Here is a 144,179-nt window from a genome sequence, read left to right as displayed (position 1 = left end):
GGCTTATTGCAATCTAGAGACTCATCATGTTTTGCTGCTATTATTAAGCCTTTCTGTTGACTGAATTATTCAAAGAGACTGGAAAAATTATCCCTGTTCCAACTTGTCTGCTCCACGCTTCCTCAAATGCTGTTTGTTCCAGTCCCCAAAATGGAGCCTAGAAAACTCAGGGGCAGCGGCAGTACGGTTTTTCAAGATGGGTCATTCTGTATCTTTAATAATGCAACTCTTCTCTGTGCACCAGCACACTGCAGTCTGTGAATACCTTCAGTTCTCTTGGGCCAGAACCAATCTGACAAGCAAAAGCATGTCAGATAGGGAAGCAACTTTACAAGAGCAGAGTGCTAAATGGAGTAGCAGGCAGGGAAGGAGTGTTGCTCCGTGTCTCTTAACATCATCAGTTTTATTTTTTTCACAAAGCTATTTCAGTGTCAGCGAGCAGCAGGCTGGCTACAGAAAAAAACTGAATTGTCAAAAAATGCAGTGGCAGCAACCACAGCACGAACAAGACGAGGATTTCCTTTCTATCTGTGGATCTCCAAACAAATACAAATGTAAGGTCAAAGGAGTCCAAGGAAGCTTATGTACTGCAAGGTCTATATGCTAAAGCATAATGGCTTTCAGCACTCATCAGAAGGTGAGAGATGGCATCACTTTTGTTCCATACACTAATCACTTAAACAAAATCAAGAATCTTCACCTTCGATGGCCTTGACATAATAAATATCATCTTATCAGAGCTGTGGAGAACATGACCATGGAAAATAGCAACGTCATTCCATTGACATAGACCAGGGGTGTCCATTTTGGCAGGAGGGCCACATCATCTCTCTGACGCTGTGTTGGAGGCTAGGAAAAAAAGAATTAATTTACAATTAAAATTTGAATAAATTTACAGTCAACAGAACCTTTATTAGGCATAAAGAATAAATTTACATAAATGAATATATTAGAGATGGAACTTATATGAATGAATGGTCTTGCAGTAGCTCAAAAGGCATTGCACAAAGGCCAGCCTTTTCTTCACTGCCACTGTTGCATCACAGACATGAAACACCAAGTAGTGGAGGGAGCCCTTGTCCCACAGCTCAGGTGAGAGGTCAAACAGTTGTCATCACACTGAGAGCAGTTGCATAGGGCCAGCATAGGCTCCAGCAAGTCTCTGGAGGGCCAGAGGCTCATTGGAGACTGGGGGCTCCCCACGGGCTGGATTGGGAGCCCCCGAGGGCCGCAAGTGGCCCCCGAACCGGGGTTTGGGCACCCCTGACTTAGACCCCTGACTTAGCCCAAACTCATTTTATACAGTGGATCAAATAGCATTTATGATGCCTGTTGAGGGCTGGAAATGATATCATAGAGCAGGGAGTAAAGCTATTAAGCAGGTCAGGATCAGAAATAAGCACTTTTTTCACATAGGAACTCATTATTTAGAAATGACAGAAGAGAAAATATGCAAATCTTGCTCATATTTTCAAGATAGAGGAGACTCCAATTATAAAGCGGGCTCCTTTCAGCAGTGGCACCTCAGCACAGCTCAGCAACTGAGAGCAGCTGATGGTGGTGCTGGAAGAGCCCAAGGGCCAGATAAAGAGCTTCCTTGGGCCACATATGGCCCCTGGGCCTAATGTCTGATACCCCTGACTTAAACCGTACTCTGCTAGTAGTGTCCTATCATGACATAACATTTTTGCAGTGGCAGCCACACCACTAAAGAAACATATGCATTAATCCTAATGACATCTCAACTGGCATCTTCTACCTTTTGGTGTTTGGTGTTTGGTGCTTAAACTTGGAAAAATAGATAGGACATAAATCAAAGACTGATTGCTAAAGGATTTTTTAAAAAGGAATGCCATGGTTACTTGTGATATTCCACTTCCCAAACAACAACCAGGCATCACTGTATGCAAGGAAGAGTCTGGAGCAGGTATTTGGGTTCAGATCAATGAATTCAGAGGAAAAAAAGCCACAAAGATACGTAAGCTCAGTCACTCAGTTAAGCATCTGCACTGCAGTACTGCCCAGGAAAATAATGAACATGAAACAATGTGCACTAGTAGAGTAACAGAAAGCCATTATCAATAACGAGAGTGATGTGGAATAGCCTGGCCTGATTCAGTGGGGAGCAATTCTCATTTCCATATCTCAAAATGAAGTGTAATCACCCAGTTTGTGGTTATCCCTTTGATCCTAATAACCATCAGAAAAAAATGGGTGCTGCCTAATATCTGGTGAGTTTATTTCATCCATTTGTGATCCTCCTTCCTTGTCATGTTTCAGGAACCAAACTCACTACATGATTCTCTTGGCTGGGTTTTGGTGTATTTTACATAAGGGAACAGCTGAGTTACTTATTCAGAAATCTACAGTGATAAAAGCCTGCTTAAGTATTTATATTTATAGGGTCAGATCTAACAACATACACATGCACATTCTCTATGTATGGAGGAGTCAACAGAGCCCTGTCTTCCATCCATCTGCAAGCACAGTCATTGTTATAGATGGGAGATCTCCAACAGCTCCATCCAGCCACCTCTTCCTTCACCTTGCAAGCTCTTTCTTCACTGGATTCTCCCACAACTATTATTTAACTGCAACAAAGCAGTTGCACAGGACCAAGCTACACATTTAATGTAACATATGAATGTGTCATGACACAGCACATTCATGATAAATTACAGTCCTAATCGTGTAGGAATATATTGGAAGAAGAGAGCAAGAAGCAACTAGGACACTGACAGCCCAATCCTAACTGGGCTGCCCTTGAGTTCTGCCAGCCTAAGTGCTGGCCCATCAGCAGAAGTGACGTTCTGCCAACAGTCCGGCACATCCACTGACAAATGCAGAGAGTCTGCCAGTTGAATCACTGGCAACTGAGTGTGCTCGCTGGCAGTGAGGAGCCAGTATGGGGCTGGGAGCAGGGTTTGACTAAAATGGAGAGTGGGCAGGGATCAGGGCCTGGGGGGGGGGGAGGTCTGGTGTAACGTACACCCTCTTTCCCAAAAATGTGTTTGAAAAATGTGTGCTTGGTTTCTGAGCTGGACAGTAGACTCAGGATTCCCAACCTGAGCACAGTGGCATCACTAGGGTTTGTGTCACCCGGTGCGGGATGCCAGCACGTCACCCCCCCCCCCCATGCAGTGGGCAGGGCAACGCCCCAGGTGGTGGCGTGGTGATGTACCATCACTCCGCCCCCCACTGGTTTTTTGGCTGTACCTTTTGATAGAAGAAAGAAAGAACACATTCTGGATAAAATTGCGCATTGATTGATATATAGCATGATGGTATTATTCCTCCAAACTGTGATTTTAGTGAATTTGGTCACTAACACCTTATTGCAGAAGTTCTCAAACTTTTAGCACTGGGACTCACTTTTTAGAATGACAGTCTGTCCAAGACTCACCAGAAGTGATGTCTTGGTGGAAGTGAAATCATCAGGCAAATTAAAATAATTAAGTATAAATAATTAAAGTAAAACAAATAAATAAGCCAGTCCTGGTCCACCAAGTGAATTTCCTCTGCAGCCTGCCTGCAATAACACCCCCCTCCAAAACCAGTAAGGTTTTCAGCCCAACCCAGTGCCCAGTTCAATTTAAGAACTTCTGTTTAAACCAGATCACTGTTAGGATCCACTTGGCTTTGCAAGTCTCAAAAAAGTTCACCTTATCAGCTGAAGCCCCTGTTTTGATCCTTTTTAGTGTAGGGGGGGAGGCTGCCTTCTGGAGCACTTGTTTAGCTCCAGGTGTATAGGATCAGGACCATTCTGGTAGCCTTGCACTCTCTTTCACCTGATCTTCTACACCAGCCAAGGCACGTTTGCTTACTTACAAGTAAATGCAACCGTGAGGCTTAGTTTCGCTTTCCATAGGACTCAATACATTCATCTGCTTGGAGGGTGGGACTACTTTCTCAGGTGTTTTTGGGGGCTGCATTCATTAGATCAGGACCATTCTGGTGTTGTTGGATTCCTCTCATCCTACCCTTTCTGATGGACTAAGGCATGTTTGCTTACTCACAAGTAAACGCACGATACGGCTCACTTTCACTTTCCATAGGGATCCATACCTTTTTTATTCTCCAATTTTTGGCCATAACTTTTGATTCTGCAGGTTGAACAGGCAAGCTACCCTGGTGGTGGAGTCCATCAGTACTGCAGTGAAGAACTAGGGCCACTGTTGGGGAATGAAGGGCAGCTAATTAGCTTAAAGTGGCATAAGTTCTCTAAGTGAAGCGTGGACCGGGAATCTGGCAAAACAGTCGATGATCCCAAACCTTGTCATACTGCTAGATGTGAGCTTGCTTGCTAATTTCCCCAATTTCAGTTATTTGTGTATGTGCACATGACATGCGTAGGACACACATATACATGTGAAGGAGCAGTGTTGGCAACAGATTACCGGAGAACACGGGTGTATCACTGGAGAGTGGGCAGAGGTAGGATATCACAAGGTAATGGCTCTGCCAACATCTTTTACTCCATTTGGCTTTGATGTGCCCCTCTTCTCAGACTTGTGCAAACTAAAGAGCTAGCACTGATCCAAATGGACCCTGAGGGGCCCATGAGGTAGCAAAGGTAAGTAAACAAAATGTGAAGGTATTGTTAGGATTGGGCCCTGAGTAACTAAAGCTCTAAACTTAGTGTTTCCCTTTATTGTAGTAACATTCAGGATGACACTGTCCCTTAGATGCAGCATGGGGCTGTCACTAAAATGGTATTTTTTTGTTACACTTCTCAATGCATAAAATCACTCATTTCCTGTGGTGACACGCCTGCATTGGGCTGGTTTGGACAATACTTTTATTGTCCAACTGACCCCACATGTTTGAAGATGTGTGTAGTCACAGAGTGTGTATGTCCTGAGTCCTCTGCTCACTTTCCCAGTGGGTCATCCTAATGGGGAGTGGGGGGAAGGCTGTTTGTACTACTTCCCTTCACTTCTACACCTGCTTTTTAAAGAAACCCTGGTAAATGCACCATTTTCCACCCTCCCGCTCCAGATTTGTGCCCTGCATACTGCTGCAGATTCTTCCAATGAAAATGCCAGTGTGACACACATAAGGGGGAAATGTGGGGTAGTAGTAAAGAAGGGAAGGACTTAGATCAGTAGTTCCCAAACTTTTACCCACTGTGACCCACCTTGTCTTCTGCAGTGGGTTGTGACCCAATGCTCCGTGTTCCACTGCAAAGCACTTTTGGGAGCTACCAGAGGCTGCTTCCAGGTTGCACCTGGCCTGCAGCCAACTCCGTTGGCCTCCATGGGCCCAAGTGTCCAAAAGCAACATCAGATTTGTAGAAATGTTTGTGTTCACGCAATGGACAATGAAAAGTAGCATTTCCAAGTGACTGGGGCACATGTGCCTCTTACAGCCCAAGCTGTTGTCACTGCATTTCTTTTCCTGATTGTGCTCTTTTCCCCAGTTTTCATTCCCATCAATGATTTTCTGCAATCATGGGACAGTGGTTAGGCATGTCCTACAGGCTTAGAAATTATGGAAGAAGAAGAACTTGATCAATGTCAAGCTTGATTTGATAGATGTGGCATGTGGCCTCTCTGCTTATGATCAAATTAGAGAGCCGTAATAGATAACTGAAACACAGGTAGATATAACTCTTAGAGATAATGATGGCTCAGACAGACTTCAGGGAAAGGTCTAGCGTAATTGAATCTAATATGAGATATAAATACCTTCAATCCCTCACTATGTCTCCAATAGTGGGACCAGTTCCAAGTTCACTGTTGTAACTTTTAGCCTCATCAGCAAAAAACCAAACAGCAAAGTGGTAGTAGTACCCAACCATGCTAGTTTCTTGTTGGTTTACAGCCCAATTCTATCCAAAGTCTCCCACACTGATGCAAAGGCTCCAGTGTGGTTTGCGCTGCATCTTGTGTTGCAATTTTGCACGCTAGAGGTCTCCGTAAGCTAAGGGGACGTTTGTCCCAGGGAAAGCCCCAGAAGCTGCAATGGGGCAACTCAAATCTACACCTGCAAAATAGTTGGTGCAATTCCACATTTCTCCATGTCAGTGGATTGAACCCAGAAAGGGCAATAAGATGCGGTGTGCATTGCTACCAGTGCTGCCGCTGCTCCTGCCCCCTCGCAAGCCTGATCCCACCCACCCCCGCTCCATTATACCCCTCCCCTCCCTGCCCTATTCACCACCCGCACTGCTTATCTACTCCAGTTTGCACCACTCCTTGCACTGGTACCAGCAGGCTTTCCCACTGACACTCCTAACTGGCGAGCTCTTGCAACATGCTTTATGGCATGTTTGTGACAACCTATGCTGGCAGAGTTTGCACTCCTATGGCACAAGTGGGAGATAGGATTGGGACATTAGTACATGGTCCGACAAACACATTCTGTGCATAGGGAGCCTTCAGTAGTTATGTAGAAAAGCAGATTTCAGTAAGCACAGGTTACGTCCCATCTCAGTAGCATCAAGAAAGACTGCATCTATCCAAATTCCTGCTTCTGCATAAATAATAGAGGTATAGGACTCTTTCCCCCCCTTTTGGCATATGCATATGTTGCAAAGACGGCCTACGCTTCTAATCAACAAGGAAAAATAGCAACAACTTGTGCTGTCAGAAAGCAGCATAATGTTTAGTTGATTGACAGATCAATGCTATACATGCGTACTCTGGAGTAAGCTTGCTTCAGTGCGATCTAAGTAGCCTCACAGCATAATCATATGCATGTCTACTAAGAAGTCGGCCCCATCGTGTTCAGCAAAATGTATGTAGGATTGCAGCCGAACGGCTCAAGACCACAGCCTAAATGAATACAAACCCTTCTAATGGGAGCTCCAACTCAGAAGAGAACTTCAGTGCTGAAACGTACACCGCGTCCTGAGAAAGATCATATCTTCAGGCTCATTGTCATATAGACTGCCTGGATGTCAGTGATCCGTAATATAGCACTTAATAAAAGGCAAGTGCGCTTCTACTCAATTATCGTACAAAGGAAAGAGGTAGGTTGCGTTTTAAGAAGATTAAAAACCCCAGTTCAAAGGGAACGGGGAATGACGAAAGAGAGATGAACAGCACAATAATAATGCCATAAAATAGAGGACTAATAGCAGATAATCATGATATAAAAAGTTTCTGTGCTACACCTTTGAAAGTATATGGCTATAAAGCGACCGGGTAGGCTCCTGCTAAACCTGCAGGTGGAAACAATAAATTTATGATTATTGCAGCAATTATGCCCTCATGCATAGCAGAAGGAACACTTTTTACCAGTCGTATCAATCAACCTTCTCCTGCAGATTAAGCTAGCTGCCAAGAACCTTTATTACAAAAATCAGTGCATATCTTGGGCAGCCACCTCTGCCCTCTCCTAAGTAGTGCCCCCCTCCCCCCCACAAGCTCTTTCTCTTTGCTTGTGTCTATTGGTTCAGATTCAGAGAGAAGAATTTTGGAGGTTCTAAATTCCATCCCCCCCCTTCCAGGGAAAAAAGAAGGGACTAAAACTCAAAGCTCAGTTTTTAAGCCAGAACTAGAAGAAACACAGCCCTGCCTCATCAGCCCTTTCCATCAGTCTTCTACCTACCTCCCTTCAAACATATCCTTTATTTAGACTCGCAGTAGTGAGGGGCTCCTTTCTCACCTCTTCTCATTGCTAAGGAAGCAGTATTCTAAGTAGTCTGCATAAGTCGTTGCCCTCTGCTTCCCTCCAAAAAGGAAAACAGAAAGATGAAGGTGCTGATGAGAGCTGGAGTCCCCCTTCCCTCCTTGTCTACATGGAGACATCTCCTGGAAATATCCAGATGGCTGCACCTTGCCTAAAGCTATCCCATCTGCATGCAAGGACAATAGTAGAATTTTAGAGTTTCATGATCTTGGAGAAAAGCTAGCTGATTGGACTTCTAACTCCAGCCAGATCTTTTCCTATTCACATCCAAAGCCTGCTAATCTGATGTCCGAGCTGTCTTGATCAGCAGCCTGATCAGCTGAGCAGCCTGGATCAGCCGAGCAGCCTGATCCAGCGGGGCTGTTCTTATGTTCTTATGTTCTTGAACCAGGGAATGCAACAATTAAATCTTTCCCCAAAGGAGGTGTCTCCCCCCTTTCTGAGTCTCCCTAATCCATTATCTTTCCCCACACACAAATTCCCCAAATCAGCATCTAAGATCTGGGGATGGGCAATAGGAACTCATCAAGAACCATCTCAGAGCAATAGGATGGTCCAAAATGAACTCAGCCCACAAACGACTATCTGTTGACCTGTGACCAGAAACACAAGTCTGACTAGAGACCCCCCTCAAAAGTGTTCATTTTCCTTCCATGTAATGTGTCAATGTCTGAGAGTGACCTATTTGTGCTACATTAAACATTTCCATTTCATCAGCAACCCAGAAATCTGTATGACTCTCCAAGGTGCTCCAGACAGGTAACCAGTTTCTTCCCTTTTCTTCCTTCTCCTTTTCTTTTTCATTCATCTCCATTCCTGCCATCTGATCCCAGACAAACTGCAGCTCACCATCTGTTGAGTGCCAATCAAACCACTGCCTGCGAACCTTCCCCTGAAAAAGCCTTGCCCCGCTTCACCCTGCTGAAAATGGACAGACTTCTGCCCAGCGCCTGCTGGGTTTACCTAGTGGGCCCCTTTCTGCCATTTGAATTGACTTCTTTTTTAACTGGGAACTCATGGAATGTTGGCTCCCTGCAGCCCAGCCCTATCCCCCACCATCTTTCACCATGCAGTCGCCATGCTGAAAGTTGTGGTGGGCAGGAGCAATTAGATGGCCAAAAAGGGCAAGTAAAAATCTTTTTTACCTGCCTCCCAGTGGGCTGCCTAATTGCCTATGGGTATCCTTTTACCCATGCCAGCTATTTTGCGGACATAAGTCTGAGGAGAGGAAGGAAGTGGGGAAGGGTGAAAGACTGGAGGTAGGGTCCATCGTGTGCCAATTCTTGCACATGTCCAGAAATGTAAAGAGGCAGATCAGGACAGTGGGAAAAGTCTCATCATCTAGTTGCAAAGCAGCCTGAATATAGCCTTTCCCTACTTCAGACATTCTTCAGGTTGTGACCAGGATCTTCAAAAAGTGTCATTATTCAGAGATGCAGTTATTGTGCCCCCTCCCCAAGACTACAGTCATTGTCAGCAAGGGCTTTTGCCTAGCCCTGTTTCCTTACTAGCCACCATTAGGGCATATCTCTACTCTTATCCCTACATTGCTATTTTTAAAAAGCCCACATAGGCAGTTCAAATGCAGCACGTAGCTTGTGAATCTACTGTCTATATTAAAACATAGACACACATTGTAATCATTGTCTTGATTTTCTGAATTTATTCTGGGAGGAATCAAGTTTCTGAGCTATAGAATTTTGGTTCCTTCAATGCAGGTTTTCTCCTCCTCCGTTTTCTTGATACGAAATGTGGATTTTCTTGAAGCAACGCACTCTGTGAGTTACTACATCCAGTGTCGCATACTAGTTAAAAGCATTATAACTGGAAGTCAGCTGCTCACCTCCCAGATTAAACAGGAGCACAGTGTACATGCATCATAATGTCATAAAGGGCTTTTTGTGGGTGATGTATATTTGCACAATTATGGATGGCCCTGGTCAATTGCTGAGTGTGTTCCTGCATTTTTTGTGCATGCTTCTGTTTTATCAGCCACTCACACGAAAGCCTCCAAGTACTTGCTGACTGGTTTTCAACAGCTGCACATACATTTTTGGACCATTTATTAATATCAGCCACTTGTCTACCAAATTTGGGAAAACTGTCATATCTGCAGTGCACTCAGGTATTAAAATGAAAGCCAAATGGAAGGGTGGCTGGTGTGCGCTCTTGACTTCCTTTCTAGTCTATTGAAATGTCACACTGTTGTGAAGCTGAGGAAATCGCCCTCATCATTTGCTAATGATGATGTCTATTACTATGTCAGCCTATTTTCTTCCACCTCCTGAGAGAGGAAATCTTCTTTTTCCTCCTGTTTCCACATTTAACTGGTTAAGCCAGAAGGTGGCAGCAGGCAATGTCCAGAGAGAAAAGGGTTAACTCTCCTATTTCAGTGAATAGAGACAGAGGGGCACCTGGGTTTTTAACAGCCCAGACCCAGATCAGCCTTTTGCAATTCCTTAAGGGCTTGCTCCAGCACTTAATTCTGGAGCAGCCCACAGAACCCTAATTCTGCCCAGCCCACAGGTATACACGTTTGATTTTTGTTGCATATATGCAACATTGGGCAGATAAGGCTTTAAAAAGGTTGACAAAACACAAGCCAGAGACCTAAGTTGTTTTGTCGCATACCTGATGTGGTGATTGAGCTCCCTTCTATTCCCCTTAAGGAAAGCTGAAGCTTTCCTTCAGTAACGTTTAATAGGAACCAAGCTTGTCTGAGACACTTTTAAATCAGAGCCATTGCAGAAAGACTGCACAGCCAAGCAGGCATATCATTTTGTGGATTCATGGTCTTCTTCATTTGGGTCCAGCAAAGATCATAGCCCCAGACAGCCCACCAGTGGAATTGGCATGCACCCACTGACTGGGCATCAAAATTCACCTGATGGGGTCCAAGGGCTAATAGGGATGCCAGGATGGTCAAAAACTGTCCAATTAGACACATTAGTGATATAATCAACTCTAGGTTTCTTAAGATCCAGGCTTCTTATGCTCTGACTTGATTCTCTGAGAGACTGTATCTATGTGTAGCCAAGGTCTCACCTACCCCCTGGGGATCACTAAGGTCTGATGGGCTCTTCAACATAACCTTGAAGGAAGTGTAGTTAGAGGACAATAAGACTTGGATGCATGATTAGGGCAGTGGTTACCAAACATTTTAGCACCAGGGCCTACTTTTAAAAATGACACTCTGTCAGGACCCACCTAGCTTTACAAGACTAATGAAAAAATTGCCTTAACAGCTGCTCAAGCATCTGATATGGTGGGGGGGGGGGCACTGCCTTCTGGAGCATTTGTTGAGTTCCAGGTTCATCCAATCAGGACCATTCTAGTGGCTCTGTATTTCACTTCGTCTGGCCTTTGATAGGAACCAAGGTATGTTTGCCTACTGATGAGTAACTGTGCACATGTGACTCAGTTTCACTTTACATAATGGCAGCAACTGTTACCCTGCACATGCCTGATCTCATCTGATCTTGGAAGCTAAGCAGGGTCAGGCCTGGTTAGTACTTGGGTGGGAGACTGCCTGGGAATACCGGGTGCTGTAGGCTTATACCATAGTCTTTTGAGACTGAAGGTTGCCAGCCATTTTCAAGGCTCAATATGTTGCAAGGTGCAAAAACCAAGATGTTACAAGGGATCCTAGATGTTACAAGAGATCTCAGATGTTGCACTGTAATCCCAGGTACCAAAGCAAACTCAGTAGACAGTGGTGATCAAATCCAGGCTTTTATTGTAAATCCATCAGCAAAAGATTGTAAATCCATCCACATCCCCAAAGGAGACATAGGAAGTGTGAAGAAGAGAAGCCCCAAAGGAAACTGCTTGCACCAGAAGTGGGGAGAAGAGAAGCGTGTAACGCCTCCTTTAGCTGACTTTTATTACAATCTGGGGTTCCCTCCTTGAAACACATTTGGAGACAATTCATTGGTGGGTTCAAAACATCCGTTGTTTTATAACAGGCCATCTCATACATCCATCATATACAATATACCCCCAGCAGTTAGCCAATGGCACTGCACACAAACCTGACCTCATCCATAACCATCGGATGATGTTCTGTGGCCTTCGTAAGGCAATCTGTGAAATGCAACATACTTGCTATTGACATCATGGTGTGTGTGTTCATCTAAAAACTGCTGTGAAATGATTTTCTCTGGGAATCTGACCTTTGCAATGTGTTAATCCGGAAGTGCTTTGATATCATGTCTCTTTAAACTCTAGAATGCAGTTAGTCCACTAAAACTCAGTTAAAACATTACTATTTGTTAGTCACACTTATGTGTACCCCAAAACTGATCTCAAAATGAAAAACAAGGAATATGAGAAAGCTAAGCTTACTAGCGTTCTTCTATGAGAGCTGGTGTGAATATGTGCTTTCTAGCATGTGTGTGCACAGCTTAGTGCTCTAAAAGTCTTCAAACTGAACGTTAAAGCAATGTTAAAACTTCAAGCCGAATTTCAAACTGCTAGATTTTTTTTTCTGTGCTCTGAAGACAAAGACTTCTTCATTGTGCTGGCTAGTCTTATCAGTATGTCCTGAGAACAACTGTCTTTCTGCCAAGTTCAGCCAAATATGTGAGTTAAAACCGAAACCGTTTGTGAGAACCAATTTTTTACTCAAGTTCAACTTGCTTGGACATTCAGAGATGGACCATGCTATTTACATTTCAGGTAAGCATTCTATACCATAACTTCTACTGATACCTTCCAACAAATATATTTGCCTTGTCAGCTTGGAGGGGAGACTTTCTTCTTAAGTGATTTGGGGGGGGGGGGCTGTATACATTGAATCAGGACCATTCTAGTGGCATTGTGCTCTCTCTCTCTCTCTCTCTCTCTCTCTCTCTCCTGGCAACAGAGTCTGCTTGATTTGGGTCCTGTATTGGGGCAGGTCAGAGAAAAGAAGGAAATGCTGACACAAGGAGTCTCTTCCAAGCATCAATGAGGAAACCAGTTTTAGCCAGTTCCAAGAGAGGCACTGAGAGGCAATTGTTACTGGGGGTGCTTTTCAGAATGACGTAACATGTTCACTTGGGGGAAATCTACATCATGTGCTGCTGGACCCACGCACAGTTTCCAAGGGCATGACTCGGTGAACTTCATGATGGGGATAATAATAAGGAAGGGAAATCAAACTTTTTAAAATCACTTTTTCTTTGCCAACTATATGGTAGGTTCTAAACAAGCATATTTTTATCCAAATGTTTATATTCCACCATTCTGTCTTTGACAAGGCCCACCACGATTGTAAGGTAGCTTACAACATTTTAAAATCCAATAATACCATAAAAATATAAATGCAAATTCCAACCCAACACAGAGGCCAAAAATTAAAGTCGGGGTGGGGGGGGCACTACAGTGCAGTGCAACAAGCTAGATGCCTGCCTAAACAAAACTGTCTTTACCAAATGGTGAAAAATAACCAGTGAGGAAGTCAAGAGGAGGAGATCCCCCAAAGGAAAGGTATTCCAAAACTAGAAAAGACCCTGATTCCTCCCCCCCAATGTCAGGAAAAAAAGAGGAAAGTTGGACCAGGGCCCCAGGTGTGCAACCAGGTGTAGGCAGATTCATATCTGAATTGAGCCCAGAAGCCAACGTATTGAATTAAGCCCAGAAGTACTCAATCTGATCCTAACTTGTGCTAAAACAGGCAGGCAGGCTGAGTGACCTGCACTGTATCCAGCACAATAAAGGTGCCAGCTGGATCAGAACTCAGATTAAGGTGATACTTTTCCTCTTATCTCATGTTACACACCAGCCACCCCTATGGGGTCACCCGGATCTATGCAAGCAAAATTACTGGCACAAATACAAGCCGCTTGGTATAACACCCAGCTGGCATGGAGGATTTGGGCTGCAGTTCTGCCCCCCATTCCAGGCCCGATTTGCCCAGTGTCCCACCATCCTCCTGCCCTCCCTGCCCCTTCTCTACCCCTTCTCTACCTCCTTTCTTCCCACCCGCCACCCTCTTCCACTCTCCGTCTGGGCTGCTCAGGCCAGCACAAACTTACCCCTCCAGGCAAGGATCCGGTGCAGGGAGGCAAGATTGCATCCTTGCACCAGCCCATCCTGTTCAAAAGGTGGCTCCAACTCGCTTTATGTCACATTCGTGACACTCCTGGGCCAGCACAGGGGACTTGCACCGGCTGAGGTTCAACTCAGAATTGTGCTCTGAACCACTGCAGATGGTATAAAAAGGAAGCGATCTCTTCCCATGTCTGGCCCCAACCAGAACCTGTGCTGCAGCATTTTGTAGCAACCAAATTTCAGGAATGTTAGCAAAACTAGTCTAAGAATATCTGAAGCACTTGCACCTGTCAAGTGTACATACCCGTGTCAACAGCCAGCTTTTAGTATTCCATCTTTTGTTCAGTAATTTCATTGCTTTTGTGCAAATGGAATAGAAATGTTTTGCTTTGACATGGCTTGGACCTTTGTGTCCGTATGTATATCTTTATGTATATTATATTGTGGTACTATTCAGACTTCAAGCAGATACAGTTTATTTGTCCCTTTTTCATCTGAGAGGGAGGGATCAAAAGCAAAACAAACCCCCAAGCCTGCTGTCTCATTAATAAGAGACAGGAGCACTTTAATTCAGTACCCTCAGGGCTATAATAATGGCACTGTGAAATATTTTTAAATGGATCTTTTGAGGTTTTGGCAGTTGTCATGCACAGACCTATAAAACTTAAATCCCTTGCAGCTTTAAATGGTTTCATTTTTAGCACAAAAATAACATGCACCTTCCTCCATCTAATCTTATTTACCAATAATGTGCTTCAGGTAATAAAACATGTGTCTTGGAACAGTTCAGCACTAGCTCTTTCTCCTAGCTATTTTCCCCATGTTGTTGTGACTTGGTCAGACAGCGACTGAGAGCTGAAATGGCACAAGGCAGTCAACCCCATTTGCTTAGAGAGCAAACCACCCTAGTGCCAAAATAAATAAGTAATGACGGGAACAAACCACTCACATTTCCAGAAAAAATACTGTGGATGGAATCTATAATGCATAATATCAAATCCCTGCAAATAGAAATGTAGCATGTCAGGGAAAGGCATTGTCGCTCAACCCTGTGCCTTTAAGGATAAGAAAGTGTGAAGTGCTTTGATTGGGCCAGGCTCTGCCTAGAGCACTCCATTGTCAGAGCACTTCATTCTCTAGAGTAAACCATGCCTCTGGAAGAAAAGAAGCAAGAAATGAAGGTGATGGCCAGCCTCTGTTTCTAAAATCTGACTCTGGCCTTGGAGATTCCACTTAGCTATCATGGCTAATAGTCATAAACAGACCATACATTTGTTTAATCCTTTAAAAAAGTAAATAATTGTCACCACATCTTGTGCTTATCCATAAGTTAACCATGCAAGGTATAGCATGATGGCATGCACTTTTTGGCCTCGGCTAGAAGACTGAAAGCTGAGATAAGCACAGTTTGAATAAATGAAATCCTTCCTTTGTATTTTTCCTTTCATCTCCAAAGAGACTAGAGCAGTGTTTCTCAATGTTTGTTCTCTGCCATACCCTTTCACATGGTCCACCAATTTGAAGTACCACTGGAAGTAACTGGCAATGACATTATCACCAGTTACTTCTGGGTTGGGAGGCCAGATGGGACGTGACAAACACTAGAAAGAGGCTTCGGGTGAATGGGAGGGTTTTTTCAAGTGAAGAAAAGCATGCTTGGAGCCTTCTACTGCTGTGTGCTGTGCCATGTTCCTGGTCTTGCAGGTGTTTGGAGGTCCCATGAGTACCACCTCAAGTACCACTGGTTGAGAAATACTGGACTAGAGTCTTTAAAAACAATACACACAGACACAGACATGCACATGCAAATTTCCCTGGAAATTCAGGGAATATTTCTGAAGATCATAACCCACTGCACTGTAATTGGACTGTGAAAATACCATTGTTAAGCACAAGACTAAAGACAATGCAATAGCTTTCCTCGTCATCTAAGCCATTTGTGTGGTGCAAATTAATGCTTTCTTTTTGGGGTGTAAAAGTTCAATCATAAAGTTGAGAGCAGCTCTGCAGGTTACCTTTTTGGTATCCTTGCAGTTAAAATGTCAAGCAGCTTTTTGGGTAATTCTGCATATGATCAAAGCTTTATCTGTAGGGAAGGGCAGGAGGGGAGGCTAAGGGGCGGAAGATAAGATGATTAGAGATAGCTGATAAAACAAAAGGTGGTTCCTTTGCCTCTGTGTATAACTATTATTTCTCCAAATTGGTTACTTTTCTTGTACTCATGAATCACTTCCTATATTCAAGAGCTCAAGGCGTTGCACAGTCACCTTGATTTGTTACAGAGCTGTAAGAGTTGATTAACTGTATGTGAAATTAATAGTGCTTGAGCAAAAGCAAAGCATTCAATATGCTACCACAATTTCAAATTACTGTTTTTGCCTTCCATCTCAAAAAGGATGAAATCTCTTGATAGGTTTCTTAATAGGGGGAAGATATATTCACCCGGAAAAACAGCCACAAAAAATGTGGGTTTTTTAAATCTGGGAGCTTTAAAAATCTAGGACTGCACAAAAATGTTTTTCATTTCATTATCCCATACGTATTTGTTATTAAAGTCCTGTTGGGTTAGTTACTCCCATGTTAAAAATGATGCCTGTTTTATGAGAAAATGGAGAAATTAAAGGACTGCATTCATTTTCAGAATGGGGGCTTACATTGTAGTGTTGCAGATCACTGAGCTTATTTAAAATGTTTAGAGTTGAAAAGATTAACGGAGCTCTTTTTGATGTTCACCACAGAGAGGTGGCCATTTTCCTTCAAGTGCCCCAGATATTGCATCAGATCAAGGTGAAACGTCCATCACTATGAAAACATGGTGGTTACCACTGACAGGAATAGTTTTTCTCATAATTCCATGAACAAATGCAATAACTAGGTACAGGTCGTGCCTCGTTATCCACTGGGGGTTCCATTCTGGAACTTTCCTCATGGAAAGTGGATATAAAATCATATTTTTATATGGAAAAAATAACTTTAAAGACCCACTTCCAGGTTTCTTGCTCCTCCATTGTTGCCCCAGAATGCATTGGTATAGATGCTATACCACTAGATATGGTGAATAATGAACTCTAACAGAAAGAAATAATTATTATTTAACAGTGTGAAGGTAGGAAATTGGATCTTGGTGCTTTTTTTCCTTTATTACAGGCATTTAAAGGTGGACCCCAGAATCAGTGGTAAGGCAAATCAATGGATGACTAATCAGTGGATACCGAGGTCCCGTCTGTATTGTGAGAACCTTGGCTGCTACCAGAGACAAAGGCATGAGGAGCTCTGTCACTCCTTTTCAACTTTTGTTTAACAAAGTGAGGAGGAAGAGGAGGAGGAGGAGGGAACCTGGCCCATACTACTAGGAGCTTCTCCATTCTGAAAAGGAATATAAATCTGGAATGCAACAATTGACAAAGATGGCAAACATGAATGAGCTTTTAGTAATTGCCTGCCTTCTGCTGTATTTTAGAGTCCTTCCAAATGAATAAGGCAAATACCTATAAGCAATACAGATGGATTTGCACATATGGAGAGCTGTTCAACAATGCACTTGTATATACTGGATGGGTACCAAGGTTTTTGAGTCCAGTCTGGACGAGTTCCATCAGCCTGTTTCTGCTTTCTTGCCTTGACCCAAGCAGTCCTTTTCTCAGCCCTTGCGGCCTTGAATTCTATCTGGTCTGCAGGCTTGTTGATTGCCCACTTGCCTTTAGCATTTTGGATACTTCTTGAGCCTACTTGCTTTGGCCTCAGATCTATTTATGCTGCCCATGTTGTTTGAAATGTCCATCACTTGTCAAGTCTCATAAACTGAGCCTTTTCATCACATGGAACCAGGTTGCATCTAAAGGGATGGAAGCTCACACATCAAGAGCGTATGTCATAACCATTATGTGAATGAATCTTAAGAATTCATCCTAAATTTCTATCCTTGCTTTATTTACAATCCCTTCCAAGAGGCCCACTGGTCAATCTCTCCCATTGTTCATTGTCTGCTATTTTTTTTTCCTTTTGACATATTCACTCCAGCCTGTTTTGATCCTTTATCGTGTGTGTGTGTGTGTGTGTGTGTGTGTGAGAGAGAGAGAGAGAGAGAGAGAGAGAGAGAGAGAGAAGGAACTGAGTTTATGCCAGGTTAACTAAATGACAAGATCCAATACAAACAAACAATGCAAAATATTCCTGTAGAGGACTACTGGACAATACCACCTAATTCCGTTTTTATAAATGTACAGAAAGGTCTAAAACTACAGGTGTGCATGCTTCCAACATCCTTTGCTCTTCTCAAGGTATTTAATGATACTCTTTTTTTCCATGGTTAGATCCAGTGAGGGGTGGGAGAGAGAGTGAGGGAATATGGATGAATGCCTTTCAGACAAAACAGGAACTAAATGCAATTCTTCATGCCAGCCTGGCTATGGTTTGCATTTATGGGCTTTCATTGCCCCGCACCCTGGCTCTAGGACTTAAAGTTAGACTGAAACCGTAAGGTTTATATACTTTGAGAGTGAAAAAGGAATGAGCGGATGGCATCAGTGGTCAAATGAGGAATTAAAAAAAAATACTAAAAGCAAGACTGAAGCTATTGGAAAGTTAGATTTTGCAAGATTTCCAGGCTTCTCTCCAAATGCAGCGCTATACTTTCTCTGACACCTTCAATCAGAGTTAAAAGTATGGAGGAAAGCTGCAGGATTAGACCATAAAAGAGCTTAGATAAGCTTCAAATTTAATCAGCCACACTTTGGAGTGCTTATCAGAACTAGCCTCTGAAGTGTTTGAGGTTCACCCATCACTAACATGGGAGAAATGCGATCGAAGAAGCCATCTGTCAGTAAATGCAATATGACCTTCCATTGTCACCGTAATACTTAATGCAGATATTTTCCCCCTCTTTCAGGAGTTCATACCGTAACTGCACTGCACCCACACACAAAAAGGAGATAGTTCGGTTTTTTAAATGGTGGATGCAATTTGCACAGAAGAGGGGGGAAATGTAATTTTAAACTCTTGTTACATCTTGGTGCTCATTTATTTTACAATTGCATGTTTGCTGCAAGCTTGCAGTCTTTAGTGCCAGAGCAGAGGGGTGGAAATGAATCCTTCTGGTATTAATTTCTGGTCCGAGTTGGTATTTAATTTATGAAATTGCTTCTAGCATTTAAGAGTAGCCAGCAGTGGCTAAAGACAACAGTTGCTGTCAAGTGATTTACAATTAACATTTATTTGCCCATGAGCATCAGTGAAAAGCTGCCAGATTTTAGTTACTGTTAAAGAGTACGGTATATGTGTGCTAAAGACCTACAGCCAGAAATTTGATTAAAACTGACACAGAAAATTCAGTCCTCCCAACCTTCCAAGTTACCTTGTCTCTCTGTCCACTCCACACATTTTGTGTCTTCTGCTCTCAGCTCTTTCTGATCCTAAGGGGTCCCCCTCGCAGTGCTTTCTCAATATTCCGTTTCCCCTACCTTCCCAAAGACAAGCCTGTCACCTATTTTCTCTAACACCTGTGATGCAGGGTCCTTGGACAAAGTCGATTGGCCCATGGGAGAGGTCATGCAAGGATCTCAGCCACAGAACACACACAATAGTTCCTTCCCCCACCCTCCCCATGAGCCAGTGGGAGCATTCTCTAGAGGTCCAGTAATGATGCAAGGACGTCTTGGGGATATTTCTATTGGCACATGAGGGGTGCCAGGAGAACTGTGACAGTGTCAATCTTTTGGCCAACTCACACCATTGTTCCTTTAAGGTACTGGGGCAGCAGGCTTTAGAGGTTAGCTAGGTGGATTATCTGATCCCAAACCTCCACTGCCTTATGGCTACATCCAGTTATGGAAAAGGCTTCAGGAGTCAACCTCGAGGCAAAATCCGGAGCCAGAGTCCTTGAGGCAGTTCATGGCTGAACACAGTCACGTTCTGCCAACTCCTGCGACGCCGCTGGAACCAACCGTATTGGCCTCTGCCTTTCCATTGGACCATTTCAGCGACATGGAGAGGGGGGATTTGCTGCATAGGTAGCAGCCTATCCTCCATACCTACTTTACCCAGGTTTCGCGCACTGGAGAGGACACTCTGTTCCAGAACCACCATTCAGAGTGTGACACCATAGTCTTCCGAGACTGAAGGATGCCAACAACAAGGTGGATTCTCTGATTGGTGTGGGCTGGTGCCCATTTGGCAACCCCCCCATGCTGCACCTCCTTCCCACTGAGAGCCAAACTACGCATGATGTGCCAAAGCATTATTAATCCAGATAGGCTTAGTTTTTCTTTAGTCATTTGCAACTGCACTGGCATTCCTACAGCTCACAACCACAACTGGGGTCCCTGTAGCTCAGAACCCCAACCCTTTAACAATAGGGTTAAAGACTCCTTGGTTTTCATTCTCTCTCATAGACCAGTGTTCTATTCATCTATAGTAGAGAGCTGCACAAATCAGCTCTTCGTGTGCCTGAGCAATGCTCAGAGGCTGTGTCAAGTGTCTGCTATGTGGCAGCCATATTGTGAGACCTTAAGTGCTTGTGACTGAGTAGCCTTAGTGGTGAGTTTCGAATCAGTTGGGAGTACTCTGCAAAACTGCTGGCCATGTGGAAGAAGAGATAAAACAAACACATTTCCATAAGTCTGCCACCAGATAAAAGCTATAGTCTTGATTAACTGAGGGATTGGAGAGATTTCTCAGAGGCTTCATCCAAGAGCCCCCACTTGATATCCTGGCTCAGTTCCTGTCATCCTAATTAATGAAGTGAGTCTGGTGAGACATGAAGAATTCTGTTCCAGGGACGAAATTGCCCCTTATATAAAGGTGAATGCGCATAGGTTACATTTTGTTACTGCACATGGGTGAGTCACAACAGTCTGATCTTCCCACTTATATATATGCACAGTGCAATGGGGAGAGTGGGGGGATAGTGCTGGCCTTGATCCTTTGGCTCTCAGAGTTCTCAGTATCTAGCAGTGCTCCCTAGTGTCCATGACAGCAGTCTTACGGCCCAATCCTATGGGCACAAGGCGACCAGATCTCATGACCACAGAAGAGGACAAAGCACTCCAAAATGCAGCACATGCAAGAAAAATATAGGATATGGCAAAATAAAAGCTAAAAACACTGGTATATTAATTTCACATGGTTAATTTAAACACTATATTATGTATAGTTTTAAATTTAATATTACAATTATTACATATAATTCATTAATTACAAGAAGTCTATGTGCTGCTACAGAAGCCCACTCACAGGAGAAAGGAGGGCATTTAAGTTCTTTTTCAGAACACAAGGCTAAAAAAGAGGGCATGCCCTGGAAAATATCTGTAAATATATCAACAATATATCAAGATGTAAATTATGTCTGTTAATATATTGACAGATCTCATTATAATGTGTAATAAAAACAATAAAATATTTTAGATTATACACTGCATTGAACTCCTGGAAGAGTGGCATATGTTAAGAAAAAGTGAAAATCCAGGTCTGCCCAAATCTCACCTTGGATATCCTGTTCCTGGTAAGTGATCCTAGGAACAGTTGTGTATTTGCAGCAGGGAGAGTTCTGGCCAGAGACTGGGTGCAGCTGACAGAGACCTTGGTAACAAGTCTTAAAGTGCCACCTAAGAGGTAACAGCCAAGCTTAACTAGAAACTCAAAACATCAGTAAGTTCTGATTGAGAGTGGGAAGGGCAGATTGCCTAGAGTTAAGTCAGTCAATGAGAAGACCAGGTGGACCTAGCCTTCTTATTGGTTGGAAAGGGTCATCATGTAGTTCATAAGGGAAGAGTCAGACCCTATTCTTCACTTCTGGACTCTTTACTTCCTGCATTCTGAATGCAGGAGAGCTGAAAGACCTGTCCTAGACACAGGGGCTTAGTGGTCTAAGGTGATTATTAGAGATAGAAAGCAGGAGCTTACTGTTCCTGGTTTTATTCTGCAGTGTTCAGTGGCGGGAAGCACCGTGGCACAAAGGTCTGTGATGGTGCCCCCACATAAAGCCACCCCTCCACTCACTGGAGCGAAACAGAGGCTTGCACAGCTCCAGGGTCGACCAGGAAAGCCGACTGAGGCTTCCCCATGGTCTTAAACAATAGGAGCATTTGCTCCGTTCAATAAATGGCAGGTCTGCTTCTGGCTATGTATTTCTGTCTGACAAATTTCTAATATTTATGTAACCAAACTGTGGCTATTCCTTTAATAAACCAATTTTATTGCAGCAAAAGAGTATTGGGGAATTTTCTTGGGTTCATCTAAATCTGACCTAGCAGCTTGCTGGCTACCAGAGGGACTCCGCCTATCAGGGCTTGAGAATAGGCCCCTAATATAGAGGAGACTCAACGGCAACAGAACAGGGGAAGTAAGAACCCCATGACAGTTTACACATCGTATTTATGTATGTATGAATAGTGTGGAGCAAAAGAATAGTGTGGAGCAAAAGAAAGGAGGGAAGGAACAGCCATGGAATTCCAGTAGCACTGGTAGAAGGAGAAAATGGCTAGGTTGAAACTATGGATAAGTGACCATCACTGGGACCCTGGGACCAAATTCACTGATCAGACCCAGTTCATGTGATTCCCCCCCCCCCCCAAGTGAAGCTATTGCAATTACTTCAAACTGGAGAGTTGTATTAATTCCTTAACTGATGTTCCACTTTGGATATTCAACTGTAGCAGTGTGTGAGAAAGAGGAGAACCTGCAGTTCCTCTTTTGATGCTTCCTGGTCTTGTACAGACTAGGGATGAAAGAGATGTGCATTATATGGTCTTCCTTCTTGTCAGTTCTGCAGAATGGCTCTTTGGACATGGTTCTTTCACTGCTGGGTAGACATTGTCACACGTAATGCAAACCAACATCACATACATCTACGTACTCTGCTCCTGAAGCATTAATCTGGAGAGCCAACTGGGTGATAAAATTCTCCCAGGCTACCGGCAAGACAATATAGTTGGCCAGTTAGCATGTAGAAAACTGTTGTTCACAGGTGAAAGTGGCACAAGTATTGGGAGGGGGCATACAGTATTTTGCCTTGGAAGCTTGACTGCCCAAGATCACTTTGGAACTCAACCTTACCATAAGTTGCTAGTGCAAGCAGTGAGGCTGTAATGGAGCTGTCCTTGTTCCTTGGGCTTTTTATGATAGAGCTGCAACATTAGGCTACAATCCAATGCAGATGTATCTTGGAATACATGCTACTTCACCAAGTAGGGTTTACTTCTGTGTAGACATGCATAGGATTGCACTGTTTAATCAAGTGGTGAGATCAGTCCATTACAGCAGAGAATGTCTGGCACCTATGGTTAAAAAAAGAGATTTTTTTTCTTCTACAAAACTCTTGTTTCTAGTCATTCACAAGCAGATTTAATTATTAATCGTATAGAACCAAAGTGATTGAGAGCCCAATCCTATGCAGTCAATCCAGTATCAAACTCCACTGAGTGGTGATGGGACATACTTCCAGGTAAGTGTGTATAGTGTTGCAGCCTAAGTTCAAGCCTCTACATGTTAGGTCAGGAGTAAGTTCTATTGTGTTCAAGTGGGGCTTACTCACAGGTAAGGCTGCAATCCTAGGCATACTTAGCTGGGAGTAAGTCCCACTGAACCAGTGGCATTGCTAAGCTGGGGCTTGGAGGAGCAATTGTCCTGGGCAGCAGGCTGCTGGGGCACATTGGCCTGGCCAGCCTTAATTGCACCCCCCCCCCTGCAGTGCATGATGACTGTTTTTAAAACGGTTCAAACTCCGATCATGCTGCTTCTTTCTCTGAATGCAGGAAGGATAAAATGCTCCATCTTCCTGCTCCGTTGTGCCCTGTGCTGGGAGGAGGGACATTTGGGGAGAAGGGGCTGGGCCATGGTGGGATACTGGCAGAGTAAATCCACCTTCCTGGTCTGTCCCTTGAATCTCCTCAGAGAGAGGCAGGAAGTTGATGCCTGGCGGGAGAAAAAAAGGAAAATGACCCTTCTCTTTTCAGTTTGGGGTGGCAACTGGGGGCAACAGGGGACAAACAGGAGGGGGAGTGGGGCTGGGGGAGGCAATGAGCAGCTGGGGGCAGTGAATTTTTAAAAAAAAAATTTGGGAAAAAAACAGGTGTGATGTCACATCTGGAAGTGATGTCAGGGTGCTGACATCATTTCCAAGGCTGTATGTTGAGCTTGTCCCTGGGCTCCAGAATGTTTGACTACACCACTGCACTTAACCTAATTCTGAGTGGTCATGCATAGGGCTGCATTGAAAAGTTCCATGAAGCAGGCAACCACCTGTTCTGCCAAATCCCAATCCAAGCTCTTCCTAGAGAATTATGCCCATATTTAGCTAATTATCACCCCTTTTTTTACCCAAGAATGACCCTGGTTCTGCCCTGCAGTACTGCTGGACCCCACCTCCAGGGTAGCTTGCCTGTTCAACCTGCAGAGGTCCTCTCTCCCACCAGCAGCCTCCCGCCACTACAGCAGCCCCTTGGTCCTCAGCAGGTCTTGGGCACAGCAGCCACACACCAAATTCCAGTGTCTCCAGCAGACTTCAAAGTCTATTCACCAATCAGTCCATTAGCCATCAATTCCTTAGTCCAGTCTCAAGCTTTCCTCCTTCTGTTACCCACACCAAACGCTTCCTTCATCAGGTGCTTTTATGCCTGAGGGCCTTATTGCCTTCAAGTGGCTGCAGCTGTGCAGCACAGCCCTGCTGAATGCCCAGGCCTTAACTCTTAAAGGGGCCACTGCAGACACCACATTCTATCTTCTCGCCAGATCTTCTGCTATTCCACTACACCACCCTTGTTTCCACTCAGCCCACACAAAGATAAACAAGAACCTGGGAGGTTGTTTTTGTCCTTTCTTGGCTTTTCTCATGTGCATCAGCGCTGGGCTGATTCATACCATAATGTTCTTCATTCCTGCTGAGAAATACCAGGTGAGAGCCATGTCATCATATGCCTTCTCGCCATGAAAGCCGTTGTCATTGTTGATTCATGAAGAAGTCACTTGTAAGAGGTAGCCTGCAATGGGTGGGCAGGATTTTTCCATTATGGAATTATTAACTTCAGTAATTGGCTCTTTGAACAATCTCACCAAGCAAGACCTAAATGAGACTCCGACACAGATATTTGCTCTTTCAGGAGTGATTTTTTTTTTCATTTCCCATAATTAAGCATAAGAAAACAAGCTCCCTTTTCCGAGACTGTCACCTTCAAAAAGGTTACTATGACATTTCCAAAAGATTCTGTAGCACATATGAATGAACCATGTTTTGTTCCTTTGCCGTTGCTGTATCTACAACACCAGATCCTTTGGAATGGTACTTGACATTTTACATGGCAAAACAGATTTCTTTTTTGTCATTAATTAAATTTGGGGAATTAATAGTCTCAAGTTGGAATGTTTAATAAAGCATAAAGCAAACATGACAGAAAGCTTGCAGTCAATGCATCAAGGCTCAAGCAACAGCATTTTACTAGCTAATCCTCTACAATGTGGAGCTCTTACGAATGGGGAAGTAACAACACATAGAAGTAAAGAAAATGTTTTAATATGTGACCTGAAAAGAAGCAGAGAGTGCTGTGGTAACAGGCATGTAAGCACTGCAAGGGGTCTGAGGAGGAAATTCAAGAACTTCCTACAGGCTGGATCGGAAGGACTGAACACTCGCTTAGAAATATATGGCTCAGCTCAAACTGCAACCTCAAGTGAAATCAAATCAGATCTGAAGGTTTCTCCCTTTGGCAAGATGTCCATGGAATCTCAGTCCCTGATTGGTTGGGATCACCCATATGATTGATGTGAAAAGAAGGCAGAGGAGGAAGTGGTGGCTTCCTCCTTCTCCTCCAGGAGAAGGGGGGCTGCTGTCACCAAACAGCAGCAGAAGGAACAATGGTTGTAGGGGAAGGAAAAGGAAATGTTCTCAAAACTGAAGATTATTTTTTGGGGGGAGGGGGGAATTCTAACCCTCCCCCAGCACTACTTTTGACCTGAAGATGAAAATGGTGCAAATATCAGTAAGACGAACAACATTTCACAGGGAAGGCTCTGCTCATCTTCAGGCTGTCCCAAAATTCAACCTGGATTTTTGCCCGTGCAGAACATTTGTGCAATTTTGAGGGCTCCCTAAAGAGCTTTGATAAGGACTGCAACATTTCACAAGGCAGTTCCATAAAGGCTTAGCCATGAAATGCTTTTCGCCATGATGGATTATTATAAACCTTCTGGGACTATGTCTTTCCAGAATGCAGGCGGAGGACTAAATGGTGGCATGCTTCCCTCGACCCAAAATCCCTTGCCTGTGGAAAGTTAGCATGTTTAGGATCCTAGTCTAAACTTCTCCTTGTGAAGATAGCTTTTCACAAGCTAGCCTTTGACATGATAGAGCCATGAGATTTTCCGATCTGCATCCAGAAGTACTGCCTGATATTTCTAAATTACTAAAACTTGCTGTGGTACTGTGGTACTGTGCCAGCTTCTCTCCTGCTGCTTTTCCTCCTCATTCCCCAATTGGCTTGCCCTGTGTGCCGTCCCTCCCAGACGCCAACATAAATATTGTTCGTAAATAACACCCAAACAGATTTGATTAACACAAGACTGCACTGGAAAAACTTGTTTTGGAGTCTCAGGTGTATGTCAGTAAGTGCCAAACCGGATCTTAATACTTGTGTACTAACCAGGAAGAGAATATTACAGAAAGAATTGTGGGTGAGAGACAAAAGCTAGGGATTTGCTTTCCATCAATATCATAATGCAGTTCCAGATTTATTACTGTAAATGGCTAACTGCCCAATCCTATGCATCTCTAGTGCCCAGGGCTACATTGGTGCCAAAATGCCATCCACTGTATCCTGTGGGGCCAGGCAAGCAGCACTAGGTCTCCTCAGGGTAGAGGAACAAACGTTCCCTAACCCTGTGTAAGACCCACGTGGCCCCAATGGGTCTCCTCAGATCTACACTCACTATTGAGCTGGGAGGGAGGAACATCTCAGTAGGCTGCACCTGTTATTAAGCAGAAGAGGGAGGAGCAGTCCTGTGAGGGGGTGGAGACTGTAGCAGGCTCCTCCCTCTCCCACCCAGATCTGCCCCCGTCCCTCCCTCCCACACCCCGAAAGGCCCTGCCACTGGCCATTTCTACTGCCGGGAGCTTCTTTTGGTGATCTTTGGGTGCTTAGTCCCAGTGCTGGCCTTACAGCACTTTTTGTGACAGCCTAGGTCAGCAATGCTGGCGCTACAGCCAATAGGCTTGATTGGACCTAATTTTGCCTTCAAGCCAAGGTGCCTGGCATTATTTAACATATTTAAATATGTTTTGCGTCCAATGAAATAAGGATCCTCAAAAATCATTTATGTTGGTGAGGTCAAAAATGTGAACGTTGTGAATTGTTCTCAGAACGGAACAAAATCTATGCTTAGAATTCTAACTGTTCAAAGGTGGCTTTGAGGCACTGAAGAATTTAATTGTTTGATTGCTTTATTTAATTACCCAACATGGGCTTCCTAAGCCACAGTGGGTTTAAGCAATTACTGAAGAAAGTAATATACACCCTTGAAAAGGTGAATAAGGCTGCATTTCACAGTTAGTGTAGCTACAATGTTTGTTTAAAGTTACTATTGTTTAATTCTGACTCTTCGGAAACTTATTCCATAACAGAGGTTCACTTTAACAAAAAGGCATAAAGATTTTCCTGCCTCAAAAGTAAATGTTAAAGCTTTATTACATGACTGTTTACATAATGCTGGGGAAAGTAGAATACCTTGGAAAAGTTTAAAAAGCATATATAGACAGTTTGTCAAACATGCTTAGATGAAATTACTTAATGTAATTGGTACAGTCAGTAAAGGTTCCCTGGTTGCAATTTGAAATGGAGTAGCCACTCAGAGACTCACAGTAGTTTCATAAGAACACATGAAGAGTCCTGCTGGATCAGGCCAAAGGTATATCTAGTCCAGCTTCCTGTAGGAATCTCACAGTGGCCTATCAGATGCCTCAGGGAGTACTCAAGACAACAAGATACCCATAACTTGTTGCCACTCACTCCCTTGCATCAGGCATTCAGAGGTAGGCTACCTCTAAAACTTAGAGGTTGTCTCATGTATCATGCCTCTTTCAGCTACTTCTGCAAGAGGAACATGCCTCTGTTTTTGCTTCCACCAACCCCTATTCCAACCACATGTAAGAGCTACCAGATTCAGAACAGAAGGGAGGACAATAAGCATCAAGAAGCTGGTTGAAGAAATAAGAAATTGCTCTTCTGCCGTTGTGTCTATTCTACACAAACCACACATGAAGTTTTGAAGCTATTTATGGTCTCTACCACTTGGACTGCAGGTGGTAATGGCGATGGATATTCACATGATTGAATAGCTCCCCATCCCACACACACACAAATAAATTTGCAGATCAAAATGGTTGTTGGAACAGCAACTGCTGAGCCGCTCAGAGTACATACAGCAACTGTGGGAATATTGGCCAGTAAGGGGTGTTTGTTACTTAGTTTAGAGGCTTGTTGACTGCTGTCTCCTACTGTTAAAATACCTCTGGTTTGGCTTATTTTCCTGTCTTCTTGTTTTCTGCCTCTTTGTAGCAATGGCTGCAATTGTCTCTATGTTCAAGTGAAGCTCTTAACAAAATGTCAGTTTTGCTGTGTGTGGGACTGCTTAATTCTTCCAGCTCTGCTAACAGTGTGATGGTCTAGGACAGGGGTATGAAACCTGTTTCATACAGCCGGACAAATAGCATTCATGGCACCTGCTAAGGGCTGGAAGCGACATCATTCAACAGGAAGTGATGCCATTAAATTGCATCTGAACAGTTTTGTACAGTTTGAATTCCTGAACAGTTTTTATCCCACAGCCATAATTACGTTGAATAAGGCGATATAATTGTTACCATGCTCCTGGGCATTATGGTCTGTTATACTGTTTTTATATTAAGATGCATGTCGTATAGAATGTGTGGGTGAGTGTGTAGAGTGTGATTGTTGGAATTGTAGTACATGTTTATGCTTGTATCTCTAAGGTGCATAAATTTTGTTGTGCTGTAGCACAATAACAATAAAGTTACTACTACTACTACTACTACTACTACTACTACTACTACTACTATTAAGCAGATGATGGCCAGAAATAAGCACTTTGTTCTCACATAGGAACTCATTAGCTGCAAATGACAGAAAATATTCAAATCTTGATCATATTTTCAGGATATGGGAGAACCTAATTATTATGAGGCCACCTTTTCAGCAGCTCCACTTCTGCTATGGCATCACTTATCAGCTAAGCAGGTAAGAGGTGCTCTCAAAGTGGTGCCTTGGCAGAAGCAGCACTCCTGAAAGGGTAGCCTGCTTGATAATTGGGCTCTTCTAGCACCTTAGTACCGCCTTCCTCTCTCATCCTTTTTGGTTCGCCTTTTTCCCTGTAGTGTTCCTTGTCTTCTGAGGCCTCTGTCCGTATCTCTCTCCCAGAGCCTTAACAGAAGCGTCACTGCTGAAAGGGCAGCTCTGAGAAAGCCCAAGTATCACATGGGCCGGATAAGGAGCTTCCATGGGCTGCATTCAGCCCAGGGGCCTTATGTTTGACAACCTTGGTCTAGGAAGTTTTAGCACCTCACCTGCTGTGTATGTAGAAAAGAGCTCCGTTCTCCCTTGTACTCTGAACTTTATGAGGCAGGAAAGGAGAAGTATGTTAACAGGCTGAGAACTGGCAATAAGTTTATGACTGGTGATGATCTGTCATCTTAGCCAGGACAGTTATGGGTCCCTAGATACAGGAAGTTGCCCTTTCTTTAAAGTAAGACTATTAAGTCAATAGTACTGCTCTGGGTAATGTTTGCTTTTGGTGCACATATGAAACTCTTCTTCTACTGTTCTGCTCAATTCAATGGAAGAGGATTACTATATATAATTATATGCACACAAATTAAGAGAGTAGCAAAATATTGCAGAAGCAATAGAAAAGGCTGCAGGGGCCAAAGCAGCTGCTTTTCCTCAAGGATGGATATGTATACAATTATATATGGTTTAATATAATGGTTTAGTGTCAACCAAACAACAGCACATACAGACGCTGGTATCTCTCATACTTTTTTGTTGTTAATTGAAAATAGCAGCTGCATAAGAAGCAGAACAATTTGTTTGATTTATAACCCGCCTTTCCCATACTGGAGTACATGCCCAAGGCAGCTTACAATTCCCAATTAAACTATGCAGTATATAAAAACAATAAACAAAACCATAATAAAAAACAATAAAACCATTGAGGAGGACAAACTATAACCAAGGCGCAGCTACAGAAGTACAGGGGGCAGAGAACCTATCACCTGATCACAAGACGGGACAAAAACATTTGAGCCCTTGCCACAAAGCCATGAGAGAGGGTGTAGTTTTTAATTTCCCTGGTAGGGAGTTCCATAATTATGGTGTCACTACTAAGAAGGCTCACCTGCATGCGACTACCCCTCTAACTTCAGATAAAGGCAGCATTTGCAGGAAGGCCCCCTCAGATGATCTAAGAGGGTGGGCCAGAATGTATGGGAAAAGGCGGCCCCACAGATAACCTGGACCCAAACTGTGAAGGGCTTTAAAGGTTAATACCAACAGCTTGAATTGGGTCCAGAAACAAATGGGCAATCAGTGAAGTCCCTGAAGCAACAGTCCAACAGAGTCAAACCACCTAGCTCCAGGATTCATCTGCGCTGCTGCATTCTTTACTAGTTGTAGCTTTTGAACTGCCTTCAAGGGCAGCCCCATATAGCATATCCAATCTTGTAGTCACTCAGGCATGGACCACCGTGATCAGGTCCAATTGATTCAAGTAGGCCGCAGCTGGCACCAAAGCTGGGCAAACGCACCCCTGGCCACAGCTGCTATCATGCTCTTCAATCCAGATTGAGACTGGATCCAGATTGAGACTACAGTACAGGGGGCAGTGGTGTAGCTAGAGGGGGTGCAAAACACTAAGTTTTGCAGGGAGCCTCACCGCAGTGTGCAAGCGGCACCTCTCCCTCCCCTATGGAGCCATTCTGGGTGGGAGGAGCAAAATGGAGGCAAATGCTTTGCACCCCATCTAGCTACACCACTGACAGGGGGTCCTGACCTTCCTCCGTGCCACTTTCCTGCCAAAATTCCCCCTCAAAGGTGGTTGTTGCAGCAAGAAGCATCTCCAGGGGCAAATAGCAGCTTCAAAAAGTCATTTTCAAAGGAAATTTAACCTTGCTCCCAGTACACCATGGTCCCAGTGGGATCACCACCACATGGTTTCTATTACTAATCGGAAATACAATGAAGGGTGTTATTAGAGCTGAGGGATTCAAATAGTCCCTCCAATTTAAGAGCTTTCTGGGACAAAGAGAGAACTGCAGTTTTTATTACAGAGGCAGAAATGAGATAGGAAAAGAAATTGAATGAGAGAACAGTAACCTACCCACAAGCCTTTAAATTAAGCAACAAACACCCCCTACTGGTGGTGGCCAGCATTTACACACTTGCTAACCATATATACAGTGACGCAGGGCCCAATCCTATCCAACTTTCCACCACCAGAGCTGCCATAATGCAGCCCCAAAGTAAGGGAACAAATGTTCCCTTACCTTGAGGAGGTCTTTGTGACTGTCCCTCCACCACAGGATGTAGTGCATGCCTCATTGATGCAGCTGCACCAGCACTGGAAAGTTGGATTGGATTGGGCCCTAAGGCTGCAATCTTAACTACACTTTCCTGAGAGTAAAAGACACACTTTCCTGGAAGACACACTTTCCACCTTAGGACTTACCTAGGACTTACTTCTTGTGCCCTCAGTTCACATACAGTCACTCTTCCAACAAGATGATTATGTATTTACCATATTGTCTAGTTTGATTTTGAAAAACAGATAAGCACAATTAAGACATGGGGAAATAGAAGCAACATTTTTGGCCAACAGCAGGAAATAATTTATCTGGTTTAAAGGAACTGTTTAACATGCCTGTTCAGTCAAAAGCCTTTTTTAAAAGCCAATTGCGCTCTTAAATAATTAATGCTGAACATATATAGGTGACATCACTTTATGTTGCAAATATTGCACCAGCAGAACATTCCAACATTAAGTAATATAACATTTTTTGTTCATCTCATTAGTCAAGTGAATTCATCAAACCATTTTTAAAAATTATCTTATTTCCAAATTCATGCCAAGTTGAGCTCAGTTTGAGGAAATCCTTCCCTGCACACGCCAGGTGTCCACATTACAGAAAAATTGCATTTTTTTGTTTAGGAAGGCGTTTGATTGACATCATAGGCTGATCCTTTTAAGGAGTTATAATTTAGTAGTTTTATGTGATGGGGGGGTCTGTTTTGTTTTAGCATTTTAATTGTTTTTATGTTTCAGTAGTGATTAAAATTTAATTTGTATCGGTTTTTATTCTGTAAGCTGCCTTGAGTACCCTGGAATGCAGGAGAAAGGCAGGTTATAAATTCTTCAAATGAATGAATGAATGAACTCCATCCCTATATCCCAGCTCCTGACTGTGTGCACAAAGCTCAGATCAGAGCCACTGTATGAGAAAGCTTATCATATGGGTTAAAAAAATGACAAGTCCCCCCCCCCCCCGGCTAGGTTTTCTTGTCATCCGTCTCAAACTTTTTGTTGGAGAGCTTCGCAAAACATGTCCAAAATATATCCTTCCCAAGAGTTCAGACCAATGCTTCAAATAGGCTGGAAGAAGATCACCAATTGGGAATACATTGTATTAACAATGTCTATGTTGCTGTGGTCACACAGACAGATTCTCATTTCTCCCAACAATCAGTGCTGCAAAGGAGAGATAATTTAAAGTGAAGATGCAATTCCAGAATACCTGAGAGCAGCATCTTTTTTATTCCTCCTGAGATATATCTAGGATCTAGATTTATCTAGAACAGTGTTTCTCAATGTTTGTCCTCAGTTGAATCACGTCACATGATCCACCTATTCGAAGTACCAGTGGAAGTAACCGGTGATGACATCATCATTAGTTACTTCTGGGTTGGGAGGCCAGATGTGACACCAGTAAGAGGCTCAAGGTTGGCAGGAGGGCTTTTCTGAGCATGGAAAAGCATGCTTTGGAGCTCAGCCCACTGGTTTGAGCCTCCTACCACTGTTTGTTGCATCACACTCCTGGTCTTGCTGCCAGGTGGCAGATGCCCCAGGGGTCCTGCGAGTACCACCAGACACCACCACCACCTCAAGTATCACTGGTGGTACCCGTACCACTGGTTGAGAAGCACTGATCTAGGTATATCTTTCTGTTGATAGCATCTCTTTACCTTATAGAACAGGCAAGCAACATTATAGTTATAAAAACTGGTTTATTTCTTAAAAATAAATACAAAAATATAAATATAAAACATTGGCAGATAGAATCTGATGAAATGAAGTTGCACAAAGTTTTTTTTCTTTTTCTTTTTTTAAACCAGCTGCATATCACATTAACACCACGTGTACATTTTCAGGGAAATTTTTTAATGTACAGAATAGGGACATACCATTCCCCCCCCCCCTTGGGCCAGAGTCCTCAAAAAAGTGCACAGATGTTCTGTGCATGCACTTGATTTTATTTTTCCCAAGAGCCTCTTTTCAGAAACTGCATGGGCACAGTTGCCAGACTAGAGTTGCCACTGGAATTTAATTAGAGTTGCCACTGGAATTTCATCTCCAAAGGAATTCAAAGCAAATGTGGACAGATCTCCTCAGGTGAATTGCGTGAATTTTAAAAGGGAAAATAAAATGTATGTACCAGCGTCACTTCCCTTTTAAAAAAAAACTCACCCTAACCCCCAAATAACTTTGTTAACTTAGAAAACCCAATAGGTTTTGAGCACTAGGTTATTCCCTCAATGAAAGTCAATTTTGTCAGAGAGAGAAAATTCCATTTTCTCAACATATGGATTTTTGGGGGAGGGGCTCTCTCTGTGCCAGAGTTTAAAGAAGATCTTGGGGGGCCCTCTGTGCAGTTTCTGAGAATTTTTTCCTAAGAAAAATGGGGGTGTGCATGTGGAACATGCATGCATGACCCTTCAGGGAATCTGGTCTGAATCTTTTAGAAAGCTGCACTTGCAAGTGTAGAATATGTATTGAACAGAAGTAACTTGTACCTCTGATTGCTTGAGACATTATGCACCTGCTCAGTCATAGTGCATCCTTTATTTAATAAAATGGACAGCACTGAATTTCAATAGCTTTGGCTTTTGGAAGGGGGTTAAATAAAATGCTGTATATATTCAATGTGACATTCTACGAGAAAGAATAAACGACATAAATGAGCAAATCCCAAACAAAAGGAGAAAGAAAAACCATTGTGCTGAGTGGCAGGAGAATGTTCCTGAACATCAAATATTGTCACGTGGAGAAGGTGTCTGTAAAGTTACTTCCTCTCAAAGAAACGAAAACCGTATATTCTACTGTAGGTTAAGAAGTGTCTTTATCACTTTCGCCTCCACCATACATCTCAGCAAGCTTATTAAACCGTGGGCCCCATTCCTTGAGGTAATCATAGTTTTGGTCTCCTTCAGTCGTGCCAGACTCTAAAGAACTCAAGGATTCAGCTATTGAATCATTTCCTTCGTAGGCGTAGGTTGCGAGGGAGTCATATGGTGGTGCAGAGGGGTCATTATCATGCTCTTTTAGCCTTTGGTTAATGAAATCTCGGACATCCGTATTATCTGCAGCAGAAGGAGTCCTCCGTGGTATAAATAACGTTTCAGGTATAATATCTCGGCGAAGTTTCTTATCTTCAATTGCTGCAGGATTCCTCAGTGTGCCAATATCAAAAGCCTGAGTATCTTCTTCTCCACCACCTTCATCATTATAACTCACTATGTTGTCTCTGATGTCCTCTTTAGACAGGATCAGAGGCTCTTTCTTTCGCTGTCTCTTTAGAGCAGCAAACAACACCACTATAACTTGGAAAAAAAGAAAGAACAAATTTAAATAAGAAACAGTTTGCAATGCTAGAAAATTTGACTAAATGCATTTTTTATTTTATTAATTCAATGCACGATTTTAAATGTCTTCTGTCTGACTTTGCTCCTTAATGCACATGGCCTCCTATCTAGTACTAATACACTGATGGCCCAATTCTATAATGACCTTACTCTGATGAAACTAGTGTTCTGGCAGCGTAAGGTCTTTTATGCTCTCACAAAAGGAGGCATGGCGAATCACAGAACTGGGCAATGGCAGTGTGCCAGAGGTTCATATCCCCCAACACCAGTCAGTGCAGGAAGCAAAAAGGAAACAAAGAGGGGTGGAATGGGGTGGGGAGGGGGAGGAACAGGGAGGAGATGGGGCAGAATGGGGGCAGAATGAGGCCTGGAAGGGGGTAGCAAAGGCACTGCTGATATGCTAAATCACTGGTAAATCACTGAAGCAGACTCATTCCAGCGCTGGAGGCTTTGGGCACAAACCTAACCAGGTCTATTCAGAAGTAAGTCCTGTTTTGTTCAATGGGGCTTTGTTCAATGGCCACACTCTCAGGGACGTGTGGTTAGGATTGTAGCCTTACTCTTGTTAAGGGAACAAATGTTCCTGTACATGGAGAAGACACCCAAGACTGCTCCCTGCAGTGCATGATTCAGTGCCACTGCTGCTTCAGTGGGGGAGGGAAAGATAGGATTGGACTACCCATTGATCAAATATATTATTACTGAACCTATAAATCTGGCAGTAGTGGGCTGAAGGATGCCTGTCAGAGATGTCAAGTAAGACACATAGAATTCTCTTGTTGAGACAGACCAAGGTGTTTACCTAGCTCAGTATTTTGTTTTCAACAGATGCTCCTAGAAGCTTGCAGATACGACACGATGATAAGGTCCAAGCCGCTGCTGTTTGTCTGTACCACTGGAGGTATACTGCATGCCTAAACGTACAAATTTCATTTTGCTATCATGGCTACTAGTAGTTGATAGATCTATCCTCTGTGAATTCATCCCATCCAACATTCCAGCACTGATGCAGTTGTGCCAACAGGGCATGCACTGCATCCTGCAATGAGGGGACAATCATGGAGGCCTCAGGGCTTTATTGTTGCTGCTTTGGTGCTGGAAAGTTGGATAGGATTGGGACCTAATCCTCTTTAAAGCCATCAGAGTTAGTGTCCATCACCACATCTTGTGGCAGTAAGAGCCCAATCCTATGCACATCTACTCAGAATTAATTCCCATTATAGTCAATGGGACTTACTCCCAGGAAAGTGTGTTTAGAATTGCAACCTAAGAACCCAATCCTATCCAATTTTTCCAGTACTGGTGTAACTATGCCAGTGAGGTATGTGCTGCATCCTGTGGTGGGGAAGCAATCACAGAGAGCTCCTCAAGGTAAGGGAACATTTACTCCCTTATTTTGGGGCTGCATTGAGGCTGCACCGATACTGGAAAGTTGGATAGGATTGGGCCCTAAATCCCTTAAGTGATTTCTGCACTCTGTGAATGTTCCTTTCCTTTTGAATTGACCTGAACTTACTGCAAGTATACACTAGCCAAATGTTGAAGACAAAACACCCAAACCCACTTTATTTTTTGTAAAAAGGTACTAGAGAATACAAAAAAAAAACCAAAAAACTGATGCCTTCTTTGTTCTTTTGTTTTGGAATGTACTTGTTAATATCATTTCAGTCCTTGACAGCTATTCCTTGACATCTGGACTCCCATATAGTTTCCCTCAGATCTACTTGCTGAAGAGGGAACTATGCTTCACTTAGGGAAAAAAGTGACAGCAAAACTAATTGGAAATCTGCAGTAAAAATACATTAAATTGACCTCATTATCCCTTTCAGGGGTATAATTTACTCTTTTCCATTCTGTATTGTCTGAGAAAGGTGGGTAAGCAGAACAAATATTCATAATTTTGGCTGAAAGGTGCTCCCAGCAGTTTATTTTAAGGTACAAAATAATGATATTTTTTAAGAAGTTGATGTCTAACAGAGCGATAATTCCACTCCAGCTTGTTATCCCAGTCCAAGCAAACCTCAGTGACTGAGGGTCGATTCACATCTTTCATTCTTAGGTGTTAAAAATCTGGCATTTTCAGAATACAGAATAGTATGGCAATTGTTCGTTTTTTCTTGTGGGTGCTATTTTCATGAAATAAAAATATTGTAAATCTTGTTTTTCTTGTAAATCATCTTGGGCCAGATGAGACAACACTCCACCCTTCCCTTGTAAATGCACTAGGGTTCGGAATACGTATCTTCCCCCTTTCTGTTGTACTATCATCTAATTATCTGGGGAGGCGGTTCATCTGAATTGCCCCTCACTGTGTGGTTGAAGGGAGATTTGGACTAACCTCTTCTGCTAAAGTTAGGTGTTGGTGGGACACATAATTGCCGCCCTTTCCCACATACTTAGAAGGGTAGTTCATAGTAACATCTAAAACCAGGGTTTAGCAAACTGTGGGTTGTGACCCACTTGGTGGGTCGCAATCTGATTGTTGGTGGGTCACGAAGCTGCAAACTGACAAACCGACAGCAGACAAGGAAAATGCACTGAGCTCTATGGAAAGTTAAACTGAGCCACATTACATGTTTACTCAAGAGTAGATAAACGTGCCTTGGTTCACTGCAAAGGGCAGGTGGAGAGGAATCAAATACTATGAGAATGGTCCCAATCCAATGAATGCAGCTCCCCCAAAACAGCCTAGAAGGAAGTCTCTCTCTCCAAGCTCACAAATGTATTGCCCTCTATTGGCTTGGGCCCCTCCCCACCTCCCCACACTGGTGTTCTGCTCTCCCCTGTTGCCCACCCAGGGGAAAGCAAAACAAAGCTTCATGTTAGCATTTACCAATGAGAAAACAACCATGCCTTGGCTTGTGTGGAAGGTCAGTCAAAGGGAAGTGCAAGGCTACTAGACTGGTCCCAATTCAATGAATGTGGAACATGGAACTCAACAGGTGCTCCAGAAGGCACAGTCATAGTAAAAAGAGGCTTAATCTGGTAAGACTTTTAATTTTTTTTAGTCTTGTAAAGCTAGGTGGGTCCCGATAGTTTGATAATTTTAAAAAGTGGGTTCCAATGCTACAAGGTTTGGGAACCACTGCTTTAATGGAAAGGGGTGTTGTCTTTTCTAGATTTCCCCCCTCACCTACCACATAGTGGAGCCTCATTTCCTCTCCTCCTCTGAGATTTTTATGCTGTTTAGACAGAAGCTTTGAGGGAAGCTTTGAATCTCAGTCCAGCCCAAACTAAAAACATGCTGGATTTAAAATTGATTTTCTCCCAAATCACACTGAACTGGCTTAAAAATAATAACTTAAAACTGAACTTGGCACTGGGTAGGGCTGAAATTTCATGGTGTTTTTTGGAACGGGTGGTTGAGGTTTCTCCAGGCAGGGTGCAGAGATAATTCACTTGTTGGAACAGGGCTGGCTTTCCTATCTCATCTCCCCTTATTTAATTATTAGTTTTACTTTAAGTATTTATAATTATTCATTTTAATTTATTTGTAGCCTGCCTATTTAGGGAAAATGGCACAATTTCAGTGCTTGCCGTGGGCCATTTCAGTACTTGATGCACTCTCAGGAAAGCAGTTCCTGCTTGATTATGTCATTTCCAGTCATGCCACCACTTCCAGGTTAATCACATAACTTCCAGTGGGTCCTGGACAGATTTTCACTCTAAAAAGTGGGTCCAGGTGCTAAAAGTTTGAGAACCACTGATCTAAACCAACCCCATGTGCGAAATTAATGTGTTAAAAACAAATGTGTGAGTGATCATCAGGTTTTAAGTGAAGCAACTTGGTCAGTGCAAGGTCATCGTTAAGGCCGGGAAACGCATGTGCTGGGACATTCACGAAGAAGGTAGGTTCAAAACCTACGATAATCTTGAATAATATTTGATTATGGTTAAGGAGGTGCCAGTAAGCGCCAGAATGAAGAACCTGAAGAATATAAGCAATTGCCGCTTATATGATGATTTAAAAAATCATCTGTATTCTGATGGAGGGTTGCAGTGTAGCAACTTGTAACCTCGAAATGTGCTGAAAGGGACGCACCGCCTCCTTCCGCAGAGGTTGCTCACCAGAGGACCATATTGCACGATAATGATTTATCTGATTTCAATGACAGGCAGGATTTAGACGTCATCACTCGAGCAGCATTTGACTTAGGATGTGCGGAAACAAGTACAGGAGATGCTATATTTGTAAAAACAGGAACAGGGTGTAGCTTGGCAGGGCCTCGCATCTCTTGACAACATTTCATTTAGTAAATGATGTGTTGGTTTCCTTGTAACTTACCTAGCAGAATAATGATGCAGAGCAGAATGGCAATGAGCGCTCCAGTGCTCAGGCCAGCAGGAAGGAGCAAAGCTTCGGCATTACAGGACTGCATGTTTCCCCGGTTGTCGCAGGCACACACTCTGATTGTCAGTGTGCCAGTGCTGCTTTGGATGGGGTAGTCATTGTCTGATATCACGACTGGCAGGAGGTAAGTACTTATTTCATGCCGGCTAAAGCCATTCCTTCTAGTCAGAATCCGGGCAGTGTTATCTAGACCAGTTAGTCAGAAACAGGGCATACATTAGAACCAAGACACCAATTCATACATTCAGTACTGTACTAAAGAAACTCACACGGCCCAATCCTATCCTCCACCATTGATGACAATGCAGGTGTGCTGACAGAGCATGCGCTACATCCCATGGTGACGGGGATGACCAAAATGCCAACAAATGATAAGCAAAAACCCTTTGGGGGGGGTAGGCCTTCTGGTGGTCTGTGGATCTTCCTGGACCTATGCCAGCTACCATAAGTCCGAGCAGAGAAAGGGGGCAGGGCAAGTTGAGAAATGAGGGATAGGATTCTGGTGCAAGTTGCTGCAACTAGGATCCACCCCTTCCAATCCACCCCCTTCCCACTCCAAAACTCCCCCTGCTTTCCCCCTCCCTGCCCACAACATGCCCCCACCAACATGCTTCTGCTGTCACACTGTACTTCTGACCATTTGCAGTATTTGCAGTGGCCCAGAAGCGTACAATGATGGACCAGCATTAGCGCCACCGCAAAGGGCCTTGCACTGCCAAAGCATGAGTTCTGGTAGCACAAGGCCCAGGCAGGACTGGGCTGTTACTAGAATTGCCACTGAAAATTCCCCTGAAGCAAAGTTGAGAATTTCTTAGGCAAAACATTAGAGACTTTTCAGGAGAACCTAAAACACATTCAGTAAGACAACTGAAACTTCTGAGAAGGATTCTACACATTCCTAGGCTGTCACTGGACTTTACCTAGGCAGGAGGGAGGAGTTTTATGGTGGGGGGTGGGTGCATGGTCAGCATTTCCAGAAGTGGGGAATGGAAGAAGGGGCCAGACCCCTAACCCTGTTCCTGTGTAGCCTGGGACAGTCTCAGTCTGCTTGGATTTGTGCCACCTCCTGAGGTGGTGCAGATTCGAGTAGCCCCATTGGGATTGCAGTGGCTTTCAGTGGGATAAGGGGAAAACTTTCCCCTTGCCCCTGGTTGAGCCTCTAGCTGCCTGAAACTTGCCCTGGATACAGCACAGACCTGCTGTCCTGCCTGTTCCAGTGCAAGTCATTATTAGGCTATAAGGGTGATCCCTTTTACATTCTCCACCATCTGTGATTAAAAAGTTATTTCTGATTGGGAAATAAATGGTTGTCTGAATCTACTGTATGGCATGTCACAAAAGTTAGAAAGATAATTTCACCATGAATACTGTACAATTATGCAACAGACCAGAAACCACTGTTGGAACCTTCAGTTCCATAATTTTATTTCCAAAATGTCTACTCAACCTTTCTGGATTAAGTCACTCAAGGTGGTTAATGCAACTAATTAAAATAATAAAAAACAATATAGGATGCTTATGGAATAACATATCTCACATCCTCAGCTGCCCAGGCATTATACCTTCATTATCCTGGACTGTGAAATTTGGATTAACAGCAGCTAAACTGAAGAAAAACTTTTGTCCTCCAAGGGGATCGTCCTTATCCACCGCACTTATGGTCTGTATTAACTGCAAGGAAGGGTAAAGAGAAACAAGCTGACATTTGTGAATCTTTGATGGGTTCAAGAAATGTGAGTGGTCTCCAGGGACGCATACAGAAAGCATTCATCTTTATTGTGGTCATAATGCAACATGCATTATGTGTTTATTGTGTTCTTTATAGTGTTCATAATGCAACACAATTTCTGTATGAATGTAGTCAGATAAATACCACATTATTGACTTACTTTGCGTTGTGCATTTCACAGATCAGGGATAGACAACTAGAAGCCCAAATCTGATCTCCAAAGACTTTGCACGGGGCTCTGAACCCTGTGATCAGCCCACACAATATGCCCACATCTGTACAATTAGGCACCCCATCCGTTTTATCCAAAACAGAGACACTCTCCCCTCATCCGCAGTACAAACAGCAAGACAGTCAGAGGCAGATTCCAACCTCCTTTTATTATGGTCCTTAGCTGCTCACTTCTGTGCACAAGGCAAGATATGGATAAATAGCACTGAGCAGCAGAAGTGCCTAAAGAAGGTTCCCTGCCTGCCACACCCTCTCTTGCCAATCACGCAAGGAGAGAGAAGGTTAAAGAATCCCTTGCCACTCACTTGGCTTATGTGAGCGTGCTTCAATCAGCCTTTCATGTTACTAGCCCCTTCAGTTCTTGTTCAGTTCTTGATATAGCCACTGCTAAAGGTCAGTTGCCAGCAAGCCAAACTAAAAGCTGCTTTATACTAACAGATCCTTGTTCAGGCACACAGCTTACAGCCTGTTTATAGCTTGATTTTACGTATCCATATTGACTGCCATGGCATAAACTGTAGTCTGTGTTTAGACCAGGGGTCTCCAAACCCCGGCCTGGGGGCCAGATGCAGCCCACGGAGAGCCTCTATCTGGCCCACGGCCAGTCTCTGATCCCCTGAGAGCCTCTGGCCCAGTTGACCAAACACAACCAGAGTTGTGCTTGTGGGGTGGGGGAATGGGGGTCCATTTAAGTGTGTGCGCTTTATTTCTTGGGCTGTGTTGGTGCTTGGAGAAGTCCTGGACATTTGAGCCCATTCATTCATTCATTTCAGTCATTCATTTAAGTTCCATCTCTAATGTATTTAAATTTTATATTTCATTTTTTTTTCTGGCCCTCAACACCATGCCAGATATTTGATGCAGCCCTTTGGCCAAAAAGTTTGGAGACCCCTGGTTTAGACTATATGGGAAAGGATGAAAAGATGAAAAGGTAGTCAAATCTACCCTATCTGTCCATCTCCCTTCTCTGCTTCCTGCAGGGATTGGCTGCTAAATGTCCCATGCACTAATACTTACTGCATGCCTGAGCTCTGGCTCTTCTCAAATTGGTCCCTGTCAACATCTGGACTGGGTTTGTTCTGATTTCAAGACACTGATTTCCTCTCACTGGGGACACTGGGACTTTCATTGTATGCCAAATCCTATGAATCACATTTTTCGGCATCACAGCCCAGAGGATGCAGGTGCTTAGTAAAGCTTGAAATGACAAGTGTTTAAAGATTAAAACTAGTGAAGGTCATCTCCAATCTTTTTTTTTGTACACACTGTGAAATGTGAAATATTAACATTTAAGTAGAATTGTTGTTTCCTGTGTTGATTTTTTTCTCCCTTTTGCTTAACATTTGAATAGGAATTGACATATTCAGATTGATGTGAGTACTCTGCACCTACCCCAAATTTGGCTCTGTATCTCAACATAGCAACCCATCCTGGAAAGCTTGTTATGGTCAGGATGAGTCCCTTCTGTGAGTGATCCTTTAGAGCAGCTATGCTTTGTATAGCCAACTCACAGCCCAATCCTATCCACACTTTCCTGGGAGTAAGCCCCATTGACTGTAATGGGACTTACTTCTGGGTAGACATGCATAGGATTGGGCTGCCACTGTTTCTATATGCTGAGTGACTATTGTTATTAAACAATTGGATGGCTCTGTGTACCAAGGTATGCTTACCAAAGGCACAGAATCCCTTTGCATTAAAAAAAAAAAAAAGATGACTGCTTGACTTGTGCTTGATAACACTGCTATAATTACTATGCAGTATATAAAAAAGTAATTGCTTTTCTTGCCATTCACTCTTGAATACAGCCAAAACCAGTCCTTTTAACAAAGCTGAGAATCTTGTCTTTCCCTTTCCATCACTGAAATCTGAAATGGGGCTTCTGGAGTTGACAACCTGAGCTGGAGACTTTAAAGACAATGGACAAGCAAAGGCATATTTCCAGTGTGAAGGAGCAATGGGGTGAGGGAAAGAGTAACCACTGCAAAGGGATGCAGCACTGAAGTTTTCTTTAGATCCTTCATTCTTTCTCTCTGACATCAGTCCAACACAAACAAGCTCAAGCTGTTCTGCCTTCTAAATCTGACAAACTTAAAAAAAAACACACACAAAACACACACACACATCTCTTATTTGCGAAATCATGAAGGAAATATGTGAAAAGTCTTCTGTTGTGTTGAAAAAGCAGTGAGGAGTACCATTTGAAGCTGAGGGTTAGCAGAAGGGGGTGTGAGGCTCTTGCCATTTATCCTCTCAAAGCTGCCCTCCCCAAGGTGCTTTTCCCCCTACAGGGTGAAAACCACCTTAGAGGATGGCACAATTTTGAGCACAAAGAACATCAGGAAAATAAAAGGTCAAACCTATCCCTCCTCTTCTCTGGCTTGCAGCCTCTGACGTTGCTTACACCCTCAGAGTCACAACTGAGAGCTTCAACAAGCCCTAATGGCAGACACTTTGTGACTCTTGATGAGAAAGTAATTTCACACTGATCAAAGCACAGTTCAAAGCATCTCTTAAAGAGGCAAAGCAAAACAAAATGTTTGCCATTCCGATACCAACTCCTTTTGTGCTGGTGTGTGATTTGCCTACAGAAAGGCTTTTGAGATTAACTGTTATTTGCATAAAGACAGAATGCCGACAGTGATGCTTTGGAACACCATCCATGTCGAGTCAAAGCACAATCGCGTTCTGTAGCAAAGGATGCTCTTAAAAAATAAATCAAATTTGATTACAAATTACTGTTTGCAACTTATAGAGTGTTCCTCCATGAAGGCAGCATGGAATGCAATTAAGAGATTGTCTTTTAAGACATTTCCAAGAAAACAACCACACAGAAATGTTGGAGAAAAAAAGCTTCGAGTTTTAAGAGCACAAAGCCCTTTCTGGGGAACTACAAAAAAGTCATTTGGTAATTTACATGTTGATGTACTTGGGAAGCGTTACTTTCCAAGGCTGATTTGCTGGCAGCCATCTTCCTCTCTTTTCATGTTACATTTCCCAAGCGGCTCTCAAAAGCAATCTTTCACTCTTAAGGAATAGACTCATAATTGTGAACGAATGACTTGGTGCCTGTTTCCGTAACAAAACGGAAGAGCTGTGAGCATTCGCATCAATGACTTACTTGACCTGCTCTTGCATTCTCACACACAAACGTATCATAGAACACCGCAAACTGTGGGGCATTGTCATTGACATCCAAAATTCGAACATAAACAGGAACACGAGTCGTCTCTTTGGGGTTGTCTATCAAAAGGGGAGAGGAGGAAACAGCAATTATATTTTATAAGTATTATCATTTCTACAAGAACCAAACCATGAGGCCCAACATAACTTTAAAAAAAGTTTAGCGCTGTTTAGGCTCATCAGAGCCCTTTGCATAGCCCTCCATCCCTCACTCACAGGGCAAGGGTGGGAGAATGCAGGCTGCCCATTGGCTGGCCCTGTTGCTGGGGTATGTGTGGCTCAGCTGAGGTCTGGGGCAGGCACACACTCACCTCAGTTTGGAGCAGATTTTCGAGCCCCTACCACCCACCCTCTGCACAATCTGAATGTTTGTCCTTTTGGGAACAGGGCAGGAATTTTTTGCTGTCAACTTGATTGGCCTTGGTTGGCAGATTTTTTTTTTTCCCCGCCTATCCCAGACTGGCATCTGTGGCTCGTTTATTTGTTGGTGGTGAATGTAGACAGGTCATGTGCTGGCTGGGTAGCCAGGTGTGTGCTTGCATATATTCTAAAGTAAGCAAGGTCAAAGAGTGAGCCAGGACTGCTCTGGCAATACTTGTCCAGTTTGGGAAGCTGGTTGGCAAACGCATTGGCTAGTGTGGGCAAAGGTCAACACAAGGTTACCTTGACCCTTTGGGGTTGGCTGTGATAGGCTAACCCAATCTTTGATTGGATGAAGCCTGAAGCCAGGATGTGACACTTGTTTGGGGGCATGGGAGAGGCAGGCGACTAGTGCCGTTTCCCCAAAACCTAGCACCAGCATGTTGGGGTACTTAGTAATTTTTCCCTCTTGCAGCTTTTGTATTTAAAGTTAACAACATTATTTTATTAAATCCCAACCCTTTGTCCTATGTGATTATTTGGAGGATGATTGCGTAAATGAATTTCTACCAGCCAAGGAGAACTTTAGATGCCATAAATCCAATGCATAAATTAAAGTCCAATGCACAAATTAAAATCCAATGCATAGACAAAACTGGAAGGTTCCTTAAATTTATCACCCAGGCTTTGTGAGAAGAAGGGCGCAATCCTAACCTGCTCTGGAGCAGGCAAGCCAGGAGGCTTGCGCTGTATCCAATGCGGGATTGCAGCAAGCAGCAACTCAGCTACAGGCAAGGGAAAGCTCTTCCCCTTACCCGTGGGTAAGGGCTGCCCACCCCTATGGGTCTCCTCAGACCTGCACCACCTCCAGAGGTGGCACAAGTCCGTGATAGTGAAGCGGCATGAAGCCACTCCGCTCGCCCCGGGGACAGGGGTTGGGATCTGGCATAACTGCCAGGTCCCAGCCCCACCCCCGGCTCCCTGAGCACCCGCCCTCCCCCACCTAGTAACGCCCCCCTCCCAGCCCCTCCCCACGCCCCCCACATCAACCTTTGCTGCTTATGTTGGCGCACTTGCGCCGACACAAGTGGCAGCGCATGAGCCGCGGCGGAAGCTTTTGCCTCCATTCGCGCGTCAGCGCATCTGAATGTACCGATGCAGCTCCCATCTAAGTAGGCGCAAATGTGCTTTACAGCACGTTTGCGACCCTCCAGGGCCACCTATACCGGCATAACTGCCAGTCAGAATTGCGCCTGAAGTTTGGGAATAAGCGGTAGATACCATCTTCATTCTTAGGCTCCTTTTGATATAACATTTCAGCTGCGGTAGGTGCTCTAGCTTGTGCTCCTCCACCACTGTTCTGGCATCATCAGAAGATGTGGGGACAGCCTGGACTATAGTTCTTTCTCACACCAGCACTGCCCTGCCCAGAAACTACAGCAGTGTTGGCGTGGGAAGAAGCTATACACAAAGTAGCAACTTGCACATCCTAAAAGGTAACATCAGAAGAGGCTGTTACAGCTTCCCTATAAAGTCAAAGCCCAACATACAAAACATACAAGGCTTTGTCTGAAACATGCATGGCATTATACAAGGCTGTCAGAAACCATGGTTAATGTGGTTTGCAGTGTCCTTAGATGCTGCCAGGAGCCACAAGTATATGCAGCAGCATCTAAGGATGAATGGAGGTCTTACTGTGTCATGTGCTATGAGTGCTCACTGTCACTGTGTCCAGTAAGCATAGAAAAAAGGGCAGCGACAGCTCATATTGGAAACACTTTACTTCCCTATTGTCACTTCCTAATCAGAATTGGGTTCCCACAGGTACACTATTTGTCAAGACAAAAAAGCACAATAGCAGCAATGGGGAGGGGGGGCCTGATGTGGATTGGAACTACAGCAGAAGTAAGGCCAAGGCCCCCCGCTACACTCCTGATCCTTGGGACCCAGCTATTTGTTATAAAAAAGGCACACACCAAAGTGCTAAGCGCGTGCTTCCTATAGCATGCAGCTTGAAACCTAACACCAAGAGAATTTGATACCCTTAAGTTATTTTTCTTGCACATATAACCCACAAATAAAAATTGACTTACTAATCTCAGCTGCTATCACACTAAGATTGTGCCACTGTGTTGTTTCTCGGTCCAGCATCTTGGAAGTATATATAGATCCATTACCAGAATGTATGTTGAAGATTCTGTCAAGGTCAGTGTGGCGGTCCAGTGAAAACCTACAGATGATCGAGCAGAACAAGACTAGCGTGTTGGCAATTGCAAACATAAAGCTGTTCATTCTTTGTTGTACAGCATTTTTTTATTCTAAGTGACGGTGAAATGTGACATTTCTATAGGGGTAGAGCTGATTGAGAAACACACTCTCTTTATCTTCCATGTTGAGCTCTGAAGAGTGTGGAAATCACTGACCGTTTACAGCACAGTTTCCTCCCAGCGTAATTTCCAAAGCTATTCAATGTGTCACAGACTTTATGAAGCTATAGCAACACTCCCAGTTCCCATCTGATGTAACCATGTGTGGGGCAGGAGACGTATGAGGAACGAGGCAGCCCCACATACAGCCCCAGAATTGCTTGGGAACTAGAAGTGCCACTACAGCTTCACTGAGTTGACAAACCACCATCAGCTCACTAGTATGACCATCTTATGTAAATAACGATGCTGGATTCGGGTTGGTGAGAAGTTGCTGCAATGTCACCTGGAATGGTACGGTTGTGTCTTGATCCTCCCTTGCTCATCAGCCACTCTACTCGTTGTTGAACTGCTCTTACCATTAAGAATATCTTCCTGATATCCAATTGACATCTCCCCTCTATCAGCTTAAACTCATTAGATAGAGTCCTACGTTTTGAACTATCCTCTTCTCTGTGATATTCTGAAGAGCTCTCTCATTCCCCCAAGCCAGTGATTTCCAAACATTTTAGCACAAGGACTCATTTTTTTAAAATGACACTCCAAAAGTCACCAGTTGAAACTGACAAACTGATATTTTCACGACCCATCAACAATCAGGTTGTGACCCACTGGTGGGTTCTGACCCACAGTTTTGAGAAACACTCTCTTAAACCTTCTCTTCTCCAGGTTAAGCATACTAACATCCCAATCCTGAGCTGCCTGGGGCACAGGGCTGCAGTGGCACTGAAAATGGCCGCCGCTGCATCCTGCGCACTCCAGGCAGCCGCCAGCGGCTCCTCTGAAGAAGGGGACAAAAGTCCCCTTCCCCCAGATAAAGCAAGTAGCTCTGGAATGGGGCTACTCGATTCACTGCTAACTGAATGGTCAGCGGTGAATCAAGACCCTCCGTGTCAGGCAGTGAGCCCGACACGGAGAGTCTGGATCCAGTGGAGCTTTGCTCTACTGGTCCCGCCTCCCTCCCTCCCCCCAGAATGCTTCCTCTCTGCCTCCCCCACACCCCCACTTACCTCCCCACTGCTTGGCAGTCCGTGCAACTTCCAAACAGTGGAGCTCCGGCAGCTGCCCAGTGGTAACCCAGTGCCGGCCAGCCTTACGGCACATTTGTGACAGAGTACGCCAGCGGTAAGCCAGAGCGCACTGTTCAGGATTGGGCCCTGAGTTCCCTCAACCTTTCCTCAGCAGACATACTTTTGAGAAGACATATATAGATTTGTACTGCCAACCTCTCTTTTTGCTATCTGGATGATAGTTCTGTGCAGAAACCTTTTCTGGGCTTATATTGATACTTATACTGAAGTTTGTCAGTATAAAAAGTTATTTTACCATATATAAAAGATCTGTGTAAACTTTTCTGTGAAAAACATGTTGATATAACTATATTATGTCAGTCTGTGGAATATCCACACTGCCTGGACAGACATTAATTGGACAATTATCTTTAGTCTGTCATATAATGCAAATGTTAGAACATGATGAAAGATGAACATGAACCATTACAGATCCTCAGGTCTTGGCAGAGTCAACTAATCTTCATTTATAGTTCCTAGCTGGCATATGTTATTGTTGAGTGAAATTAATAAAGCAGCCACATTCAAAATTAATTACTTTTTGGTTGTATAAATATGATATAGACAGCTAAGGACAGGATAAAAAAAAGCAATGTGCATCTGGAGATACACAAAAGCCAAGCAGCGGATTGATACTGAACATTGCGCTAATATACCCAAATGTTCAAATACTCCCTAAATCAAGGTGTCAAACATAAGGCCTGGGGGCCGGATGTGGCCCCCGGAAGCTTTTTATCCGGCCCTCAGGCTCTCAGCTGCTGAGGTATTACAGCTGAAATGGCAGCCCACATGCAAATTGGGCTTTCCCAAATCTTGAAATATGGCCAAGATTTGCATACTTTATCTTCTGCCATTTGCAGTTAATGAGTTTCTATATGAGAACAGGGTCTGATTTCTGGCCATTAGCTGCTTAATGATGTCACTTTCTGCTTAATGACATCACTTCCGGCCCTCAGCTAGAGCCCTGAAAGTTAACTTTGGCCCTCTGTATGAAACGAGTTTGACACCCCTGTCTTAAATATTTAATATTGACAACTGATATTGATTATATTTGATATTTGACTCTGAGATTTTAACAAGGTTTAATAGTTGGCATGCAATGAATGGTATCTTTTATAGATGACAGCTACAAAATTTCATACATCTGCCAAAATGATTAAAGAAATGCCCACCAGCCTAAACCATATGAACGTCAGTGAATTGCTAAAACTTTATATTCAAATTTTGCAGTTAAATTTAAATTAGTTGGATACAAAGAGGGGTGAAAAGAAAAACTTCATGTGGTGATACTCTTCTACATACCACTGTGCAATTTCTAGCTTCGCTGTTGCAAAGCAAGCCCTCATGCCTGGAGTGCATTCAGTTCTCTGCTGGAAAAAAAAAAAAAAAAAAACTTCCTGTGGGGAACTTCCATTGGGCTCCAGTCTTGGTGATTTACACTGGATGTGTTGGCAAGTAGCTGTTGCAAGTACTTTCTACAGAGAACTGTATTCACCCTAGCAACTGAGGCTTATTTTGCAGTAGAGATCTGTTTGCACTCCAACCATTGGGGCTTCCTTTGCCCATGCTGGAAGGGATTCAAGCTTCAGAAATGTAAAATTTAGAGGGAAAAAACAGCTCATCACTTTGTACACACAGTTTCACAAACTGAGGGACATCTATTAGATTTCACTTCACTTCTCTCTCAATGCTCTTCAGTTAAATGGGAAGCAGTATTTTTGTGAGCGGAAGAGGTGCTCCAACAGTTCAACCCTGCAACCCTTAGTTCTAAGCCAAAATGGTGGCGTGTCCTCCTCCTGCCGGCGCTGGACCCAGCACCCGACTGGGATGGACCCAGTGCCAGCGCTCTTTAATCACCAGGTGCCATAAATGTGCTTTACGGCACTAGTACAGCACCCAGTGCTAGAGCTGGCCCAGGTTAGGATTGGGCCCTAAGTGTGCTTATGGTTCAACACTGGGTGGCTGTTGGGGAAAAAAGTCATCTGTACATGGTCAAAACATTTATTTATCTCTTCAATATAGTATTATTTCATGTATTCCAGGATGTGGCCTTCACCCTGAAACAGGTTCCAAAATTGAATCTTTAACCTTTCAATCTTTTAACCTTTCAATCTTTCACCAATCTTTAATTGAATCTTAGCACAAAGCAAACCTTAGATGCCATCCCCTTACTTCTTCTCTACCCCAAGTAGACTGCTCTGCCCATTTCTCCAGGAAGAACTAAAATTTCAACTACAATAATTAGACAAATAACTACCTTGGTGTTCTCAATCAAGATGTTAGATTCTGGCTTTTACCTGATAAGACTTGCAGCAGAATCTGGATCTCGGGCCATCACGGTCCCTATGATTGTGCCCACCTCAATATCTTCATGTATCTCAAAGAGGTATGAGGATCTGCTGAAGGCAGGGGGCTCATCGACATCTTCTACAGATATTTTCACAATTGTTGTATCTTTGAAAGGTCCAAGATAATAGAAGCGTGGATCAACATATAGATTCTCTGCTTCTACTTTTAATGTATATTGTCTTCGATTCTCATAGTCCAGTGGCTATAAGGGAACACAGCAATAAAACAAAATTAATAATACAAATTAATGAACGCACTATCTGTCAGAAAACCGAGATGGCCTGCCTAGTACCATTTATTTAATGCCAACAGTGCCAGGTATTCTGCACAATACAGAAAAGATGTGTGTGGTTAAAATGTGATTGGACTAGAGAGTGACGTGACATATGACAAACAGAAGCATCACACAGTTGCTCAGGCAACCCTACAGTTTCCAACCAGCAGTGCAAGAATGCTCATGTATAGGAAAACTGTATGCCAATTTAGCACTTTCAACCTTACAAAAACAAACAGAATCTTACTATATGGCTTCTCAAAAAGTCTTTGACGTTGTTTACGTGCAAAATTAAAACATTATAAACATCTCCCCAACTCTCTTGTTGCTTTGCCAGAGGAAAGCTGCCACAGGAGAAATGCTCCTGCCCCAGGGAATGTAAAGCCACAGGCCCATGTGACACAAGATGTCAGACTTTAAAGAGGGTAGGGGCTTCTCCTCATTTGGCTGATGGTATCAATGTCTCCTGGCTCTCAGACATCTCCGTGGAGGAAGCTGTTTGACATACTGGGAGAGCAGTGAAGTCAAAAGCCCTTTCCGACAGCCATATTGTTGCTGTTTTTGCCCAACTGGGCCTGGAGTTGCAATAACTAAACAGTATCTCCAGAAAATAGAAGAAGAAAGCATCCACAGAGGGCAAGAGATTTCCTTCATAGCAGCAAAGAAAGTGCCTTACACAAACAGCCCAATTCTATCCTTGACTGGCCTACGGGGTGCACCACCACCAACACAGCCTCCACTGCATCCCACAGGCGAGCTGTGGACTAGGCTGGCATGGAGAAAAAAAATTTCTTCCCTCCTCTGCCATTGTCTGGACTCCTATAGGCCTATACAGATCACCTAATGTTTTAGGTCCAAGGAGGCATGTTGGGCTCAGAATGGGAGCTCCAGATCTCACAGATGCTGCTATCTTCAAGATATGCTCCAAACTCGCCCCCTTGATCTGCCCGTGCCACTACCTTACCTGCTCCAGCAGCTGGTCTGCACAGAGAGTGGGAGGAAAATGGAGTGAGGATGGAAAGGGAAGGGTGTGGAGATCGGGGTGGGAAGGAGGGCAGATTAAGACTGAGAAGCGGGCAGTATCAGCAGCAGTAGTGCCGTCGATATCCTTTTCACTCTCCTCGCCTCAGTCCCTCAACCTGGGTCCATGTGGACTTGCCCAGCAAAATTGCTGCTACTGGTCCCAGAAGGCCTAGCAGGAGAGCATGGGCTTGGTGTAACCCAGGGCAAGGGTTAATCTTACAGGGCTTAGGAGCCATAGGACCTAATTGGAAACATTTTTTTAGCAGGGTCCCAGGTTCATAGCCAAGACCTGTAGAATCTTAGAGATATAAATAAAATTTATTATAGACTTTACATCTCTGTGGTAGAATGGAAAACAATCAAATTGTGTGCTTAAAAAGTGCATGTGAATTAATGGACCAGTAGATCTAGTGTAGATTACCCTAGCATGAGCCCCCCTTACGTGTGGGGTCCAGTTGGGAGCAATTGGTCCAATTTACTTAATGCTGGCCCAGTTCCCTTACACTGAGGAGGTACCCAGGGCCCAAAAATCTCTTGTGGGGTGCACAGTGTGCCCTGTTAGTGCAGCTCCATTGTCGCATGGGTAATTGCATTGGAATGGGCTGAAAATCACAAATCTTGGAAACTTTTCATGGTTACACAGGGGATAGTTATTTTCATCTCTCATGCATGCACACATACACACACAAACAAAAAATATACAGTTTATCTTTCAGTGACTTAACGTCCGCAGAATTGACTGTGTTACACCACAAAGCTATTTTCCCAAAGGTATAAATTGCTATTTTAAAAAAAAATAGGAGAATTTAAACTTTAGAGCAGAAAATCTGAGCTTAATCTGGTTCATTTACATTGAATTTCATGAATCTGACATCACAGAATTTTTTGCAAAATATATTTGACATTTTGTCAGCAATTGCTTTTAGAAATGAAAGGAAGAAAAGTTGGGGGTTATAATTAGGATACATTTTTTTGTTAGACAAGGTATTTCATTCTCCGATTTCTCTGTGACTGCAGATGAAACATGCCAGCTAATTAATGATTTCCAGGGAACGAACAGGCTGAGAGCAAGTGCGGCTTGTCTGACACTGGAGCAGAGCTTCATTAGCATGCACAGTGTAACAGAGAGATATCAAAAATGGACCTAAAATGGATTCTGGGGACACTTCTGAATTTATTTTCCTAAAACCTTTAAAGTTAAATTAGTACCCTTGAAAGATGCGAGCTTGTCTTGGCACTTAAATCTTCTGTTTACTGTGAAGTCACACCACACTGGCAACAAATATTCCCTTCCCACATTACCCGGGGACTCTCCTCCCCTCCATCTTAACCTTGTTCTCAAGGAGAACTTTTATGTCTTACATGATAATTATATCGCAAACACTTTCTTGGGTTTGGAACTGCCAAGGATAATACACTGCAGTGCAACAACCTGTCCTCCAGAGAATGATCCTGAGCCACAAACTGGTCATCCATTTTGTGACAACTGTTAGCAGCTTCTCATATGCAGCTCTCTCTCTCTCTCTCTCTCTCTCTCTCTCTCTCTCTCTCTCTCTCTCTCTCTCTCTCCTCTGAAGGACTGCACTAGCCTTTTCACAATTCTTGGCTTTTATCAAAATTCTTCAGATGTTTTGCCCGAATAGGAACACCCACATTTGCTTTCAATGTTGCCCTCCTGAGGAATGTGAAGACACATAGAGGTAACCCTCAAAATTCCTCAAGCACCGTTTTTCCTGAGGCACACAACTCCCAAATTTGTTTCATCTTTCACTTTGACAAAATGTTCGCAACAGCATGAACAGAAGCATTTGGTTTCCTGACGCAAAGGTGAATTGTTTTGCATCGGAGCCCAGTAGTCTAACTCTGAAAGCATCCAAGTTAAAATATTTTGCCCTCAGTAAGCAACAGCTAGAGATGTTGGCAACTGTGACAAGTGTTTCTCCAGGATGCATAGCTGTATATTGCACGGTCAAATGGAATACATAAACAATTATACATTCTATGGCAGCCATTTTGTGCTGCAAATGGTCTGCAGGTGTGCCATAGGAATTTGGGGTAGGGTCATTTATTAATAGGGCCTTTGGGGGATGTGGGCCCCCACCAACAGCATGGTGTGCCTTATCCATTGTCAAAAAACAGATGGTGTGCCTTGACAATTTTAGTCCCTTGTCAGTGTGCCATGAGCCAAAAAAGATTGAAAACTACTGTTCTATGGCATGCATGAATTCAGGTACTTTGCCTGCAATCACCTCTGGGTCGTTGCAATACACTTGCCTGCCCTGTTTCAGAATACCCCTCAATTCACTGTGACAGCTCATTGATTACACAGTGATCGTCTCATGATACAAGCCAGTGTAAAGACAAGATGTGCTGATGGCAATAGGAAGCAACATCACAGCTTGAATTTGTCTGCCTTGAACTGGCCCAGAGCATTGCAGCAATGTAGTAGCCATGTCTTTAAAAACCTGATAAACTGGTAGAATAAGATGGGAATGAGTGCAAGCCAGGGACTGACTCAACAATACATTTTCCAATGGACTTTTAAGTCACCCAGCAGCAAATTACATCAATGAAAACTGTCATGTCTGATATACTAAGAAAACTTCACTAACGTGATTGCAAGGGAAAGGTAGCACAGCAGGATGGATTTGCCTTTCATAGAGTGCTGCACTAGCTGCTTAGTGGAAACCATTCTTTAGGAGCGACATGGAAGCTTGTTTCACTATTAAATAGAAGGTCATACTATTCATGGTTTTCAAATGTTTGAGACCGCGTTCCATTGATGACAATAGGCAAATGCCTGTTTACAAGAGCATGTTTTATCGTAGACAAAGAGTTCTACACACATGTGAGTTAAGGTTTGAGAAGCATCAAAAATAACTAGACCAGGCCTAAGCCCAACCTACTTTCTATTTTTACGTCCCCCTTTTGGTGGTGTTTTTTTTTTTTTTTTTTTTTTTGGTTATCCCATATTATTTACTTATACATTTAAATTGCCCTCACTCTCAGTTTGCTTTTATTTGCCCCAGTGGTAGTCTCATGCTGTGGCCACATTAAGAATACAACATCCCAGTCACAGTATGAAATCTGATAGACCCCTATGACTAAAAGAAGGGAGCATCTGCCACCAGATGAAGCAAGAGAACTGAAAAAAAAAAGTGGCTGGGAGAAGGGGGGGTGTACAGTAGCACCAAATGATATTCTAAACAGTTGAATATTCATACAGCATGTTGGGAAAAATGTATATTCTTCCAAAATCACTGTTCAAAACTACTGAATTTTTAGCAAAATTCTCAGAGGTGATGATAAACAATCCTATAGGCTTAAAATATATTTGTAAAACACCTCGCAGTGCTTAAGGAAAATTCATATTTTTGACGAAGTGAAATAATGCCAGATATGTGGAGAGATTCTCCCAGAGATGTGAGGGACAGGCTTGTCCAGAGAGTGAGCTTTTGAGCAAAAAAAAGCCCTGCTCCAAATACATATACCTTTCCAAAGCACTGATGTGATACAAGTTTGGAAAGAAGTTAAAAGAAGCTGTACCCCTCCCCATCCCTACTTTTCGCTGTAACTTGTAATAGAAACAAATTATGGCTGTTGCTATTTATATCGTATTACATTCCTGTGGCTACCTGTTAGTCATTTTTGCGCCAATTCTTCTTCTATGTAAAGGAAATAATTGCACTTTCTAAAATAGAACTGCATGGTATTTTTTTTTTTTTTTTGGCCAGCGCTGAACTTTTAATGCATCGCTTCTACAAAATACATAATCTCAAAGTTTGTTTGTTTTTTTTAAAAAAATGCATACAGTGATTTATAGTTACAGCTGGTACCTTTCGTACGGTTATAATGCCTTCTTGCGTGTCCTTGTGGGTAACAATGTCAAACACATCCGTTCCATCACCATCAATAATTCGGTACTCAAGTTCTGCATTTCTCCCAGTGTCTGCATCAGTGGCTTTTACACTACCGATGGCAGTGCCAACTGGGGAGGATTCGGGAATGCGAAGGTGGACTGTGCCTGCCAAGGGAAAACAGAGTCAGAAATACAAACAGCATTTGTTAGTTGCTATCATGTATGATTTATACTCCTACCTCAGAGCTCCGGTCAAGAAACGGAATCTGGTGAATTCTAAGCAGGGGAGGTGAGGTATAGGTAGGCCTGCACAACTTATGAAGCACAAACCACACAAAGCGTACCAGCCATCAGAGACAGGCAGCCTAATCCTAACTAACGCCATGCATTGCAATGTAGTCTTGCCAGCATGGCTTCTGCTGAGTCCTGCAGGGAAATTTCGGCATTTTGAGGCCTCCACATTCATTCTCTGTTCAAAACATTTGTGCTCTTGTCATGGTGGAGTTAAAATCCCTGCAACTGACCTACTGTAGTATTTGAGATTGTATCCACATCGAAGGGACATCCTCACCCAAAACTACGGTTTTCAGTTTTCCTACCAGAGCAATAGATTTCCACTTCTCAATATCTTCTATATGCAAACCTTTATCACTTTGACTGAATCTAAAAAGTGATATATTTAATTCAGCAAGTCCATCTAATTGGAAGCTCACTTCAAATTGCTGCTGTTGTAGCACCTTAACAAGGGTGGAGGTGGATGAGCCCAGCAGAACTGGCTACTCTTTGGCTACAGGTAACAGTAAATATGGAACACATATTTCCAAGAAATGTTCCCAAGTTCTGAGCAAAGCTGTTGCTGGAAAATTGGCCTTCATCTAACAAACTCGTGAATCATCAGGAGGGTGTCCATAATTGTCAAGAACCCTTTTGCCATGGATATTAATGTAACCCACATTCTGATAACTGTGTAAGAGGCTTTCAATTTCATCAGTCCCCTTGATACATGGTCAAGTCAGCAAATCAGATAAGAGATAAGATCAGTTTAGTGTACAATTTCACATTTGACATGAATTTTATTGATTCCTCTTTTTAAAAAACAATCAATAGGCCTTCAGCACTTCCCTGAATCAAGCACTTTTCAGTTTATTTCATGAACCTATTCATTTTGTTCCTTTATTGTGATATAAGCCTCATTAATAAGGATGCTGTCAAGGAAAAGGGAAGGAATGCTTAATAACAAAATATCCTGTTGCAGACGGAGAACATTCATGTGCGGTAACTGTAGGTATAAATTGCTGCGAATGGCCCCAGTAAGCATCCCTTACAGAGGGGAGGAAAAGAACTTGGGCTCCTCCCCATGATGAATAAAATTACAGCCCCCCTTCCTATTTAGGCTTTACGCTGCCCTGCACATGCCCAATCTCGTCTGACCTTGGAAGCTAAGCAGGGTCCGGCTTGGTTAGTACTTGGATGGGAGACCGCCTGGGAATACCGGGTGCTGTAGGCTTATACCATGGTCTTTTGAGACTGAAGGTTGCCAACCATTTGCCAGAACAAGTGTTCTGTCAACAGAAGTTCCTTTACAGTAGCAAAGCCAGGGCCACTGTTGTACACTGCCAGACTGCAGCTGTAAATTGTGAGAGGTGCAGTGCATGTGGCAGTGGCCCAAGGAAGCTCCTCAGGAGCCAGTAAATTGATGGTAGCGACAGACTGTGGACAGGGAGGGAGAGTTTCGGTGTGCTTCAGGGAAGGAACCAGGTGCATGTTAGGGAGGAAGGGGGGTGGATCTGGCAGCAGTCAGGCACACCCGATCTTCTCTCCGGTTTTTCGGACTGCCCCACCCCCTGGCTTTTCTCAGACTTGCACCAGCTATATAGCAGGCATGAGTCCAAAGAGACCAATAGGTGATCTGGCAGCATATGGGGAGGGGGTAAGTAAAATATTTTATTTCTTACTCGGAAAGTAAAATATTTTTTACTTACCTCCTGCAGGCTGTCTGGTTCCCCCATCACCACCACAGCATGCAGAGCATCCTCTTTTGGTTTGGCTTCATGCTCTAATGTGGCGGGGAATAGGACCGGGCAATAAGTTGTTTCAAAGACATAGGAGATGCACTTGAAATTCATATGTAAATGACTGATGTCTAGAATATTGATTATGCACATTAGTCTGAACTGCAATGCCAATTTTTTAAGCAAAGGGCATGGGAAAAAAATCCTCAACAAGTTGCTTCCGTTGCTTATTGGGAAACAGGGACTAGAGCACAGTGATGAAGACAAGATGCTTTGCATGCTGAAGATTTCAGGTTTGGTTCAGGTAGGGATCGGAAAGTCCCCTGTCCGAAACCATGGAGAGCCGCTGCCAATCAATGTAAAACAACTGCAAGCTAGATAGAGCTCACTGTTTATTCAGTACGAGCAAGTAAGTGAATCAGAAGAAAATATTGTTTCACCAGGGCAAAAGCAGACCTCATTTAGAAAGCAATGCATGCTTCACACACTTCAAAGAGAACTACATGTGGGAAGGTAATGAATTTAGCAGATTACAATGAGTTGTCCATTAAGGTGTGAAAACACTTAGTTGGGATAAGATTAGAAAGGTTAATCGCCACCCAAATTTATGCTTTCCTATGCTTCTTTTTGTGTTGAAATTTGCTTTAAAAATCTGACCATTACCTGAGGTTGATTGCAAGGAGTCGTCTGCCTACCAGGGCAAAGTGGCATCTTTCTTATATTTAGCAGAGGAGACAGTCTCTGTCCCTACTCATCCCAGCACGGTGTCCCTCCCAGTTGCTGTCTGCTGATGTTTCTTCTGCATCTTTTTTAAAGACTATGAGCCCTTTTGGACTCTTCTTAATTTGTTGCTACATAAAAAACTTTCTAGGTAAAAGCCGTATATAAGTATTAAATAATAGTCATAATTTGCTGAGGCACCGGGGTGACACATCCTTTCTTCCCACACTGTGCTTGATTGTTCACTCTTACAGGCACAGCCCAGCAAAACAGAAATGTGGCCCCTGGTTACTGAAATCGCCAGATTACATTCTCTGTCTTGCCACTGGTGGGCAATGCAGAAAGAGAGGGAACTCATCCTTACATTGTGGAAGCAATGCTTTCGGTCTTTCTACACTGCCTGGATGCCTTGGCAACACAGGACTATATTCCCTCTCCTTCCCAAAAAAGCCCTCCAGCTGTTAATGGAGCAATGGGCACAGTACTGATCTGACTCCATCCAGCCACCTCGGTCTCAGGACCAGCGCGACTTCAGAGGAAGCCTCTTCTGCGCTGGATCCCACGTGCCAGCCGTGTTTGGTCTGTAAAGTGGGGATGGAGCTTTGGATGGGCTCTGCCCAAGGGAAGGATCGGAAGTGGGCCCCGTGGAGTGCAGGGGACCTGCTTCTGAGCAGACGTTCCTGGAGGGTGCGCTCAGTCCCTGGCCCCACGAGTGGAGGGAATGGGCTGCCACCTTCCAGTTCGGAGCCAGGTCTCCCTGCTGGCCTCAGCGCAAGTGGCGCTCGCAGCTCCTGCTGCTGCTTCCTGGGAGGGTGCGACCGGCCTGCTGCAGAGCCACCTGGGGTTGCTGGCGAGGGGCTCCACGAGCGCGGGGCTGATCCCGGACTCTTCCCACCTATCCGGGGTGGCGGGTCACAGCATGCTCCACGTGGGAGCGGGCTGCATGACTTGGAGCCTGCGAAAGTCGTGGGCACCCGGCCAAGCGCTGCAGCTCTGCTGCGGCTCCCTGCGCTCGGTAGGCAGGTGAGCCCAGGCTACAGGAGGTGTACCAGCAAGCGGGTGACCTCCGGATCCCCACGGCGTGAGTGCAGCCTGGGAGGCGGATGCCAGCACAGTGCCCCCGCCAGGCCTGCAGAGGGTCATCCACTTTCAGGGGAGTAAGCCCCAGGGACTGTAATGGGGCTTACATCTGAGGAGCCAGGCAGAGGCTGGGGCTCTGGGGCTGCAGCCCAGCTGCGCTTTCCTGGGAGTAAGCCCCATGGACTAGAAAGGGCCTTGCTTCCATGTAGGCATGCAGGGCCTCAAGCTCTAAGGCTGAGATCCTAAGCCCCACTTTCCTGGGAGTAAGCCCCATGGACTATAGTGGGGCTTGCTTCTGAGTAGGCATGCAGAGGCATGGACCATAGGGCTGCAGTCCTCTCCTCACTTTCCAGGGAGTAAGCCCCTTGGGCTTTAATGGGGCTTGCTTCTGAGTAGGGGCTTGCTTCTGAGAAGGCATGCAGAGGCTTGGACCATATGGCTCCGGTCCTTGCTCCACTTTCCAGGGAGTAAGTCCCACTGAGTATAACAGGTCTTGCTTCTGGGTAGACATGGAGCACAGGAGATAACCGCACTCATATCCCAAGGGGTGGGAGGGCATGAGGGACTAGCTACCACCAGCAGTGGCCATCACACAACCTGGGCTTATGTTGCCTCAGGGTGAGGGGGCTCGGGGCTCTGCAGAGGCTGCAGTTTGCGCCCAGGTGTGGCAGGACAAAGGAGGCCCCCTCCAAACTTGTTGGCGCAGGATGCCTTGCCTGCCAACTCTGAGGTCCAGTGTGCATGTAGATGCACTTCGGCGACTCAGCCACCACAGCCAGCAGTTCAGCTAACAGGTCTCGCAGCTCAGCCAGCACCAGCATGATAGAGTGCCACCACAGGACACAAAGCTAAAAAAGAGGACATGTCCTAGAAAAAGAGGATGTCCGGTCAAATTGGTTGGCTGGTCATTTCATATACGCAAGGATAATGATAGCGCACCACCGCAGGACACAAAGCTAAAAAAGAGGACAAAGAAAAAGAGGGTGTCCGGTCACCCTGCAGGAAATAAAGTCACATATTCAAGGCAGAGAAGGAATTTTTTTTTAAAAAAAAGGTGAACCCCATCCTGTCTGAACAGAAATGTTTTAACTTGCCTCTCAAACACCTGAAAGGTCTTTAGGGTGGGAGTCCAGTTAATGTGGGTTTATGAGCAGGGAAGTTGTAAAAAGACAGCCTCAAAAGAAAGTCTTTCCCTCTCCTTGTGCATTTCATTACAATTACAAACAAGATGGCAAGGAGGCCTGGTCTCCTTCCTTGTGGGTTTGGTCCTCTTAGCTGCTTTTTATTTGGGGGTTATTTATTCGGAAGGTTATTTGGGGGCTGCCTATGCAAAAATAGGGAAAGGAAATGGGGGCCTAGGACACTACTAGACCCATATTACACATGAACTCACCTGATAGTATGCACTTTCTGAACAAAAAGGCCTTTGCAGACGTCTAAACCTGCATTAAATGAAGATGCTTGGCCTCCTAACCTGCAAACCCTCATGAGAATACCTCAATAGAATTCCCATGCAGCTCTGGGAATGAGTTCTGGGCCATTGGCAATGTCATTCCCTTATGTGTTCATTTAATGTGATTTGAACATCTGTCAAGGACTCACTTAGGGTCGCAGCTTGGGCCAATAATTTGAAATCAGTGACTGGTTTTGAAGATGTGGTGTGGCGGGAGATACGGCTGATCCACCACCTCTCATTCCCCATGGGCGCTTCAGTGAATGATGGTATACCGCAGGATTTTGCTCGGTGCGGTACATGTCATTTGACGAGGCATTGGCTATTCTCAGAGGTTGTGGGTTCAGGCGCAATTGGCGAAATGCTACATTGAGTCTGCATTTCAGCTTCTGCCAGTCCACCCAGATGAACAAATGCCCTTAGAGGGGCTTCTAAGCCTCATCACCGGATCAGAGTGACACCAGCAATGCGGGAGGATATGGGCATGTGGGCTATCTTCCTAAAAGCTGCAAGTTCACTCAGATGCTGCAGGTGGCACAGGCTTTGGGGTTTATTTTCAGGGAAGATGGTGAGCTGGCAGATGTCCCTCTAGTTGCCACTTGGATATTACAGCTGATTCGACCTTTTTAGAGCTTTTCCCCATCATGGTTGCTGTTCACCTCTGGGGGTCAGTGGTTAAGGACACCACAGTTTGATTCAGGTGTGATAATCTGGCAGTAGTTCACGTTACAAATCGGAAAACCTCCCGGTCACCAAGAGTCATGTGTTTAGCGCGCGTGCCTTTGTACCGCAGTGCCTACTCTTCACATGTTATTTGTGGCTAGACATGCTCAGGGCTTGGCTAATGGGATAGCCAATGCCCTCTCTCGTTTCCAGGAGGATGAGGGAAGAGCCGGACCCCATCCCCGAGTAGTTGTGGAACCTTGGGTGCGATAAGTCAACAGTGCAGTGAATGCCTCCCTGGCCCCAAGCACCTGGGCAAGTTATAAAAGGAGAGCAGGCGAATTTGAGAGCTTTAGGGCAGCTACTAGCCTCCCAGGTGTTTGGCCCATCCTCCCTGAGCATGTTATGCAGTTTTTAGTCAGCCTCCGGTCAAATGGCAGGGCAAGTAATACACTTGACGGCAACTTGACAGCCCTGGTTTTTGAGGCCAAGGCACACGGGCTATCTGACTGCACCGGGGATTTTTGCATTCAGAGAATGTTAACAGGGTGGTCATGGGAGGCCCCTAAGGGAGGGGACAGTAGGCAGCCTATAATGTTTGACCTCCTGGCCTCACTGTGTGAGTCATTCAGTGCAGTCTGTTCCACTCCATTGGAAGCACTGTGTTTAGGGCTTGTTCTCTTTTTTGGGGCCTTCCACCCAGGTGAAGTTTTGGCACAAAGTAGGTGGGACGCCTCTGAGCATGCCCTACGGGTCGCAGATGTACACTGTACCCAGACCGGTGTGCGGCTGAGGCTGAGGAGGTCAAGGACAGACCAGGTTGGTCATGGACAGTGGGTCCAACTGAATGGGGCAGGGAATTCCCCACTTTGCCCGGTGGCAGGGCTGCGTGAGTATGTGGCCCAGAGAGGTGTGTCCAAGGAGCCACTCTTTGTGTGCAAGTGGAAGGAGCACCGTTGTGCTGGGAGTGGACCGGCGTGACGCAGGAGGCCCACAAAGTGAGCGGATCCCAAGATGTCAATGGTGGCCCCCCAATGGGGCAGAGGAGGCTGGAGCCCCTCACTAGGTTTCAGTCCTGGCGGTGGTGAGGAAGTGTTTGGACGGCCTTGACCAGGACTCAGTCAAGTTTGGCCTTCATTCATTTAGGATAGGGGCAGCAACAGCTGCTGCTGGCATGGGTTGGGATAGTGGTGAGATCAAAAGAATAGGTAGGTGAAGATCGTGCGCCCCAAGGCAGGTGGGTCGTCTTAGGTATCGCCTGATTATTCATGTTTACTTGAATAATCAGTACATTGTTTTGTTTTTCCTTCCTTAATTGTTAGGTTTGGGCCTTTCCCTGCCAGCGAGGGCACTGATTTGTGGCCACTCCATTGTCTTCTGGGCTCATAACCAAGCGCTCAAGAGTGAATTCGGATCTCAGCTGGGCCTGGGAGCACGGTTTTCAGTGCAGTGGGCTGCCAGAAGGGGGATGAAGTGGGGGTAGTTGCTGCCCATGGTTTGGGAGTGTATACAGGGAGTGTATACGGGGAGCTCCTCCTCCCCAGGTGCTTCACATACACCTTGGCAGTAATAACCTTTGGATGGGGCTGTCCTTGAGGCAGCAGGCTGCAGAAGACCTCACCACACTGGGAAGCTGGATGCCTGGCCTGATCATCATATGGTCGCATCTGCTTCCGCGTCAGGTTTGGAGGTGTACTACAAGCCTGGCTGGAGTTGATAGAGCCAGAGGGAAGGTGAATGCGCACCTGGGGAGGGAAGTGTCGGCAGCTGGCGGCCTGGTGCTTTGCCACCCAGATATAGTGAGCTCTCTGCCGCACCTTTACAGGGCAGATGGCGTGCATCTATCAGAGGTTGGGAACCATATCTTTCTGTCAGACTTGCAACGGGTCCTGTAAGGACTCTTAGATGGGGCGGGGGGATGCTAAGCGCGTGTGGCAAAGTAGTGGGGGAATGGGAGGAGAAATAGGGAACAGGTGTCTACCTTCAGGCAAGCAACAGGCCGGGTTAAGGCCAGTGCTGAGCCCCGAGGCTACCCAGATCGGGGGCAGCCTGGCTTGACCCCGGAATGGAATTAGGATGCTCACCTTTGTGGTTCCCTGGCTCAGGGTGGGCAGAACAATTCAGCTGGCTGGACCCCGTTTCCAGGGGTTGTTGATGAAGAACCTGGGGGAGCCTTGGGCGAGCTCAGGTTCTGAGTCAAGGTGGTTCGCCCAAAGGAGGGCTCAGACAGGAACTGTCTCCTCTGATAGGGAGAAATGGTTAAATTATCTTCTCTAGTTTGAGAAAAATAACTGAAATTGGAGCCAAGAGAATGACTGTTGTTCCCCTCAAGAACAGGATAGGAGGGTCATTATGTCAAAGTGACTTAAAGAGATAATGATTGGCAGAACATGTAGATCATAACTTTCCCAAAGGGAAAATTCCAGGATCTTGTATAACTAAAGTTGTGGGCCAGGAATATTTTGGGATGCAGGGCAGTATGACCGCCTAATTAGAGCCAGGACCATGCACCAAACCTGTCATAATAGGCCCAATAAGGAGGTGGAAATGACATACAGTGTCACATGGGTAACTTGTTTATCTCACTTTATTTAATGTGGTTTTCTGGGTGTGGTTCTTTGAGAAACATGATGGGAAACTAGAGTGAACATTTGTATCCAAACCGAATCAATTGGCTTGTGTAATTCACTTATTATTGTAGAAATAAAGCCTCCAAACCCTTTTAAAAAGTCTGTGACTGTTTAGCATCGCGTCAGTGAAAAGAATCTGAAAATCTTTCCAACACCCCCTAGTTAGGTGCCCGCACTAAAGGGGGGTGGAGTATAGTCAGGACCCATTGCATTGCACCAATTGCTGCCCTTGTAATGGAATAAATCATGGACCTGTTTCAACCAAGTCTTTTGTGTCACGCGTGTTTGTGGGGGGATACCTGGGCAAGTGTATGATGCTGCTTCATAGTGCTCAGTGAGGATGCTCTGTAGCCAGGTCCGATTAGCTAGGCAGCAGTATGACATCATATTACTCAGTATGTGATCCCTGACCTTGATGGTGGAGCAGCAGTGAGAACACAGTGGCGAAAAACAACCACAAAAAGCACACGGTTTTTAAAAAGAGAACCGTTTTCACCCACCCAGCCTCCTCAAATGTTCTCAGTGCAGATTTAATAAGCATTTTCACCCTGTAACCACATTTGACCGCCCCCCCCAAAAAAAAATCTGGTTACCCCAAATTAATTCATTTTGCAAAGACTTTTGGTTGATGCACTGATTTGGGATCCGAGTAGCTGAGAACCAATCGCTTGGCTCATTCTCTCAGCCCACAGGTCAGTAATTGTTAAAAGCCAGCCCTTAGTCATACATCACACACCGCAACTGCAAAAGGTTGCTCCTTATGGAGCTCCTCATCCCATTAGTTGCTCATCCCATTAGAGCTCATCCCATGAGCGCTCCTCATCCCATTAGTTGCATGTTGGAGCATTGCCTTTGCCATGGCGTCAACAGGCTCCAGACTTCCATTCTACTGTCCTGACCGATTGTTGAGGTCTGTGGAGACTCACAGGATGATTGGGGACAAGTCATGTAGCAAATACTCGCAAATGTAGTGCCACTCACTGCCCCGGGCTTTCAAGATGGCATCTGTGTGGCAACTCTGAATGTGTAGCTAATCAGTTATTCTTGCTAATCAGTTATTGAAAGCAAAAACAACTATACGTTAAGAACTATGATGGGCCCACTGTCATATTCAGAGCAATAGCCATGAATTTTGTTGGCTGAGAAATGCAGGGGGGGAAAAAGTCAGATGGCAACATAGACACTATCATTACAATCATCCTCTTAATTCTGTCTCGCATTCTGTGGGTCCAGCTATGTTTTCCATAATCCTGAAATCACCTTACGTGGTGGGCTAAGCAAAAAAAGGTTCCTTTCTCTAGTTTCAATCTAGTATAGATATCTCAGAGTTTTGCTCCTTGATTTCATGGCAAAACTCTCTGTGAGATATTTAAGCTCCAAATCTATCCTCTGCCAATGCAATGGATTGTGGCCTTGTATCTACAAATCACCTTAGACTTCTTGTCAGCAGTCTCTATCCGAGGGTTGGTTCACTTCCTGCTTCTTCAACACTGAATCAGGGATTCCATTTTACTCATTCTCCTCCTCCTTTAATTTTTAAAAAATTCCACTGATAAAATTTTGAAGTCACGAGCAACAGCAGATGATTTGTTCCTACAGCTCTTTATTATCCGTCTACTTGCATCTTAATTTTCCCACTCCTAATACTGAAAACTACCCCAGGTTTTCAGCAGATGTTTGATGTGACTGGGTATTTTCCTTCAAACAAAGGCATTCCTGTTACATTTAATTTTTGCCTTTAATAACAGTGGATAAATCAGTGTATAAGCCTTTTGTTCAGGGGTGCCCCATAATCTAGATTTGCTTTAAATTAAACCAGATGGCGGTTGCCTAACTCTTTTATTCTGATGCTTTTGTAGTGCAGAAGGGCTATTAAAGAAAGCTTACTCTGGGGGAATCGAGGCGGATTGTCATTGACATCAGTCAGGGTGATGTTCACTGTTGTGGTCCCCGATAATCCACCCATCTGGCCTCCCATATCTTTTGCTTGGATAACGACTTGGTACTGCTCTCTGTTTTCCCTGTTCATGTTTGGTAGAGCTGTCCTGATGATGCCTTTAACGACAAAAACAAGCATTGGTTGATCCACCGCTACAATACTGGTATTCACATTTTATGACAATGCTCAGCATGGATTTCTTTCACCCCGCCCCCCCATACATACCCACAAAATTTTGAAGAATGTACCAACTGTAAGATTAAAAATATATTTTAAAAGGGGGAGCTGTTTAACAAAAGACTGCCCAGTGCAGCAAGCAGTTACAAGCAAAACTTAGATCCAACATACTTGCTAAGCAGAATTAAGTAGAAACATTCTGAACCACACTACTTCAGAGAGTGGGTGGGTTAGTCATCTCTTTGGGTGCTCTCCTACATAAAAACACTCCCTGAATCTAGTAAACTAGTAAATCAAGGGGCAAAGGGGTAGTAAGGTTCACATTCCTGTGTACTAGTTTAGTATATGAAGATACTTTTTTTTAATATACTGGGAAGGGAGAGAATTAAAAATACAAGTCCCCATCTGCAGTCTGAAGTGGTGTGGTCTAGAAATGTACCATCTCATTTTGCAAGATGTATAGAATGGTTCTTATATTGTGTTTCATTTTCTTTTCATTCATCTTTCCCCTTCCCTCCGTTCCAGGTATAAAAATAACACACCCAAGTTTTCTCCAGGAGGCAGCAATTAGACTGCATTTTCACATTTATCACACATCAAGGTTTTTAAAGTTATCGTCCTATAACATGCTGCCGGGGGATTTTCATGGCTACTTTGCTTGGTTAATCTCCTTATAACAAGACGTTAAGTCCTGCTTGAAATAAAGGAAAACATGAACCACATTCCTGACCTGTTTCTGGCTCCACGGAGAAGTAGGGCTGGCCTTGAAGAATGCTGTAGATTATCCTGGCACTGTTTCCATAAGACGGGTCATCGGCATCTGTGGCGGTGACTTGCACTACTGAAGTACCTACAGTATGCACATGGAACTGAGTTCTGCATGGTGTCAGAAGTCAAACACACCACACATTTCATTCAAAGGACCCCTTCAGTGAGTTCTTTAATATAGTCAGGGAATTAGTGATGCTGCAGTTCTCCATCAAATTCTTCATTAAAAAAAAAAATCCAAAAAGTACATCTCACAAGTCTGTAACAACGTAATTAGTTTCCAAAATGTGGGATCAGTTTGCAGATTTTATTTTAATTTGTTTTTCAGAATTTAGGTCAAAGTGGATGGCAGGAGAAAAGATGGAAAAAAACAGAGTATTGGTAGTACAGTTGAGAATGAATAGAGAGAATGACTGGCATCTGTGAGAGAGGGTGGATAGTCAGCCGTTCCAGGCACAGATGCTCACCCAGACTTTCACAGATATATTTTCTACACATCTAATACTGTGAGGGTTAGATACCTGGAAACGAGCTTCTCGGTACTGCATGTTTTGAATGGGGTCCTGCACAATGAGTGTGTGAATCATCCGAAGAGATGGCCAGAGGAATATATGAATTGCCTTTCAGATTCAGACCAAGCCTACCCTGTCCAGCATTCTGCTTTCAACAATGGCAAGCAGATGCTTCTGGAATGCTCACAAGCAGGACATGAAGGCAGGAGTCTCCCCCTCTTATTTTTACTCAGGAGTGCTCCAAGGAAAATTGCATTCAAACACAGAAGCTCCATTTAGCTACCATGGTTGATAATAGGTCTCTTTCTCTGAAATTTTCTTACCCTTTACAAATGACATGAGCTAGTGGCCATCACCACAAGTTAAGCTAGCCTTGGTCATTTATCATCTGAACAGCAACGCTTGTCCTTGGTGGGACATTGCTATTCCTAAAATTTGCAGTTGGCCTTTTCTGTGAAGAAAGCCTGGTTTCCTGCTGCAGGCACAGCATGGGTACAATTAAATCCATTGCAGACAAAATGAGGGATAATTAAAACAGGAGATGGGATGCAGTCTGTTCGATAACTTCATAATGAATCGTTTGGCCACTTTTAAGGGCATACAGAGTTTTAACCATAGTTTCCTTGCCTTCAGTTTTGCCATGCTGAAATGTATGAGCCTCTAGTCAGCTGGAAGACTAATCCGTTCTGATCAATTTGAATACATTAAAGGCCTTCCCTTCTGTTTCTTCTCTACATTTAGCTGGTTTAGAGATTGCACAGCCTTCAAAGGCTTCTGAGGTAAAATTAAAGTGAGCCCTGTCTCACCCTTACAGCGCTACCCAGCCTGTTACATTTCTGCATATTATACTGTTACCTTTTAAGAAAGTCATTCTATTTCTTGCCTGCCAGCCACGTTTTAATCCCTTTCAGTGGCACACTCATGCACCACACTTTGTAGATCAAATCTTTTGAAGAGAGTTGAATCCTTTTTGCACAGGAGAATATCATAAGCTTTTTGGAAAGCCAAACCAATGGTGTGGCACCGTTTTCATTTCTGTTGGGTTGTTCAGTTTAGTGACCAGCTGAAATATGATTTAGGCTAATCAGGCAGCTATTTTTTTTTTTTTAATATGACTCCTCATATTTGGTAATTGGCAAATTTTATAAAAGTGTACAGGGATGCTGGGTTATTCACAGTTTGGGCATCTGTGGATCTCCAGTATCTGCAGATGCAACCTCCCCCACCTCCAAACCTGACTGAAGCACAACTCTCATCAAGCTCAGAGGCTTTCCAACACCTGCAAAGGCTGTGCACTTTCCTCCGGGGATTGCCTGGACCTCCCAATGCCTTATAAGGCATTAAAACATCACTTCCTGTTTTATCGTAAAACAGGAAGTCTTTTATTTTTCTTTTTGTGTTTTTGGGCATTCTGAATCATGCGCTGCCTCTGCAGACCTCAGAAAGCCTCCAGGCTTAACTGCAGCCCAGCTCTGGTTGGGTTCAGAGGTTGGGGGTGTGTGTGAAAACCACGTTTAAATACCTGTGGCTTTCCATATCCGCGGGGGTTTGGGAATGGAACAGCTACGGATAATGAGGGCACCCATGCCCTGTTTTAAAGTATACAATGGGCAGGAGTTGTTGCTGTGGTAGAGGATGGGAGTAAAAAGATTTCAGGCTTGTGAGATCTACTTTACTCTCAACTAAGTTCCCCACCAAATGAACTGAGGTACAAAAAAGTGTCTGTGTGCAGAGTCAGATGCAAAATGGTGGCTCAGAGAGCGGAGTCCATTTATCCAAGGGCAGTCCAGTCTTAACTTGCACTGGAACAGGTAGGCTGACTGGCCTGCCGGTATTCAGCGCAGGTTAGATGCAGGCTGGAGGTCATCTTGAGGTAAGGGGATATATTTCTACCCCATGTTGAGCCCCAGCCATTCCTATGGGATTTGTGCCAGTGATTTCACTGGTGCAAATCTGAGCAGCCTATGTTATGCTGCCGAGGCCGGGAGTGGGGATTAAAATGTAGTTTGTGCTACTGCAGCCAATCCCACTTGCCTCCTTGGGCCCAATCTGCCTCCTGTTCTACCCTCCCCCTGTCCAAAAACATCCCATCCCCACTTCTGGTCCATCCTCCCGCCACCCTCCCCCACCACCTGCACCACCCAGCTCAAACTTACTATGTCAGGCTGATGCAGGGTCCGGATCTGGCTGAGCCGGCCCAGCCATCTCTGAATCAGCACAAACGTGCTTTATGGCACAACAGAGGGCCTGCGAGAGCTCAACATCACATCTAGATTGTGCCCTAAGCCATACAGAGGAATGTCCTGCATATACAAGTACAAGTTCACATCTGGCTTACAACAGATCAGATATTCCAGCACTAAATATCTTATCTGTTGAAGCTGCACAAAGTAAAAATCAACCAATTAATTGTTTTATAGGTGAGGATGACAGAGCCTGAGAAATGATGGATTAGCATAAGGTCAGTCATAGCAGAGTGTTTGTTTGCGTTGTAATGTTAACCTATTGCGAATCAGGAATCCTTCCTGATCTATTACACGCTACCCAGATATCTACCAGACAGAAGAATAAAACTATTTTCAAACACAGAAGCCCCATTTAGCTATCATGGCTAATTATCAATAGATCTACCCTCTCTGAAATTTTCTTACTCTTTACAAATCATCTGAGCTAGTGGCCATCATTGAAGGTTGGGATAGTCTCCTCATCTATCTTCTGCATTCCTCTGATGAAGAGTATATGAAGTGGCACCTGGTAGAAGGGAAACCTATGTAGCCCCTAGGTCTTTAACTCAGGGTTGATTCAGACATTACTACAATTACATCAGAAGTGCTTCATTGTGGCTTCTCCCACACCTTTTCTAGTAATGTTTGAATTCAGCATCCATGTGGGTGAATCCTTACGTTGTCATTCAGGTGAGAAAGAGGCTGTTTTCAGTGATATCCCTCTGAAAATATATAGTATGTGCTATAGCACACAGGCTCCTACTGAAACAAACTCTGCTAGGAGAAGTGAGGAAAACATTAAATGAAATAAAGCAACCAGGGAACAGAAAAAGAGTTCAGAACAAGGATGTGCCAAAGTCACTGTGCTGAGTCGCAAGACTAGTTGTGAGTCTCCAACCCCCTGACTCAAGTTGTGAGTTGTGACAGGCAACAGTCACGACTCATCCTGAAGAAATGAGTCATGTTGTAAGTCAGGCATGGCACAAATAAAGGTAAGCAAGAACACATACGCAAACAAAATAGAGTTGCTAGCACACACAAAAGCGAGTTGGGACTCCAGACTATTCAAGTCATGACTTTTTCGAGTCACTGGTTCCAAGTTGTGAGTCAGGTCAAAGTCAGTGATTTGAGTTAACAGTGATGTCTGTGATTTGAAAAACACGTTTTTGCGACTCAAGTCAAATCCTTACAAGTCAAGTTCCCATCCCTGGTTCAGAAAAGGTTGACAAAAAAGGTTTAAAATATGTGTTGCAAAAGAACATTAGGTGGGGAGGAGGGAGACCAGGTATAGGACATTCCTGGTTATAGCTGGCAAAGGAGAGCAAGAGGCTGTTAAAAGGTATGGAGAGATATTCTGAATATTTATTTGTAATTGGCCTTGCCATTTTAAATGCTGCCTTTGCAAGTAAAGTCTTATATTAAATGTGGCGGTTCTGGTCCTTATCTCAGGTAGCTTGCTCCAGGCCAGCACTAGATTTGGGGGTTTCCATTAAAGGAGAGCAAATTGTGAATTGTTGAGTTTACTGTGTATATTGTCATGGCAGGGTGCTGCTGTTTAGATTTTTTTGCTGCATGCACCAAAATGTTTTTGTCTCTCAGAAATATGTTTTCCAAGTTGCTGATTTTCCTATCAAGTGGATGGAGAATGGGGAATGGGGGGAGGAGAAAGAACCTGCAGAAATGCTATAATTTTATTCTCGAAGACTTCATATGAGCCATGATGACCTGTATTTCCGAGATTCTGTTCAAGAATGAGTAGAAGTGGGAGGAGGGGTTGGAGGGGTGGGGTGGGGTGGGGTGGAGAAGGATATTGTTCAAAGGCCCACTAGGACAAACAAAGGGAATATGAAGGGTGCCCTATTAAAAGGAATTATTGTGGATCTAGCAGCAGGAAAGGAGGACATATCATACTAATGATTGAGTGAACGAAAAAGCCTAGGGAGCAAAGGAAGCGGTAGCCACTATAAATAGATCCTGTCAGACTTCTGAAGAGAAAGACAAAAGGAACATTGGCTGAAAAAAAAAAAAAAAAAAACTATGGCAGGGTAACTGCTGCAGACCGCCTGTGAACCCAGAGGGAGGTCACACCTGTCTGAAGTTTGCATTGATATTCCTGAGGTAGGAGGGTGGAAAAGATTAGAGGGCTGAAAGACCAACTAGGAAGGATGACAGCAATCAGCAATGCTGAGAAAACCACAGCCTGAGTAATTCATCAGATGAGCTGCTGCTAACACCCTGAAGTTCCAAGGTAGGCAAAAGGTTGGCAAAGAAATTAAAGCCAAGGAATAAGTAGGTTAGAAGCAATGAATGGAAGGGACATTGTGAAAGAACAGCTAAGGATAAAAATAATAAAAAAGGGGTTAAGCGCCATGAAGTCTTTCCTGGCCTCAGCTAGTTTACCAAAAAGGCCAGTGAAAAAAGTTAACTCAACAAGAGCACAGAGAAAGAATCAAGGACTCAAATTGTGATGGAAGAAGAAAAATTAGACACCCCCCCCCCCCAAACTGCACTCTTCTACAAGGTACTGCTCTGTGAGAGACGTATGTCATTGTGGAGGGGGCTTCTCAAACTGGAGCATAGAACAGAGCCTCCAGATCATTTAATCCAGCCCTGAGACTCCCGATAATCACTGATTGTTTCATAGACAGTGTATTAATATTTAGGACATAAGTACTACTTGTTGAGTGCAAAGAGAAAGAGAGAGAGAGAGTTAAACAGCTGGTGCTGCAGGATCTTGTTGATAATACGATTATGATGTAATGGTGTTCCAAAGCAATTCTGTCATATTGGACTCCTTATTTAAAAATGGGCACATCTCATTTTGTTGCTTGAGCCTATCAACATGAGCCTTGTCAACCCGCTTGTTTAGCAGAATTCTCCAACATTCGCAGGCCTTATTTTTACCTCTACGATAACAATGCATTTAAGGCCTGAGTCACACAAATGAACAAGATCATGGCTGTGTGATAGCTACAGGGCAAGTTATTAGTGGGAAACACCTCATCATATCAAGCAGATTCTCTGATTTATTTAGTTACTAGTAAAGACAACTTACACTCTGCACACACACATTCCGCAAACATGCGCGTGCTTGCTTGCATTTGTGCATGCATTTTCCCAGGTGGGATGGAGTGCTGCTTTCTCTTATTGGGTATATTCCATGCCATGGGCTTTGATTATCAGATGTAAAAATGCCCCTATTTTGGACTTTCCTAGCAAACAGGGAGCCTGTGTTTATGAGTGTATCAAATTTCGTCTTTCTAGCCCATGTCGGAGTAGCCTGTTTCTGGGCACATTACCCAAGTGCCAGTTTCTGGCTGGTTTCAATAGAGATGGGGGGGGGGGCATAGGAAAAAGTTGTTTTTGTCGAAAAACCAGAAATTTCTGGTTGTTTTTTTTTTCTTTTTTCCAGTATTATAGAGACTTGGGAAGCCCTGTGGAGGGTTCCCCAGACCTCCCAGGACTACAGTGATGGCTTGAGGTAAGTAAAATAAAACACTCCAGTCCACAGCATCAGCCCGATTCTGGGGATCATGTCGCTGCCTTCCTCTTCGCTGCACTTTAAAGGGGCAGGGATAAGTTCTTCCCTGGCTGGTGAGTCACAACCCACTAATTTGGAAACCACTGCCTAGAACTAAGGCCTATTTATTTCAATAGGAGTTACTTCTGAGTAGACACACAAAAGATTGAACTAAGTTTGAATACAATTAGTAGCCTGATTATACAATCCTATGCATGTCTACTCAGAAGTAAGGCTGAGTTTAATGGAATTTACTGCCAGGTAAATTGCGTAGTACTGCAACTGGGCAGCCCAATCCTGAGATGCTCAGCACCCAGAGGAGCGTGGCACCAAAATGGCAGCTCCTTTGGGGAGGCTTCACAATGGGTTTACTCAACTCTGCGCCAGCTATATAGCTGGTGCAAAATAAAGCTGCCCTCCGGGTTGGAAGGCCCAAAACGGGTCTCTGGATCCATCTCTCTCCGCCGGTTTCACTATCTCCCTCCCGCCCTGCCCCTTGCCCTGCCTTGCCTTCCCCCCACCCCAGAATGCCTACTCTCCACCCCAACTTACCGCTCCACCGGCCGGTGCTTACCCAGAGCTCTGGGAGTCCTGCAACCAACCTCCACCCGGTGGTGTTGGCCTTGCAGTAAGTGCTGCACGAGTGCCCTTATGGCATGTTTGCAACACTCAGCACTGGTACTGGGCCAGTGCGGGTCCGACAGGATCAGGCCCTAAGACACCCAATTGGAATGCAATGTACTGCAAGATGGATAGGAATGTGTATTTTCACGAACACAGTGGAGTGGGAATCTGCCTACAGAAACTTACTTCCAAACACAGACTTTCATTTCGAGATCAGTGTCCATGCATTAAAATTTGGTCCCCTGAGCTTTTCTTTTTTATCTTTTTTTTTTAAGCAGCCAAGATGGCTAAAAACAGCACAGCTTGAATTTTATACTAGACAGCTAATCACATTTTCTGTTCAGGAACTCTCAGTGAACATTTCATGCTTTCATGCTCAGGATACTGTAATTAGTTGTGATGTTTGCTAATGGGGAATAAATATTCCTCTTGTTCAGACAGAAGAAAGGTGGGGGGTTACCTCCTTCTATGGTAGTGTTTCTCAACCATTGGTACAAGTACCACTGGTGGAACTTGAGGTGGTATTGGGTGGTACTCCTTTGACCCCCAAATGCCTTCTACTAGGCAGTAAGACCAGCAATGCAACATGACAAGCAGCAGTAGGAAGCTTGGTTCGGCAGGCAGAGCTCCAGTGTGCACTTTCCACATGCTCAGAAAAGCTCTCCTGTCCATCCTGAACCTCTTACTGGTGTTTGCCATGTTGCATCTGGCCTCCCAATCTGGAATTGACTGGTAATGACATCATTGCTAGTTACTTATGGTGGTACTTCCAATAAGTGGCCCATGCAAAATGATACAGTGGGGGGCAAACGTTGATAAACGCTGTTCTATGTCATATTCTATAGTACAACAATTTGCCAGTTCAGGCATTAATTTATTTATTTTGTTACTTTTTCTGGCTCCTAAGTAATGTGGACAAAACTGAGGTGTCTCTGATCCAGTTAATTGTGTTAGGATGGTGACTGAAGGTTATTATGTGGCTTAACCCACTGAAATTCCTTTTTTGTGCCGGATTTGCATTCAGTTCTGAGTCATTGTTGCTGCTGTTCTAGCTGTGTAGAATTGCCATCTTTCATAAACCCATTTTTTAAAATCGAGAATCTAGTTGCAGCCCACTGCATTTCAGTGTTATCTGCCTGATTTTTTCACACCTCATCAAAGTCTTTTAAAAAAATCAAATTCAAAGCTAGTCTCTCCAGTGTGGAGAAAAACACCACTGAAGATCTTCAGAGCTATTGCAGCTTTAATTAAAAATTTCCTTTTTGAAGTTTTTGCTCCTGTTAGTGCTTCCTATTCAAGTGGGACACAGCGTTATTGAATCCCCCAAAAAATCACCCAGTAATTTTTTAGTTCCTTTTCCCTGTGATGTGTGTGCATGCACTCACACTTTAATTATTGCTTTCCTCTCAACAATTTGCTTCTTTTTTAAAAAATTGAAAAAGCATTATTTTGCAAGTGAAAAAAAACAAAAAAACACAATGACAGGAAACCAGCTATACCCCATCTCAGGGCCCAATCCTATCCAACTTTCCAGCATGAATGCAGCCACAATGCAGCCCCGCAGTAAGGGAACAAATGTTCCCTTACCTAGAGGAGTCCTTTATGACTGCCTCCCCACCACAGGATGCAGCGCATGCCCCAATGGCACGGCTGCACCAGCACTGGAAAATTGGATTGGATTGGGCCTTCATATGGGTAAGAAATTCATTAAAGAGAAATACAGTTTATCAGTATTTCTGCAGCAAAGAAACAAAAAAGCAATTAGAGGTATAAACTGTAAAGAGGCAGCTTCTAACTAATGTTGTAGGGAACATTTACTGAATGGGGCTTACTTCTAGGTAAAGATTATACAAGGATCTTGGCAACATTGGTGGACGTTGTTGAATCACATATTGTTATATGAAGTGTCTTGTTGAATCACTACAATTTCAATTTGTATTTCAATTCTGTATTTCTGCTTTTAGATGGCTGTGGAACAACTATGTCTCTGTACAGTGCTAAAGGGCCCTACTTTGGAAGCAACCTATACCTCAGGGTCATTTTATGCAATCAGGATAATCAAACGGTAAAGGTTTTCCTGGTTTGTACCACTTTAAGCTACAAGAGTTTATTTTTGAATGATACGATGCCAAAATATATCCTTGCAAAGAGAACCCAAAAACATCATGTCAGGGAAGAGGCTAGGCTAGATAACTTTTCTCTTTGATATGCTAGTTTTCTACATGGAGGGAGACTGTCTTGGTGCCCCACCCCTCAGAAAGCCAGCAGTTGAACAAAAGTATAAGTCCAGCAGTTGTGCAATCTTGACTCTCAAACAAGATGATCTCTGGGGTTCCTTTTAGCCCTATAGGCTGATAAAAAAACAGTGCACAGCATCATCCCGCTTCCCTCTATTTGGACACCACTGCGCTCCACTGCCCCAGCTGCTGCCTGAATTTCCAACAGCAGGAGAACTGGAAACTCCCTTGCTTAAAGGCACTTTTTTTTTCAACATTTGAATGTGACACTTACCAACTACTGACATTTCAGGTACACTTGCAGAATACACTTCTTCTGGAAATGTCGGCTCATTGTCATTGATGTCATGGATTTTGATGACAAACTCTGATTCAGGCTCCACTGGCCTTAGTGTTCTTCTGTTAATAGCCTGGGCACGTAGGGTGTAGAAAGCCTTCTCTTCCCTGTCAATTCTCCTCGTGGCATGAATGTCACCTGTTCTCTCATCAATAATAAAAAGAGTGCCGGCCCCATCTCCTGACAGGATGTACTTGAGAGACCCATCTCCTTTGTCCTGGTCAGAGTGAAGCTATGAGAGAAAAGGAGGTATAGGGAGAGGGCAAGAGAAAAAAAAATTTTTTTTTCACTTTAATAAAAGGGAAATCCTCTTGAGATGACAGCAAGTCACAAAGGGTGCTTCAAACAAGACATGCACTGACAAAGCAAAGTCCCTTTCAATTTGCGTCGACTTGATACACAGTACAGGATGTGGGTAGCATTCAGGTTCTCATTCCCCAACACCCTGAATGCATAGAATAATCTTCCAAGCTTGGCTCCCAAGGCAGAATTTCGTTTCTCCTGCAACACCTGTTCTGTGCCATCGAACATTTGTGTCACAAATCTTAAAGAAGAATTTTATGCTAATGCTGACCTTTTCTTTCCTTGAAAAAGAACCCATTAAACATTCACAGCCTGCTGTGTTAGTTGTAAATTCTCTAAACATATAAAGGACGTGGCAGGATACATGATAATTAAGGAAGGCAGCATAACTGGAGCTGGCATTGTAATCTTCTTAAGTTTTACTATTTGTTTCAAAAGATGAATGGGGGGGGGCAAAGAAACAATTGGGAGAACATTGCTGAGTTATCTGTGAGCTCAAGGTTACTACACTTAAAAAAAAATCAGGATAGAGTTGTAATGAAAACTTGTTGAACTGACCATATTTCTTTGAGGGAAGTAGAATTAGAGGTAACCTCACCTATCCATCCACAAAGTACTTCTACCTCCTGAAGAGATAAAGCTAGCTGGTGATTCATAGAGCCCAACAGACTTTGGTGAGGTCCATAGCTCAATGGCTGTGCACACGCTTTGCAGGCAGAATTCACCAGGTTCAGTCTCTGGTGTTCCCATCCACAGAATATAGGTAGAAGGGCTAAGGAAGACCTTTCTCTTGAGACTTTTGACAGAGCTGCCACCCTGTCAATAGATAGTAGCAGGCTCTAGATCAGTGGTTCCCAAACTAGTGGACAGTGACCCACCAGCTAGAGAAGGACATGTCCCTGCCCATTTAAGGGGCGGGGAGGGGGGAAGGCAGCAACACGATCCTCAGGATCATGCTACTGCTGAGGACAGGAGGGTGTCAGGAAGACAAGAGCGTCTTTTTTTAACTTACTGGTAACTAGTGCCAGAGTCCTGGGGATTCTGGGGAGACCTCTGCAGGGCTCCCTGCACTTCAAAATATCTAAAAAATGAAATAAAAGGACACTTCTGGTTTTCATCACGAAAACCTGTTGCCTGGTGCGTTTTTTTTTGTTTTGTTATTTTACATATTTTGAGGCTCCCTAGACCCCCCCCCCCCAGACTCTGGCACTGGCAGCCGGTAAGTTAAAAATAAACCATCTCATCCCCAGCAGCAGCACAATCCTGGGGGTCACGGTACTGCCATACAGCCCAATCCTATGAATGTCTACTCAGAAGAAAGTCCCATTATAGTCAATGGGGCTTACTCCCAGGAAAGTGTGGGTAGGATTGTGGCCACAGCCTCTCCCCCACTTACACTTATGGTCTTACAAACTCCCTTGTAGGAGTTGGGAAGCTATGCTGTAGATTGGTTCTCAAACTGTGGGTCTGGGATCCACCAGTGGGTCATGACCCAATTTTAGATGGTTCGTGAAACTGACTGGGCAGATGAGGCTCTGTGCACCAAGGGTTAAACAAGCTGCTACCCGGGGGGGGGGGGAGCACTGCTGCCTAGTCACCATTATAGTCACAACCCTTGGTATTTATAAATCAGGCAGCAGCCTGTAGAGCCTCTAAAAAGCTTGAGAACTACTGCTCTAGATGGATCTTGATGGACTGACTCATTGTATATTTCTAACCACACAAAAAGCAATTGTCCCTCACTTTGGCGTCATAATAGATAAGGATCTAGACTCAGATCAGCAAATACAGACCTTTTGATTAACTTGTAGTCAGGTTTCATTCCCCAGTTATCCAGTATATTCTTCACAGCGCCGGTACCAGGTTGCTGTGAGCCTAAGGCAAAGTCAGGCCCTGGGCCCACCTTCACTCCCATGGCCACCAATGCCAGTGTGTACTGGGACTTCAGGGGTCAGCCAAGTGGGCCTTCAGGCAGATCTAGGCCACTGACACCACTTCTGAATTTCCATAATTTCTGTATATCCTCCTCTTTACATTACTCCCCATGAGGGTATCTATATGTGTGCACATGTCTGCATGCACACACACAGGTATCACCTTTACGCTCTGTTTCCTACAACTGATGAAGTAGGTTGTTATCTACAAAAATCCTAGTCCGTTAAACAATACAGGGGACCACTGTATCTGTGGATCCCATATCCATAGATTCGCACCTCTGGATTGGGTCCTTGGGGGCCCCCTCACCCTCCTGAGGGGTTCCTTTGGCTTCCTCATGCCTTATAAGGCACTAAAAATGTCACTTCTGGTTTTACAAAAAAAAACAGAAGTGGCTTTTTTTTGTCCATGGCCTTGGCTGGGCTCAGAGGACCCTCTGGAGGTGAGGAAAGCAGAGCTCCCCTTGCCTGGGGGGCAATTGGCAGTATCCGTGGTTTCAGTCAACTGCAGGGGGGTTCCCGAATGGAACCCGAGAAAACCGGGGCACAACTGTACTTGGAACCCCTAAGCATTCTACATTAATATTTAGGCAACATACTTCATAAAGTGATCTCAAGAATACTTCCAACAACCTTTCAATGTAGGCCAACATTATGACTCACAGCTTTTAGATGATGTACTGAGGCTAAGAAAATAGTAGCTTGCTTGACCTTTCCAAGTTAAAAAGGCTGATATGAGATTTGAACAACAACCCAGTTCGATCCACATGGTATGGTGGTGGATCCTGAGGTCTGCCAGCATACCACATGGTCTGCCATAGTGGCATTTGGAAGAATGCATAATGACTGTGGCACTACATAGACCCGCCATTATCATGGTGGCAGTGGGGGCGGACAGGACCAGGCTGGGAGCAGATTGAGGGTGGGACAGAAACAGATCTCGGGAGCACAGAGGGTGCCAATTCCTATACCCCCATCCTGGCCTGGAAACTCTTTGGCCTAACAGAACTATGCCAGCAAAACAGCTGGCATAGTTCTGAGTAGAACAATAGGGACTACAGAGCAGCCAGAGAGGTAAGTAAAATTTTTCTTTACTGACCTCTCTCAGATGGTCTGGTTTCCTGCTGCACCATACAGAGCAGCCTAGGATACAATTGGGTCATTAGGATTGCAATCCTATGCACACTTACCTGGGGAGTAAACCCCATTTACTATAATGGGACTTCTGAGTACACATGCATAAGACTGGGGTCTAGTTGTGTCTTGGCACAGAGCTCATATTCTTAGACTGCAATCCTGAACATACTTACCTGGGAATAAGTCCTACTGAAGTCAGTGGAACTTACTTCTGAGTATACCTACATGGGATTTTGCTGTTGTCCTCTTCAAGGTGCCATAGGGCGCAATCCTAACCCACTTTCCAGCACCAACCCAAGGGCAGTGCAGCTCCGAGGTAAGGGAACAAACATTACTTTGAGGAGACCTCCATGAGTGCCACCCAACTGCAGGATGCAGCACATGCCCCATTGGCACAGCTATGCCAGTGCTGGAAAGCTGGTTAGAATTTAAGCCATAGTAGTATTGTCTTACTGTGCAATTTGGTGCAGACGTACTCACAAGCAATTCCCACTGAGTTAAATTATTTGCTCTCAAGTACATATACAGACTTATTTTTGTTTCCTTCTGCTAAAATGAAGTATATTCCCACACAAATCATTACTAATTTCATTGCCTCCAAACAGTTAAAAGTGACTGACTTAATGACAGAGAAAAAGATTTATTAAATTTATTAAGCAATCAGTCGTCAATTAAATTGTGTTAGTTGGTCACCTCAATGCATCTCTCTCTCTCTCTCTCTCTCTCTCTCTCTCTCTCTCTGGTAATGATCTTTTAATACGAACAACTCCCTGATGCAAAATATTACACTTTGCTATGTCACATTATGAGAGATGACATGCTATAAATACAGTAGATCTTCCCCCACCCTCCTTCACAATGAGGTATAACAAGGTGAATGTGAAAGAACCTAGAACAGCAAGACAAAATGATCTTAATGTGATATCCTAAGAATGAGAAAACCTTAATTTCTGCAATAGGCATTGAGCAACCCCTTGAAAACAAAACTGAACTCATGGTGACACTGATTTAATATCAAGTAAAACAATCTTATGTTATTCATTCAGGTAGAAATACAACCTGGCAAAGAATGCAGCATCTGTAATTTTATGCGCATCGCACAAGTTAGTGCAAACAATCTGGGGCTTTATTCATTTTTCTTTGCTGGTGCAAACATGCAGCCATACGGTTATGTTCCTAATGACCACATTTGCATATTTATTTCATTATATTTAAATGTTAACAGCAGCAACAACTTTTTGTGTATGTAAGCAATCTGCGAGACATTTGCATACTATAAAATGCATCCTGGAGAATGCTGTCAAGGAAATGCACATCAGCTTTACAGGTAGGCTATATTGGAGGCCCCTGTAATCATGTTTTAGAAATGAACAAAGAAAGCCTGGCAGAATAAAATAAATAAATGCTTTAAGTTGCTCAAAGGTTATTTTTTGCTCCCCCCTCAACCTCAGCTAAGAACACAGAAGCAATTGTGAAAGCTACATCAGACACTTGCATGAATTATGATACTGTGTGACACCTACTATCATCAGTCATAGTCGCCAGCATAGAAATCAATCACCATCAAGTCTCTTTTAAGGTTTTTAAAGAAGAAAGGTGGAATGTAAGTATAAAGAACAAAGAAATAGCATAAATGTTTGAAAGCACAGAGAGATCTCAGTCTTTGTATTAATATTTACATCCCTGGCAGTTCTGTTCAGCAACTGTTTTTTAAATTGGCATTACTTTGAATCAATCAAGAAACTTAAGGGCCAGCAACATCAGCCTTGTCCACTGACTCACTTTCTAGTTAACTAAGAAGCTGGCAAATAATTTGATATCCACACCTCCTCACCAGCATGAAATCATCACAGAGGCTTTGGCAGAACCCTCTCTCTCTTTCTACACTTCCAGGCCAAATTGGCCAGTGGAAGCTTCCCCCTCCCATAAAAATAGCAGGAGTCTCTTCGATGCTCCCTCCTATCCCTGCTGTAGTTTTGCCCTATGTTGAGGCCTCACAATGAAGTGCAGAGAGAGAGAGAAGGGCAGTACTAATTTTGTACAAAAAGGAAATGCTTGCAAAATACACTCTCAATTTCAGCTCATCACTACTTTTTAGAGTTTAATTGCTGTGTGTGTGAGCTTGGAAGTCCTCGGTTCAAAGCTCATGCCAGCCACACTCTTTCTAGTTGACCTATGCCAAAAGCACCATTTTTAACCTCAACCCCGTCTGGAAGATATACAGTATGGACTGCCTTACAGTGCTGTTACGATTGTTGATGTGGTGCAACAGTTCAAAAGTAATTGGATACCATAGCCTTCCCCAATGTCTATAACTACCAGCTATAGGCTTGAAGGCTCCCCCTCACTACTTCTCCTAATTGCATTCAAGAGGGAAATCTTTTATTCTCATTTTTAACTAAATCACAGTTCTGTGTTACATATGAACCTTAGGAACTGGGGTTCACTTCGACCCACAGTCAGGTTTGATTTCAAATCAGGATCCAAAACCAGAGTTTCATCCTGACCGATCTTCCCTAACTGTTGCTTGAACCGAAATCAGATTTCCTTAGGTTCATATATAATAAGGAATTTTTTTAAAATTCAGCCAAAAGAAAAGTCAGTAATCTGTGTTTTAAGTAATCCCTGCAAACCAGGATGTCAAACTGTTGCTTAAACCTCTGTTAAGGGAGGGCAGGAGGTCTGGTCTAGAGGGTAGAGCCTCCATCTGCCTGAAGATAACATCCACAAGGTCGCCAGTTCGAGGCCACCGGCACCGTGCGACCTTGAAGCAGCTGACAAGCTGAAGCCGAGCTATTCCATCTGCTCTGAGCGTGGGAGGATGGAGGCCAGAATGTGAAGCCAGATCGGAATGAAACACCTTGAATGTAGTGGTTCTTGAAAGAAAGAACCTTCTTTCAAATTGTAAAAATCCCTATTTAATAAGGGATTTAATAAAGCCTGCCTATGTAAACCGCCTTGAATAAAGTCTTGAATAAATACCAAGAAAGGCGGTATATAAATACCTGTTGTTGTTGTTGTTGTTGTTAGGCATAATGGGAAATGGTGGTTTAACAAAACAGGAAGCTTCCTGGAGAGGAAAGGAAAAGGGGAGACGGAGTCTGTGGCTCATCTAGCTCATAACACGGGCAATTGCTTTCTAGGCAAGAATGAAAGTACTTAGGAATCATTGCTGTTTATGGCTAAGACAGATGCAAAATAAAAAGAGAGCTTAGAGGCAGTTCACAGAGCACCGGGCTTGCCTCAAACCTGAATTGCAGTGATTCAAAAGCTGGATGAAACCTTGTTCCTCCTGACGGATTTGATTTCTTGCTATTGTTGGGTCTTCTCCTTTTTTTCTTTTCTTTTGGTCTTCCAACGTGTTCAGATACTTCCTTAGTTTAGTGTCGATAGGGGGGAGGGAGCTATCCCAGCACAGCAACTTGTGCCAGGATGCTATTCCCTTCACAGCGTCCCAACACACGTCCCTTTGTCTCCTCGCACTTGCAGCAGCTATACACCTAGCGCAGGTCTGAGGAGACCCACTGGTAATTGAGGGGCTTGTAGAGGGTAAGAGAAAATATTTCCCTTTTCCCACTCCTCCCTATCAGCCCCTCTACCACCATGGCATGCAGCACAGCCTGTTTTGGTGGGGAAAAGCACAGAATTGGGCTGTAAATGTACTCATCATAAAAACTGATTAAAACTCAACAGCTACATTAAAAAGAGTTTTCTGGGGCTTGGAAAAATTAGATAGAGCTGTTCATTTAGCAAGAAGTTTTGCAAGTAGCAAGTTTTGTTCAGTCCTTTCTAATATGTTGGAACATTCCCTCTTCATTTCTGTTTCATAAATTTCCAGGATTTGATTACCACAGAGTAATTCCTGGACAATTAAAGTAATATTAACCAATATGAATTCACCAGAGTACATTGTTAAATTATTCATTTTAGCTGGTAGGCTACCAGATGGTTACGTGATACAAATAACTTAGTTACTCATTATCTTTCATTAAGTGAGCATTACGAAGTCAGATTATCTGGCAAAAAGGCAATATTGAAACCAATGGGAGGAAGAATGTGATATTCCTTTTCGAAAAATGTGATGTAAGATTAACATACTGCAACTGTGAGCTATCATCTTATGAAAACAAATGTACTGTAGAGTGACAGAAAGCACACCTGTGCAAGAAGTGAATGCAAGACAAGTGCACCAAGCCAAATGCCGCCCATTGTGTACACAATATATGGTGATCCATAAGCAGTTTTGAAAGGCCTTGGTTTGTTACCTGACAGGGTCTACAAGAACTGTATGTCGTATCTGGCTACAGTTTGGTTTGGCAGGTCATAACGTTTGTAGACCTGCCAAAAAGGCAATAGGGAATAGGGCTGGTTAGTCACTTCTCCTTCATATGTTCTGGTTGCTCACAGTTCCCAAATCCATGGAGGAACCTTATGCCAGGGACATGGGGTGAAAGCATGTGAGGCAGAACCTCCCCACTGGCATCCTCTGAAAATCACTGCAGCCTAACCCAGTGATCCTGCCTGTGATCCGCCCGCTTACTTAGGTTCAAGCAGGTTGAACATGTGTACAATCACAAGATTAGGCTGTGGTGATTTTTAGAGGATGCCAATGGGGCGCTTCTGCCTCACCTGCCAGCCCTGCACCACACATCCCTGCTCTATGCACATACCGTCCCCTCACACTCAGTGCATGCATATGAATTTATGTGGTAGGGGGAACCCAGCAACAAAGATCTGTTCTTTTGTTCCTCTTTTCAAGTAGGCACCTTTTGCTTTAGTATAACATGAGACCAGCAGCCACATGTCCTACCATCTTGCACTTAAATTTTTCACTGGGTGTCTTCCCTGATTTTGACTTGATAGTTCTGGGGCACACACTTTGAGGTTGCTAGCCAACCTCTGTGTATCCTCCTCCTCCCATAAACAAAGCAACAGCCACATCTTTCGCTCCCAGAAACCTAGGGGGAGTGGGGAAATCCACTGATATCATGGCACTCTGGACAATTTGACCACTTGGGAGTGCTGTTGTGTTCTCTTCTTATCATTCAAACAAAACTCATCCTAGATTTGGCTCTCGTTGCCAACAAGCAAACACTCAAGACAATTAGAACAAAAACCTAAGATGATGGATGAAAAAGGGGGGTTAATGTGCTGCTTCCAGTCTTGTGTCAAAGGAATTATTTTCAATGAGTTACAATTAAAATGCAGCTGTTTCTGAAAATGTTGTCACTTAGCTCTGGTGCAGTGGTTAGGAGGTTGCACTGAAACAGGCACTGGGTGATATTTAAAGACTAAATACTATTGGAGTCAATGAGACAAATTACTCATGACTAACTTGCATGTTATTTCAATGGTGCTCTTTCAGGATTCACTTTTTTTGGATACAACCCTCCATTTATATATTAGTTGTTCATTATATTTTTATCCCACACTTCCTCCCCATAGTTCATGTCAACATATATGATTCCTGTCCCCCACCCATTTATCATCTATCCCCATAACAACCCTTTAATGCAGGTTAGGCAGGCCCTCACCTCCTCTCCAGCTTCAAGGAGACAGTCATCTCTGTTGTGCTGAGTCTCTCTGAGGCTCTGTGTGTGATTTTCCCCCACTCTTCTCCCAACTATGGAGAAAGATGAGGAAATTGCTCAGGCTTTGTGTCGTCCTTGGAAAGGACAGGGAAGAAAGGAGACCTCACACTGCTTTCCAGTTCTCTCTGAAATCAACAGGCGGTCTGGAAGATATTCTGCCTTTCTTCAGGCGGAAGGACAGGGGATCTCTTACCAGAATTAAAAATGTGGTTGCCAGCGGCAAATTGATGAGCACAAAATTGTGGCCTCCGGAATGCTAATTATGATAATTTACCACTTCTCTTACTTCTTTGTACTATTCACTGCTAAAGCTACTGCTCTTATTACTACACGCTTCCCAAAATAAACTTTCAAAAACTGTCCAAGATTAAAAAGCATCTCTAAACTTCAGTAATAGCAGCAAGAAAAATAAAAAGGAAATAAACACGGCACAAATAATAGTGAAGTTTCTCATTTTCTGTCTTAAGTGCAAAATGTTCATGCACTTCTTTTGGCTAATGGGCATCTGCGATTCATGTCAGCCAAGCTGAGAAAGAAAAGACATCTGTTTCACTTAGCAATTTTGTTTCCCGAAATGATCAGCTGTGAAGAAGTAGTTTTGTTTTTATATCTGTCTCTGATATTTTGCAAACTGTTATTTCCATGAATTTCTTTCTTCTCTCCCCAATGGTAGCATTTCATTCTTCAGCACTCAACACTGTATCTTCCTCTCCGGAAAATCTGTTCCACTTACACTTCTTGCATTCATCGCTTTATCATCGTGACTTCACCTACAGGATCTGCAATTACGGAGCAGCATAGCCTTGCATTTGTATATTAACATATGGTTCTTCCTTTTGAAAATATTAATTGGTGTGATTTTACATAACTTCGTTAAGCTGAAAGCTATTTAAGTGTTGTGACTCATAAATGCTACATAATGTTAGGCAAGGGCTTGCAAGAAAACACAGGTTGCTACATAACTACGTTCAATAGGAAACATCCGTAGTCTTACACACAAAAAGCTACATAGGTATTAGAAAATGCAACTGATTTTTAAGGGTATGTTTTCTAAATTGAATTTTTAAAATATATATTTCAATTTATCTTGTTCCTGTGTCACTGGTTGTTCTAAGCCAGGGGTGTCAAACATAAGGCCTGGATGCGGCCTGCAGAAGCTTTTTATACGGCCCTCAGGCTTTCTGCTGCGGAGTGGTGCTGAGGTGTTACTGCTGAAAGGGCAGCCCACATGAAAATTGGGCTCTCCCATATCTTGAAATATGATCAAGAGTTATATATTTTTTATTTGCAGCTAATGAGTTCCTAAGTAAGAAAAAGTGTTTATTTTTGGTTATGACCTGTTCAATGACATCACTTCTTGCCTAATGACATCACTTCCGGCCCTCAGCAGGCATCACAAATGTTATGTGACCCTCCTTACGAAATGAGTTTGACACCCCTGTTTTAAGCACTGTCGTCATCCTATTTGAGCAGTCACACCCATTTCCATTAATATAGACTTTTTAGTTTATGCTTTCTTTAAGTCCTTAGCTGATCTCATTTTATCCAGGAGAGAGAAAAGCCAGAAACCTTGTAGATACGGGCACTGTGGATCTGTCAAATGACAACGAGAATAGACACAACTTTTCTTAGGGGTTAGGTGTTTTGCCTTGCCTTGTTGGAATTTGGATGCAATACTGCCTACAGGACTCTGGTGGCAGTATAATGTCTGCTCACCTGAGACCATCTACCTGCCCTCTATGACCCTTGCAGGAGATGTGTTCCTTAACACCATTTCCTTCTTCCCTTCCTTGCACATGCTTTCTCTTCCTCCCCAACCACTGAAGGAGAAGGATGTGCTCTACCTGGGCTCTGTGTCCACCAGGCCTTCTTCATCACACTTCTGCACAAAGGGTGCTCTGCGGTTCTAGGGTGCCTACAGCTTCTAGGGTGCTCTGATCCAAAGTAGTAGGAGCCTCTGACCAATCAGAAGATGTGTGTAAGCAGGCATGCACTGTGAGTAAAGTATTTGTTATGTAACCTTAATGAACCCCTGCTCCTGAGTATGTTTACTGACAGAAATTAGCTGGGAAATGTATCTTACCATAGGGAAGGCAGTGCTTTTGCTGACTGCTCTGCTTTCTCCCCCTTTCCCAACAACCCTCTCATAGCCCAAGAAAAGTAGTAAGATGGCAGTCTATTGGTGTTGCCTGGATGATAGAGACAAAGCCTGGGCAGCTTCTGTTGCTGTTTTTGTGTCTTTCCCTCCACCTGCATTTCTCAGCAAATGGCCACTCCCAGTCTTGGATTAGCTGGTCATTCATAGGAGGTGGAGAAGGAATTTTTTGCTCCCCTGCCTGATTGTCTGGTCAATGGAAGGTTTACGCCTACATCAGAATTAGCCAAGTCAGGGCCCTATCCTATCCAATTTTCCAGTGACGGTGCAGCTGTGTCAATGGAGTATGAACTGCATCCTGTGGGGCCCCCCACAGAGCAGTCACAGAGGCCTCTTCAGTGTAAGGGAATACTTATTCCCTTATGTCGGGGTTGTATCGCGCCTGCACCGGTGCTGGAAAGTTGGATAGGATTGGGCTCTTAGTCTCTAAACTAGGTATGGTGCAGACATGGGTAAGATTTAGAGACTGATGTGCATCCTGGGGAAGTGGAATGGGTAAGGGGGGCAGCAGTGATCACCAGAGGCTTCTTAGTTTGGCAGTGTTGGCCGGGAACCCCTTGTTCATGCAGTAGCTTAAGAAGGGGGCAGCTGGGGTCCCCTTGTGGTGCTCTAGCTGTTTCTTGCACACACACACACACAAAATAGGAATAAAATACCCATGTTAAATAGCTCATTAAAATGGCAAATTGTGGGCAATTTATATTGCCACTTCTAAAGATGATGGCCTTGTTGGATTAAAAGAAGGTTAAATTCACACCTTCTCTAGTTCTTTGACATCTTGATTTCTCAGAACCTGTACATATGAAGGCTATCCAGCTAAACTTGTCTACCTACAAGAGATTGCACAGAGCACTAGGAGGTATAGGTGTCCCTTATTTGCTCTATAAACACATTGTGCTAATGGTCCACAGTTGCATACATTTTAGTGGGACAGGTTTATTTATGTTTGGAGGATGTTCTATTTTATGCATATTTTTTTATACAGTTTACCACCCTTAAGTACTCCTGAATACCTCCCCCCATTCCTTTTAGCCATTATGATTGTGAGTGTATTCAATGAGTAATTTGGAAAATAGTAAATTACCTCTTACCACTTAGCCTGCTCCACTCACTAGAATAATGGATTATATTGGGTGTTGTTGTTTACCGCAATTGCTTAAGTAAGCTTAAGAGTAACTTGTGATAATGAAAAGTATACCCTGACTCATCCAGAATAACCCGAGTGATGCTGGTCATGTGGGTGGAGTGTGAAGTGCTGTTGCACTGTTGAGAAAAACAGCAGCTGCCATAGTTTTAAACGACAAACCGTTCCTGTTCTTAACACCAGCTTTTGATCTCAGTCTTGAAATGGAGGCTGTCATATCACAAATTAATAAGTCCATTTCTCCCAGAATCTTAGGTGAGCCAAAGCAGTACTCTAGCTGGAGTGGTGCATCCACTGGCCCCACCCTTGGCTACAGTGGGGCTAGGGCTTGCCTTTACGTGCTTGACATAACTTGTAAGTGATGTATATATGTGTAGAATTCAACAGAAGCGGACCAAATAATCTATGATCAATTGCTAGCACAATGGATGTGAATATCAGGCCAGCGCATAGGGATGGTATGAGAAAGCCAGGTAAGGCAGTGGTCTAGGGCCCATCTGGTCAGGTATACCCTTATGGTGTTGGGAGTGGTAACACCCTATGCACCATTGTGGGGGGTCTCGTGGGGGCACCATATGGGAATCCTGATCAGGGATTTGCTGCAGAGCACCTTGACACTAGCACTGCCGATGCATTTTGGACTCCTCATTCACATATGTAATTTGGCAATACACAAACATTCACCTCTCCATCACATTTTGAATGCATACAAGAAACAAACAAAAACATTGTGGTAGCCTCCCATAGGATCATTTGGGGAGCATGCCAAGATTGCAGCTAAACAACACTCATTTAGGAACCATTTAGTTATTGAAAATTATCCTTGCTTTGTTTATTAAAAACTCCCAAAGCAGCTTATAATAACAAGTTAATAATAAACTCAGTAACACAATAATAACTAATGGCACATCAATAAATAAAAAAAAAAATAGCAGCAGCAAAAAACAAATAGCATCAAAAAGGGTCTCAACCCCAAGCAGAATCAAACAAAACAACACAAAATCCAGGAGGAGTCACCACCTTACACCAAAGGCACCTTAAAAAGCCATGTTTTAATGAGACATACAAAATAACATAAAGATGTGAGAATCCGGCTTTCCCAGGAAGGGCACTGCATAACTTTAGCACCACTGAAAAGGCCCCAATCCTTGTAGTCACTTACTGAACCTCAGGTGATAGAGAAACTTGGAGCAGAAATTCAGATATAGAATGTAGGAGTGGGGAAAGGAGACAGGCCTCATGACATCCCATTTCTAGTCCAAAGTGTTTGTGAGAACTGACATTTCTATGTGGAAAAGAACTGTATGAACTGTATAATTGTGGCAACCCATTCCCAGGCAGGCACGATCATGCACGTTGTAGATGCTTATCATGTAGCCTCCTATCTCACAAATGGCATTTCCAAATGAGTGAAACCCAGCCATGGGCTGGTGAACTTCCTGTACGCTGGGGCCATAAAGACATAATGAACGTGCGTATCAAGTGCACATGTAACATGTATTTAGGTCTCTTACCATGTATGTATCCTATATGTATTTTACAACTTCATGCACCAGGGACTTGTTAGCCTGGGAAGGCAGGTCATCTGAGAGAAGGAAAACTCTGATCCCAAACCTCCACTGCCTTGTGGCTACATCCAGTTATGGAAAAGGCTTCAGGAGTCAACCTCGAGGCAAAATCCGGAGCCGGAGTCCCTGAGGCAGTTCATGGTTGAACACAGTCACATACTGGCAACGCCGCTGGAACCAACTGTATTGGCTTCTGCCTTTCCATTGGACCATTTCAGCGACGTGAAGAGGGGGGATTTGCTGCAGGGGTAACAGCCTATCCTCCATATCTACTTTACCCAGGCTTTGCACACTGGAGAGGACACTCTGTTCCAGAACCACTATTCAGAGCACCATGCCATAGTCTTCCGAGACTGAAAGATGCCAACAGTGCACCAGGGAATCTGAATTATGGCTCTTTGACAAATCTGAATGCATAAGCAAATATGCATTTATTTCCATGTAATATGTGGAAGGACCCTTATCCCCCCTAACCAGAAGAGTTTTCTATCCAGCTATCTCATAGCCTCCTTCATTACCACACACTTGTCAGGATCTCTTTCTCTCTCTTTTTTTTATTTCCTCATCTCAGGACATCTGTCTTCTCACTGCCTTGCATGTCACCTCAGTTTTAATGCATGCCAGACTGGTGCCAGCTCTCACTCGTTTGTAAGGAGAATTACTTTTCCCCCTTATTCTGAAAGCAGTGTTAAAAGTAACTCTTGTGATAAACAGTTTTACACTGTATTTCAATGAAATACTTAATGTTTCACCCTTAATTGACTCGGTTCTCACTCATTTTGATTGCTAGAGGTTGAAATCCTCTATTCAAGTTTGAAGAGGAAAAGAGAAAAGAGCCAGGGGGTGCTTCCTGGATAATCTTGTGCCGCTCACTATCTCTCAGCCTCACCTACCTCACAGGGTTGTTGTGAGAACAAAAAGAGGGGAGAAGTGTGTACAGCACCCTGAGCTCCTTGGAGAAAGGGTGGTATAAAAATGCAGTAGCATAGCTAGAGGGGGTGCAAAATGGTAAGTACTGAAGGCGTCGCAACTTGACGAGTAAGCAGATCTTTCCACTCGCAATCAGAGCCATTCGGGACAGTGACGGCCTCGTGCAAGAGACACCATATGGTTCAGAGAGTGCCTGCGTGTTGCTACTGCTGCTTGGAATGGCTCCGGCAGTGAGTCGGAAGGGCCACTTACACAGGGCTTTGGCGACTCCTGCAGTACTTTCTGCTTTGTTCCCCTCTAGCTGTGCTATTGTAAAAATGTGTAAAATGAACTACATCGCTACCAAAAAAAAAAAAAAACCATACTGCTCTCCCAAGGAGCAGGTTTTCTTTACACTGTCCATAATTTTTGAGCACTTCAGCACTAACAAAGTGATGTTTTCCAAAACTGATAATGGATGGACAGAGTCCCATCAAGGCCTCATACAAGTTGCAAACAAATTGTTCTCAAAACCTGATGGTCTAAATGATTATGGTAACAAACCACAAAGCCCCTGAAAGAAATTCATTTTCCAGAAAACAACAATGGGCGAAATTGTGTCATGGTATTATCTGATCAAAATATTTACTTCTGTTTAAAATAGTATTGTTAAAATATCAAAGGGATGTTCTAGCATTTGCAGCTTGTGAGTTAGTGCAGTGATCACTATCTTGTGTCCCTGTTTAGTGATTTCACTGCAAATCATATCAATCTTTTTTTCTGATTAGTTCTCTTTAGCCCATTTGTTGGATAAGCAAGATTTGGAAAGCAAGACCATGTAGATAAAGAAGTTTTCAGGGACAGCACAATGTGATCCAGCACCACTTGCTTGCAACTCCCCCCCCCACCCGAAGCAGAAAATGTCGCTCCAAGCCCTAACTGCTTCGTGTTGCTCTTTCCTGCATTATTTCAATAAAACATGAAGTGTGGGGAACACAGGGAGCTCCCAGCATGCCCTGCACTTCCTGCATTATTAAAAGTGATCACGTGAGGAAGGAGTGCAGTTGAGTGGATAGGTAAGTGGACTGCCATCTACCCCATGGTTTTTTCAAGTGGTTTTTTTCAGTGGCATTTCCCTATTCCTTACCTCACGAGGAATTCCCTATTCCTCCCTATTCCTTACCTTGCGAGGAAGTAGCAAGTTGAGTGGTTAGGGAAGCAGATCAGACCAGCTCCATCTGAGGCTGCCTGAAGGAAGGAAGCAGCAGACTTAGGTGTGAAGAACATTCCAAGTTTGGTTTGCTGCTCTCCTTTCCACAAGGAATACAAGTTGATACTAGTTGTATATTTCATAACTAGCTGGCCATGCTACATACATTATGCAGAAAGTAGCAAAGCCAGCTTTGCTACTGAGTTATATACTCAAACAGAGAACTGAAGACAGTGATGGTTTCTTAACAGGTAGACCAATGTGGTACAAATGTTTCAAACATTTGTTAGCCTTATTCATAAAACCACTGGGCACTGAATGAGTAGGGGAGGAAGCAGGATTGCACCAAATTATGGGCCTTCATTTGACCATCTTACAATCCTCCTAGGCATGCACACAGTTTCACATGTAGGCTTTTATCCATGGTTGAGGACTGGAAAAATGTGTAATTGGAAGGCTTGCTGTAACAACCCTACTTTTTCCCACTGCAGTCTTCACAAAGTTGTATGATGAGAGCATTTATCATATTCAAACATTATATTTGGATGTATATTTACATACTCTTAAAAGCGCACAACACATAATGTGTAAAGAGAATTTGAGTAACATCATTGTCTTCTAAGTGCTACGTAGAAGAAAGCATATAACATGCTATAAACACACCTACTCAGGTAGCTTGGAAAACATTTAGATAGTCCAATGATGGACAAAAGCTATTACCCTCACCCCCCCCCCCAAAAAAAAAAAAGACAGACCAGACAGAGGCTTGGAGTTAAGTGGGTCGCTTTATTTAACTTAAATACAACTGCAGCAGGGCTAACTACAAAGAACCCCACTAAAACATGTGCAGGGTGTTAATTCGGGGAAAACGGTACTAACTGTCTACCTTCCCCAGGATCGCATTGGGCATACCATCCAATTTGAGGCAATGCTCAGTCTGAGCAAGCCTGTCAAAGCCAGCCCTTAAGGGTCGAGGCAGCTGGACCACTCAGGCACATAGGACAAGCCTTCCAAAGCCCGAGTCAGATCCAGTCCGGGGGCTTGCCAGCAAGCCTTGTTGAACTGGTCAAACATCATCAGAGCAGTCCTGGCTCACCTCAGACTGGACATAGAAATAACATGCCTTCCTACCCCAACCTTGCACGATATATGCCAAAGAGACCTTAAATGACTCTAACCAAACTCTCCTTCTGGCAGTCTGGGGTAAGAAAAAAAAAAAACTAACAACCAAAGTTCAATCAGGCTGATAGCAAACAATTCCTACCTGCTCTCTTTGAGCAACCAGCTAATCTCAGACTGCTTTAAGAGGTGGATGGGGCAGGGTCGCTGGCCAGGCATTACCCGAGTTCAACGAGAGCTTGTGTGCCCAACCTGTGCACTGGTCCCAACCTTCTTGGATGGCCCTGCCAATCAGAGGTGAAGCATCTGCCTGGAGCCATTAGACAGGGGAGGGCAAACTCACCAGCATCCTAGGCTAGATTTACAACAGGTGCTAGGAGATTTGCAAAACTCTTTTTTATGGAAGAGGGTCAAAAAACTCCCTGCATCTTCTGTACATCTCCTATTTTTCATCCATGTTCCATTCTCACCCTTATTTCTAGCTTATGTTTTCTTTTAGTAATAAAGTAATCAGAATTCTAAAAATTCTTCCTTACGTTGAAATTTAAAAAAAAGCTCATTGCCTTGCCAGCTGATATTATTTCCAGGCAGCAGCTATGTTATTGGAAGAAAGCATTGCTTGAGAACATCCCACTAGTTTGATCCTCATTCCTCTAGTTAGATGTTACCATTTCCCTTATAGATTTGCTATGTAATATCCAGCAATATCCATTTAGTAATTTGCGTCAGGCAAAAATGATACCATGTTTGCTTTTACAAGGTAAAATAGATTTATTTCTAGTCTGACTGGGCCCAAAATATTTTCTTTGATTAATTGTATATTGTATCTACTACAAAACTCTGTGTGTTTTTGTAAAAAACTGAAAACTTTTTCAGTTTTGTAAAAAAACTGAAAAAAACCCTTGACTATCGTTCTTCGTTGCATTCATACTATAATCAAATAAATTATAAAACACTAGGTCTTTTTGCCAAGTTTCCAAACCAATGGATATTACTTCCAAGTAAGTGGATATGGGATCGAGGGACAGGCTTGCTTGTTTACTGCTCAGCGTCACTGAGCAGTCTTCTCATTCCAATGAATGTTGCCCTGCTGACATTTTGCATCATTGTTTATTTGCTCTCTCTCACTTTATCATTCATTAAACTAGTGAGACTTGAATTTATATGTTTACATAAAATATTCCTAGTAGTAGTAGTAACTTTATTGTCATTGTGCTACAGCACAACAAAATTTATGCACCTTTGAGATACAAGCATAAATATATACTACAATTCCAACAATCACACTCTACACGCTCACCCACACATTCTATACAACATGCATCATAAAAACAGTATAACAGACCATAATGCCCAGGAGCATGGTAACAACTATATCGCCTTATTCAACATAATTATGGCTGTGGGATAAAAACTGTTCAGGAGTTGTATGGTGCTGCTCTAATAGTTCTGTATCGTCTACCCGAAGGCAAGAGTTCAAAGAACTTATGAGCCGGATGGAAGGGGTCTCTCAGAATACTATGTGACTTCTGTAGACAGCGAGATGTATAGATGTCCTCCAAAGCTGGTAGATGAAGGCTGATGTTGTGCTGCGCGATCTTAATAATTCTCTGCAGAGCTTTTTGTCCCCTGCAGAGCAATTTCCATACCACACTAAGATATCAAGGTTAGGACACTCTCAATGGTGCAACGAAAGTAAGACAAAAGCAGCTGCTGTGATAAATTTAACCTCCCAAGCTTCCTCAGAAAATATAACTGCTTTTGTGCCTTTTTTAATCAACATGCTGGTGTTAATAGTCCATGAGAGGTCCTCTGTGATGTAAATACCTAGGAATTTGAAACTAGCAACCCTCTCCACCTCTTCACTATTTATGTATAATGGTGTGTGTACATCCCTCTTTTTCCGTAAGTTAGTTATAAGTTCTTTAGTTTTTCTGATGTTAAGTGAGAGATTATTTTCTTTGCACCACAGTAACAACTCCTGTACCTCCTTCCTATAAGCAGACTCATCATTCCCGCTAACAAACCCCACCACTGTAGTATCTTCTGCAAATTTTATAATTTCATTGGTGTTATGTGACAGGGTGTTATGTGATGGGGTACAATCATGTGTATACAGGGAATAGAGGAAGGGGCTCAGCACACAGCCTTGGGGAGCTCCTGTATTTAATATCAGAGTGGAAGAATGTTAAGAGCCCATCCTAAGTGACTGTGGCCTATTTGTCAAAAAGTCCTTTATCCACAGACAACTGTCTTGCTGTATGCCCAAACTAGTCATTTTAAAAAATAGCCTGCTAGGTAGAATGGTGTTAAAACAGAACTATAATCCACAAATAACAGCCGTACAGATGTACCCCGTTGTTCCAAATGACGCAGAGATAAATTGAAAATATTTATAAAAACTTTGGTCAGCTCTGCAGCGTAGTCTTTAAGGACCCGTCCCGGAATTCCATCTGGGCCAGCTGCTTTCCGGACGTTAATATTCTGTAAAACCCGTCTCACATCATCAGGCTGCAGGACAAGTGACTGACCATCAGTGGCTGTAGCTGGAATGTTGGTGGCTGCTATCTCCTCCTCAAACCGGCCAAAAAACTGATTAAGCTGCTCTGCCATGGAATCACTACTGCTGGGCAGACTATTTTTATAATTCTGCCCAGTAAGTTGTCGCAGGTCCTGCCATACCCGGCAGGTATCTGAACTTTCAAAATGCTGCTCAATCCTCCGCCTGTACATGGTCTTTGCATCCCTGATGTCTTTTTTTAAGTTTGCTCTGGTCTCACTGTACTGTAGTGTGTTTCCAGAACGGAAAGCAGCATTCCGGGCTCTTATCAAAAGGCACACATTTCTGGTGACCCAGGGCTTATTATTAGGAAGCACCCATATTTGTCTGGTGGTAGTGACAGTGTCCATGCAGCTTTTGATATAGAACAGTACAGTCGAGGTATAGATGTTGATATTGTCCTCCGCAAATAATGTCCAATCAGTACGTCTGAAGCCATCCCGAAGTTGCTCCAATGCATCTTCTGACCACTGTAGTATTTCTCTGACAACAGGCTTAATTCTATTGACAAGAGTCTACTTCCTAGCAGGAAAAGTAGAAGCAATGAAATCCAAATCATTGATTCTGGCCAATTTATGTGAATCATCTGGATACAAAATCCTCTTAGATTTTTTTTTTTTGGGGGGGGAGAAGGGGGGCACAGTTTCTCACTCAATAGGAGACCGCATGCTATGTATGGAGAATGTCCAAGTTCAGTTGCTGGCATCTCTAGGTTGGAATGATCCCTGTCTGAAGCTGCCTCCAGAAGTGTAGGCAATATTGAAGTAGATATCAATGACTTTGATTCTTACGGCCATGCGTGAAATTGCACACATGCTCACATTTTTCCAGTGAATTCAGTGTGAAAAAATAAATAAATAAAATAAATTGTGTCTTAAGTATTTTCCTATCAAATTTAAAGCATACATATTTGCATGCTCAGAAAAACAACCCTCTTTTAGCCAAATCCTAACAGGGCTGGAATGAGCATTTTAGTAGCCTAAGGTCCTTTATGGCTGTTGCAAAACCTGACACACCATTTCATGCAGCTGGGCAACTGCCCCAAATGGCAAGCAGCCACCATGATCCACATGCCACATACCCTGGAACTGATAACAGTGCGGGGAGGTAGGAGGAGAGGGACGTGGAGGTGGGTGGAATGGGGAGAGAAGGGGAAGAATGGGGAAGAGATCAGGGCTGGGAGGAGTATAGATTAAGGCCTGGAAGGGGAAGGTATCAGTGGCTGCAGTGCCATCTATATCCTATCCCCCCTTCCTGGCCTTAATCTGCCTTCCCAGGTCCAGCTGGTCCACGTAGACCCACGCAGACTGCAGATGCTTACCCCTGGGTAAGGGAACAAATGCTCTCCCATAGGATTGCCTCCCATAGGATGCAGCAGTAGCCATTTTGTCATCACTTTATTGTTGGTGGGGGGGGGAACCATAGGATTGGCAGTAAGTTAGCTATCTACAAAAAGGTGGCAGTTACCACAGCCCTAAGACCAGGCGTAGGATGTGTGGGGTATGATACTGTTCCATAGTCAAACTGTTCTGTATTTCATTGATGTCCTGTCTTTCTTCCACCAAGGTAGACCTCAGGCAGTCACCCATCCAGGTACTGACCAGGCCTAGATCTACTTAGCTTCAGCAATGTGGCTGTATCATGCGCCCTCAGACTATGCCCTGGTACTTTATTCTGGAATACCAAGGACTCAAAATTTAATCGTAGCATAAAATGTTGTAAGGTAAAATTCTTTTTTAAAAGTATTGGGGTGTGGCTTGATTGCATGAGTGAGAAGTCAGGCTTGGTGGCTCTTTATTTGTATATCCATCCCCCTTTGCCCACATGGTTTAGAGGGGGCCACTGATGGTTTCTTGCCCAGGGACCCCTAATATCCAGGCGGCTTCCTGGGCTTCAGTTGCCATGTGGTGAGCCAGGCAGTACTTTTCAGGCGTTCGGATATGGCCCAGTGATTTCTAACTGCTGATCTCTGCTTTCAGTAATACAGTTGTGAAAGCAAGGGAATGCTATGGGGCTACAAGCTTATTCTAAGACAAACCATGCCGCTTTGAACAGAAAGGACAACAAATTCAGTCTGTAATTATACTTTGAATCACAACAGAAAACATGCAGATGCAACTATGGTATCTGCAAAACTATGACAGATGCAAAAATGCACACACCACTGTAATCACTATTTAACATTTTTATTATAAGCTGCACGAACAAAGGAATCCTGACAAACATATACATACAAAAGCAAGACTTCCAGCAGAGAGACATTTTTAAAATGAAAAACAATCACTCTTTTACTTTTCAGATATAATGAAATATCCACAAAGGAGATATAAGTCACTGATTTTTTTTCCCCCTTCAAACCACCCACACGCATCCCAAGTGCCTGGATAACTAGAAGATGTAAAAGGTCAACAGCTTTTGAGGAAAAAAAAAAAAAGGTCCTTAAGCACCAGATTTCAAATTGCTGTTAAAAATCACTGAATTTCCCTCTGTTGTAAGCATTTACAACTGCAAAGGTACAGCTCAACCATTTTGAAAGCTTTCCTTATTATTATTATTATTATTATTATTATTATTATTATTATTATTATTATTATTATTAATTTATTCACATCAAAATGACAACACAGCTGATAATGATCATATACACACAAAAACTACATTAATTATTATTATTATTATTATTATTAGCTGTACTAAAATGGAGTTGATTTTTTCTTCCGTGTCCCCTTTCACACTAACAATGAGTGCAAATCATCCCAGAATAATCAGCTCTTTTACAGAGGAAAAAGTTTGGTGACTGGTACTCCTTAACTTAGGAGGAATTTGTTTCTCAGGATATTGATTTAGACTGTGAAGCTTTTACATAGCATTTTATTTTCTTGAAAGAAAACAGACAGCCTATAGTCTCACGTCAGTTGCAAGTTGAGAATCTGGCAGTTTCCCAACAGAGCTCTAGCTAAGTGCATCTCACTAATGATACTTTCTCTCATATGTCTAGTGGAAGACTGCCTATTGTCTCTACTATCCCTACCCTAAGTCTCCCAGTGTGCTGATCAATGAGATTGCACTTTTTTGCTGGTCCTAGGCTAGAGAGATTGTCTCATTTAGATTTTGAGAGCCTGCCAAAACAGATCAATGCTGCAGTAGGGGTGGAGGGCAGGGTGGAACCATGTACGTGTGTGTGCATGCATGTGTTTTTGATAGAAGCAGTCAATAAATTTGCTTAGGATCTGAAAGAGACAGGTGGAAACATAGATCATAACCCAGATGCCAAAATGCCCCTGTGGGATCGGTGCTGCTGCATCATTTCACAGGGAGTTATGTTGGACTGGGCTGTGGGCCTTTAACTGTTGATGGAAGTCCTTGGACCTCTTCCCATTCACCATTTTAAAATCCCAATTAGTTACCATCAAATTTTACAAATTTGTATAATGCACTCATGCTTACAGTCCATTACCGGGGGGGGGGGGAGCGGACCTCAAATCTTGGAAGAATTATTTCCGAAATGTCAACATTTTCAATACATGCAGACAGTGTTTCATGCTCATTATTCTTATAATATTTAGAAATACTTACAATTCCTGGTACATGCTATATAAATAACATGCACAATTTTCAGTTCAGATTGGATCAAATTCTCAAGCTATCAAGCCATTACCCATATAAAATAATGAGGTATCATGTTTATTCTTATTCTTATTATCATTGCACCTTATCTGTCTAATGATCTGGGTCAACGGCAGGGTCAAACAGTATTCTCAGAAGAATAGTAAGCAAAGGGTTATAAGCAGGCTGATGAATTGGAATAGCCCTGTGCGATGCAGCCATGCTGGGCCATTCTGCATACAGGGCAGTGGTTCCCAAACTTTTTTGGCTGGTGGCTCCCTTGACCTCCCGGGCCATTGGCCACAGCTCCCCATTAGGGCTACAACTCTATACATTGTATAGGGTGGTGCTTTTTTGTGAGGATTCCATAGCTCCCCTGGCTGGTTTCCACAGCTCCCCAGGGAGTTAGGGAATCACTGATATAGGGGATAAGAGCAGGACTGCAGTGGCAACCCTTACTCTGCTGAGTTTTAAGCAGTATGTGAGCAATCATACAGACACTATTTCTTACTATATTTATAGCCTGCCTTTCTTCTATTATGGACCCAAAGGACAGTGGTTCCCAAACTGTGGGCTGTGGAGCCTGAGGGTGGTGCAGCAAACTCCTGTCAAAGAAGCTCATTATTCTTGGTCCTGCTTGTAGTAGAATACTGGAAAGAATTTGGATGTTGCCAACATATAGTGCCAACAACTGAAAATCCAAATTTTTTTAAAAAAGAGAGATCTAGACTTTTCCCCATGGTCCTTCCTCTCTCATTCTGTCATCCTGAGGAAAGCAAAACAAGAAAATTGGGGAAATGAATGAGAGTGTATATATTGTTACCTAGTCAATTCTTTCTTTTCTTTTAATGAAATTAAAGTAAATGTCTTTATTTTCTGCCTATGACATCCTACTTTATTCAGGATGTTCACTTGGTCTTGGCTCTCCGGCCCTGTAGGCTGGTGCAGTACAACCTGAAAAGCTACCCAATGCTGGCTTGGGTCTGCCAACCCTGCACCCCCCAAAAGGAAACCAAAACATTTGCTGTGTTGCTTGTGTGCTGCCTGACACCCAGAGTTGCAGTACTTCCAGTTTCACCTGCACTTCCAGATTTCGGGTAGTGTATGGGGAGAGCGAAACTTACGGGACTGATCTGCTTTATGTCAAGTAACCTGGCCCTCATTATGCCCCTTCCCGCCCCTGCCCACCCATATTCTGACTGAGGGGTTACTAGCCAGCATCCCCAAACTCAGACAGTCTCTTGAAATTGGTTCTGGTTCCCCCATGAACCAAAACCAATGCTTACCTCTGTTACAGACACCCTCTTTCCACAAACCTGTGTGCAGTTTAAACTGACTCCATCTTGTTTTCAGAGTCAGGTAAGCCTCCCTGAAATGTGAAAAGGAATGAGATTTTGCTGGCTCCCAAGGAAAGGCCCCTAAATTAAATTTGGGTGCTTGAGGTCTGACAATAGCTAGCAAGAACCAGTCCTGCCTGAATGTTAAATTAAATGACAGTTGCCCAATTGGGTAGACCTTTTCAGACTCTGGCCCAAGAAGTCCTTCCACCTGAAACAGAGATAGCACACGCTTTCACAATGTTGTTCAGCATGAATTTCCCTGGATGGGCCATCAAGCTCTTTTGTGTCCTCCTGGACAACCTCAATCAAGACCAGGAAGCTCAAAATGCACATCTCAAGAAGTTCTCCAAACTCCTTTGTCCTGCCAGAGATTCCTTTTGTTTCCTTTTTGAAAAGTCCTATAAATTCCCTGTTCTGGAAGCAGGTCTGAGAAGAGAGTTTGTTCACTTCAGAAGCAGATTTTTGGGGGTCACATCAGAAACTAGCTGTGGTGTCCATGTAGCACTCGGAGGCTTCTTTTCTCTGAAGTAAGCCTCCTCCATTCTTGGTTGTTTTCTCCTCTGGAACCTGGGAACGTTGCAGCCTTGCGTTGCTGCTTAGAAAGGACTCAAGCAATAACCAGCAGACTAGGATAGGTGATTCCCCCCTTTGATCTCTCTCTCTCTCTCTCTCTCTCTCTCTCTCTCTCTCTCTCTCTCTCTCTCTCCCTCCAAAAGATTCTTCAATAAACTCTTTATCTTCTTTGAAAAGCTCTGTCTTGTGGTTAGTTAGCCTAATTTTGAGGCACTTTTGAGATTGGTTAGTTAGCCAATTTTGAGATTGGTTCTCAATTCTGACTTGGCTCCAGGCAGCAACCAGCTATCTCAATGGGTGAGAAAGCTTGTCACACAGACTGATTCCAGAGGGGGTGAGCTAGGCTGCTTGTTGATTACAACGCAACCCCAACTGCAGCAACACCCAATCATGTGCCCCACTTCTCCCACACTGTCTCAAACAAGGGCAAAGATGTCCCTGCCTCCATAATGGCAGCAGAGGAGTGGTAATCCCTTCACCTTCCTCCCCACTTCTCCATTAGCATTTTGAAATGGACCTGTGATGAGTTTATTTTACTTACTTTTCTGATGTCTGTCATGCAATTTTGCTGGCATATAAATGTCCTGCATGCATTTATTACATCAAATGTCTTGAAGCCCAGGAAGCAAGAATGGCAAAAGGTCTCTTAGGTATATTAGAGCCTTGTTTTATTATGTTTGCACTGCAAAATATGCCTCATATGCTCAGGGACAGTGAACATCAGTGGCAGATGTAGGAAGCTGTGGTATATATCACTACTTTTAAGCACTGGCTTCAAAGTTCACATACATTCATTTTACTGATACACGTAAGAAGCAGTTGACCTGCAAAAGGCAGGTTTGTTTTTGCTCTTCAATCGTTACTAGAATTTGGATTTCAGTTTTTTAAAAAATACAGGTGCAGCCTATTTATCCACCAATTTTTTATCTGCTGATTTGTCTCAACGCTAATGGGGTGGGGGTACTGAAAGTCACACACACCTTTGCCTCCTTTGCCCTGCGCTGGCATTGCTCCATTTCCAGGCAGCACAAAACACTGCAAAAAGGCTCTGCCTCACCCAGGCAGGGAATAGCCCTGGATCCATGGAAGAGGTTCCCTTTTCAAAGGAACAGTAACATTCCTGGAGCCCCTGAGCCAGCTGAGGCTGAAGAGTGGGGCACAGGGGAAAACCCTGTGTAACCAGAACATGTGCAGCGAGGTGGAGGTGGAGCTTGCTCGCGCTCGCTCGCTCGCTCGCTCGCTCTCTCTCTCTCTCTCACTCACTCACTCACTCACTCACTCACTCACTCACTCACTCACTCGGGCAGGTGTGGTAGCAACAGAGGGGATTGCTTTAAAAATCCCAGGGAGTGTTTGCCAAATTCCCCCCCCCCATGGTGTAGGCAATCACCAACACAAGCAAGCCTTCCCAGCAAGCACAGCATGAGATATAGCCTACAATCCTCTCCACACTTTCCTGGGAGTAAGCCCCATTGACTCCAATTGGGTTTACTTCTGAGTAGAAATGCATAGGGTTGGACTCATAAGATCAGCATCCCATGTGAAAGAAGCCTGGCAGCTGGCAATGGGGAGGGCTGAGGAGAGGGAACTGATAACAGCTGCCTTAGTTTCCTTCCATCCGGAAGTGTCAGGTTGCAGTGTATTTGCGTAACTCTATGGAATTTAGCACAACATTTTTTTGTTAATCATGCTGAGTCATGGAACAGAACTAAGGCTGATAAATAGGCTCCACCTGTACTGGAAATATTGAGGGCTACTCTTAATTAGTGTCAGGGACCTGATTTAAAAAGTTTAAAAGATACTAAAGGTAGAAACTAGTTCTTTAATAATTTTTGGATATGGATAAAAATCCTTTCCAAAACTATTTTATGACTGGATCAGGGTGAAAAAGAGTGTACTTATTAATAGTAAAAGATGACTCATCTCCTGTTACTGTATGTGTTCAGGGATATGCCTATATGTCCATACATGTGTATCTGAACATGCGTGTCTACCAAATCTTTGAACTATTGGTGAATGGAACACTAAGGAAACAGTACACATCACAGATGAATGAAAGAGTCAGGTGTCATCTCACACATAGTACTATTTACTGAGGCGGTAACTGTACAATCAGAGTGAGTGGAAACTAGAAAGAATGCAATTAAAAGAACCTAAATGCTAAACTTATACTGCACATGCTATTGTAGCTCACGCGCACAGACCTGAACATATTTAAACATACTTAACCAAATCCAAACATACACCATACCCTCACAGGAAGAGGGAAAAATAAAGCATACCATGCATTTAATGGAAGTGTGAAGACCAATGGCCAAGCTTTATCCATCCATATCTGCTGAAGCAACTCAGCAACATTATTGCTAGAGGGAAAATTGTGAGGCCAGATGGTCAAGGTTCAGTGATATCCCTGAAACTACTAGGAGGAACGCAAGGAAAAAGGAGGGCTGAGGGTCCAAGAGGAAAGCTCAGTGGGTGCTGGGATTCAGCGTGTCCTAGTCTTAGGAGGAGAAGAGAAAGAAAAGCAAGGCTGTCAGAATGAGAAGATAAACCAATCACCTTTCTGAAGTTCCCAATGTCACAAATATTCCACAGCTGCTGAACGGGTGGCAAGACTTGTCAAAGCACCAGTGGGTCACTCTTCAACACACTAGCAGTGGGTGAAGCACAATACACTCTCAAGGTTTTTGGCAACATGATTTATAGTGTTTGGGGCCATAGACTAACTGGATAACTATTGTGTGCTCAGTTCATCCTAGACCATCCTTTTGTTCGGAGAGGGTTCTTGATGGGTTTCCTATAGTTACAGGTGAGAGAAAATGGGAGATCCCCTCCCCCCAATAGATTTCATTGTTTTCCAAAGTTAGACATGCAGAAGCAGAGTTATGTGTTTTTATTCAAAATTTACACTATAATTATAAACTATAATTGCTTTTAAAGTGTACTAGATAGGAGATATAGGTGGTATAGTGTCAGCAGATGCAGTCACAGTCATTACCACTGCACCCCCAATTAAATAATAAATAAAAATCAAATAAAACTGTTTTACTTTTTGCACATTTTGGGGTTTTTGTTTTGATTTTTTACAAAAATGAAAAGTGCAGAAAGTGGTATTATGTGTTTCTATTTTGTTATCACCATTTTCTCCTGTCTGTACCTATCACCTACCCCCAGTAAAGATGGCTGAATCCTATTGTATCCACATGTTTGGGAAGGGTGTGACTAAGTGCTTCTTAGGACACAATCCTGACCTGGGGATGGGCTGGCACAAGTCCCTTGCACTGGCCCAGGAGGGTTGCAAACGTGCCATAAAGCAAATTTGCGCCTCCTCGTGAGCTGGCTGGGCAGAAGTGTGCTGGCCCTCAGAAGCTGAATCCGCGGAAGCTGAAACTCATGCCGAGTTATGCCAGATCCCAACCCCCATTCCCAAGCAGCATGGAGCGGCTTCAAGTTGCTCCACTTTCCTCAGACTTATACCACCTCTGGAGGTGGCACAAGTCCAAGGAGACCCATAGGGGCTGCAGTGGCTTACCTGGGGTAAGGGGAAGAGTTTCCCCTTACCTCTGACTGAACCACTTTGGTGCCCTATCGTGCTCTGGATACAGCGCAGGTCTCCAGTACAAGATAGGATTGAGCTGTTAGTTGCTCACTACGTTCTGACATCATTGTCAGAGAAGCTGGTGAGGAAAAGCCAGGGGCAATAGGCACTTCTATCATGGCCACAAATGGTCTAGTTTACCTCAAAACCTGGACATTCTCAGCATTTTTATGTTGTTTGTAGGCCCGACTAGGTACTTCTTCTCATGGACTATTCCAAAAGGGCTTTTCCAATCCAGCAAGGGCAAGAAGAGTTGCTCCAGCAAATTGATGTTTCAGATGTTTGTGGGCTTGATAATCCCTTGACATCAACCTGCTGCAAAGCTACTTGGCACTCAGCACCAAGTACATGTGTTAGGCAACACTCCTATTATAATCTTTCCTTGAAAAAATGAATACATCACATTTAGTGGTCAAGTCTAGAGATTCTCGAATTATTTGCTTGAGAATGAAAATCAACATTTACACTGCAACCCTCAAGCCATCTATTCTGGCACTATCACGGGACATCTTTGGGTAAGTGATTTCAAGAATATGAACAGAATATATCTGCTATGTCAGTTACGCTTTCTTGGAATATTTTTCCTTTCATCCTATGACAGATATTGCCATAAAAATTATGGTCCAATAATAAAATCCAATATACCTCCTACATGTATATGCACTACATATTCATCACTGTTTCCATTAGCTGGGGAAGCATATTCAAATGTATTGATTTTCATTTAAAAAGAAAAGAATTACTTCAGGGTTATTTCATAGAATAACTGATGAATATCATATTTCTACCATTCTACCATTTTTAATGTCGCTTGTGTTATTTCGCCCATACTTGAAATTCCTTCTTTGAATAACCCTTCATTTTTTTATGCATTAGCATTCTTTATGGAACCACCTGGGTAGACTGAATATATGCTAGGGGGGAGTTGGGAAAAGAGATTGCAGAGGTAAATTCTACCCCCTATCCTATGCATGTTCAACAGACCCATGCTGTTAGAAGTAGGGTACTTGATCATGCATATAAGCTCATGTGTGAACAGTATGCATGCACAAATGGTGTTCACATGCCCAGTTGGACACACATAGGTTAGGGCATGTTTAACCCTTGCACTCCCTTTCCCCCTGCAATTAAATCTATTCACGCTGGTAGAGGTGGGTGAAAATTGTTTTATTTTTTTCATGGATTTTGGTGTTTTCCAAAGTTAGGTGTGCAGAATGTAATGTTATGTGCTTTTATTAAGGGGGCATTTTTATAACATTATAATCGCTTTATAAGTGTACTAGGTAAGTGACATAGTGTCAGCAAATGCAGCCACATGCATAACAGAGGTATTAGAGAATATGTAGAGGTGTTAGAGAATTTTTTTTTCTAATTTTTGCTGATTTTGGGTGGTTTATTTTTTTGTTTTTTACAGAAATAAGAAGTGCAGAAAGCAGTGTGTGATGTGTTTTTGGGTATAATCCTAATCAGGTCTACTCAGAAGTAAGTCCTATTTTGTTCAATGGGGCTTACTCTCAGGAACGTTTGGTTAGAATTGGAGCCTTTATTTCATTATCTCTGAAAAATCCACCTCTACACATTGGTCAAGGCTATTGAGGATACAGTCTTATCTATACCTTCTTCTGACTAAACTCCACTGAACCCAATGGAACTTCGGAATATAGGATTCACTGAGAGTCATCAAAATGAGAGTTATTTACTAGGGTTTGTTTCTATATGTTACAGTTTGTTTGTGCCACAATTTACATTATTTTGAGATTAAAATATCTCTCCTATGAGGGCTTTGTAGGTTTAGGAACTGTTGGCAACACACACACACACACACACACACACACACACACACACACACACACACACACACTTTTTTCTCACCAGTACTTCATAAAGGTTTAAGTTGTTCTCTTCTCTGTACTACAGCTGGATTTTCCCATACCAAATCAAAAAATGATGTGAGATACCCAGATCAGTGGATTCTTGATAAAACCAAGACTGCTTCCTGTTACTGCTTCTTTGTTAAGAAATAAAGTCATAAAAACACAATATCTTATGTTCCTCATTATAATTGTTCAAATTAAAAACCCATACATTGTTGTTTCTGAAAGAAGCTGAGAAATGACTAATGACTAAAACAAGTCACCTTAGCTGTCAGTTCAGAGGTGTTGATCAGAATTGTTGATTATTAACACTGGCTTTCACATAAAAATAAACAATCCTTGAGAATTTTACTGCTACCCAGTGCCATATTGTTTGGGTGTTAATTAATGTAAAAGAGACTGCTTGCTTATTTCCTTCCTTCCTTGAGCCTCAGCACCTCATTATTTCTTAGTCCATTTCTTTCCCTGCATATTTTAAGGAAGAGAACTGCAACCCTCTTGGAAAATACTTATAAACACATTGGCTACTGTAGAGTTCAGGCCTAATATGCCCTCATTTACACACTCATGAGGTTAATTCTATGACCTCTTACGGAATCATAATCAAGCGTCCTTGGTTTAATGGGGCTTACTTTCAAAACCTTACTTTCATATCACAACACCTACTCAAGAGACAACTTTTTAAAATGATCCATAGAACTCATATGATGACCAAGTACACCAAGAGCTTCCAAATTAAGAAAAAGTCAATTAAAAAAGGCTTGGATTAGTCTTACTTGTGCAATCTGAGAATATATGTGTTCTAGTACCTGCACCTACATTATTCAAATGGGGTACAGTTCACAACATAAAAATGTACCAATTTTGCACTCAGAAGAATTGCAGTGTGGACAACTGAGGGAGTGTATTCAAGATAGGTACATTTCAGTTGGTTTACTACCGTGTTGGAAAAGAAAAGAAAGGCATTTTTTTAATTTTTCAGTTGACAAACTGAATTTTTTACACTGTGATCATAGTTGGTTAGAATCAGTTATTCCCACTGTCAGCTTCTGTTAGATTCTTCAGTCTAGCAGGCTTGCACAACTTACAGTCTAATCATGACTAAAGGAACCACTGACAGAATGTGTGCTCACCTGGTGCTAGCTGTCATAAATGCACCATAAAGCACAACGGTGGAAAGGCCAGAGACTTCCAGCACAAGCAATGGAGGCCTGATGTGCAGTGGATGGAATAATGCGTGGGAGGGTGGAATGGGGAGGAGATGGTCGGAGGGTGGGTGGATGGGACCCAGGAGGGCGGCAGGTTCACCTGCAGTGGTGGGCACCAAATCCAAATTACCTTCCCGAGCCTGATCTGTCTACATGGATCCATTAAGGCTTGCACCAGCAATATCACTGGTACAGGTCCATGTTGACTCACTGCAGCTGCTGGGGCCTTTTACTCTGAAGAGACCTCCAGCAGCCAAAACTTCCCCATGGGATTCAGCCCATGCCAGTCAGCATCATAGCATAGGGATTTAGGTAGGATTGGGCTATTAGAGTTGAATGTAGTCCATTAGGTGCTTGGCAAGCTTTCTGTTTTAGCCAGTATGAAAACCAGGTTTACAGAATCCTTGGTGGGTCACCATACATAATAGGTTGGGCGAATTCTTGCTTGTCACAAGGTGTGCAGCTCTACAATATGTGTAAAAACTGTCCCTGAGTGAAATGATGCGGGTATTTGCCAGGAGGTGGACTTGGGATCACTGGAAAGGTTGCCCTCCCCATCTGATGATTGTCCCCTGCACCAGGATGAGGATGGGCCAGGCATCTAATTGGTGCCAAAGCAATTAAGGGGCAGGGCATAGGAACATGTTCCATGCTCAATCTCTCACCTCATCAGTCCAAGGCTGGAGGAGATCATGACGCGTCCTACCCACCCATTAGTATAGTCTGGGATTAGCTGATTGCCATTTAGATGCCAGGTCAGAATTTTGCTTCATACCTGATTGGCCTTTTGAGTTGAGTTTTTTTTCCACCTACCTAACTCTCCTTAAAGTGGGAATAACCACAACTGGCAGAACAGGAATAGGGATTTGGTATCTACCAGGGTTCAAGTGAGATTCAGAGGGAGAACCAGAACCAGTTTCAAGAGGCTGTCTGGCTCAGAGTGCAGGCTTGAATTTTAAGGTCTATGTCAAAGACTGTCAGACTTGGGACAGGCAGAGTAATTTGCCTTCCTTTGCCCAATTTCCACTGAAAAGCGTTGAAAAGCTGAGGTCACAGAGAGGCAACTACAGACTGGAACCAGGTTGTGTCACCCATGATGGATCTTGACAGGTTAGCTGTCTCTTTGGATCTTGGCTTTTCATTTTCAGATGTGCTGTTTGATTCTGTGGATTTCAAGAGGCAACATGAAGTCACAACAAATTCTTTAGCAAGATTTTAAGTTGGTACTCCCAGTTTCTGCTGTGCCAGAAACTGAACAAGTGACACTTAAGACAAAAAACACCACCACCTTACAAATGGAGTCACAAAGCTGTTGGATTAAAATATGCACTGCCTTATCCCAAGTCAGACCGTTTGTCCATCCAGTCCAGTATTGCCTACTCTGATTGTTAGGGATTTTCTCTACCCTGCTACCTGAGATCCTTTTAACTGGAGGTGCCAGGGAGCTAAGGTAGAGCCCAATCCTATGCCTGCCTACTCAGAAGTAAGTCCCATTAGAGTCAATGAGGCTTACTCCCAGATAAGTGGGGATAGGATTGGGCTGGTAGTTGTTCCTTCTTCTTTGTACCAAGATCCCTTTTGTTTTGTTTGTGGAACAGAAGACAAGACTTATTACCTGCCCATCATGGAGCCACATCATTACACAATGGCTCCACGATGGGCAATGGTGGTTTTTCTCTACATATTTATAGAGCCTAAGTGTATAGATAAAAGTCTGACTTGAAGCTTATGTATAATTCTAGAGTGCCAATACATTGATTTTTCATGAACTTCCTTAGCAAAAAAGGTCCAAGTGGTTTTTCCTATTGAATTTGGCTCATCTGAATTAATAAAACATATGTAATCTGGCATGTAACATTGCATTACATGAGGTTATTTGAGTTGACAGCCTGTTCCTGAGCATAGCAGCATAATGCAATGTGGATATTTAGTCAGGGTAATGTGGCATAAATTGAATGTTTTCAGAGCTAGCGTCCACTGCGTTATGGCTTATAGTAAACACATATTTTGCTTGCTCCTTCAGAGGGAATCTGCTGCATCTCAAAAGCAGAAAATATAAAATCTCCTTTCATAGATGCAGAAGTATTATGCTAATTAGTAATAGAGTGGAACTGTTCAAGGAAGGAGAGATTTTCTCTTTCAAATGCCAGATTTTGCATGTGCTTGAATAACCTCTACTTGAAGATCTGCACAAGGATGCAAAGCCTTCTGGCTAACCCTGAATGGCTCCAATGAGCCGCTCTTGCTGAGAACAGCGCATGGATCTGCAGGATATCCTTCAGGATTTCTGTTGTTTTGCAGCCTAATACTTCCATACCAAATACACATATTTAGAAGGAACCCCTCTGATTCCAATGGAAATTATTTCCAGCTACACAAAGAATTGGAACATGTCAGCTTGAACCAGGCTAAAATAGTGAAAATCCACAAAGTAAAAACAGTATAACGGTATAACAACTCATTGTGTTCTTTCTGTAAAGACTCCAGAATGAGGCTCCAGAATAGAACCTATCATAATTAAATGAAAACATCTTCCAACCTGTGCTATAACCACAATCCCAAATGTATAGACATTTCTCAAAATCAGGGGGGTTCAACTTTTGACACCTGGGGTGCCGCACAACCCTGGCATCAGCTCCTGACTGCGCCAACGGAGAAGTAATTAGCAGTGATATGATCACATCACCAACAATTACTTCCAGTCCTCATTTGTGTGTGTGTCGGTGCATATGTGCTCCTGTTGAGACATTCAAAGTGCAGTCTCATGGACTTCTGCTACTATGAGATAATCATCTAGAGCAGGGATGTCCAACATAACGCCTGAGGGCCAAATGCAGCCCCCGGAAGCAATTTATTCACACACACACCCATTATAACTGAACTGTCCCAGCTTGATAATTGGGCTCTCTCACATCCTGAAAATAATATCAAGATTTGCATATTTTCTCTTCTGTCATTTGCAGCTAATGAGAGAAACTAAACTGAGAACAAAATGCTTACTTCTCGCCATCATCTGCTTAATGTTGTCACTTTCTGCTTAATGATGTCACTTTCAGCCCTCAGCAATGCCACAAATTTCAGCCCCCTCTATGAAACAGGTTTGACATTCCTGATCTAAAGCTTATTAATCTTCCCACAGAAGAGTTGCATGGGAAGTCACTTCCGACACTGCCTTTAAATATAAAAACAGGATACACAAGACAGGGCCCAGTCCTAACTATCTCCCTCAGTACCGATCCAGTCGTGCCAATGGGGTGTGCGCTGCATCCTGCAGTGGGGCAGGGCAGTCATGGAGTCCTCCTCAAGGTAAGAGAATCATTATTCCCTCACCTCAGGGGAAACCTCCACATCCTCAGTAGGTCTCCTTAAATCTATGCCAGCTAGTTTGCTCGCATAGATGACAGTGAGGGAGAAGGAAGGAGAGAGGAAATGGGAATAGGAAACCAGTGCAAGTTGCTGCCACTGGGATCCACCACCTCCCTCCCCCATCCCACCCTCCTCCTTACCTGCCCAGAAACTCCCCTGTTACTTCCCCTCCTTGCCCCATTCATCTTACCACCTGTAGGTAGGTGTAGCAATGACAGGCAGCCAATGCCACCATTGTTTGAGGCAGCGGCTCCAAAATGACCACCGTACATGTTGCCATATGGCCATTTATGATAGCAGAACCCTTGCTCTGCTTTCATAAATGTTAATTTGGATTGGGCTCTCAATCACGCACGGGCAACACCCTATAATTTCTGAAACCTCCCTTTGAGGATATCTGGAATTCTCCTGGGGAAGGAAACACATTGAGAGGTATGCAATTAGTACAAACTACTACAGACATACTGTCTTCACCATAGTGCAATGCTTTTCTTCAGATAACTCTTTCCATGTGGATTTGTCTGTGAAGGAACCCTGTCACATCAGGCATGGAATCCCAGGTGTATTACAGAGGATTCTGGATGTGGGACACTGTCCAGGCCTATTCACACTTTGGTTCAGGACTCAACAGAGTCAAGCAAGGGACCATGACTCCAATGGCTTGGATTTTTTTTTTAAATATCTTTGCTTTGACAGAACATCAAACTCTTTCATTCAAAGTAATTTCAAATTTCAAAATTACTCGTCCCTGTGTCATTTCATGCCAAAATTCATTTTGTGGGAGTCACTGAGGCACAATGAAGGACAGGTGTTATTTTGTGTTTCACACATGTGTGTACCAAAAATGCAAGCAGCAGAACGAGAAGACATTTTATAAAATACTGCCTTGACAGATATTTGCAATTCAGGGCTTTTGGACAAAAGGAAATGTTATGCTAGCAGCCAGGGAAAAAAAGACCACAATTGCATATTTAACATGGTAGGTCTCACATTTGAATCTGTATGCTTCCTCCCTTTCTTGTGAGGAGATACACACACACACACACACACACACACACATTTTAACAGAACAATATCTATATATTAACAAAAGAATAAAATGTTCTGTCACTTTAAATATTGCTCTGAAAAAACAATTTTCTACCATAAAATACTGCAAAATCATTGAGATAAGGGCAGGTGAGACACATAAGACCTACCTTGCCTACATATTGGTAATCTGACCCTGTGTATTCCTCTAGTAAGAAGAACTGGTTCCACATCCAGCCTCGTTTCTGACGATGCAGGGTTTTCCCATCACTCCCAGCTCCACGTGCCAGAAAGGTTTTCTGCTGGTGGTCGCTAGTCCTGGTGAATACCATAGCTGTCAGACAGGGGTGTACCAGCCACACCCACAGCAGTACAAGCAGTAAGCCTCGTTGTATTATCATAGTTCTCCACTGCTGAATGTCTTTTCAAGCACCTTTAACGGCAGGATCAGTACTGTTCTTGGTTGTCGACTGGGTTTCTTCGTTCCTCTTTAGTGGAATGTGCAGCCAGGCAGTTTAAAAGGGCACATTTCTAGTCCAGGCATACCCAAAACCTTAAAACAAATAGGAAAAAAAAAAATAAAGTTACAAATATGTAATTGCAAACAAAAAAAAAATCCCCTTTTAACTGCACGCATTTTCACATCGTTCTTGGCAGGGTTGATGCAAAATCTTACAGCAAATTGGTTCTTTTCCCCCAAGCATAAAACAAACAGCTGAAGTGGCAACTATAAAGGTTATCTAGTAACTGTCACCTAATCAGAGCTTTGCAAAATAGATTCAGCAGCTTAGTGTAACATAAAATGCACAGAAAAAAAAATGGATTGTGCTGATAAATGTGAGTTTCCATGCTTCCCCTCTACAGTCAAATACCCCAGCCAAATTTCAAAGTTAAAGAACTTTAGGAACATTCATCATGTAGGCTAGAGGATATGTACCATTGGTACGTACATATTAAATATCACAGTCTTTACTTGAAATGTTTTCCACCTGATTTGATTTACAAGCAACACAGTGTTTTATTAATCTTGTTACCAAGAGGCACTTAAGGGCTAACGCAAAGGCAGTTTTGGAAACCACGGAAATGGTGGAATACTAGTTCCCCAGGGTGCTTTAAATGGCAAAAGAGAACATCATACGCATCGGAAGAAATGCAACATGACAAGAAGCAAACTTGCTAATAGAGAAAGTTCCTCTCATTCAGAATCTTCCAGCAAGAACTGACGTAGCAGACATCTTAAATGAAAGAAATGGCAAAAAGGAGCGTGAGCTTCCCTGGACCTGAAAGATTTCCCTTAAGACACAATGTATCTAAGGTGGCTTGGGACTGCAGTGTATTTAGGGTTTCAGTTCCATACGTATTCTTTGCACTGTAGAGAGTTGCCTCCGTCCAGAGAGAGAGCCTCACATGGAAACAGTCTTTCACCTGCAGGATTCTCACAGGCTAAATTCAGATATACATCTAGAAATCCATCCACACTGACATCCCAATCTGATCCACCACCCCGCCAATGCAGCAGTGCCAAAACGGTTACTGCTGCATCCTATTGTAAGACCTAATCCTGACAATTCATTATAAAACTGAGTACATCATGGAGTTTAAAAGGTTTATGACTTTAATCTAGTTTAGCAACTTGCAGACCAATTTATCTAATGGCCCCGCCGATGCAGCTACACCACTGGAGTACATGTTGCATCCTGCGGGGGGTGGGGTAGAGTTGCCAATCTCTCCTACAGCTAAGGGAACATTTGTTCCCTTGCTTGTGGGTAAGCCTCTTTTGTCACAATGGGTCTAACTGGACCTGTGCCAGTGATTCTGCTGGTGCAAGTCCAAGTGGATAAGGCAGCCATTTTCAACCACTGTGCCGTGGCACACTGGTGTGCCTTGAATGCTCTGGGATGCTTGAATGCTCTTGTGCTGTGGGAGTTTGGGGTAGGGTCATTTATTAGTAGGGCCATTGGGGGATGTGAGCCCCCCTCCAACAGCACGGTGTGCCTTGTCAATTGTCAAAAAACTGATGGTGTGCCTTGACAATTTTAGTACCTTGTCAGTGTGCCGTGTGATGAAAAAAGTTGAAAATCACTGGGATAAGGCATCAGCAGAGCTGATTCCACTGATACCTCCCCAATCCTCAACACATCTCCCTCCCTGCTCCAGTTCAGTTGGCCTCATGGATAGGTCAGCCCTGGCTTAAGCTGCTGCTACTGACGACACGAAATGACAATGCAAATCATTTCATTCCCCCCCATTTCAGGGGGAAGATTTTCATGTGCATCATCAACATTTCCACAATCCATTGTGGTGTGCAGTATATCTGGATCAGGCTATTGTGTGGAATGAAGATTCTATTGCTGGGAAGCATTTGCCTTACCAGAGATTGACAATACATATTGGTCGCACATAGTTAAGCCTAGCAAACCTTCAATTACAGTATATCAAAGTTTAATATGTAGCAATAAGAACTGTTTATGACTTCTGTAGGTATTGGTTTTTGGAATACCTGTGCGTCAAGAGATAGGAGGGGGGGGGGAAAACCCCTGTGTGAAGAACTTTCTCCTCTTAGCTTCATGGGCATGTATATTCTACTCCTCGCACATTCCCATTTGATGTTGAAGTGTTGTTAAATTTCTCTTGGGAAATAATTCTTCAATGTTAGCAGTTGTTATTGAATTTCCTTCTTGTTAAATTAGGTCAGTGAAGTGAAAGCTTGGATGGAATTTGTTGAAGTTACAAAAGTAGCTAATGTACATGGACTTGGCAGGCAGGACTGCTTAATGGATTGCTATAGTGGACGCCTATCTCTCTCTCCCCCTCCCCTTTTGAGATTCGTACTTGAATTCCATTTGCTATCTTAAGTGCAAGGGCTTTGGTTATCACCTAGCTGAAAGCAGTGGTGGATTTTTGTGCATGAAAATAAGCCGTCGTAAGCAAGAAGAGCTGTATTCTTAAATATGGGAAATGCGGGTATCTGGCTTCAGAGTTTTCTAAAATCTGAAAATATACAAGTCACCATAAATTACGCTGGTCCCTAGTGCTGGGTTAGGCACTTACAAAATTGTATGTTTTGTTTACCGAAGCCACATTTAAAATTCTAAGCATGTTTAAATAATAGCCAAATTAGTAGTAGAGATGTTCAGTGCATTGGTTACTGGGAGAAAACAGAGTTGTACCTACAACATATAATTTGACATCATTGTCATTTACAGCAAGGCTGGACAATTTCCTATGATTTTCATATTTTTAAGTCTCTCTCTCTCTCTCTCTCTCTCTCTCTCTCTCTCTCTCTCACACACACACACACACACACACACACACACACACACACCCTTTTCTAGGGCTGTACAAATTTTTACCATCACCTGCCCCCTAGATCAGTGTTTCTCAAACTGTGGGTTGGGACCTACTAGGTGGGTTACAAGCCAATTCCAAGTGGGTCCCCATTCATTTCAATGTGTATTTTATTTTTAATATATCAGATTTGATGTTACCATGATATATGACTTTATTTGGAGAAAAGCTACAGATCTGCACTTTTAACAGATAATTATGTATATGTTTTTATCAATGATAGTTAATGGAGCTTACACCCCAGTAAGTGCAGATAGGATTGCAGCCTTGGAATGTTTGGATAACTTTTTTTTTAAACAGATCAGAAACTGCTTGGGAGGATTAGGTGGGTTCTTCTTTATTTTAAATAAATTTTTAAACTTATACTTATTGTAAACTTTTAATTTACTAACAGCCCAATCTTCACCTGCCCTGAAGCAGACAGGATGGGTTGTAGCACAACTCAGAGTAAGGGGAATCCATTTCCCTTTCCCCATGTTGCACGGCAGCTGCTCCTATTTGGCTACTCAGATCTGTGCCACCTAAAGTGGTGGTGCAGATCCGAGTGGCCTAGTGTAAGGCTGGGCTGCTTGGGAGGGGGTTAGGATCTGGCCTAAGTGCCAGATCCTGGTCCTGTCCCCCTCCTGGGCCCACTCCTCCCACCAGCCTGCCCACTGCCTACCCTCCTCCCTGCCCTGGAACGCCCCCCAGATCACCTGACTCGGCCAGTGCAAACTCACCTGTCCTCTGGCACATTGAGGCAAAATTCAGCCTCTCAACTCCTGAGGTGGTGCAAAAGTGTCTTATGGCACTTTTGCAACACCCAGAGGCCTGCACAAGAAACTTGTGCCAGCCTAGGACGCTGTACAGCCTAGGATTGTACTCTTACTTAATCGATATGAGTTTATTGTATGGGGGGCAGTGTGTTAAAAATGTTCGTACTTGATGATGTCACTTCCAATTATGACATCACTTGCGGGTTAATGACATCACTTCCAGTGGGTCCCAACAGATTCTCATTCTCAAAAAGTGGGTCCTGATGCTAAAAAGATTTAGAACCACTGCCCTAGATATTTCACTAGTCATATCAACATTCTTTATGCCCTTCTTGAAATTGGTTAGATTTTTCAGCCAAAAATAAACCCCCCAAGTTCATTTCTAATTTTCTTTTATATGACGTCCTGTTGTCAATGCTAGACACCACATGTCCTTTTCAGTTCTTTGCCTTCAATGTTCATATCCTGTCTCCGTTCACGTTAGGCTAGACCCAGTACTCCACCACTTGATGACCACCAAAGACAGACAGGATGTAACTAGGATCAGACATCCCTGCTTCATCCTTTCCTCAATTCCTTATGTCAAGCCTGAACAAGCATTGAACCACACTTGAAGCAGCATGCATGTCACACAACCATAAATTTTCCATCTGTGACCAACTAATGCATCCTTGCTTGTAAGAAACAGACACAGCATACAAACATCATTATTTAATCAACCTTATGAAGCTCTCTGCCTCTTCATGCAATCTGGAATGCAAGTCATTTATAGCTGTGAAAATCTTTCCCACACATGGAACTAATGACCTCCACATATATTTTAAAATATATGTAACGGGGAAACCACATAAAAGTCCCTTTACATTCCAATCTGTTGATGGTTTAATATTCAGCATGGGGGGAAAAAGGGTTGTATCTTAGCAAAGAATGCATGAAAGGGTGTTTCCATGAGTGATCTTCCCCCCCCCCCCGGTCCTCCCACCCCCAAGCGCAGGTCCATGAGACAGCTTAAAATCAACTCTTGAGGAGAGACCTTTTGGAGATGGATTTCATGCACAAGGGAAGGTTTCTGAAGGGAGGAGATCAGCAAAAATCACCACTGCACTCCTGAATGAAATCCCTTCTGTTCACACAAAATCAAATTAGGGTGCAATCCTAACCCCTTATGTCGGTGCTGGAAAACACCGACATAAGGGCAGTGCAGCTCCAAGGTAAGGGAACAGACATTCCCTTACTTTGAGGAGGCCTCCGTGAGTGATACCCAACTGCAGGATGCAGCACATGTCCCATTGGCACCGCTATGCCAGTGCTGGAAAGCACTGACATAAGGGGTTAGGATTGCGCCCTTAATATACAACTATGTGCAAATAAAGAGGGGACGGGAAAGGACAGTATATGCTTTAATCTCTCTCTCTCTCTCTCAAATAATTTGGACCTTAAATTACATCACCAGCTGGATCACATCCATACATTTGGCAAAATGCTAATTCACAAAATAATTGCAAAATAGAGATAAATTATGTTGACAGGCCCACACTTTCTTTTGCTGCATTATGTAAAAGTCTATGAACTGAGCGAACCAACTAACCATGTGAAGAAAAATAAGAATGGTTATTTTTATTAGTATGAATATTTATATACTGCTTTTCAACAGGAGTAGTTCACAAAGCGGCTTAAACAGTAAAATGTAAATGCCGTTCTTCCAGGGAGCTCAGGGTAGTGTACAAGGTTCCTTTCCTCCTTCTGTCCTCACAGCAACCCTGTAAGGTAGGTAAAGCTGAGAGATAGTGACTGGCCCAATATCACCCAGGAAGCTTCATGCTGAGAAGCAATTTGAACCTGGATCTTCCAGGTCGAAGTTCAACTCCCAAACCACTACACCATCCTGGGAGAGTAGAAAAAGACTACATTTTCTTGTTGATTATGCATTGGACAATTTGTATTGGGGCATATTGGACACTCTCTGGCAATTCAGGTAAGTTTCAGCAGGTGTCCAGGTTCTGTTGGTGAGGCTGGACATTACTGGCACCCCCCAATGGGGTGCAGGGTGCACTGCTGCTTGTCCTGGAAGAGAGCTACTTGACTTGGCCTCGCTTCCACAGTTGTGAAAGGCTGAGGGCTTGCCAGGGGTTCACCTCCTCACCAACCCCTGTTGGCTTCCCTCTCTCCTGGGGGTGCTGGCCTCCCTTGCTGTCAGTTGCTAGCAGATCCAGGAGTGAGGAGTGGCTCCTCTGTTCCCGAGGCAGCCACCTGCCACAACCAACCCCCTCCTGCAGCAACCTGGTTCCATTTGGTGGGCAGCTGCAATGTCTATTCCAGGCTGCCTTTGCTACTTCCAGGCCTGTCCTATGTCACCATAAACTCTTGTGAGCGCTTGGATAGCCCAATGGCCCAGTCCGCTGCATCTTTGTAACACGGGAGTATATTTAATCTAAAACTGATAGCTTTTCTGAAATAAAAGATACTTCAGATCTCTCCACCGGAAGAACAGGGAGGCCAGTGCAAATCCCTTTGATCTGACACTAAGGTAAGCCCACGTCGGCTGAGCCAGGTCAGCGCAAGGGTCTGGAAGGGTTTTGAGGAGGGCATGAGGATGGTGTTTCGGGGCAGGGGGAGGTTAGGCAGCAGGCAAGATGGGGGTTGAGCAGGGGTGGGGCCAGGATCCGACACTTGTGCTGAATCCTAATCCTGGTCCCAGGCTCCTGGCTGCTCGGATCTGCACCCCTCTTACAGATGTGAGTAGCCCTACTGGGGCTGCCGCAGCTTTACCCAGGGCAAGGGGAGAGAATTCCCTTTGCCCCTGACTGAGCCACAACCAGCCCCAATCTCACTCTGGATATGGGGCAGGCCAGCTGGTCTCCCCATACCACCATGGGTTAGGATTAGGCTGTAAATTGATTAACATGCTAAGTCAGTAGCACAACTGTTGACTGTGCAAGTCTTGTGTAAGTCAGCAAATAAAAATAATCTCATGTTATAGCTTCAATGTGACAGTTGTGGTAAAAGTTGCTTCACATCCACATCCACATCCACAGATCATTTTTATTTCATACAGGAAGCAGTCCTACAGTCATGATATGAGTGTCACTTTAAAAGAAAAAAAGGTGTTTAAGAGGGCAACATTTTATATGTATTCTGTTTAGATTCTTTTTTTTTTTTTGAACAATCTAGTGGCTACGCTGGGATTGGACGTCCCCAAAACACTGTTATGTTGTCAACAGTTTAGATTAATGTTGCATGAACTGGGTGCCTTAAACATTTTTCATGTCCTGCAGGTAATTCCCTGCCCTGAAGTGTGATTTCCACTGAATGACACTCAGTGTCACGAAAAAAGGCATTTTCTCCCTCCAGGGCAGGCAGAGTTCCAAGTCTCCAGGTTTTTGCTTTTCAACACTCTTAAGCTGTCAGCTGGCTTTATAAACACACACACACACACACACACACACACACACACACACACACACACACACACACACACACACATGCTGCAGAAAAACCTGGCAAGTATCTAAAAAACCCACCATTAGCTCATCAAGACTTTGCAGTGCCTGGTTAGGTCGAAGCCATGCAGCTTCAGAGCAAATTGGTTCATAAAGGCATGAAGAACAGGGGCTCTGAGAAACAGTGCATGCTTAGGAGACTGTGTAATTTAATAATGTGCTCACTGATGTCTGTATGCAAGCATCTCAGACTTGTGTTACAGTCCAAGAAAAAAACACAGAGAACACCATTACTGCTAATTAGAGGGTGGCAGTACCGCTAAGCTTGCTTGCAGAGACAGACAGGTGCTAGCAGACAAGTTTTGCCAAGTATCCTGTATTGAAAATAATCAACTCCCAGATGGGCAAAACCAAAGGGGAGGGGGTCAGCTGAAGCTTCCAAACAAACTGTAGCGTCATATTGAAACTCTGCACCCAAGTGTGGTTGGAAAGCCAAGGAACTTTTGTTTAAGGAAGCTTAAAGAAACCAAACAACAACAGTCCACTTTCACACAAAAAAAAAACAAAATTAATGTTGATGCGCTTCTGTCTTCCTATACAAAAGGCCTACCGTGTTGCTCAGTGCAAGAAACCCCACACTATTGTAGAGGAGCTGGTTTTGCCTGCTGCTGTGGACACGGTTACAATCATGGTTGGTGAAGATGCAGCTAAACAGCTGCTCAAAGTGCCTCTATCTGACAGTACAATAAGCCAGAGGATGGAGGATATGGCTGAAGACATTAATAACCAGCTCATCTGTACTTTGAAAGGCAAGGATTTTGCACTCCAGTTGCATGAGCGCTCCAGTTGGATGAAGCTACAGACAACAACAAAGACACCCATCTTATTTGTTATGTTAGGTTTGCTAATGAAAAACAATTTGTGGAGGACTTATTCTGTAAAGAAATAAAAGGAGGAACTACTGGTGCAGATTTGTTTGAGGTTGTGGACAATTTTATGGTGTAGAATCAGATTGACTGGGAGAAATGTGTTGGCATTTGTACAGATGGGGGCCGCTCAATGGCTGGATGCTAAGCTCGAATACGATCCAAAGCATCTCATGCAGTGTGGACACACAGGGAAGCACTGGCAGCAGAAAGCCTCAGTGGAGAACTGCATGATATCATGAAAACCATCATTACAGTTGTAAATTTTGTTAAAACCAGACCAGTGAAAGCAAGATTTTTTGCAAAGATGTGTGAAGACATGGGTGCTGAACACTCATGTCTCTTGTTTTACAGCAGTTTTAGCTGGCTATCTCTTGGTAACTCCCTGCATAGAGTGTATGTGCTGAGGCACGAAATCTACTCATATCTGCATGAGGAGGAATACCGTTTGGCTGACAAGTGTATTGATCCAGATTTTATAGCACGACTGGCTATTCTCTGTAATATTTTTGAAAAACTAAATATATTGAAAAAGTCCTTGCAAGACTGCAATACCAACATTTTGCAGCTTTCAGATAAAGTTGATGGATTGAAGAAGAAACTGATTCACTGGAAAACTAGCATAAGTGATGGCAACTGCACATGTTTCCCTTCTTTGGATCAATTTCTGAAAGAAAATGAGATGGTATTAAAGGAGGATCTAAGGACTGTTATTGTGCAGTATTTGACCCAACTGCATATTTACCTCCAAAAGTATTTTCCTGAAAATGAAGTTGAGCCAATGCAATGGGTGAGAGACCCTTTCAGTGCTGAGATGCCTCCACGTTTCACAAACCAGGAAGTAGAACAACTCATTGACATATCAACAGACAAGACACTGAAAATGAGGTTCCAGGTTCAGTCACTGCCTGAGTTTTGGTGCAAAACTAAAGAAGAGTACCAAGAAATAAGTACGAGAGCCCTGCGTATTTTAATCCCATTTACCACTACTTATCTCTGTGAAGCTGGTTTTTCTGCTGTTGCTGTCATTAAATCAAAATATAGATCAAAAGTGAACATTGAAAGGGAAATGCGTGTGGCAATTTCAAAAATAACACCACGATTTGATGAGTTGTGCAAAGAAAAACAGGCACATCCATCTCATTAGGACTTCTTGTCTGTAATCAAATGTGTGTTGTTTAAGGCTGTTCAGAAATAATTGTTGGAAATAAAACTACAGCTTTTAAACCAATTAAACTACTGTTATATTCTTATTTTGTTATTATTGTATCATTATAACACCTTCATCTCAATTTGGGGGGTAAATGAGGTGAGGTGATGTAATGGGGAGCCGTGGGGCCACAAGGATCAGGGGAGCTGCAGCCCGCAAAAGTTCGAGAACCACTGCCCTAGGGTGTCATGATGCACACTTTTGGAACCCCTGGATTATAGGACTGCAACAAGGTATTCTGTTTTATTTTTTGCCCACATTCAAATACTGAGGTGTTTTCTGCCAATCTGCACAGATCTCAGACTTATTGAGAGGTATGCAAATTTTCCCACACCAACCTCACACTGAGAGCCAGACAAAATGTTCAAGTCTGGTGTGTGAATTTATTCACTTGGGATTTGTTCTCTGGTTGTTTTCTTCATGAAAATACAAACACTGGAAGAATAATTTTTCATTCATGGGACATCTCAGTCAGATCCTGCCCTTTCTGTGTTTATCATCTTATGTAGGTATTAAGTTCTACTTTTGAACATACACATAGAAAAAAGTACAACATGAGTTCCTTATCAAATGTTAGTCAAGCCACTTCAAAAATACTGAAATCATGGTGGAACCTCAGCTGCATGGGAAAACAAACCACAGAGAAGACAATCCAAATGGAATTAAACTCAGATAACCACAAAAGCCACATGAAAACAGCAACAGTACAAGATAAAAGTAACAATTTTTCCAGCTCTTACTAACCTGGGAGGTCTCCCAAGCAAGTGTCAGGCTTGGAAGGCTAGGAAATGACAGCTACAGAGGTGGTAAAAAGACTGCACGTCCTCCAGTTGAACCACAACCTCAGGAATATGATTCCTGCCAGTTTCCAAGATGAGTTTCAGGCATATGATAGGTTATATCATAGATCCAGTGTTCTTAGCTGATCATTAGGCTAGGAGGTTGTTTTAGAAAATAATTTCTACAGCCCTGAACCTGATCTACAAGCCTGATCTTCAGACCTTTAAATCCAAGGCCCAGTGCAGATTAACACACTGCTTCCATTCTTATCCATATTGGAAAACCCTATACACCCTTTGAAAGGAAGTTTATATAACTTCCTTGCAATATGGATTACACTTTAGCTCAGCAATTTTCAACCACTGTGCCATGGTACACTGGGTGTGCTGTGAGTCGTCCACAGGTGTGCCACAGCAATTTGGAGGAAGGTCATTTATTAGTGGGGCCTATAGAGATGTGAAACCCCCACTGGCAGCATGGTGTGCCTTGGCAATTATTAAAAACCTGATGGTATGTCTTGACAATTTTGGTGCCTTGTCAGTGTGCCGGGAGTGAAAAAGGTGTGAAAAAGGTTGAAAATCACTGCTTTAGCCATTCAGTAGATGTATGTTTTCAGTTGCCACCACGATTTCACTTAAAGCCTAAGAAAAAATGGAAGTGAGTTGATGTGATCCTCCTCTAGGCAAAACTTTCGAGGGAAACCAAAACATTTTATAAAACTGGTGGAACTATGCATGCAGATTGAGAAGTTCCACTAGTTTTATAAAATGTTACACACATGTTACACACAGATGAAAAGTTATAAAATGTTACACACAGATACACATGTGTGTAAATGTGTACACACATGTGTGTTATCTTGATTTTGTTTAAAGCAATATTCAAACCACATGTAGAAACACCTCTTTAAAAAAAACAACCTTGGAGGTATTTCAAGGAATGCCAAAATTATTTTCATATGACCAGCAAAATTTACACTGGCACCCCCAAAGAGCACACAAGGCAGAGATTTGAGTTAATTAATTTTTATTGAATACAATGAGAAAAACTGAAGCAGGGGGAAAAAAACCTAGCTAAGAAAAAAAAACTCAGTGGACTGGCACTAATTGTGCGGGGGACACTGTGCTAGCCGTCTACCTCCCCCAGACCCTAAGGGTTTCACATTCTGACTCTAGGCATCACCCAATTAGAGACTGAGGGCATAATCCTAACCTACTTTCCAGCATCGACATAAGGGCGGTGCAGCTCTGAGGCAAGAGAACAAACATTCCCTTGCTTTGAGGAAGCCTCCATGAGTGCAACCCAACTGCAGGATGCAGCACATGTCCCATTGGCATCTCTATGCCAATGCTGAAAAGTAGGTTAGGATTTGGGCCCAAGTTAGCCTATTCTTGCCAACCCCAAAGGATCGAGGCAGCTGGTCAACACCAACCCACACAGGCAAAGCCTTGTGTTGGCTTTTGCTCAAACCAGCCAAAGGGATCACCAGCCAGACTCACCAACCCAGACAGGTATTGTCAGAGCAGCAGTCCTGGCTCACCATCTAACCTTGCTCACCTTAGCATGTATGCTGGCCCCCATTCCTGACTCCTCAACCAGCACGTCACCCATCCTACACAGGCGTGACTCCAATTAAACTTCCAAAATATACGTGAACAGTTACCCATAATGGACAGAGATAATGGTCTTATTTTAATGCAGTATCACAACAGAAATGTATATGTATGTTGACATCAGGCCTGGCTGCTGTTTGAGCACTGCCTGAGCCAGCCCAGAATTGCCATCTTCTCCTGCCCCACACACACCCAGAATCTCAAGTGCACTCATTTTCAGTTAATGGGAAGTGGATTGGAGAACCTGAGTTAACAGCAGGCCAGAGGGAGTGGGAGTCACATGAAAGGTACAGGGCACCCTTTGTCATTCCACAGCCCCCCATTTTCTACACAATGCAAAACTTTCAGTCCGTGTCATCAATGGGCTGAATTGGGCTGGTACACTGACCGAAACTATGTAATATATAAACCAATGTTAACTTACAAAAATGGTACTAAAACAGAAAAAAGGCACATTATATTCACATACAGTCATCAGAGAAGAATCACTTGACAGTAACTTGCCAGGCAAAGTAGGTTAGGGCAGGTAGCTTACTGGGTTAGCACCTTACATCAATTTGTCACTAGTCTCCTTAGACTCTCTCTCTCTCTCTCTCTCTCTCTCTCTGTATATGTGTATGTGTATGTGTATGTGTATTTTAAGGAGAGATAGAGAAAGATTAGGAATGCTTATATCTGCATCTACGCCACTAATAAATGATCTTTTAAGGAGCTTTAGAATGAACGATTGCATTCTCCAGAGAGACACTAGGCATATGAGTCATTTTTAACAAAAGAGAAAGCTGTAATCTTGGAATCAAATGAACAAAGAAGCATTTTGAAAGCTATATAGATTCATAACAAAGCATTGTTACAGAATATCAGCTTTGGAGAAAAAGGCACGTGAAGCTAATTGCAATCTTACATTGCTTACATAGCATTTTAAGGAATGCGTACGCACTTTTATATTAAAAACTCATTTATTTCTCAAGAAAGATGAAACATGAAATTTAGGTGTGACCTGTGATTACCAAAGTCATCATAAGTCCAGCTTGTGTCTATGGTGGACACCAACGTTTTGTAGTGTAGTTCTAGGTTTATCTGAAGGAGAAACCTCTGAGAATTTTCAAGGAAGCCAAATAAGTTTCTATAAAACAAATGAATTTCTCAGGATGTTTGTGCCTAATTTGCAAGTCTTTGCGCCAAATTCAATAGAAAATGGAATTCTATAGAAATTCTATAGAAACACAGATAGGCAGAACAAGTTGAATTAAAACAATTGATTTCGCACATATACACTACCCTCTAAGCCAGTGGACTCCAAACTAGCTTGTGGTGCACACCAGGATTAGCTTTCCAAGCACTGCACAGCAGTAGCAAAGCCTGACCATTCTGAGCTGCAGCTTCCTGTTTTAGCAGTTGATCTTTGCAGAAACCTGTGCCGGGAAGTCAATTCCTCTGTCCATCACCCCAGAAGGCTCTGCGCCCCAGTTTTGGAGAAGGGAGTGGCTGCCTGGAGCATGTTTGTGCAAAGGTCAGCTGCAAAAATGGGAGGCTGTGATGTTGAATGGTAAGGTTTCACTACTGCTGCACCATGCCCAGAAGGCTAATCCTGGTGTGCTGGATTTGAGGTTTGGAGGCCCCCGCTCTAAGCCCAAGAAAATGTGTATTTATTATTATGCAATAGCTGTCTGATAATGAGAATCTAAAGTCTTGTCCTCATTTGGATGGTAAACCTGTGTCTGGACCACTTAAGAATGAAGATGGAGGGCTCGGACGCATGTGCACAAAAATCCCTTTACATAGGAAATAAAATGTCAACAAGAACAATTTCAGCCTTGATGTTCAGACCACCTTTTATATGGGGAAACTTTTTTATATGGGAGCCCCCACTTATGCAGTGGTACAGCTGAGGCAGAGTTTTCTCATCCTAGTGAGAATTAAGAGAGAGACTCAAAACAGATGAATGAATGAAATGAGTGAGGAGTATGTGCAGGTAGATAAAAGAAATATGGAGAATCCCTATGGGACCACAGAACAAGAACAATAGAAAAGGCTAGAGAATATAGTAGGGGATAGCTGTGCTTAGTAGGGACCAAAGGTGAGTTACACCTTGACTCATGTTACCAAGGATCTGCAAATGACATAAAATGAGATACAAAGTCTATTATTTATGGAGTCACCTATATCTAGGCCAAGTTTCCATACACATTCTCACCATTTGTAAGCGTCTCCCTAATTAATACGTACTTGATAGATTTGATACAGTCACATCTTTGGTGAAAAAAAACTGGATAGGTACACAGGTAAATCATGCCTTCATTACACTGACATCTTACTGGAGTACAGTAAATTAATCTCTGTTGAAAGATATCAGACAAATATTTCAGTCTCTTCCGGCATTTTGTCAGGCTCTTAGACTAAAGAAGGCTTAAGGTGAGGTACCTTTGGCAGACTGCAAGTGAACGACAGGCCAAAATCTAACCAATCCGCACATGAAACTGGTACAAGACTCCCGGAGTGCATGTTGTTTTGTCTAGGGAAAGGCAGCAGATCTAGCAGCTTAAAATCAAATCCTTGCATCGGATTGGTCTTTTGGTTTCTCCTGATTTACGGGGTGAGGATCATAATGAGCTACCATGACAGGGTTCCAGCTGGAACTGTCTGTAGTTCTCCCCTCTGGCCGGTGGCAGACCTCCTCAGCCCTGCCCCCCAAGGCAAAGATTCACGATGGCACCCCTTGCAGGATGCCAGTTAGGTATGGGGTGTTGTGTTTCTTCTTTTGCCATCCATTTTTTGAACCAACCATCTAAAGCCAGCCAGACAAAAATACTTTGTAAGTTGTCGCACTTCCACACAGACTGACAGGAGGGCAAATAACTAAGGTAGCGGTTCCCAATCTTATAACTGCTGCAATTCCATTCATTCACAGCCTCCTGTCGCAGCAGTGCTATAGCACAACATCTCATGAGAATAGCGCGGGGTTTTATGAGAATAGTGCAATATTTTGTGCTATCTTGGCCCACGAGCCGGGAAGAACAGGCCACGTGGCTCCTTGTGTGTGCGCCCAGCGCACAGATTAGGAACCGCTGATCTAGGGCAAGAGTTTTGCTGTTGAGTGTGTCTATCAAGAACACAGTCCTGTTTACTCTGATCTCAAATTGGGGGTAGAGCAATTCTTATGCAAATACACATGTAACTTTCCATGTCAAGAGTCTGACAATAGGATTTCACACAATGAGTATGCTCAGAGCATTTTCCAACTGAACAGAACAAGTTGAGCAGCCCCTTGAGTATGCAGTGAAGCATTCTCTTATTCACTAGAGTGACTGGATCAAGACATACATTGGAACACAGGAGAGAAGGCAGCCTCTCAATCACATTGGTTCCAACCTGTGCAAAGTTTTATAGACCCATATAGTCAGTATCTCAACAAACTCTAAACACCCTCCGGTAATATCAACTGCCTCGTGAGATTTGTATTTTTAGTACAATCAGGTTGTAAATTTGTTTTGAAAAAGTAACCACAGAAAGAGTCATATTTCAAACAGACAAGGAATTAGGAAGATGAGAGAAATAATTGCAAGAGATTATAGCATGGATGAGGCACTTTACATTATCAAAAGAGCACACAGAATACTGGCAAATTAATTAATTTCCTCAACACCCCTGTGATATTAATTACTATGAAGCTCAAAAACTGATAGGAACAAATGTATATTCAGTGCACAACTGCTGCTAAATGGTGCAAATAAAAAAAAATGCCCTGGCACAGTATGATCCACCACTATTCTCATAAACATCCAGACACATCTTGCACAAATACAAACAATTGAGGGAGTGTACCAAGGTATCCACAACAGCGACTCTCCAGAACTGGCACTTCCTTCTTCTCAAGCCATGCGTCAGGTATGATTTAATGTTTTTCTCAAAGAAGCTTCCTAAAGTTAGATCCAGACTGAATGGTTCTAAATCAAAGTGATTTAAATCAGCGATTTGAGGATATTAACCAGGCACACAAATTTCAGAAGCAAATATCAAGACAACAATTTTTTTGAACTAAAATACCTTAAATGTTACACACTTCACATTTACACTCATTCCCTGACAGTGCAATCCTATGCATGTGTATTCGGAAGTAAGTTTCTGTTGTGTTCAGTGGGGCTTACTCTGATGTGTGTACAGGTTTGCAGCCAAACAGCTCAACCCTATGCATGTTTATTCAGAGGTCTCCTTGTATTCAGTGGTGCTTGCAACCAGGAAAGTGCTCATAAGATTAGAGTCTTACAACACAATTTTAGGCATGTCTACTCAGAAGAAAATCCCATTGTGTCCAGTGGGGCTTTCTCCCAGAAAAGTGTGTATAGGACTGCAGTCTAGCAGATCAATCCTAAGCTGCCTGGAGCATGGGGCTGCCATGGCGCCGAAGATAGCTGCCAGGGTGCAGAAAATGGCTGCTGCGGCAGCCTGAGTCCACTTGGGCAGCCGCCACCAGCTCCTCATTGGAAGGCGACATTCATCCCTTTTCCCTGGGTAAGGAAAGTAGCCCTGCAGTGTGGCTACTCGATTCTGCAGCAGCTCTGGAGCTGATGCAAAATCAAAGAGTTCTGTGTTGGGTCGCATGGCTGAGCTCCACTGGTCCCGCCCACCTACCCCACTCCCTCCCCCGGCATGCTTCCTCCCTGCCCTCCCCCCTCCGCCTTGGAACGTCTCTTCCCTGCCTCCCCCCACACCCCCACCTACCTCTCTGCCGTCCAGACGTTCCCAACCGCTGAGCAACAAAACACTGGCTTGAGCTTGCATTGGCATAGCTCTGGCGCTGGGCTGGCACTAAGCTGGTAAGCCGGCGCACAGAGCTCAGGATGGGGCTCTTAATTTCATCCTCTCCCCCCCCCACTGTTTTTATTCAAAGACTGAAATTCACGTTTTCCTGCTTTTTCAACCCACAGCAACTGTTACCCTGCACATGCCCAATCTCATCTGATCTTGGAAGCTAAGCAGGGCCAGGCCTGGTTAGTACTTGGATGGGAGACCGCCTGGGAATACCGGGTGCTGTAGGCTTATACCATAGTCTTTCGAGACTGAAGGTTGCCAACCAACCAGTTGTTTGTTTTGAATGAAAGATCCCAAATAAAGAAAAAATTGTCTCTTTTTAACATGGAAAAACCTCCTTTTACTCAGTACATCTGGTAGAGGACATTATTTAGCTATTTTAGCTATTTAACTATTTACTCTAGGAATAACATGCTTATATTCCGTTTATTTAATAGTAATCAAAATATACTTTTAATGAAACTTATAATTATTATTATTAGTTTTAAATCAATTTTTATTCACCTTTTTTCTCACACTATGAATGTGTGCATCATTCAAAAACAGAAAATGTCAACAGATGGCAAATCAGTTATTGGCCTTTATACTTATAAGGGCAAAAGTTCATAAGAGTTTTTCCTTGTTGGAAATGTTGGGATTTTTCCCCAGCTGTGGCTCATGTTTCAATGGTACAATGACTTGTCCCTGCCTATATAGGACTTAGCCATACAATTGCTCTGAAAACCATTTAGCAGTCAAAGAACAAAAGTAGGGAACAAAGTCTAGGAGAACTACACTATTAACTCGCACTAGCCATTTAAAACTAATGCAGTAGTTTCCTTTAATGCAGCCTGACAACTGGAAAGTAGAAGCCTGCACTGTATAGCCAGCCCCCACCCCCGACCCCCTGACACCAGCATTTGGGAATTACCGTTCTAGGGAATAAAGACTCACTTGACCGAGATTCCGCATTAGCTGACTACCTTACTCTTTTCCCATGCCCTGCAGGTTTAAGTTTAATTTGAATGCTGAAAAATCCACTCATATTATGTTTAAAAGTAGCTCACATTTTAAGTTGTCACTTTAAACTGCATGTTTTTGAGGAGTACCTTTTAGCGTCGTAGGCAAAGGGGAATATAGCTCAAGGGCATGACTGTACAATGCTTAATGTCTACACATATCGTGTATTCAATAGGAAATAAAGTGGAACAGTTCCAAATGTGTGGAAGAGATGCTGTCTGAAGTACACAGAAGATTACACTATATAAACACATCAGTAGCGCCACTGTTAGGGAGAGATGTCTTGTCCCCAGTATAATGAGCGGCTTTGAGTTTAAGGTTGTAACTCAGCCCTTTCAAATCTAATTTAATTCAAGATTGCAAAGGAAGGGTATGATCAAGCCAAACTTAAGGCACTAAAGTTCCCAGTGATTTCACAGGAAGCAAGGGGACTTTGAGACAGCAGCACCATACCCCAAATCATGATCTGAACAAGAAAAGTACTTTCAAAAGGGGATGATTGATTTAGGATCAGGTTTAAAAAATGGCCGGATGTTGTCTGTTTCAGTTGTGCTTTGTGCTGTGTAAAAAGCTAATTTGCATCAACATTCTGTACTGATTCTTCTTTCGGAAGAAGAGCATCAACTGCAAAAGCTGAGTCCGCACACTTGGTCGTAGCAGTAAGCAATATTAGGATGATGCCTGGAACAATTGGGAAAATCTTTAATTGTTCAGGGGCGAAAAGAAGCAGACACCCTGAAAGTTAGATTGCAACAGGTGCCCAATTCACTTTATTTCATAGTCGACAACTGTGGTAAAGCAGGAACAAAAGACAACTGCACAGCTTAAGAAACACTGTTTGCTAAGGATGTACAAAACCTTCCGGCTCTTTCTTCTGAGTTATTTTTTCCCCGAACACTAGTGCCACATCTTCTGGCTAGTTATCTGCAGGAGTGATACGATTTTCACCTTGCTAAGTTGTTCATTGTTCCCGAGTTGTTCTGTAAGCATTATGCTTCACACCGCACACATAATCTGCTTGATTGCTTATCGTTCTCCTCTCAAAAGAACACATTCTTCTACTGCACATTTGCACATTCAAAAGCAGAAACCTGGTGGCTGTACTTGTTTCACATGGCTATGCAAAAGCCTTCAATGGTTGTCGTTGATGTGGATGTTCTGCCTGTCCAAACACGGATATTTTATTTTCAGGATCACAATGTTCATAAATTGCCTAGTCAAACAATTGGAAGTCATTATGAATTGTTCTGGAGTGTTGCTCTTCAGCTCCTCATTCAAAACCCAATCCAGATAGCTACTGAATGTATGATTTCATTTCGTGCCAGGACATTCTATATCTGTTCTTCCCATTCAAAGCCCAGTTCTAGCAAACTCTTGCACATGTGCTGGGCTACTGCTCTTGTGCTTAATGTCATACAATTGCTAATAAACTCCCCCCCCCATTCAGAGCATAGACCTGTCTGACTATATCACATGGCATTTGCAATGGCTGTATTTTTCCCCCATGGAACCAGCAATACATTTACAACCTGCGCTTGTTCAAGACACTTATCTGCAATCACCAAAATGCAGTTTGCACCTTTTGGATGGAAAATAAAAATTATTTGTGGCATCCTTGATTATTTTCCATTCAAAAGCATGAAGCTGACTTTATTCTGCCCCTGCCTTGACCCTGCTCCCTTTATCCTTGAGCCTGACCTCCCACTTTGCTGGCACGATTGGCTCCTGCTCCCACACAAGTTCTCTCTGCTCCTGTAGTGCCCCAGTTGTGGGCATGCAGGTTTCTTGGACGACAAGGAAAGGACACAACAAATGCAAGGTTTACTTATAAGGAGTTCTTTATTTTAAGTGTCTCAAGCACTGGAACAGTGAAGTCACACACACACACACACATGCAGAACCCAGTTCAAAGGGCAAAACAAAGTAGCATGGTATATATGCAGTACCTGGTTTGTTTACTTCCAGAGCCGAACTGGGTTGCATAAGATGTAGCAATAATGTGGATAGGAGCCATAATAAGCTTGGCATGGCAGGCAAACAAAGATAACTTAAACAACATGGGCATAGAATTCAATTGTGGCTGGGTTGCTAAAGCCAACTACTTAGCAGGCAATAACGTGAGCTTGAAATGCAAACTTGACAAACAAAGCAGCCTGCAAACACAAGTCTTTTGACTCATCTTTTTTGTGTGGAATATGCTAAAGCTTTGCTTATGCTCAGAATTGCTACAGCCTGAGCAAGTTTTCTAGCCTGGAGGTGTATAGCCCTTCCATCCCCTGTGACGTCCAGACATTGAGCATCAGTTTCCCCGGTGACCAAAGTCACTTCTGGCTTACTCAGAAATTGTGTGAGAAGGCCTACATAATAACTGCTGCCATGTCTGCTTGTGCTGCCAAACTGGGGAATCCTTAGCCTGGGCTTGGTGGCTGGCAGGCTTCTGCCATCGTGCCACAAAAGTCTGCCCCTGGATAATAGCTACCAGAATATGTGACAATATGGAATTCTTGCTTTGGGTGATGAAAATCCTGTCACAACATCCCTACACTTCTCACATGCAGAAAAAATAATGACAAAGTTCCAAAAAATCAGAATGAAGCAGTTGGAAGATGCTGAAAGGGAAAAAGCAGGGTAAAGAAAAATGAATTATGTTCCCACTAGATGACTACTGCTCACTGTCACTCTTTTTGGGGATGAGGGTGTTTTTGCCCTGCCCTGCTATCACGTGAAGCAACAATGTACTTTTGCAGCAGATATGCTCTTGGGTCCTTTAAAAGGCAGGCGCATGACCTGTTGGCCACTTGACTATGCATACCCTCTTATCCAGTATGCCTCAAAGGTTTATGTCAGCACTCCCACCCTTGGGCAGTCTAAGACTAGCTGGATGCCTTCTGGAGCTAAGTATGAATATTTGGCCATCCCCTGATTCCTTAAATTGAGTGTTTCCATAGATGCATCTAGCAGGTATGATGTGGGCCAGGCAGTAGGATTAGGGATTTTGAGGTAGGTAGGGTCAGAGGGGAGACTTGTACCCATTTCTAGATGCTTTCTGGTTCAGGGAGGCTGGGTGGTAATCCTTTGGATTTGATTGCAAAACTGACATCAAATGCTTGCTGGTCTGGGAGAGGGGATATGGTTCAGATTCCTCAACCCCTTAGGGTTGGCGTTGATAAGCTCAGGTTTTCAACTGAAGGCCCACAGCTTGGATTCAGGATGGAAACACATGTAAGGGGAAGAGACTCTGTTTGCTGTCTCCTTTAGGTTAGATGCAGTACTGAAAGTGGGTGGAAGAGACAGGACCTGCTGCTGAGTTGGTTTTCTGATTGACAGTTGGCCTTATTCCATAAACATGATCCATTTTATATTCTAAATTACTTGTCTCAGGTGTTTGTTGGTGGGGCGTAAGGGCAATCATTCCAGGAATGGACCGCTTTTGCTGAATCATGCAGCCCCAGTGTGAACTCTTCCAGCAATACAATTAGAAAGAATCTGTGGGAGTGTTGTCATTGATTTCCATTGGATGAAGATTGCCACCTCATCTCTGTCGCACAGTGGGGTCACTGTAGTTAACTTCACGTGTCTTATTTCTGGTTTATAACCCCTGAAAATAAACCAAGTTACTTCTCTTTTTTTAAAAAAATCTAATCAACTCCTTGTTAGCAGCTCTTAGCTGCAGAAGGAAAGGGCATGATCTTTTCCCTGGTTCTGATGACGATGATTTCCTTTGACTATTGGGGGAGGGACATTGCATATATCAAATGATTGACTTGTATGAAATGCATGAAAGAAAAGAACAAGGAACTGCCATGCGCAAAGGCTTGGAGCCAGATTCTTTACTCAGTCAATGTACAAGGGACTACAAACATAGTTTTTCACTAAACATCAGTTCCTTCTCACGTTAATCAGTAGAGCCTATGGCACCTCTACTGTATTATAGACTGTTGTCACTTATTGTGGAGAAGAATTTCAAGAAAAGCAGTTCCAAGTCCAAAGCGATGCCTTCTGGTCGAGTGTTTCAGAACCACTGATTAACCATCCCTTACCTGAGTCTGCATTAATGAAGTTGGATGCAACTATTGAAAGACCATAGTATAAACCAGTGTTTCTCAAACTGTTACATAACTGTACTTTTAACAGGCCAATCCCAAGGAAGCGTGGATGGGACTACAGCCTTTGGGATGTTTGGGAATTTTTTTTTTAAAAAACACATCAGCAACTGTATGGGAGGGTTAGGGGGGTTCTTCTTTATTTTAAATAAATGTATAAACTTGTACTTGTCTGGCCTAGAGGGTAGAGCCTCCGTTAGCCCAAAGATAATATCAGAAGGTCGCCAGTTTGAGGACACCGGCAGCTCCCTGAACGGCTGAGAATGGCGAGACCTTGAAGCAGCTGACAAGCCCAGCTGAGTGATTCCACCTGCTCTTGGTGTGAGCAAGAAGCGTCTTGGCTGCCCCCTATGTGAGAGATGGAGCTGCTTGTCAGCCTGCCTGGGAGAACTGGAGGCCAGAAGTGAGACCAAACCAGGAAGATCCATTCTGAAATGTTGTTGGTTCTTGAAAGAGAGAACTTCTATGATTGTAAAAATCCCCTTGAGGGATTTAGAAATGCCTATGTAAACCGCCTTGAATAAAGTCAGAAGAGTAATCCGATGACTAGAAAGGCGGTATATAAATACTGAGTTGTTGTTGTAAACTTTTAATTTACTTACACAAGTAATTGATTTGATTTTTTCTTCTGGGGCATGTTAAATAAGAACATAAGAAGAGTCTTGCTTTGTCAGGCACAGGGTCCATCCAGCCACCTTCTTGTATGCCCACCAAATGCCTCAGGGAGCACACAAGACCACAAGATAGTTGTATCTTGCTGCCACTTCCCTGCATTTGGCATTCTATTTACCCTTGCTCCCCCCAAAAAAGGCACCAGACAGCATTTGCGGTTAGCTTGGGCCACTTTATTAAACACAACTGAACAATTTTTAATGCATGAGACCTACTGAACACACGTTCCTTCCCTTGCCAGTCTGGGGTGAGGAAGGTTTCCTGATAAACTTTTCCTGTTCAAAAGTTTCCTGTTAAAAAGCTTGATGATGTCACTTCCAGGATTATGACATCACTTCCAATGGGTCCCGACAGACTGTCATTCTAAAAAATAGGTCCTGGTGCTAAAACTTTTGAGAACCACTCATAAACAGTATAATTTCCCCACTTCCTCTCAGAAAGAATTCTGTTCTGCTGCAACTACAAGCTTCCTTGCAACTTCAGAACAGAAGGGAAGCACCCTCTTGGTCTCTGTCACCAGCCAGACGACCAAGGGCTCAGTCATTGTAAGCCACCTTGGAGAGCATTTGATTGAAAAGCAGAGTATAAATCCTCAAAATCAGAACCTGCTAACTGGCCTGAGGCATCTTTGAAAAGTGGTGCTTCTCTTACAGTTAGCAGAAGGAAAGCAACTGTCTCTTTTCAGCCCAGCACAGTCTTTTCCAGTGGCTGTTTGGTGACATTTCTTTTGCAACTTTAAGAATATGAGTCCTGTGGGAAAGGAAACCATATTTTTATTCAATTAGCTATGTTAACAGCTTTGTGAACTTCCCCTTTTTGCAAAGATGGATGTGAAAATTTTAAATAACAAACAAATATACATAGGCCAATCAGTTGTCCAGTGCCTTCATTCTGGCACCAGTATTCCTGTGTTGCTAATGATGGCTGCATGCTGGCCAAAAAGACTAACCGACCACGCCACTAGAGAATTCTGATAGAGGGTACTATGTGACATGCCAGCTGCTGCACAAATTAATAATGCATAAAAGTTAAATTTCCCTGAATTGTATTGTTTTTGTACATCTCTCAAATCAGTTCTCACAGGATGTACAGAGTAAGCCTGGCTATGAGTACGGGGACACCTCCAGTCAGGAATCTAGGCTACCTGCACATTGGTAGATCTGGAAACAGGCACACGAACAAGCAGACTGTGTGCCTGTGTTTCTGTTTGTGTGACTATGGGCACAATCCTCATCCCTTATGTCAGTGCTTCCCAGCACTGGCATAGCGGTGCCAATGGGACATGTCCTGCATCCTGCAGTTGGGTGTCACTCACGGAAGCCTCCTCAAAGTAAGGGAATGTTTGTTCCCTTACCTCAAGAGCTGCATTGCCCTTATGTCAGTGCTGGAAAGCACTGACATAAGGGGTTAGGTTTGCACCCTATGATGCACAAGAGAACAGTATGTGATCAATAGCATTAAAAGAACAGACAAGAGAGACCTGTAGAAGCTTGGGGTATCACCACTTTAAATCACATTAGCCAGTGAGTGTGTGTGTGGGGGGGGGGGAATAGAATGAAATCACATCAAAGATGAGGAATCTTCATCACACTAGGACAGTGTTTTTTGAAGTTTGTCTTCCACCTTACCACTTCACATGGCCCACCTATTTAAAGTACCACAGGAAGTAACCGGTGATAACATCATCACCAGTTATTTTCAGGTTGGGAGGTCAGATGTGATGTTACAAACACCAGTAAGAGGCTCAGGATAAATGGGATGGCTTTTCTGAGCACAGAAAAACATGCTTTGGAGCTTTGCCCACGGAGCCGAGCCTCCTACCACTGTTTATTGCATCATGTTCCTGGTCTTGCTGCTGAGCAGCAGGTGTCCAGGGGTCCTGCAAGTACCACCAGACATCATCCCAAGTACCACTGGTGATACCTGTATTACTAGTTGAGAAACACTGCACTAGGGGAATGCAATGTGCCCCATGGTCGCTGGAAAGACCATTTGTTGGAGACCTCTAGGTATCCCCCCCAATAGACGATATGAGACAAGGTCAACTTTAGTATGAATTGGGCAACTGTTACAATTAATAATGCAACATTTATCTTGTTTTTTTAAATTATGTTTTATTTATGATTTTAACCTTTGTTGTAAGCCACCTTGGCTCCCTCCGGGGAGAAAGGCGGGGTAATAATAATAACAACAACAGCAGCAGCAGCAGCAGCAGCAACAACAACAACAACAACATATCCTGCAGTGGATCATAATGCAAGACAACTCCCCCTACTACTCTCCCCTCTCCTACTCTGGAGGAGATAGATGTCAGTGTCATTTTTCCCCTTTGGCGTGACCACCCTGGCTCGAATGCAGCATTACCTTTTTGATCCCAGGTTTTCTACTCCAACCCCTGGAAAGGAGCTCAAGGTAGTTAAATCACTCCCACACACTCACCCCTACAGCCACTGAGCTAGTAGACTTTGAAATTCAAACCTGAGGGGGCCACCAGTTTGCACCTGCAAATCAGACAACCTCTTTATATCAGTTATACCAGAACTTTGGGTGCACACCAAATCCTTAATCCTACTCCCTGCCCCACACTACATCTGCCAGAATGACCAGCCAGACTAGCAGCACCACACTTCTTTAAATACAATCTGGGGTTAAGTATAATCCCCACCAATAGCCAATCAGGTGGGAAGCAAAAAATTCCTACTCAACTCCCAAAGGGTGATGAGTTAGCTTCTGATTACCCTGTGGGTGTGATGGGATGCAAAGTCAGCCTTCTAGCAACAGAGCACCAGAACGGAGTTAGGGCCCAATCCTGTGGTCCACGCTGCGCCTCCATGATGCGGACCACAGTCACAAACATGCTGTAAGGCACGTATACGGGGCTTATCGCCAGGCTCCCACCGGAGGTGACTCAGCTCCGGCCGGCGCTGACGCACCACCCAGTGGGCGTCTGCGTTCCGCAGCTCAGCAGTGCCTGTGACCACCAGGCTGCGGAAAGGGGAATGGGGGTGTGGTCGGGGGCTTGGGGGAGGCATTCCGGGGAGGCGTGGTTGGAGGCGTTATGGGGGGCAGGGGAGAGGTGAAAAAAAATCCAATGAATATAAACATACTGAAATTTTTAAAGTTTAGTTTAAGATCAGTATTAAAGTGCTTACCATTTCCCCTTATGTTTCAAAAAGCAGGGGAAATGGCAAGTTAAAGGGAATAACCTTAATTTCCCCATCATGTCACTAGTAAAAACTTCGTACTGAATAATACTGTAGTATTATTGAGGCTCTCCAAATTAGGCTACATTAATCCACACCTTGCCTTGGTCTTTCAGCTCAACCTTGGACATGGGCGGGATGCATTCAGGCAGAAATCAAGGTGAAGTTTCCTAGAATTTGCTAGAAATATACAAATTTCTGCCTCATGTATCTCTTCAAGGCACAGTTCTTCTCCCCAATATCATCACATTTTCTGTTCCCTAAACCCCCACCTTTGAGTCCAAGCTAGCTCCATTTGGAAGTCCACTTTGGAAATGGCCAGAAGACCAGGATTTGCACCAAAGATTTCTGTCTCTACAAATCAGAAACTGAGGTGACATGGAAAGCAAGCCTGAGCTTTATGCTAATATCTTCTCCCACCTCATTGAACAAAAGAGGAACCAATACAATAGAGCCTTCCTGATTATTTACCCTGCCCTGCGCTTTGATAGAGTCTTTTGTCAAAACAGGTTTAAAAAAGAAGTTTCTTCTTGGTGCCAAAGAGACTGCATTTGGATACATCATGATGAAATCCAAAAACCTCTCCTTTGCCCTCTTATGCTCATGCTCTCTGACATACACCACAAGTGCCTTATATTTTTATCATTGAGACAGTGATAAACTAGTGATGAACTTAGGGCGCAATCCTAACCCCTTTTGTCAGTACTTTCCCCACATCAATGGGACGTGTGCTGCATCCTGCAGTTGGGTGATACTCACGGAGGCCTCCTCAAAGTAAGGGAATATTTGTTCCCATACCTCAGAGCTGCATTGCCCTTATGTCAGTGCTGGAAAGCACTGAAACAAGGGTTAGGATTGCGCCCTTAGTGGTAAACTACCCTTGAACTCTCGACCCCCACAAAAATCACTTGTGGTGAAAATAGGGTGGGGATGGACCTTCATTTATTTATTTATTTATTTTTATATCCCGCCTTACCACCCTGCTAAGGGGCCCTCAAAGTGGCTTACAAAATATTTCAATACAATAGATAAAACAATGCTAAAACATTAATTAAAAAAATTAAAACCCTAAAAATTTAGCCACTTCAAAGCTCTGAAATTACACAGCAGATAACAGAAGCGTGTTAAGAGAAGGTTCTTAAAAGTGATTTGCCAGATTGGGTCATGTGTACTACCTGACCCCAATAAAAGTTCCTAAGTCAGGCTTGTTCACTGGTCTTAGAAGCAAGCAGAATCTGCTGTTCTCTGTGATCATTTGTCCTCACTTCCAGCTTGAAAGCTTCCAGGCTTCTAACAGAGCCTGCATAATATAATAAGCATATTCTCCTTTCCTCCAAGCTAAATGGAGTGCACTAGGGATGAAAATGAGGAAAAAAGAAATCACTGGCTGGTGGACATCTGAGCTTGGCTAGGCAGAAAAGACATTTCTTTTGTGCTTTCATTGTTAACACTCACACATCAAGGTAAGAACACTTTGAGAAGAGTTTCTATTCTCTGCAGAAAGGAAATCTCAAAGCACATTCAGGCCTTCAAGACTTCCTCTCCACGTGGTATGGTCCAATGATCAGAATGTAGGCCTTTCCACATGATATCGCCCAAATGTGTATGTCTGCTGCTAGGGATGACTATACAATGCATATTAGTTTACAAGCTGAAAACATAATGCCAGGATCCACTGCAAAAGTGCACTTGGATCAATGGGTTTCACTGTATTTAGTCTGCACTAAACTGGGGTCAATCTGCACCTGACAAATGGCTCCAGAAACTGGCTGTCGCTCTTAGAGCAGTGATTTTCAACCTTTTTCATCTCGTGGCACACTGATGAAGCACTAAAATGTCAAGGCACACCATCAGGTTTTTGACAATTGACAAAGAACACCATGCTGCCAGTGGGGGGGGGGCTCACATCCCCCATTGGCCTTAAGAATGTGACCATCCCCCAAATTCCTGTGGCACACCTGTGGACCACTCGTGGCACACCATTGTGCCACGGCACAGTGGTTGAAAACGGCTGCCTTAGAGCCAGGTTCATTAAATGAAAAAGTGTTTTCATTTAACTTTTTCCATGTTTCAGCCTGGACCTTCTCCTACTAAGAGATGGGCAGTCCAGTCCTGAGCTGCCCTGTGCGCAGAGGGGCAGCAGTGCCAAAATGGCTACCACGGCATCCAATGGATGCTGGGCAGCTGCCAGCAGCTCCTTAGGGGAAGGCCCAAGCCCTGCAATGGGGCTACTCAAGTCAGCGCCAGCTATTTAGCCGGCACAGAGTAAAGCAGCCCTGTGTGGGGCCGGGAGGCCCAACATGTGACTATGGAATAGTTCCTAGTGAACTAGAACTCTGAAACTGGCTACACACATAGTTCAAGGCACTCCACTTACCTCAGGACATCATCATACATATTACCCTAAATGATTCAAATTGTATCCCAAAATTGTATTCTCATCATTGTCTCTACCTGTAAAGAGGCAGTGGGAAAAGTACCAGCAAATGGTTGACAGAATAACCTGGAATCTGAAATCTGATACACACATAGTGCAAGACATGCTAATTACTAGGAATGTCTGAATGTTTGATATTTGTACAGCCAACAGCAAAATCTTGGGCTCTGAAGTATACTACAAAAAAAGGCCTGTAGTCCTATGCCAAGCAAGCCATGTGGGATGGAATGTAGGGTTCTGACATTTTCATTGTCTCTTTGGCAGTGGCATTCTAGGGTTTGCGTCAACCAGTGCAGGACGCCAGTGCCCCATGATGGACATCCTCCCATGCAGTGAATGGGGCAATGCCTCATGTGGTGGGTGTAGTAATACACCGTCACTCCACCCCTGTTGGTTTCTTGGCTATAACTTTTGATAGAATAGAGATATTTCAATGTGGTTTGTTTCATTGCATTCTGTATGAAATTATGCACTGAATGATATACATGATGGTATTATTTGAAAATACCAAAGTTTTAAAAACTTTGGGCAGTAGTGGTGTCATCTCCCGGTGGGGCCTACTGATGCCACTCTTCTTTGGACTTGGATTTGGTGAAAAAAAAAAAAAAACACACTTCCAAAGGTGCAAGAAACATACTTCGATGCTCGCAAAATGCAAACTTCATTTACTAGTAGGTAGCCTAAAAATAAACCAGTTTTAGAGTACACAAAGTCACATATAGGAAAGCTTAGAAGATAAAGAGGGATCAGGGTTATATTTGTCAAGAGAACCTTGCTGGGGTGAGAAATGCAAACTATAAACTGAAAATCCAATGTTAAATTGAAATGCCAGATGTTGTACCATATCACATTTACTAGCAAGCATCTGCATGCTAATATTAGTTTATTTCTATCTCGCAAAAATGTATTGGTCTGTATTCCCTTTGGCTAAGCAATCAACTGTAACCAGAAGAAATCAACATCTATAAACATTCAGAGATTTCTGAACCAAAGGAAGCTGGCTAGATAATTTTTCCATTTCACTGTATTGCTCCAACTACCCCAAGTAACTGAACTAGATTGTGCCCTTCTTGCCACTTACTTCACCGACAATTCTTAAAACAAAGTTGGTTTAGTCATTTTAAACTCAGTTATTTTGGAAGCAAGAGAAATTATATTACAGACTTTATATATGTCATTCGTCATGCTTTCATCAAGCACACATTCTGGGAAAGCTACATTCGGGGGGGGGGGAAAGCTGGTGGATATTTTAACTTACAAATGTCTCTATGTGAATGTCAACAAGAAACATCAAAACTAGTAGTTCAAATCATTTGAGTAAAATAATGAGCCAGTGGAATTCTGTCATCTTATTTCAGAAGTCAACTCCAGCCCTCTTCTGCTGCTAATCTGAAGAAAGCTATACTCTACCTTATATTGTTGTGATACGTCCCTCTGGTATACACTACAATCAGTTTGGTTACTCATGTGCAAGGCTTTTGGAAATTACTTGTATGGATTTCAAGAACTATTTGTCAATCACTACCCTAGAACAAACAACAGAACTACCCTATGAAAGACTATTGTCTAGGGCAGCGATTTTCCACCTTATTCATCTAACACAGGGGTGCTCAATAGGTGGATCGCGATCTACTGGTAGATCGCGAGGCAAAATGAGTAGATCGCAGAGGCCTGTCTCTCCAAACTGTTAATATGTCAGTTTCGTCTAGTCAGTAGACGAAACTGACATATTTGGCTAAACTGACACTGAAACTGACACTTTAGCTGCTCTTCAGGCATGCAGCAACAAAACTGATGAAACTGACTAGACTCCAGCAGGGGCTCCATACATTAAAGGGGGTGTCTGTCAGACGCTTCCTTCCCCCCCTGGTAGATCTCCAGGCCTTGCTGGGTTTCAAAGTAGCTCTCGAGCCAAAAAAGTGTGAGCACCCCTGATCTAACAGAACTCTGACAAGGTGCTAAAATTGTCAAGGCACACCAGCACTTTTTCGACAATTGACAAGACACACAACACTTCTGGTTGGAAGCTCACATCACCAATTGCCCTACTCATAAATAGCAAACTCCCCAAACTCCTGTAGCATACCTGTGGACCATTCGCAGCACACCAATGTAGTGTAGTACAGTGGTTGAAAATCTCTGGTCTAGGGGCCCAATCCTATCCAACTTTCTAGCAGTGACGCAGCCGTGCCAACTGGACATGCGCTGCATCCTGAGGTGGGAGGGCCAACATGGAGGCCTCCTCAAGATACAGGAAGGTTTGTTCCCTTACCTCAGTGTTGTGTTGCAACTGTATCGGCTCCTGAGACTTGGATAGGATTGGGCCCTAGGTTGACTAACATGGTGTATTTGCAAATGACGAGCACATATATCCTACCCAACTTTCCAGCTCTGGTGTAGCCACAATGCAGCCCCATGGTAAGGGAGAACCTGTTCCCATACTTTAAGAAGGCCCCAATGATTGCCCCTCCACCACAGGATGCAACTCACACCCCACTGGCACAACTGCACCAGCACTGAAAAATTGGATAGGATTGGGCCCTAAAGAATAAAGGAGGTACAATCTTCTGTGGGATTGGTGACATTGCTAGTTAGCTTTTCAGATGGGTGGCTGTATCTTTTAGAAAAAGAAAGATCCCATACATACCCAAAATAGTAAAAGATAAACACCTTTTGAAATAATCCTTTTGGAGTGTTTGCCAATGCTGCTAGCTACCTCTCTGAGATTGCTATCCACAAATCATATATCAGAGCACAGTCTCTTTTTATTGTATATTATATAATATTTATTTAGTATCAATCGTGTGTGCATGACATTCTACAGAACATAAAAGTGCATTGATTCCCATCCTGAGGACTTACAACCAATGTAATTACTACTAGGCTCCAGAGGGAGCAAGAGGTTAAGAAATCAAATATTTGAATTCAAATAGGTTTTTTTGCTAAATGGAGAACTATTTCACAACATTCAGTCTTTCCACTACATATAACTTATTAGCCTTCACTATTGTAATGATCTGAGATCTCTCTTCCAAAACCTTTGGATTGAGAACACAGTTACATACGTTTTTAATTTCCTATTGTACATGTTCCCAGAAGAAAAGACATAGTAAAAGAGTCCTGTGTACTTGACACTTTGCTTATTCATTCAACACCAACAAAACTCCAGCAAAACAAATTAGCTTGTTCATTTTGTTTCCATGTGTTGTTGGGATGGTGATAATAACCATCTATACCAAATAATTTTACAGTCACTAAAGTTGTCAGCACTTCAGAGCATTAAACACAAGTTCAGGATTATGAACCATATTTGTTTTTTGTTTTT

General features: G+C 43.4%; 2 protein-coding genes and 3 pseudogenes across 2 annotated transcripts; 4 read left to right on the top strand and 1 right to left on the bottom strand.

The window, feature by feature from the left end:
* The first annotated feature begins 11,072 nt into the window (after positions 1 to 11,072).
* LOC136649998 (5S ribosomal RNA) lies at positions 11,073 to 11,189 on the top strand (annotated as a pseudogene).
* Positions 11,190 to 34,044: 22,855 nt separating this feature from the next.
* Positions 34,045 to 112,957, bottom strand: LOC136649229 (cadherin-10). Its single transcript, XM_066625692.1, has 11 exons — positions 112,727 to 112,957; positions 76,270 to 76,564; positions 66,840 to 66,959; positions 65,881 to 66,048; positions 55,413 to 55,600; positions 50,228 to 50,481; positions 46,528 to 46,664; positions 44,013 to 44,134; positions 40,494 to 40,602; positions 38,866 to 39,117; positions 34,045 to 34,538 (listed from the first exon to the last, which is right to left on the bottom strand). The coding sequence occupies exons 1-11, from the start codon at positions 112,955 to 112,957 to the stop codon at positions 34,045 to 34,047; spliced, it is 2,370 nt and encodes a 789-aa protein (XP_066481789.1).
* LOC136649914 (5S ribosomal RNA) lies at positions 56,822 to 56,942 on the top strand (annotated as a pseudogene).
* A 7,719-nt stretch (positions 112,958 to 120,676) lies between the features above and the next one.
* LOC136648359 (zinc finger BED domain-containing protein 5-like) lies at positions 120,677 to 122,172 on the top strand. The gene is made up of 2 exons (XM_066624468.1): positions 120,677 to 120,993; positions 121,380 to 122,172. Exons 1-2 carry the CDS (start codon positions 120,677 to 120,679, stop codon positions 122,170 to 122,172), a joined length of 1,110 nt encoding a protein of 369 aa, XP_066480565.1.
* Positions 122,173 to 129,548: 7,376 nt separating this feature from the next.
* Positions 129,549 to 129,668, top strand: LOC136650451 (5S ribosomal RNA; annotated as a pseudogene).
* Positions 129,669 to 144,179: the final 14,511 nt, after the last annotated feature.

Source organism: Tiliqua scincoides, chromosome 4 (genome assembly GCF_035046505.1).
Source record: "Tiliqua scincoides isolate rTilSci1 chromosome 4, rTilSci1.hap2, whole genome shotgun sequence".
Taxonomy (NCBI): Eukaryota; Metazoa; Chordata; class Lepidosauria; order Squamata; family Scincidae; genus Tiliqua; species Tiliqua scincoides.
This window is presented reverse-complemented; position numbering and strand designations above follow the sequence as displayed.

Bases quoted from the DNA above. Each gene is read 5' to 3' on its own strand.
- LOC136649229 (XM_066625692.1), bottom strand. From the start codon at position 112,957: ATGATAATACAACGAGGCTTACTGCTTGTACTGCTGTGGGTGTGGCTG. The intron at 66,960-76,269 runs GTAAGTGTCACA...TGCATACTGTAG, and splicing joins ACCTGAAATGTCAGTAGTTG to GTACTTCAGTAGTGCAAGTC. The intron at 46,665-50,227 runs GTAAAAGCCAGA...GATCATCTGTAG, and splicing joins TCTGCTGCAAGTCTTATCAG to GTTTTCACTGGACCGCCACA.
- LOC136648359 (XM_066624468.1), top strand. From the start codon at position 120,677: ATGCGCTTCTGTCTTCCTATACAAAAGGCCTACCGTGTTGCTCAGTGC. The intron at 120,994-121,379 runs GTTAGGTTTGCT...CTTGTTTTACAG, and splicing joins ACACCCATCTTATTTGTTAT to CAGTTTTAGCTGGCTATCTC.